The sequence below is a fragment of the Helianthus annuus genome, chromosome 11 (genome assembly GCF_002127325.2).
Source record: "Helianthus annuus cultivar XRQ/B chromosome 11, HanXRQr2.0-SUNRISE, whole genome shotgun sequence".
Taxonomy (NCBI): Eukaryota; Viridiplantae; Streptophyta; class Magnoliopsida; order Asterales; family Asteraceae; genus Helianthus; species Helianthus annuus.
This window is the reverse complement of record NC_035443.2, coordinates 177,973,996-178,088,115: the sequence shown is the minus strand read 5'-3', so window position 1 is coordinate 178,088,115 and position 114,120 is coordinate 177,973,996. Positions and strand designations below refer to the sequence as shown.

The following is a 114,120-nucleotide window of genomic DNA, read 5'->3' as shown; positions in this document are numbered from 1 at the left end:
TTAAAACTTTAAACCCTGAACTTAATATTTGCTAAGCTTATGAATAGTAAGTATTACTTTTGTTATCAACTTAAGTATTCGGTATAATTGGTGGCTGGATCCTGGTCAGTCACGCCCTCGAAGCGGGTGTTATCCGCAGGTGGATTTTGGGGGTGTGACACCGCTTGTCGAAAGGTTTTTTTACTTGTCGAATGTTTTTTTACGTAGGTGTCGAATGTTTTTTTAGTACACCGTCGAGTGTTTTTTTACGCGTGTTGTCTTTAACTAACGTACACAAGAACATTTTTTACATATGCAAACATTTTCCAAAAAAAGCTTTTACATTTGAAATCGAAAAAACCACCACCACCACCACCGCCGTCACCATTACCGTGCCACCACCATCTCCATCACAAAACCACCTCCGCTGCCGCCGTCTACATCACCGCTTCCACTACCTTCAACACCGTTGTCGTCGTCTACATCACCCTGATCAGTCATCTTGCTGGGATCCGTTCCCGATCCGCCACCATCATCGACGACCCTACCCCTTTCCGTCTTCCTCGGTGGTTCAACCGCTTTCGAACTTCACAACCACCTCGATCTAAGTCTAACTTCTGGGCAATTTTCTTTGGATCCTGATTTGCTTTTTGTAGATATTTAATATGATGAATCAAACATTTTTTTGGATCTCCATTTGCGTTTTGTAAATGTAATATGAGAGAAAGAGAAATATTAGAAGAGAGAGAAATATTATAATGTAGAAGAAAAAGAAAGAGAGAGAAAGAAAGAAAATTGATGTGACTTTAAAAAGAAGAAAGAGAGAAATGATGTTACATCGAGAGTAAAAGACTACATTGCCCTTTTGATTTAATTTGAATATAAGCGGCGTGTTAAAATCTTATTGGATGATAGGAGTTTTCATGGTTTTACAACTGGTAGTGGTTCCTCCTTAAACCGAATTCTCTCTCTCTCTCTCTCTCTCTATATATATATATATATATATATATATATATGGTGTGAGTTGACTACAAAGTCCATTTTTCCTACAAAGTGTACAAAGTCATAAAATACCACAATTTCAGCCATAAAACACACTCAAAAACCACAAATAACAATGTGAAGATTACTAAAACGCCATATTTGTGGGTTTTGTGTTGTGTTTTTTATAATAAGGCTTTGATTTTCGAATCACTAACATTAGTGTGTTTTACGTTGATTATCATGTTGTGTTTTATATTCATAGTTCTACGATGGTGTATTTGAAGTTTTTATGGACTGTTAGGGTTTGTATATTGTGTTTTAATGATCTTCACTCTGTTATTTGTGGGTTTTGAGTGTGTTTTATGGCTGAAATTGTGGTGTTTTACGGCTTTGTACACTTTGTAGGAAAAATGGACTTTGTAGCCGAACTCCACACACACACACACACATATACATATATATATATGTATGTATGTATGTATGTATGTATGTATGTATGTATGTATGTATGTATGTATGTATGTATGTATGTATGTATGTATGTATGGTATGTATGTATGTATGTATGTATGTATGTATGTATGTATGTATGTATGTATGTATGTATGTATGTATGTATGTATGTATGTATGTATGTATGTATGTATGTATGTATGTATGTATGTATGTATGTATGTATGTATGTATGTATGTATGTATGTATGTATGTATGTATGTATGTATGTATGTATGTATGTATGTATGTATGTATGTATGTATGTATGTATGTATGTATCTATGTATGTATGTATGTATGTATGTATGTATGTATGTATGTATGTATGTATGTATGTATGTATGTATGTATGTATGTATGTATGTATGTATATAGAGTAGGAATCCTGCAGAAAGTGTAGGAAGCGATCTGGGCCATCAGATAAGTGTGTTTAATGGTTAAGATCATTTTGATGGCATTTTTGTAATATACATATCTTTAAAATAGGCTAATTTAATTGATTGGGGGGTAAACGTGTCAGTTAAGTTGTTTTAAATAAGGAAATAACTACCAATCATAAAACCACCTCCAAAAATGTCACAATTTTTTTCTCTCTCTCTAATCCCTCACATTTGAAAACACCAAATCATAGAAAAAATAACGATAAATCAGATCTAGATGTATTAATAATAGTGTGTTTTAGTGATAAAACATAATGTGACGAACTAGTGACTGACTGCTAAAACACAACATCAAGAATGCCAAAATCATATCAACCAGTAACTGATAGAACACATTGTGATGAAACAATAACTGAAACCAGTAACTAATAAAACACATTGTGATGAAACCAATAACTGATAAAACACAATGACAAAAATCCTCTAATTAATTCAATGATAAACTATTAAAACACAATGCTATTAGTCTGTTTGCTGGTAAAACACAATGTCAAGAAATCCTCCAGCAAATCAAACAAAAAATCAAGTTAATACTCAATGGTAATAGTCTGTTTGCTGGTAAAACACAATGTCAATAAATCAAGGAATCCTCCGGGAAAAATCATTGCATGGATTGTATGATTTAAATTAAACTATTAAAACACAATGGTATTAGTCTGTTTGCTGGTAAAACACAATGTCAAAAATCCTCTAGAAAATCAAACAAAAAATCAAGTTAATACTCAATGGTAATAGTCTGTTTGCTGGTAAAACACAATGTCAAGAAATCCTCCAGCAAAATCAAATAATAAATCAAGTATTATACTTAATAGTATTAGTCTGTTTGTTGGTAAAACACAATGTCAAGAAATCCTCCAGCAAATCAAACAAAAAAATCAAGTTTAATACTCAATGGTATTAGTCTGTTTGCTGGTAAAACACAATGTCAAGAATTCTTCCAGCAAATCAAACCAAAAATCAAGTTTAGTACTCAATGGTATTAGTATGTTTGCTGGTAAAACACCATGTCAAGAAATCCAGAAATCCTCCAGTAAAAATCATTGCTGGTAAAGATGTTGTGAAAGACCAGATTTACGAATTCCCTGTGAATATGTTGTATGAATTGTATGATTTAAATTAAAACTGTCAATTTGAATTAAATGGGATATTTGGTTTCCATAATTATCTGGTAAGTTAGTTATCGTAATAATATAATCCATAATTAAAATAATATTCAAATTACACAAATGCCCTTTTTATTAAAAACCTTCCATGCCACATGTCACCTTCCTATTGCTTCCTAGACTTTCTAGAAAACTTAGGCTTTCTAGCCAACTCCCACTATATATATATATATATATATATATATAGGGAGGGGCTCATGCGAGAACCACCCTTATTGTGAGAACCGCGAGAACCAATGTGAACACAAACTAAAATAGCTAAAAAAACCTAACCCCCACCTCCCCTCCCAAAAAAAACCTAAACCCCCCACCCCCCCCCCCCAAAAAAAAAAAAGAAAACCTAACCCCCCCCCTCCCCCCCCCCAAAAAAAAAAAAAACCTAAACCCCCCTCCCTCCCAAGCTAAAATGCTAAAAACTAAACCCCTAAAAACCTAAAAAAATCTAAAAAAATAAAAAAAAATCTAAATTTTTTTAAATATTTTTTATGCTCAAATCGCTACTTTTAGTGGCCAAAAAAAATTTAAAAAAAAAATTTTTTTTTTGGTTTCAAAAAGTAGCGATTTTTATATAAAAAATATTAAAAAAAAATTCTTTGTGTGATTTTTAGCTATTTTTAGGCATTTTTGGTGTGTTCACATTGGTTCTCGCGGTTCTCGGAATAAGAGGTGGTTCAAAAATGATCTTCTCCCTATATATATATATATATATATATATACACACACACATATATATATATACACACACATATATATATATATATTAAAAACCCATAAACTAAAAAAATACATATTAAAATATAAAAAAAACCCTTTAATTTAAAAAAAAACATATATATTTTTATATATAATAAAAATCCACCAACCCCCAACCCACCCTCTCTCTTTCTTTCTCATCACAGGTCCACAACCCCCACCTCCACCTCCTCCGTCACCCATCACCACCCACCTCCACCAGACACCACCACCAACCTCCGCCACACACGTCTACCACCCATCACTGCCCACCTCATGCATATAAAACAATCAGGGATTGATGGATTTTTATTATATATAAAAATATATAAAAAATATAGGTTTTTTTAATATATATTAATTAATATTCTGTTTTTATAAATTTAAAGGTTTTTATATATTAATATGTATTTTATTTTTTTACTTTAAGGCTTTTTTAATTAAAGTTTTATATATATATATATATATATATATATATATATATATATATATATATATATATATATATATATATAGGGGAAGGTTCAAATGAAAACCACTAGTTATTGTGAAAACTTGAAAACTAATTAAAAAAAGCCAAAAAAACATACAAAAATTTTTTTTTTTAATTTTTTTTTTGCAATCAAAATTTCGCAGGTTTTTTAATATAAAAAAAATTCAAAAAAAAAAATTTTTTTTTGTGTAGTGCACATGTGTAATACTGCACATATGTATGTGTACTACACATGTGTATTATTACACATGTGCACTACACAAATTTTTTTTTTTTTGAAAAAAAGTTTTTTTTATATATAAAAACTAGCGATTTTTATAAAAAAAAAATTGAAAAAAAAAAAATTTTGTGTGTTTTTTAGGCTTTTTTTAGTTAGTTTTCGAGTTTTCACAATAAAAGTGGTTTTCATTTGAACTATCCCCTATATATATATATATATATATATATATATATATATATATATATATATATATATATATATATAGTGGAGAGTTCAAATGAGAAGAAATTACAAATTAAGAATAAAAAGAATAAAGGGTATAAAGGTAATTAGAACAAATCATTTAATGTGTTTAGCCTTTATTTTGCTATTCAAATTGTTGAACCTTAATCATTTAATGAGTCATTCTATAAAATAATTTTCCACCTTACACAATAAAAACAATCATGTACATGTTCTTACATATTCAGCGTTTCCTACACCATAAAAACAACGTTTCCTACACCATAAAAACAACGTTTCCTACACCATAAAAACAATGTTTTGGTGTAAGGTAAAGAATGTGTAGGACCCCAACACTTTTAAATAATTTGTTGACTCATAATAAAATATGTGTAGGACACAACACTTTTAAATAATTTTGTCACTTCTAACAAAATTGGTATAGGACTAACACATTAATGGTGGTGAAGGAGAAAATTATGGTGACATTAATAAGACTTGAGTAACCCTTTATAACATTTATTAGTATTCTAAATCAAAATGTCTATCATACCCTTATTAATTAAATCATTAATTAAAAGTAGACAAAAATTATATCTTGATTCAAAACCATAGGTCAAAAAAATAAAGGGCCTAGATTAGTTTATTTTTCTTCTTATAAGAATATTCTTCTCAAATGAACCTCCATATATATATATATATATATATAACTGAATACAAGAAAAAATGGGTTTTTGGATGAAAATGACAACTAAAAAACTATTTAATGTGAGTTAACTGACATTTTTTAAGGAAGTTAATGGGTTAGACCAAAAAGACAAAAAAATTGAAGAGTTAGAGACATAAAGGAAAAAAAAAACTGTTTGAACTAAAGTAGTCGTTTGGGATAAACCTGTGGGACTAAATTGACAATTTACTCTAAAAAACTAACTAATAATAATTGGAGAAAAACACGTTTTATTAATATTTAAAATAATAAAGTCACGTTTAACATATAATTGATGTGCACATTCTTCAATTACATCCCAAAACTCCACACATTTTTGTGGTCCATGTGAGACTTAGGGAAAACCACGTGTCTATTTGTACTAGACTTTATGATTTGGAGATTGCACGTAAAGATGTGACAAAAATAGCTGTAATGGTTCGGGTCCAAGTTTGAAAGCCTAGTCTTGGACACAATAGCTCTAATTTTTCGCTAAGAGACACAAAATATCAGGATCCAACTAAACAAGACAAATTCAAAAAAAAAAAAATCAAATGGTTCTAAGATAGCTAGCGAGATGATGCCAATAGCTACGGAAGGTAGCGGTGCAAAAAGAACTGGTTCTAGACCTAACCCGGCGTACCTGACCCATAACAGGTAGCAACCATACTTGCTTACGTGGTTAGCAAGGTTTCTCAGTTTATTCAGACACCTATTAATCGCCATTAGGTTGTGGTTAAGCGTATTATATGGTATCTTTAAGGTACCATATCTCATGGATTATGTATTCGCCGGTCAGATTATGTTGATTTACATGTTAATTCTGATGCTGATTGGGCGGGATGCCCTAATGATCGTGGTCTACTACTGGATATTGTGGTTTCCTTGGTTCCTACATTTTCGTTGAAGCTCCAAGAAACAACATACTGTTGCCCGTTCTAGTACAAAGGCTGAGTATCGTGCCTTAGCTTAAATTGCTGCTGAGATTCGTTAGATTTTATCTCTTTTATAGGAGCTTCATGTTACTTTGTCATGTCCACCTACTCTTTGGGGGAGATAACATTAGCGACACGTATCTTGTAGTCAACCAAGTGTTCCATCAGCGCATAAAACACTTGGATATTGACTTGCATTTTATTGGGATATGGTGTTGGCTCAGATTTTATGTGTTCGGTATATTTGTACTACATTGCTCCTTGCAGATATTTTGACCAAAGGATTGTCTTCCACTCGCTTTGACCCTTTGCAGTCCAAACTTCATGTTGTTGCACCCTGTTCAGCTTGAAGGGGCATATTATGTATATATTGTAGTGACAGTTGGCGACAACTGAATTATTAGTTAGTTTGGTAGGTTGTTGTATGAGTTGGTAACTTCTAAAATCTATATACAATTCTACGAATAAGCGTAAACTCTTTTCCCAAAAATAATTTTGAAAACTGAAGCCTTTTTATTGAAATAAAAATATGTTATTTTTGTTAAATTTTGTTCGTTCATTGGACAAATCTGGCTCAGATGTGCATTTTTGTTTTTTACTTCTTGTACGTAAAAATATTAGCTTCGCTAGGGTATGATATAAAGGAGTGCTTGAGGGTATGTAAAAGACTCTGGCTTTAATACGTAAGAATTTGCATATAGCTATGTAGTGTTTAAGCACTTGTGGGGTCTACTTTAGCCGGGCTAGGGTGCTATAATGTTTCACTTGAGAACCCAAAATTATCACTACAAGTGATAAAACTTTTCGCTACGGAAAAAAAGCAGCTTTTTGCAACCAAATTTCATCACTAGTGGCGAAATTTTATTGCAATAAGTTTGTTTCTACTGTTCCATTGTATTAGGTCTGTAATTTCATTGCTATAGGTTGATCAATAGCGATAATCTTTATTCTCTATAAGGATTTGATTAAAAATCTGTCGCATATTAAATAAAGTCAAAGTTAAATCTTTTAGCGATGATATTTAGTCCCTATAGGGATTTCACTAAAAATCTGCGATGTTTTCCCTCCATCCCACCAAGCTAGTCCTGTAATGACTAATTATCAATGACTAATTATCAACGCTATAAGTTTTGAAAAAAATTGAAAACAGTTTAGCAGCCACATTTCGTCGCAATAGCTTCATTTGTATGCGACAACTTCATGCATTTCTTTGCTAAAAGTCTCTTTTACTGTAGCATACAACTTTTTGGCTACCCCAAAAAAAATGCAAGTATATATAAGAAATACCACCCAGCTGAAAAATATTAATGACCAATCCATTCTAAGATAAGAACTTATATAAAACAGTAAGTTAAGATACCAATCTCAAAACCCCTAACTACAACAAAAAAGTAAAACTGAAAATTGAGCAATATATTAGCTTGAGAAAAACAACACCAAATTAAAGACCGAGCTAAGATGGTTACCAAATAGTTTCTGCCTAAAAGAATTATCCATGACTTGAGAGCCCAACAAAACACCCTTGATCAAGAGGAAAATAATATGTAGACGCTTGTTCATGAATGTGTTCACTGTTAGTCAGACCAACTACAATTTTTCCCAAATAGAAAATAATAGATAATAATCAAACATTGATGGACACTTTTATTTTAAATGCAACATTACACATTTTTTACGGGCGTTAATGTGGTAGAAAATGTCTCTTAAGGAGCATTAATCATTACGGATGACCTTAAATAACTAGATAAATTTTGCGAAACAATTAATCTAATAAAGTGATAAACCTAAACGTAAAAGGCAAATTGGAAATAAATAATCCCACCTAACTCAATTTGGTCGATAATAATCCCAAGTAAGTTATTGGCTGGTAATAATCCGAACTGGTCAATTTTTTTTGTAAAATAGTCCGCTGTTAAAATAGCTTACCGGAGTTAAATTTTTTTCCGAATTGCAAACCCATGTTTTAGGGCTTTTGATCAGAACGAGGATACGAGCCTATTGATTTAAACTTACCTCGAAATTGTGCTCGAAATGGCTTGATTTTTGTTAATTGGAAGTTTAAACACCCGAATTGAAGCACCGTTTTCGTGGGTTGGGGCAGTATTTCGAGGTAAGTTTTACATCAATCGACACGTATCCTTGTTTTGATCAAAAGCCCTAAAACATCGGCTTGTAATTCGGAAAAAAAACTTAACTCCATTAAGCTATTTTAACGGCGGACTATTTTACAAAAATAAATTGATCAGTTTGGTTTATTATCGGCCAATAACTGACTTGGGATTATTATCGACCAAATTGAGTTAGGTGAGATTATTTATTTCTAATTTGCCAACGTAAAACTATGAATTAAATACTAATTAATTAAACCGTTTGCCAACCAACTCAAATTTTCAAGAGAGTTAATATATCTTACACTTTTCCTCAAGTACATTATATTAGTGTACCCAACTTCTAAACTGCTTCCTTGTCTCGACTCGACTGGTTTGTCACATGTTAACATTTTGTGAACCAAACAATGCTAGACAGTACAACTGTACAAGCAAGTTTACATGTAGGCTGAATAATTCCTTGTTGTAGTGTTTTTAAATTCAATTCATTTTACAATACAAGCAACACGGTCATGTTACAATAAGATTCGAACCAGACACCAGCTATTTTGGGTTTCTTCGTGGACCACATATAGTGTGCTAGTAATTTCCAAGTAATTGTTGATTTCCTGTACACATAAGCTAAGTAAATATAACATTTTGTGTTAACTTCTATTTAATATATATATCACATGTAATGATATTATTTTGATCAGTGTTTTGAAAATGGAATCGGTTGACCGGTCTGCTAGCACAGGAAGAAGCTAGCAAGCTTCCTTGTAACTGAACCAACATTCAATTTTCAAAACACTGATTACATTACTTTGTTGTTGAAGAACGATTATTTACATCAATAGAACGTCTATAAATATGATTGAACTCAAATTATGTATTTAATAGTGGAAAGAACATATATCATGATTATATTTTTTGTTACAACTTTAGAAATAGGACCATACAATACATAAAAATTATGTAAGATTTTGATTACTTAATTAGAAATAGGACCATACAATACATAAAAATTAGTCGTACAACCGTTTAATATACATAAAAACTTCTGAAAAAACACGTCTTATAAGCTTATTGCTTGCTAATCACCTATCGAATCATAGTAGGTAAATTATATTTTTGAATGAGCTGTGAGTCTTCTTGGATAACATGATAATCGTTATCGTCTGGCGCCAACATCTTATCTAGCTCTTCGACAAATCTCTTCATTGCAATAGCTGGCAACCATACGGATGCCAAGATTCCAGACTCGCCCTTACGATTTATGTAACGTGTATAGAAACTAGCAACATGGAAATCAGGCCCTGCATACACAGATTTCCCCCACCCGAAATCTAGTTCAAGTAATCCAAACCGTGTCACATCTGATACGATATAGCTTCCAACAGTTGTGAAGAGGGGTCGTCCTCTTATAACCATTAGATCAGCGACGGATCTCATGTACTCCTCAGTGACTTCAGATTTGGCTTTCTTCACAAGCTCTAACGTGTATCCTAACGGTTTGTTGCATATGTCTTGAGCTTTAGAAATAGCAGCCGGGTAAGCAAACACATTTCCATAATATCCTACCGGGATCATAGGCTTGAACTTTGAACGCGCGTTGACAATGATCATCATACGCATGTCATCTTCAAGGTTCGGTTGGATAGCGATTGTACGACAACGCCAAAGGCTAGCTGTTAGCACCTCAAAGGTGGTACAACCTTTTAGGTGTGTTGGAAGGAACCTACGAAGAGCTGAAATCTGAGTAGGTCCAAAGAAAAATGACCTGCGTTCCATATCATTCAACGTGAAGATTTTACCATTGGTGTCTGCCACTTTATCATATTCGTGATGAGTGCATGTCACATGCGGCGGTTCTCTTGCACAAAGCAACTCTCTTTGCCAAACAGGTAATATTGATGGTACTGATGCACCATTTGTCATTTCACTCAATGTTGTCATGAATTGTGCGTACCCGAATCCATCACACATGGTGTGATTGAACCGTACAGCTAAAATGAAACCTCCACATAAGAGTCGTGTCACCTATAAATTAAATTGATTAAAAAAATTTCAATCTAACTATAAATTCACGTAAAATAACCTTGTTGACCATAGAAAATGTTAAACTGGCCTTTTTTTTTCTTTTTGCATAAATGGACATTGACTGATCTAGCACATGTAAGTTATTTTATTTATTTTTTGTTATCTCATTTTTTATAATTTATTTAAAATTGAAGTTATGACACGTTTAAGTTTTCTAGTATTTTAAAAGTTAAGTATATTTTTAAGTTTTTAACTTCTTTTACAAAATTAAGATTTTAAAAAATTAAAAAAAAAAAAAAAACTGAAGTTTTTGATTACTTAAAAACTAAGTTTTAATAACCTTATTTTTAAAGTACCTTTTTTAAAAAAATTAAGGTTTTAATTAGTTTTGAAGGGAAAAGATCAAATAAGAAGTTTATTTTGGCTAGAAAGTGTAGGAAGCAATAGGATTAAAACATGTGGCAATATTTAAAATAAAGAAAAAAGGTATTTTAGTCAATCCAACCCTTTCTTCTTCCTTTTCAAAACCCAGTAACTTCAAAACCCACCATTTTCAAAATCCACCATTTTCAAAACCCACCATCTTCAACCATTTTTTCACTTTCTATCTCAATAATCACTACATTATAGTGCGATTTTCATCACCAATCAATGATTCAAACACCCGATCAACTTGTTCTTCAGCTTTTTTGAAGAAACCCAGTTTAATTTCATACAGAATCTCGTTTTTTCTGGTGATTTTGAAGATAATCACTCGATCCGTTAGATTCGAGCGCTGATAACTTTTTCAATCATTCAAAATTCGTCAATTGTTGAAGAAATCACTTCGATCTATGTAAGAAATTCTTTAATTTCATTTTTACGATCTGGGTTTTTGATATAGTCATTGCGTTTTACGATCTTGGCGGGGGTCCGGGGGCAGCGCCCCTGGTAGCGAGGTCCCAGGGGCGGCAGCCCCTGGCGAGGTCCAAGGGGCAGAGCCCCTGGTTGGGGTAGAGACAGGTTCAATGCGTAATAAAAATGCATCAGAAAAATTAATTTTCTGTAAATTGCCTCTAGAAACTGCATTCGTAAACTGCATTGGTTCAGACAGTTCACAGCACGGACAATTCACAGCACAGACAAAACTATTGTCATGGTTCAATGCGTTTTAGAGAGAACACTTTCTTTGGTGTTTTTAGGCAATTGCGTTTTAGAACTAAAACATTTTTATGTGTTTTCTGGCCATTGCGTTTTAGAAAAACACATTCTTGAAGTGTTTTTGTTGCATTGTGTTTTAGGTAAAACACTTTTTTAGGTGTTTTCAGTCCATTGCGTTTTACAGAGAACACTTTCTTTTGTTTTTTAGGCAATTGCGTTTTAGGATGAGTCATTTTTAAGTGTTTTCTGGCAATTGCGTTTTACAAATAAGACATTTTTTTGTGTTTTTGGTACATTGCGTTTTAGGTAAAACACTTTTTATGTGTTTTCAGTCCATTGCGTTTTAGAAAACAGACATTTTAAGTGTTTTCTGGTCATTGTGTTTTAGAGATAAGACATTTGTATGTGTTTTTGGTGCACTGCGTTTTAGGTAAAACACATTTTTATGTGTTTTTAGTCCATTGCGTTTTAGAAAGTACATTTTTTTTTGAGTTTTTAGGCTATTGCGTTTTAGAAATAAGACATTTCTTTGTGTTTTCTGGCCATTGCTTTTTACAAATAAGACATTTCTTTGTGTTTTTTATGCATTGCATTTTAGAAAAATATCATTTTTTAGGTTTTTTTTATTGCGTTTTACGTAACTGGGGGTTTTTCTATTACGTTTTACACAACTGGGTTTTTAAATTTTTTTTTTAAATATAGCAATAGTATACTCGTTTTAAAGATAAAAAACGCTCGTTTTTTTGTTGCAATTTTTATAAAAAAATGAGTAAATTACAAGTTTTGTCCTTTATGTTTACACCAAATTGCAGGCGATGTCCTTTAGCGCAAAAGTTTACGAGTTTTGTCCTTAATGTTCCAAAATCTTGCACGTTATGTCCTTTAGGCCAAACCCAGTTAGATGTTTTGGTTAACTCTGGTCATGTGCCTTGCACATGAGGGCATTGTTGTCTTTTCATCTCTTTAAGGACTATTATATACAACAACTAATATTAAGGGGCTATTGTGTACAAAATAAAAACAAATAATAAAAGTTCTTCCTCCCTCATTCTCTCTCTCTCTCTCTCTCTCCATTTGCAGATGGAACAACTATATGGCCAATTCTAAAGATTGATCAGTAGTCAATGATTAATGTTTGTTTCATGATCCAAAAGAGGGTTTTGCGGAGGAGATGCAGTACTCCAGTGGAAGGGCAAGGGTACTCTGGTGGAGATGTAGTACTCAGCAGCGGTACTCCGGTGGAAGGGCAGGGGTAGTGGTGTTCAACGACATTTGGTTGGTGTCACAGGGGTGGTGGTGAACGATGGCTTGCGGCGGAGAGGAGCACAGAGGCGACAGTGCTGCCAACGACAGATCTAGGGTTTCGGTGGACTTTGGTGGTGACCGCCGGTGGTGGAATTGATTTAGGGCCGCCAAGCAATGGTGGCCGATGGTGGTTGTTGTCGAAGGGTGTTGCCGTGTTGGTGAACCTGATTGAGGATTTGATGATGAATGTAGCACCACCACCACCTGTTACATCTAATTTTTGGGGGGGTTTTGGTATTTTTGGTTTTTGGGATGCTCTTCTATCTCTTCTTCATGGCGGTCATCTACTCCGGCCTCATCCGCCATCATCTCTCGAAATCCGATGCTTCCAGATCCATTTCCAATACTTATCCTTCATACCTCAATTCCATGTTTCTTCAACACATCAGAATTCAGAGGTCAGTCGGTTTAACGTTATTCGTTATGTAACTATTGGATTTTCAATTTTGATTTGTGTTTTAATCTATCTGTACAGATTTCTTGATTTATTGATATGTATAGACGCACGTAGCGTTTTGGACTTTGTTGACATTTGTAGAGGATGTGATTTGTGCTAAAACCCCTAACTGTGAAAGAAGAGGGACCGCAATGTGTTTATGAGATGATTTGAGGGGTTGGTATGGGATACAAAGAAGGGAACTGAAAGGGGTGAGAGAGAATGACCATTTTGCCCTCATGTGTAAGGCACATGAGGTATTTTAACTGAGAATTCTAACCTGGTTTGGCTTAAAGGACAAAACTTGCAAGATTTTAAAACGTAAAGGACACCGCCTGACAACTTTTTGGCTAAAGGACAGCGCCTGAAATTTGATGTAAAGATAAAGGACAAAACTTGTAATTTACTCTAAAAAAATAATGTGGTATGAAAGAGTTATTAACGTTTAAAAAATGAGGGGGGGGGGGATTGGAGGAGAGAGAAACTATTGGCTTGGATTGACTAGAATGCCCTTAAACAAACTCACACGCCTCTTTTCTTCCCTTCAATTTTCATCATTTAATCTTAGCCCTTGATTAACTAAATGGATGGTCAAGATCACTTCCTATCGTTCCTAGCCAAATAAACTTTCTATTGTATTTCCACCCTAGTTTTGAAAACTAAGTTTCAATAATTTCATTTTTTAAACAAATAAGTTGTTTAATATTTTTTTGTTAAAAATTACGTTTTTAGATTTCTAAATATGTTTAAACAAATAAGATTTTAAAATAAAATTGTTTTAGATGTATTAATTAATTCATTTATAACTTTTTATGTCACAAGAGTTTCTATGGGCCTACGTTGAATTGACGTCACTCGTATTCTTGTGGCATCGTTATGCTATGTCACAAGATCTATGGGCCTACGTTGAATTAACGTCACTATGTGCAAAAGGGACATATACGTTATCATCATGGTGGACACATACCAATATGCACGAACATCACTCAAAATTTACAAATGTTATCGTTTTAGTGGACGCATATTTTTAGAAGATTCAAAGTCAATTGCATTTTTCCTAAAATGATCAAAACCCTAGAGAACCTAGCAAGAAGTTACAAGCAAAGAAAAAACCCGGCCCACATATATTTTTAGATTCTTTTGATATTTTCCTTTATCTATTAGCTATTCATACCATCCACATGAATCATATCAAATATCTGTTAAATACTTACTTGGATTTGCACCGAATATAAAAAAATAATTACTTGTATTCCTCTTCGAACCGAATATAAAAAATTACTTGGATTCCTCTTGGAATCGTGACACACTATCAGATCAAATGTTTAAGGGCACTCTCAAAAATCTGATCGAATTAGTCCAAGAGGTTTCAAGAAACGAATTTGTTATTTGTTCAAAATTACGTACCTTTTCCTTTGTTTTGTATTCTGTTACCAGACTTTGTGAGTAGTTTTTTTACTGTGTCTGTATCCCATCAACATATCGGTTCTTTGGTACAAATAATGAGCCCAAAAAAAACCAATCGAACCATAGTGACTAATTAATTGGGTTCATTATTTGGCCGTAGTATTTTTTGACCAAGTTAATTGACTGCCATAGTCAATTAATTTGGTGAAAAATAGTACCCCAAAATAATGAACCCAATTAATTACTAGGCTCATTATGAATTATGAACCCAATTTAGTAGTAGCCTCATTATGAATAATGAACTCATAACGTATATGTTGTATATAATTATAGTTAACATCAACTTAGTTTAATTATAAAATCACATACACCAAATATTATTAAATTAAAAGGAGCATACACTCCCCCGCATCTCCTAACTCGTTTAGTATTTAATAAGATTAAGTTTGGTCGACAAGTTAATCTAATATCGCTAAAATATGTTGATAACACTAAAATTACCAACAATATCTTACAATGAAGTTGTACTTATGTATAAAAGTTAACCATAATATAAAAAAAAATTGAAATCAGTTAGATACTTTAAACTCGAAAAACATCTAAAAGTTATTCAGCAAACTAGTCAAAATTAAAAACTTTCTTATTTTCCTGTATATTTTGCCCATAGTTCCACATAAAAGTTTACCTGAATGAGCAACAGTGGTGAATCAAGGATGCCACTGGAGCCAGGAACATCATAAAGAAGCTCTTCCCTACACGGGAACGGCGGCTGAAGCTCCACCCCGAACTGCTTCAGCGTAACATCCGCCTCCGCCTCGATAAACAACACACCCTCACCCGAGCAATCCACCATAAGCTTCCTCCCTTGACCTTCCTTTAGCCTACCCGCGAACGGGTAGTAAAACACTAACGCCTTAGCCAGCGCCTCCCTGATCACACTCGCTGGATTCTTATTTCCCATTTTTGGATTGCTTCCGTAAATATGAAAAAATGGAATATGAAACCTAAGGCCTTCCTGATCATCAATGTCGGAAAGAGGCTTCAGTTCCCGAGGTGTCGGTTTAGCAGGAACGATGAGCTCTGGTGGATGTCTCCGGACGGTGAACGTCAACGGTGTGGTGGTGATTTGTTGTGTCATAACTAGTTTAGCTTTGTGTTGGAATTTTGAACTTAGCTTTGTGTTGGTAATTTGAATTTAAGAGACTGTGGTAGCATGTATATTTGTAGTCTTGTGAAATTTAGGGACCCCTCACAGTCTTCTACACGTTTACGTAAATTAGTCCGTGCACGGTATGGGTATGGGTTCTGATTCGGGAGTTAGGGAAAGTGGATATGGTACCATTATGCCATTTGAAAAGTTTAGGGAGGATACCCTCCACCCAAGTGCATGCATGAGGTTATATAAAATGGGTCTACATGTTCACACACCCAAGTGCCTATCCACACATCCTCATATACGTCTTGTATAGATCTATACGTTGCGTATAACATTTTTCAATTTCTACGAGAATCTCTGATTATGCCATATTTTGTCTTATATAACCTGTATATGCCTCGTATAGGCCTATACGGAGCATATAGACAAAAAAACCATTTTACCCCCAAGTTAGTGCTAGACTGGGGGCAAAACAGGGCTATAATGTTCTTTTAGATCATACTAGACGCCTAGTCTAGGCCTATACGGGGAGTATAGACAAAAATGACCATTTTACCCCTGAGTTAGGGCTAGAATGAGGGCACAACTGGGCTATAATGGTCTTTTAAACCACACTAGACGCCCATTCTAGCCCTGTATGCAGTGTATATATATATTTTTTTTTGTTTTCTCTTTTTAATATCGATAACACTAATATTAATTATAAAAAACCCATATTAATATCAATAGCACTAATATTAATTATACAATGCCTACACGAGATTTATGCTACAATATACGATACAATACCACTACTAGAAAACATGGTTTTTGTCATGTAAATTTTGGTTACAAAATGGTAGCAATTTCCTTATTGTCACCAGTTTACCACCGAAAATATGGTGACAAAAACACCCGTGTCAATTGCCCTATTGCCACCAAATTGCCACCATTTTTATATTTTGCTACCTTATTTTACCACCACAAAATTGGTCAAAATTATTTGCCACCGCTTCATGTTTGCTACGCTCTGCCTTGTTTGCCACCGAGTTTGCCACCAAGTTGTGACGCGTTTTCATACCATTTAGCCACTGATTTGCCACCATTTAACCATCGGTTTTTGTGCGTTTTGATACCATTTAGCCACCGATATTGCCACCATTTAGCCACCGATATTGCCACCATTTAGCCATCAGTTTTTTCACATTTTAATACCATTTAGCCACCTATATTGCCACCATTTAGCACCGATATTGCCACCATTTAGCCATCATTTTTCACACAATTTGCTCCATTTAGCCATGATAGTGCCACCATTTAGCCACCATTTTTTACAAAATTGCAACCATTTGCTACCATTTATTTGCTACCATAAATATTGGTTTTTAATTCAGATTTCTTTTCTCCCTGCTATTTTCATCAAAAATACATATCAATAAAACTACAAATAATATAAAAAAAAGTCTAATAAAATCCCATAATTATATAAAACATCTTGTTTTTAAAAGCATATGAAAAATACCAACTAAAATATAAACCAACTAAAATCATTCTAATAAGATAAACATGTAAACATTCAAAACCAAGTGTTTATAGCCTATTTTCGAACTGTAGCTGTTAACATAGCTTCAATTTGTGACATCCTATCAAGCAACGCATCTTTATCCACCTTATCTTTTTCTTTGTCAGCCAACAACCCCGCAATAATTCCATTGAACCTTTCTTTTTCTTCATCTTTTTCCTTAACGAGCTCCATGATAACTAAGTTCAACTTTTCAATCTACAAAATAACCAATGAATAGAATCAAGAAATCGGAATTAACGAAAACTAATAATGGGTCAAATTGGTTGCAAAGAAAACAAAATACAACTGTGAGTTACAATTCAAGTGCTAGAAGCTAGATAGCATGTTCCAGTTTGTTTACATATTAAGAAGGAAATTATACCTAATTTTAAAAGCATTTTTTTGTATGAAACAAGCCGTAAAGAAGGTGTAATCAAATCATTATGAAATTCCTTAACATTCTCACTAATTTAAGAGCATCAAACCTAACAACAAAAAACAAGCATCTCAAACCAAACAAACATAATAACAGTGGGAAACGATATAAATGCACAAAAGTTACTAGTCTAAAAGGATTAAAGATACCTTAGGGTCTTCTCTCCTATGTACACACGGGTCACTATCATTGCCTAACCCGTACACTTTTCCTTTCTTCTTGCCCTCGGCTCGTGACCACAAGTCTTTGTCAAATTTTGGATGTTTATTATGTTCTTTCCCATACTTCTCCTCAAGAAAACCTTCATATTTAACCTAATGGGATAAACACATAATTATATTATACAAATTTCATTGTAATAAACTTCGTGTTTTTAATTTTGAAATACTTTGTTCAGATTTACAAATGAATTGACTTACCCAACAGGCCTCAGCTAAAGCCATACCATCAAGGACAAACACGCCAACAGAAGAGAACTTGTCCAAAGTCAACAGCTTATCACGGTCAACACCCTCTACATACTTCATTACCAACGCACGTGTGATAACATTTGTTTTCCATCGATGCAAAAACCACACAAATGAAATTATAACAGCACCCTTCCATGTAGGTCCAATGAACCGTGACGCAATCGTTGTTGGTGCTACCACCACTCCTCTATAAAGCACACGACAAAACACTTACTTATCATAGTTAATACAAAAATAATAGTAAACTTGTAAAAGTAGCCAAAAAGATTTTCTCATAAGGTACCGCACTCCACAACGATCCTGCTGGTAAGAACGTACCTTGCCCTTCCGTTGAGTACTTGTGAAACCTTCTAAAGATTCAGCGGCGTCGAAAACAAAAACTTGGTGGAATCTACACAATAAATATGGCATTATAAAAACTTGATTTCAAAAAACAAGATTCCCAGCTGAAAACAGTTTTATCAACTGAAATTGAAATACAAAACCTTCATGACTGTAAAGAATATGTTTGATACATATACAATTCTTGCCCATAAATTCAAGTAAGAATGTACAAACATCATTTAAAAATATGTATCAGTTGCTAACAACATGTACCACAAACAAAAATTCAAACTTTATATACCTCGATGAGAAACAAAAGAATATACTTCACTGACTCAAATTAGTACCATACATTGTACATTTCTAAATAATTATGATCTTAAATCACACAGAGAAAAGTAGATAGCTATACTAAAAAAAGCGCAAATAACTTTGAGACATGCATAGAGATAATACACACTCATATATTTTAGGTCAAAGTTTGGTCAACAATAAAGTGAGGCATGATTGCACGAGTAAGTGTAATGCATAAGGGTGTCCGGAGTGGTGCGGCAAAGGGGAGTGGCAAAGGGTTTTGCCGCGCGGCAACACCGCCGCCGACCCCTTTGCCGCTCGGTTTCATTGCCAAATCGGTGTAGTGTGGGATGGGGTCCATTCCAATCTCAACCAATCACACCTTTTTCCTTTTTTTTTAAATAGTTTACCACTTCACCTGTCTAACCATTGCCAACACTTTTGAGCATAGTTTACCACTTTGACATGGCACACTCTCATTGGTTGATTTTTTAGTTTTCCACTCTCAAGTGTTTAACCACTCCTTACACCCTAATGAATCAACATAAGCCCCACTAAAGCAACCTTGCTTCAAAAGATTCACATGCACCGACTCCAAAACGCATCATGTTTGAGAATTAATTTTTTTTTCAACATTTGAAATAACCTCGAACTATCTATCTACTGCTATAAAACTTGTTAAAAAGAACACAAAACCTCACAAAAAAATACGCATCAGTTGAAAAACCATTAATTCAGAAGTAAGATCATGATCAGGGGCGAAGCATTGAAGGGGCCCGGGGGGACCCCTGAATTTTTCGCTCAGTAGTGTTATGTATGTACGTTTCGTATAGAACTTTTTAAGTATATACGTTTTCGACCCCCTGGTTTTATAAAAAAAATTCTAGGTATATACTTTTAGGTCCGGTGACTTCCGACCCCCCGATGGAAATTTTCAAGCTTCGCCACTGATCATGATGCATTAATGATGCACCAAAACTCAGTGTCTTAATATATTGTAGTAAAAAACTAAAAATCATCATGTAAATTAGAATATATAGACAGCTGGTAAAGTTTTCCTGATCACGTCCATAAAATAAAAACAGATAGGTTACATTTTTTTTTATCATAAAACAACCTTTGAAAGAACCTTTTAGGAAAATTGGTTTTTAATAAACCAACCTTTGCTCCATTGGTAAATAATAATTCAACCTACAGAATTGGTATATAATAATCCTACCTATCAACATGTTGGTACTCAATGAACTTCCGTTAGTTTTTTTTAACTAAAGTTAGTTTTTAAGTTTTATTTATTACACAAACAGTCCCTGTAGTTGTAATTTACTAGTTTTAACTATGAGTTAATAGCCAAAATGGTCCCTGAGGTTTGCTCTCTCTCCAAACACCCTTCTTTCTCTTCTCTCTCTTTCATCTCTGTCGAACACCACCACCACCACCACCGCACCGCCACCACCACCACCGCCACAACACCGCCACCACCACCACCACCACCACACCGCCATTAAACAAAAAAAAGGATAAAATGGGCGCTGCCCAGAATCGAACTTGAGTACCCACATCCACCGAACAACAACTTAACCGCTCCACAATAGCCTTCATATCAGACAAACTTTGTATCCATTAAATTTTATATAAACGATAATTTCGGTTCCTTTTTCACTTTGCCGCCAAAACCCATGAAGCGTACAGCTTCAACATTCCTTTTCTTTCTCTATTTGATTCCCATGTTTTCATAAACAAACCAATCAAGAACAGAAACATTACCGACTACCAACTATTAACAGCGACAACTTAGTTTTTTTTTTTTAACATCCCTGATTTCTCGGTGCGGTGGTGGTGGTGGCGGTGCTGTGGCGGTGCGATGGTGGTGGCGGTGCTGTGGCGGTGGTGGTGGTGGTGGTGGTGGTGGTGTGGCGGTGGTGGGGGTGTTTGACAGAGACGAGAGAGAGAAGAGAAGAGAAAGAAGGGCGTTTGGAGAGAGAGCAAACCTCAGGGACCATTTTGGCTATTAATTCATAGTTAAAACTAGTAAATTACAACTACAGGGACTGTTTGTGTAATAAATAAAACTTAAAAACTAACCTCAGTTAAAAAAAACTAACGGAAGTTCATTGAGTACCAACATGTTGATAGGTAGGATTATTATATACCAATTCTGTAGGTTGGATTATTATTTACCAATTGGGCAAAGGTTGGTTTATTAAAAACCAATTTTCCAACCTTTTATGTTGCACAACTTTCTCCTAAACTTCTTAGCATGCAACATAACTATAACATTAGTTGCAGACAAATAATTGTGTAAAAACTTTTTTATGATGAAATACCACATCAAAAAAGTTGTGCATGTCAAATTGTCAATAGCCTTAAAACTATCATGCCCCTAAAGGAAAACTAAGCAACCCTACGCACACAATAAAACCAACAATTCTGAAACATACATACTAGTAAAGATGGAAGAATTTGCTCACCTAGCGACCATGACCCATGTAAGGCGCACCACCTTGCTGCGGCCTATTACCCCCTTGACCGGCCTGCAGATTGGGGTATCGCGCTTAAAGCTCGCCTCAAAGCGCTTCATGTGTTATGACGCTTCAGACCGAAAAAAGCGCTTTTCCAAACGCTTCATCGCTTCACGCTTTAAGCACGCTTTTTTAAACCAAGTTATGAAACATGATATAAATAAGAAAAAATAGCTCTGATAAACTTAAAAAGATTTTATCAAACCACTGGACTCTTATTCGACGCGCCCTAACTAAGGATCAATGACAAACTTGGCACAAAACCTATGTGACATTGTGAATCAACACATGGCTCTAACAAACAATTTTGAAATTCTTGTCTTCCAATGTTAGCGATGGCTGTAAATTGTAGTACTATCAACATCCCTAACAAACAGTTCAGATGATCGGATTCAACAAATATCCCTAACAAACAGTTCTATTTCTTCCAATATTGTAGTACGATCAACATTATTAGGTTTCACAATAGCTAAACATCTGATTCAACAACTTAACAAGTAACAACACATACTTCTGCAATCAAACCGCCAAAAGAATCTCAAACTGTTATCAATATACATATCAATAATCGGATTCAAACAATTTCATACGAAGCATTATATGCAAGAAACAATCGAACAAATTTGACAATCGAGATTACTAACCAGGCTTACATAATCGTACAGGAACTCCGATGGATAGGTTCTGGCTTAAGTCGCAATCTCTGAAACGGAAAAATGTTACGTAATTAGGGCAAAAACATTGAAACTAGGGCAAAAACATTGAGAGATGACGATACAGTAACGATTGACCATACTGAAATTAGGGCAAAAAGAGTGTGAATCGGTTGAATCATTACCGTTAGCGATTGATCTGTACCGATTACTTCTAGCGATTGATTTGTTCGATTGTTGAATGATACACACAAAACCCTTATAAACTTTTCATTTAGAGGTCGTACGGGCGGAGGGGAGGTTTAGCGCGACCTGATTAAAATTTCATGTTGCTAGTTTGCTACCACACTAAAAGCTTATTTGTATTTAGCTTAGATAAATTTGCCACTGCTCTTTTCGGTAGGAAGTTTTGGTAGCTATTGCCCATTATTGTAGTAGTGAACAGAAGGTGTTGCTTCCTGCTCCGGCGAGGGGCTGTGACGGCAGACGGTGGGCTGGTGGCTGAAGAGTGGAGTGGGTGGATGAGTTATTGGTAAACACGCTTGCCTATGGCCTGCCTGGTTTTCAATCAAAACCCTAATTATGAGCGGGATATTAACCCGCCTAGTTAAATTTGGGCTTAAAATTTCATTTTGTCACCGTTAATACGGTAGCAACTAAAAAATTAGACGTATATTTGGATAATATAGGGAAGTTATTCTTATTTTTCCACGAATCTATCACCAAAAATAGATGGTGGCAAAATTTTCCACCGCTTTGCTACCAAACGATGCTGAGTACGCTTAATTTAAATATCCGTGGGAAATAGGTGGCTAAATTTGCCACCGATTTTTTTAGTAGCAAATTTTGGTGACAATTGCCAAATTTTCTAGTAGTGTACGATATGTATAAAATGTTTGTTAAAAAACTTATATTGTATAAATGTTTTAAAAAAACTAATATTTTTTATAAAAATTTGCTAAAACGATTAATATTGTATATTAAAATGTTTGTAAAAAAATCCTTATATACGCCCCCTGTATAAAATGTTTGTAAAAAAAACTAATCTATACTATATTATAAAGCATTTGACAAGGGTACCAGTAAAATTTAAGTATTTACAATATTTTATGTATACAATACAACAAACTAATATAGTTAGTGAGGGGTAAAATTGTATTTCTACATTAATATTAAAAAATTAAATAAATGAAAATTAATCACAATTAATTATAATCAATTGAATATCATTCGCATAATAAGATATCGAGACTCTTAACAATTTAAAATTTCTCCTTGCAGGACTGGTGGACGAAGGACCGATGTTGAGGTATCTGGATGGGTTAAAAGTGCTTGTTACTTTCTCCAACATTGAAGAAGCCGATGACTTCTTAAGAAACCAAAGTGAGGTTTGGGCATCTTGGTTCTCTAGACTTTACGTCTGGGACGGGACTCCATCTTTGTTTGAAAGGGTTGCTTGGATAAAGGTTTTTGGAGTTCCAGCCTCGCTCTAGGATCGACATGTTCTCAACCGTATCGGCGGTGTGGCAGACTCCTTGTCAAGTCGGATGCTTCTCCAGATGATGGCAACTTGGCGGAGGACATATTGGCCATCCTGGTCCATACCGGTAAGTCTATTTCCATGGAGATGAACCTGATCTGGAAAAATCATTCGATTAAAGTTTGGGTGGAAGAGATCGTTGGTCACTGGAGCCCAGATTTTCTGGAGCCCAGTTTGGGTGGAAGGTCTCCGGAAGTTGCAGTATCGAGTGAGTTTGGGGGTAGGAAGTCGATCGGGTGCATGTCGGATGGTGAACTATCGTGCATGGGAAACCATAATGCTGGTACGTTTTCCAAGTCTGCGGCGCATGGGGAGGATTGTGATTTTCCAAGTGTATCACATGTAGCGGATCATGATGGTCAGGTTGAACAGGGTCATAATGTGCACGGGGTGCATAATTCGCCGGTTGTAGGTGCGATGCCGTTGGGAGAGGGAAAGAAGGTGAACAGGTATGTTTTGGAAACCACTCCTTCGTGCATGGGCTTTGGTAATGATGGAGTGCATGGGGAACCTTCTTTTGGGGATCAGGATATTGCGGTTGTCTCAGATAATGAGGAGAGAAACTGCTGAGGCTGTTGGTCAAGATAGTGGGCATGTTACCCCGTTGGTGGGGTCTGGTGTGGAGCCCATAAGACCCAGCTTCATTACTACTAGGCCCAAAAATAAGAAAAAAGTGATCAAACAGGCCCAATCCTTTGCAATACCCGATTTGAATAACAAAACAGGGGTTGGAAAGGACTCCGATCATTTCAACATTGAAGATATGTTCAGGATGGAGGCTGAGGAAGAAAGTGGGCCTGAGACGATTATTGGTGACACGCCGATTATGGAGCAGCCTTCAGTTATGGGAGCTGAATTTGACAATGAAGTTGCCAGCTGATGTGTGTAAAATGCAACATATAAAATACATCAAATAAGGTATAAAACTAACCCTTTTTTAAGTACTAATATTGGAAAAAGAGTGCTTTTGTCTTCCTTTTTTATTTTCAGGATTAAATGAGCTCAGATTCACAAAAGAAGCAAAAAGACAGCTAAATCTAACATAAATACAAGAAAAGGAACATAAGTGGATTGCCCGACCCCTCAACAGCATCCTCCCAAGCAAATTAGAGAAAGCAGAAGACTGAACACGCCCCGTGCTCAGCCAGCACGGGGCCGTGCCCAAGAAGCAGCAGAAAAGACAAACCTATAGAAGTTTCTATTGCCCACCACGGGGCCGTGTCCAGTGAACATGGGGGCGTGGCGAAAGTACAGCAGGCGCATTAATTGTAATTGCGAATTACAATTAATGAAGAGAGAGAGTGTCAGACAGGCACGGGGGCGTGTCCAGCGGACACGGGGCCGTGCCCAGCCTTCTGTTCAGCCTATAAATAGGAGTGCTTGGTTTCATTGCAACTCATCCCTTAGCACACCACCTCTCTCACACTTCATCCACCACCCACCACCACCATAACACCATCATCCACCACCATCATCCATTGTCCATCATAGAGTGTGTGAGTCGTCTCGGGATCCAAGATTGATCGTAAGAGTTCTTGACAATCAAGGCCATGTTTGCCTAAGTCTCTTACATCACTTGGTGAAGACAAGTGTTTAGTATAATACTTTTTATTTTTAATCTTTTGCACTTTTTATTTGGTTTTGTATTAATGACTTTAATAACTAGTTGCTTATGTTGAAGGTGATCTTTCCTTATCGTTTGTCCGTGGTGTCTTGGCATTATTTTACTGTCTATATAAAATAAAAGATTTTCACCATTCATATCTCCACGGTCTATATGGAGGTATGTTGGCTACCTGGTCGGGGGTTAAGGGAACGGTTTGGTAAGGGTCTTGCCCTTGTTCAGCGTTTAGAGGTCCTGCAAGGGACCTGGGTCAAATTTAATAGGATCTCCTTCAATGCCCATAGGTATTGGATGGCTGGGATCCAAACTCTTTGACCCCCTCATAAGTTAACTACTATTAATACTATAACCCGGCTATTTAGGACTGTATCCCTGCTGACTCAGACTACTTAGTCGAGGGTAACGTCACCGCCAAAAGCGGGGCCTACCATAATTTGCATTAATAACTTAATTCATTATCTTCCAATAATCCAACCCTTTAGGATTGTATCCTTGCTGACTCAAACTACTGGGTTGAGGGTAACGTCGCCTTCAAAAGAGGGGCCTACTACAATAACTAAGATAATCTCATAAACAAGTGCAAAAGTGCGAAAATAATCAGCATTTAGTGATTCATCTTGTCTATCTGTTTTTGTTTTTATTTTATTTTTCAGCATTTAGTTAGTTTTTATTTTCTTAATTTAAAAACCTTTTCTAACATTTTGATTTGATTAGACGTTGAGGATAAACCGGTACTAAAAGCTCTTGTGTCCTTGGACGACCTCGGTATCTTACCAACACTATACTACGTCCACGATGGGTGCACTTGCCCATATGTGTGTTTAGTGTTAGTAAATATCGTGTTTTATAAATTTAAAACTTGGCTAAAAGTGTGAAAAGGGCTTAAAATATACATCAAAAATATATTACACTACACACGCATCACCAGCACTCTTGACCTAGGTGTTCATATTGGCATAGAGGTTAGTGGCTTCGAGAATCATGTGAGGAAAATTGTGAATGGGGAGATGCAGACCACTATTAGATAATGAATTTTATATCTATTAACATCAATGGGGTAGCATCCATTGATAAAAGTTTTTGGGTGAGAAAATTGAAGTCGAAGATGAAAGCGGATGTAATCGGTCTGCAGGAGACTCATCAGTCGGGTCTGTCGGAGATTGATCTTCGTCGGTTCTAGGATGGTTCGAGTATGCAGTCGTGTGTGGTGGATTCGGTGGGCAGATCGGGTGGTCTTGCTCTGATGTGGAATTCAAGGACTACCATACTTCTGATCCCACGGAACTAAAGAACGAAATTCTCAGCTGGTTTAAAAAACATTTTTCCGAACCAATAAACCGACGGCCCAAATTTAATGGTGAAGGATTGCCAAAAAATTCTAACCATAGTGCAGCCTTGTTAGTGGAGGAATTCTTGGAATCAGAGGTTTGGAAAGCCATCAAAGATTGTCATGGAGGGAAGGCCCCCGGCCCGGATGGTTTCACCTTGAAGTTCTTCAAGGTATTTTAGAAGGATTTGAAGCCTATCATTATTGGGGGTTATGAGAGATTTCTTCAACAGTGGCACCATTAGCAAAGGGTGCAACTCCTCTTTCGTCGCTCTCATCCGAAATCCAAAGATCCCCAAGAGCTTTCGAACTTTCGGCCGATTTCCCTTGTCGAGTCTATATATGATTATAGCTAAAGTTCTAGCCAGTCGGTTAAAGCTTATCCTTAATGAGGTGATTTCTCCGACTCAATCAGCCTTCGTAGGGGGAAGGAACATTTTGAATAGTCCCCTGATTATCAGTGAAGCGGTTGCTTGGGCAAAGAAAAGTAAAACGAACATGCTGATTTTCAAAGTTGATTTCGAGAAGGCCTACGACTCAACTAATTGGAAATTCCTTCTTCAAATTTTGTCTCATATGGCTTTCCCGATTAAATGGATCTCATGGATTAAAGGATACCTAAGTTCTGGAACTGGTTCGATTCTGGTAAACGGCTCGCCTACCTCGGAGTTCAAATTCAAATGCGGTTTGCGCCAGGGAGATCCCCTATCCCCTTTTCTTTTCATTATCGCTATGGAAGTGATTAACTTGTTTTTGAATAAAGCGTCAACAGAAGGCCTTTTCCAAGGGTTTCAACTCCCTAACGTTGGGCCGTTGCTTTCTAGCTTATGTTACGCAGATAATGTACTTTTTATCTGTAGGTGGTCGGATCAGAATGTGGAGACTCTCATACGTCTGCTGAGGTGGTTAGGTTTGGTTACGGGGCTGAAAATTAATCATAGGAAATGCAAACTTTTTGGGGTCGGTGTCCAAGATGAGGAAGTGGCTCGGTTGGTGTCCAAGTTGAATTGTGAGGCAGGGGCTTTGCCTTTTATGTACTTGGGAGTTCCGATTGGGGCTAATATGAAGAGGGCAAAATATTTGAATCTGGTCGTGGATAGGGTTGGTGCGAGGCTTTCGCAATGGAAAGCGAGACACTTGTTAGAAGTTTAAAACTTGGCTAAAAGTGTGAAAAGGGCTTAAAATATACATCAAAAATATATTACACTACACACGCATCAAGTTTTTGGCGCCGCTGCCGGGGACACAAGGATTTTAAGAAAGTTAGGAATCAACCGCCTAATCATATTTTTATTTTTCTTTTTAATTTTTAGGGTTTTTCTTAGTTTTTCAGCTTCTGCAGAGCTCAGCACGGGCCGTGCCCGCTAAACACGCCCCCGTGCTCAATAATTGGAACTGGCAATCCTGTTTTAAGTCAGACAGTAAGCTGAACATGGGGCCGTACTCACTCAACACCCCCCGTGCCCAAGATTCACTTACTGAAAACAGAACCGATAGATCCCGGCGGTTGGTAATTTCTGACATAAACATGAGTGATAGTAATTCTTTTTACTTTCGGCACTCTTATGGTACGTGGTGTCAATTATGTGGAGGCGAACATAAAGAGTTAGAATGTTACTTTCTAAATTATAGGCCCCACTACATAGACCCATCGATTCCTTATAACCTTAAGAGGGGCGAAAGTAAAAAGAAGCACTATCTCTCCCTCGAATGCGCCCAGCCAGATATTCTAGGAGAAATGCTCCTTGACGAGTTATTTCAACTAGAAGAGCTAATTCTAAATTGGTCAAAAGAGCTTAGGAAGGATTTTATTGATCCACCCCAAGACGATGACCATGAAGAAATGTTGGGATCGCATTCCGACAACCTCGTTGCTCCCAAAAATACCTTCATTCCTAGCGAAGACTTGGACGATAGTCGTCCCTGTGCCGATTGTGCCGTGAAGGACTCTCCATCGACTTCGTTCAGTGCATACATAGACCTGAGCGATTCGGCATACACCTTCTTTAACGAGAGCCCAGGAAAGGGTTGGACTTGTCCACCTAGAATGAAAATAGGAATTACCCTCACCGACAACCTCTTGCGTCCTCGCCTTAGTCTAGGACAATTAAGGTATCTTAAGCACTTTGGGGTTGTTCCAACCAGTAAGGAACCACCCGATATCGACGAGATCCTTAGAAGTAACAAAACTCCATAAGACAGCCTTCAGACACAGGGTCGTGTCCAGGTCAACACGCCCCCGTGCTCACCTAAAAGATTCTCTGCTGATTTTGTTAGAATATGAACAAAATGTGTCAGGAATTCCTCTGCACACGGGGCCGTGTCCAGTGCGCTGTCGTTTTCTTTAAATGCAGCCTGATCCCTGCTCATTTTTGACCACTTCAAAAGACAGAGATTCCTAGGATTTTCACTCATACCATCCTAGGTAAGTGCTAAAAGAAGGTTCCCAAGGACCATCTTGTCCCTTCCACTTTTATTCATTTCCTCTTCTTTCAAAATTTTTTCAACATTTCCTCCATGGGAGCTTGGAAACTCCATGATTCCAACCTTCTATGTGAAGTTTGTAAGATTATTTGCTAAGGATTCTTGTTTAAAGTTAGTTGTATAACTTTGTTTTAAATTATCTAAGCTTAAAACCCAGCCAAAAATCATGAAAATAATTTAAAACTCCAAGACTCCTGAGCCTAAAATCCTGCAGGACAATGGACACGGGGCCGTGCTCAGCGAGCACGGGGCCGTGTCCGAGGCACTGTTTCGTAAAAATTTAGCTTTCTTCGGTTTCTTTCTCAGAAAATGGAAAGCAGAACAAGCGGATCATCTTCAAGAAATAACCGACAAGGGAGGAGATCATCAACGGCAGAGGACTCTCTTGTAAACTATGTTTACGCCCTAAGGGAGGCTATTGACGAGATGACGCGAGTGGAGGAAGCATTGGTCGACCGTATCAACCATCTAACAGTGGGACTGGAGGGCTGTCTCCGAGAGGTAAACCTCTTGCACCAGAGGTTAAACCTTCTCGCCTCCCCGCCTTTGGTACCTATAATAACCCAAAGGGCGTGGAACGTGGTGCCCGAGGTCATCATTCCGGCCGAGTGGTACGCCATGCACCAAGAGCCTCCGCAAAGGGTGGTGCAAGGAGTCCCGGTGAATGTTCCCCCTTAGCCACAATCTACTGAGGAAAATGAAGCCGCCTTCTTCCTTCCGAGGGAGATCGAAGAATGGCTTTAAACGACATTTAGGGAAAAAACCTTCGGCCAAAAGTCCTACTGTATCGGGAAACTATTCTCGAAATTTTCTTAAAATAGTAGAACCCTTTATGATAACCTCGTGTACCTCCTGACCTATTTAGTTAAGTTTTTGTTTTATCTTATTTTAGGAATATTATGTAAGATCTCTCTATGATTTCAATGAAATGATGGTTTTAAAGTTTGAATGGTCCATAATAAGTAAAACACACTCATGGTGGTAAAGCATGAAAAGTGAAACGAGAAACATGGACCCATGCACAAGAACAAGGCAACCCGACATCAATTTCTCCAATACAGAAGGTTCAACACGGGCCGTGTCCAACCAACACGACCCCGTGCTGAACCCCCTGCAGAAAAATGCCCAGTTCAGGTAACTGGACACAGGCGTGTTCACCAGACACGCCCCCGTGTCCAGGCTTCTGTTTCTTTTCTTTAATTTTCGTTACTGGCACCTGAACACGGGGCCGTGTCCGGTCCTCACGGGGCCGTGTCCAGACTGCCAGTAACATAAAATCTTTGCTTTTAATCACTATATTACACATCTAATCAACCTAAAAATTTATTTTTGGGACACATTGAGGACAATGTGTAATTTAAGTGTGGGGGGGATGCTAAAACCTTGAAATTTTGCAAGTCCTAATAACAAGCCTTACACAAAACTCTATTGGAACCGCTAAACACCCCAAATTTTTTCAAAAATTCTCATTTTTTTTACTTGTCTAAAGTTTAAGTTAGGAATCCTAAGATTAATAAGGTTATATTTTTACAAATTTACAACGGAGAGCGTCGTGATAAAAAGAACCAACATAAAAAAATTATGAAACGGCATGACAAGCTTAGTTAAAATTTGATTATATATACTAGATCACATAGAAAAACCCATTCCCACAAAAAGTGAGTTTTGAGCCTTTATTGAGCATACAAATTTACATCTTTAGACTAAATGCTCATTTTTCGTTTCTTGTGTGAATAGCCGCTTGGTTCTTACGACTCTAGAACCTGCCACGACGATTCATTCCTGGTCCTTACCAACTTAAACCCAAGTAAGTAAATGATGGACGCATTAGGACTAACCCTTTTTCTTTCCACACCATTATTTTTTATTTTTTTCCACCTACCCAAAATCCCCCTAGTTAACCCCTTTGAGCCTAAACCTTTCATTTCTTTACCCTAAAACCCTTTTACCCACCAAAAACCCTTTTTTTTATTTTTACCCTTTATTTTAGTAACAAGCTCGGTTTTCGTGTGACTACAAAATATATATATATATGAAGATGAAGTTAGAAATAAACAAACAAAGCTCTTAAAACAAAAAGCTTGTTTGAAGAAATACTTCATTAATAATAAAAAGTCACTAAAACAAAATGTTTTACGAAAACCGATACTTTTATTCTTTTCGCCCTTTTCTACTAACCACTAACCCATTCACCCACCTTTAGCCCAAGCCTTTACCCAAAAAAGTCCTCTTGATATTTACAAAGGTAACAAGTTAAAAAGGAGGAGGATTGATTGCTTGGCAAGCATATGGTAGGAATAAGCTCCATGCCGCTCTCGAGTGATTCACTAAAAATACACCTTCGGCTGAGTGTGAGTGATTTCTCCCGTGAGGTATGTGAACTTGTATATAAATGGAATTTTAAAAAGGCATGTTATGCCCAAATAAGTAATTTTTCCTGTGAAACGTTCTAAACAAATCATAACGAATAGGATTGTAAATAAATAAAAATAAAACCCAAAAAGATCTTGGATTCCCGACACTCTATGACAAGCCAAAACCTTCTCTTCTACCCATTCCATTTGGGAGTGTAAGCCACATATTAAAGAGTTTTGCTTGAGGACAAGCAAAAGTTCAAGTGTGGGGGTATTTGATGTGTGTAAAATGCAACATATAAAATACATCAAATAAGGCATAAAACTAACCCTTTTTAAGTACTAATTTTGGAAAAAGAGTGCTTTTGTCTTCCTTTTGTATATTCAGGATTAAATGAGCTCAAATTCACAAAAGAAGCAAAAAGACAGCTAAATCTAACATAAATACAAGAAAAGGAACATAAGTGGATTGCCCGACCCCTCAACAGCATCCTCCCAAGCAAAATAGAGAAAGCAGAAGACTGAACACGCCCCGTGCTCAGCCAGCACGGGGCCGTGCCCAAGAAGCAGCATAAAAGACAAGCCTATAGAAGCTTTTATTGCCCACCACGGGGCCGTGTCCAGTGAACAAGGGGGCGAGGCGAAAGTACAGCAGGCGCATTAATTGTAATTGCGAATTACAATTAATGAAGAGAGAGAGAGAGTGTCAGAAAGGCACGGGGGCAGTCCAGCGGACACGGGGCCGTGCCCAGCCTTCTGTTTAGCCTATAAATAGGAGTGCTTGGTTTCATTGCAACTCATCCCTTGGCACACCACCTCTCTCACACTTCATTCACCACCCACCACCACCATAACACCATCATCCACCACCATCATCCATTGTCCATCATAGAGTGTGTGAGTCGTCTCGGGATCCAAGATTGATCGTAAGAGTTCTTGACAATCAAGGCCATGTTTGCCTAAGTCTCTTACATCACTTGGTGAAGACAAGTGTTTAGTATAATACTTTTTATTTTTAATCTTTTGCACTTTTTATTTGGTTTTGTATTAATGACTTTAATAACTAGTTGCTTATGTTGAAGGTGATCTTTCCTTATCGTTTGTCCGTGGTGTCTTGGCATTATTTTACTGTCTATATAAAATAAAAGATTTTCACCATTCATATCTCCACGGTCTATATGGAGGTATGTTGGCTACCTGGTCGGGGGTTAAGGGAACAGTTTGGTAAGGGTCTTGCCCTTGTTCAGCGTTTAGAGGTCCTGCAAGGGACCTGGGTCAAATTTAGTAGGATCTCCTTCAATGCCCATAGGTATTGGATGGCGGGGATCCAAACTCTTTGACCCCCTCATAAGTTAACTACTATTAATACTATAACCCGGCTATTTAGGACTGTATCCCTGCTGACTCAGACTACTTAGTCGAGGGTAACGTCACCGCCAAAAGCAGGGCCTACCATAATTTGCATTAATAAGTTAATTCATTATCTTCCAATAATCCAACCCTTTAGGATTGTATCCTTGCTGACTCAAACTACTGGGTTGAGGGTAACGTCGCCTTCAAAAGAGGGGCCTACTACAATAACTAAGATAATCTCATAAACAAGTGCAAAAGTGCGAAAATAATCAAAGGTTATACTAATACACGAGTCGGATCCAAGTGATTCATCTTGTCTATCTGTTTTTGTTTTTATTTTATTTTTCAGCATTTAGTTAGTTTTTATTTTCTTAGTTTAAAAACCTTTTCTAACATTTTGATTTGATTAGACGTTGAGGATAAACCGGTACTAAAAGCTCTTGTGTCCTTGGACGACCTCGGTATCTTACCAACACTATACTACGTCCACGATGGGTGCACTTGCCCATATGTGTGTTTAGTGTTAGTAAATATCGTGTTTTATAAATTTAAAACTTGGCTAAAAGTGTGAAAAGGGCTTAAAATATACATCAAAAATATATTACACTACACACGCATCACCAGCACTCTTGACCTAGGTGTTCATATTGGCATAGAGGTTAGTGGCTTCGAGAATCATGTGAGGAAAATTGTGAATGGGGAGATGCAGACCACTATTAGACAATGAATTTTATATCTATTAACATCAATGGGGTAGCATCCATTGATAAAAGTTTTTAGGTGAGAAAATTGAAGTCGAAGATGAAAGCGGATGTAATCGGTCTGCAGGAGACTCATCAGTCGGGTCTGTCGGAGATTGATCTTCGTCGGTTCTAGGATGGTTCGAGTATGCAGTCATGTGTGGTGGATTCGGTGGGCAGATCGGGTGGTCTTGCTCTGATGTGGAATTCAAGGACTGCCATACTTCTGATCCCACGGAACTAAAGAACGAAATTCTCAGCTGGTTTAAAAAACATTTTTCCGAACCAATAAACCGACGGCCCAAATTTAATGGTGAAGGATTGCCAAAAATTTCTAACCATAGTGCAGCCTTGTTAGTGGAGGAATTCTTGGAATCAGAGGTTTGGAATGCCATCAAAGATTGTCATGGAGGGAAGGCCCCCGGCCCGGATGGTTTCACCTTGAAGTTCTTCAAGGTATTTTAGAAGGATTTGAAGCCTATCATTATGGGGGTTATGAGAGATTTCTTCAACAGTGGCACCATTAGCAAAGGGTGCAACTCCTCTTTCGTCGCTCTCATTCGAAATCCAAAGATCCCCAAGAGCTTTCGAACTTTAGGCCGATTTCCCTTGTCGAGTCTATGTATGATTATAGCTAAAGTTCTAGCCAGTCGGTTAAAGCTTATCCTTAATGAGGTGATTTCTCCGACTCAATCAGCCTTCGTAGGGGGAAGGAACATTTGGATAGTCCCCTGATTATCAGTGAAGCGGTTGCTTGGGCAAAGAAAAGTAAAACAGACATGCTGATTTTCAAAGTTGATTTCTAGAAGGCCTACGACTCAATTAATTGGAAATTCATTCTTCAAATTTTGTCTCATATGGCTTTCCCGATTAAATGGATCTCATGGATTAAAGGATACCTAAGTTCTGGAATGGGTTCGATTCTGGTAAACGGCTCGCCTACCTCGGAGTTCAAATTCAAACGCGGTTTGCGACAGGGAGATCCCCTATCCCCTTTTCTTTTCATTATCGCTATGGAAGTGATTAACTTGTTTTTGAATAAAGCGTCAACAGAAGGCCTTTTCCAAGGGTTTCAACTCCCTAACGTTGGGCCGTTGCTTTCTAGCTTATGTTACGCAGATAATGTACTTTTTATCGGTAGGTGGTCGGATCAGAATGTGGAGACTCTCATATGTCTGTTGAGGTGGTTAGGTTTGGTTATGGGGCTGAAAATTAATCATAGGAAATGCAAACTTTTTGGGGTCGGTGTCCAAGATGAGGAAGTGGCTCGGTTGGTGTCCAAGTTGAATTGTGAGGCAGGGGCTTTGCCTTTTATGTACTTGGGAGTTCCGATTGGGGCTAATATGAAGAGGGCAAAATATTTGAATCCGGTCGTGGATAGGGTTGGTGCGAGGCTTTCGCAATGGAAAGCGAGACACTTGTCAGTTGCTGGCAGATTGACCTTAGCTAAGTCGGTCTTGGGGAGTATACCAGCTTATTATCTTTCTCTGTTCTTGGCCCCTAAGTGTATAATCAACAAAACTGACAGGATCAGAAGGGATTTCATTTGGGTTATTTCGGATACGAGAAAGAAATTTAGATTGGTCAGGTGGGATTCTATGATGCGGTCGAAGAAGTCCGGTGGCCTGGGAGTCGGGAGAATCAGAGACTTTAACCTTGCTATGCTGACTAAATGGTGGTGGAGATTCAAAGCAAATCCGAACCAACTTTGGGCTCTAGTTATTGGTTCGGTTCACAAATACAACTCGGGGGACCAGCTTATTCTAGTATCCAAATCGGTCCCCGGGGTTTCGAAGGATATAGGTTGCATGGACCCGGAACTTCATAAGTTGGGAATTAATATTAAGCAGAATCTGATCGAGAATAATGGCATCTGGAAATGGCGGTCTAGCTCAGACGATAACTTCTCGGTCAAGCAGGGCTGATTCCGGGCTTCGATTGGATCTCTTGGGCCCCTCCCAAGGCCAATCATCTTCTGTGGAGAGCAATTCTCGGTAAGATCGCGTCAAAAGTCGGTTTAGCCCATAGAGGTATTACTTTCGCCGATGTATCTTGCCTTCGCTGCGGTTTAGGTGAAGAAGATTCAGAACATATTTTCTTTAATTGTTTGTGGGCAAAAAGCATATGGTGGAACATTCTCTCCTGGATTCGGATTCGGTTTCCTATTCACTGTGAAAGTATGGATGATTTGTTTAGATACATAAAGAGGTTCCAGGAGGAAAGGTATGGAAGATATTGGTTCGCTCTATAGTGATGGCTACTGTCTAGAGTATCTGGAGCGCTAGAAACACGAAAGTGTTTGAAGATAGATTCATTCCCATTATGAAGACCGTGGAGCTCGTGAAAGAAGATGCCTTTCTTTGGATATGCAACCGTTCAAACCTAAAAAGGTCAACCTGGGATAAATGGAGGTCGTTTGATGTAGTTGACATGTTGTAATCCCTTTTCCTGTTGCTTTGTTTTTGTGTTTTGTTTGTTGTATCCCAGTTTCTTGCTGGCTCTTTATATTCATATATAAAGTGGGTTTGCCATTCAAAAAAAAAAAAAAGACAAAATGGAAAACCTTTTCAACTTTCCAATCAAAACAAAATTTGAAGAACTTCACAGGTCGCACACTCCATTTCGTAACCGACATGCATTAATCACACAATCAATGACTTGAGTTAATATTTGTTAATTAGTAACTGATAATCATTATAAAGGAGATGGGTGTCACATGTTTCACACATAAGATCATACTATACTGATTAGGAGCACCACCGTCGCCCTCACTGCACACCTTTGTAGGTCTCACAAACAAACCACCACTGCCAGCCACGAACCGCCACCACCCCATGCGATCCGTTCTGTTCTGAGTTACATCTTAGGCGAGCACTAACAACGCAATCGCCGCTACGATGTCTCATCGCCATTACTTGTTGTCACTGGAGTTTTAATCGCAGTCGGTGACTGCCCACCTTGATTTCAATCATCTCTAAGGTAATACACTGACTTGTTTTCTATTAAAACCATTAATGAATATTAGGAAGTTTTAACTTCAACTTATATATACAACCTCAGATGTTTATATTATTTATTCTTTCTGAATACTTGATTTATGTAGAAATTTGTGATCTTATATTTATATTTCTAATATACAGTAGAAACTCTATAAAATAATACACTTGGGACCACCAAAATTTATTAATTAAAAGAGTTATTAATTAATCGATAAATTAATAATTATTAATTTATATATTAATTAATATTTTATTAATTTATAGTAGAATACTTAGTGTACAAACACCTTTCAAGCTTCCACTTAATTATTGTATACAATGCATGTATATCAAATAAACGACCCAATTTGAAAGAAACCTTCAATCTCCCACCTTATTATGCTTCCTGTGTTCAATGTATCACTTTATGGACATTAAAAATATTTTCTATATAAATACAAGATCAAAATAGGTTAACACAAACAAATCATACACACAACATGGCTTCCCATCTTAAAGGTGTGAAAAAAACAACAATGACAGACGAGATTCGAAGAGCATTATGCAAGCACAACAAGGATAATCCAAGTCTCACTCAAAAGAAATTGCAAGAATGGGTTCATAGTAACTATGGTTTGCAGGTGAGTCAAGCGACAATATCGAATACAGTTAAGCGGTCTTTAGAGTATCTCTCACTTGCTCCCGAGAGAGGCGATGTTAAGCGATACAAACCGGCAAAATTTCCTGACCTAGAAAAATCTCTCTATGAATGGATTCTTCAATATCAAGAACATGTGAATATGACAGGTGAACTAATCATAGAGAAGGCGAAAAAATTCATGAAAGATATGTATCCGGTGGATACTCTAGACTTTACTTTTTCTATTGGTTGGCTTGGAAAGACAATTGAGTCATTTTTCAAGAAACCTTCATAAATCATTCATGTAATATGCTATATATAAGGAATTATTAATTTATATTTTATATGGGGTCTAAAGAAATTATCAAAAATGTATTATCTTATAATTTTAGCGAATTATTAATTTAGCACCCTATTCCCGAGTCGGAACCGACAAAAAATATTATCTTAGAGAGTTTATTAAATAATCGAGTATTAATTTATCGAGTTTCTACTGTAATTTGATGCTCTCAAATTGGATGACGGGGATTTGTGGTTTGCGGTTAATTGAAAATGAGTGAGGCGGCGACGGCAACGAACCGGTTCGTAACGAGATGGTGGTGGCGGTGTGCGACAGCATAGAAGCTATGGTGAGGCTCTTTGAATGGAGTTGTGAAATTTGAGAGGTGCTTGTGACATAAGTCTTCGGTTTCAATCGCAATGATTTCCCATTTAATTTGGTTGTTTGTCGTTAAATGATCTCATTGGTTCAGTGTTTCTTGGCAGGTTAAAAGTGTTTCAATTGAAGAAAGAACTATTTTTTATTCATATTTCAAACTTCATTTTCTTGTATAGAGTTGAGGATAATTGGTTGAAACATATAAACATGTCTCTGCGTATGGTATGGTTACATTATTCGACTTCAATGTTTCTCAAAGTTAAGAACTAGGTTAACTATGAAGAAGACGAAGTGAAGAAGAAAAAAGAAAGTTTAGTCTCCCGGCCAACTCACAAAATATGATTATTTACTTACGGTTTCATATTTCTATTTTATAATTTACATCGAGATAGTTGGTAAACGGCTACAAGCTGCGCCGCTACCCCTTTTTGAAGAGCAAAACTAAGCCTTTTAAAAACTACGTCCATAGATCTCGGGGTCATAACATTACTATGCATGACCCTTTGAACTCGACTAAGTAGGTCCACAGCCTCTGGCGTCAGAAAACCAAAAAAGTAAATTACTTTTTTAGTTTGTGTTTTTTAATGGTTTTAAATACCTATGTTTAAAATTAGAAAATTTAACGTCTTGAGTTCCTAACTGCTTATTTTATAATGTTTTAAGTCCAATTTTTTAACACTTGTACTTTTGATTTTGGACTCAAATGAGTAAAGCCACTAAAATACATAGACTCAAAACATTATAAAATAACCGGTTAGTGACTCAGAGCATTAATTTTTTTTTTTATTTTGAATTTAATGGTTAAAGCAACTAAAACATAGAGACTTCAAAAATGACGTACTCTAAATTATAGTTAAAAACGGTTTATTTGATTTAATTTTTTATTTTAAGTTTATTAGTTTATATTTTAATTTTTATTTTTATTTACGCATTGGTTTTTAAGTAGGGATGAGATTTTTTACCGAAATACCGGTACCGTACCGGTACCGTACCGATGCCGTACCGTACCGATCATAAACGGTACCGGTATCGGTAATAGATTTTTTGAAATTCGGTATCGGTAAAAAACGGTATCGGTACCGGTATTTTTCGGTAAATACCGGTATTAATACCGAATTTAATAATCATCGGTAAAAAGCATGGAATCCATTGAAGTAAGTTAATTTCTTAATGGTTTGGTTATAAATTATCAACATATATTTTCTTATTTTTATATTTTTAATATCTTTGTGTTTGGTTGTGTAAGGAGACCACACTATTGTTGAAGAAACACCTTTTGTCGAACTTGATGGTGACTCGAAATTGGGTAAAAGTCGAACCCACGGATGTTCAATATGTTTACCTTTTTTTTACATCCCTCTATATATTACTCTAATTCAGTTAATAACAGATGGATGGGTTGCACATGATATTTTTTTAGGTAAAATAATGAATGACACCAAAGCGATACCAATGTGGTAAAGTACCGAAATACCGATACCGATACCGGTACCGTACCGGTACCGAATCTATAAATACGGTACGGTAATCGGTATCTACATTTCCTTAATTTCGGTAACGGTATTTACAGTATCGGTACCGGTACGGTACCGGTATCGTACCGATCTCATCCCTATTTTTAAGTACATATTATACCTTAGTTAGCTTAAAGTACATCTATATCATGACCCTTCGGTTGAAAATTTCTGGTTTCGCCACAGAAAGTGGTTTATGTATATTCTAAATCAACTAACAAAAATAAATCAACAAACCAAATAAGATCAAATGGAACCAAAACATACAGCTATAAAATGACCATCATTATGCGGTGTAAGTTTTTGGCACACTCCAAACTATGGCAGCTTTGTCGTCATCATGTGGTGTAACACTACCCACCTAAAAATTTCGATCCTATATGCATCTATTTAGGGTTGTAAACGAACCGAACGAACACGAACAAGGCCTTGTTTGTGTTCGTTCGTTAAGGAAAATAAATGTGTTCACGAACGGTTCATGAACACTTACCGAACGAGATTTTATGTTCGTGTTCGTTCATTAAGGAAATGAGCGTGTTCGCGAACGGTTCACGAACACAAATAAATTTGGAGAACGCGACGAAGGATAAAGATAAATGGCCCAGAGAGTAGCACTCGAACTTGAATCCCTTATTGTGGAACGGAGGTCGATCGTATTCGCCGATGTAAATAATAAGAAATGAAAGAGAAATAATGCATAAACAAGGTGAAAGTGGGTTTCCTAGTTTAGTTGTTAGGGTAATAAAATATATAAAAGTTTAATAATATGAAAAGTACAAATAATATATAAAAAAGTACAAAGATCTTCAATTAAAACACAAACATACGAATATAAACGAACGCAAATCAATGAATGTTCATGAACATGTTCACGAACACCTTACCGAACGTTCAGGAACACAATCGAACGAACGAGACCACTCTTCATGTTCGTTCATTTAACTAATCGTACGAAATTTCTTGTTCATGTTCGCTCGTTTATTAAACGAACGAACATAAACGAACTTCCCGCCGAACGGTTCACGAACTGTTCGCTGAACGTTTGATTCGTTTACAGGCCTACATCTATTAGTGAAGCTATATATATGCCTCCGTCGTGTTAATTTAAAAAGATAGGCTGTGAATAAAACAGAGAGTGAGATTGAAGACATAATGCAAATTATTTTTTGTTAATGACCTTCACGTAATTTGTTTTTGGTAACTACGTATAAATATTATGTAAACTAGTTATTAAGACTTGCACGTTGCGGCGGCGTCGAAAACGTCAAGCAAAGAAAAAACTGATGTAGAAATGTTGATAAAACTAATTGAATCTTCATGCGTTGCGGCATAGGACGTTAGTAATATTCAAAACTTTATATAAAAAGCGAGATCTTGATGTAAGCCCACATGTCGTGTAACAAAAACTTTAAAAAATTCACTTCGAAACCTTAACAAATTTGATAGTTTTAGCATTATTACATGTTACTTAAAATACATTACACTGATACTAAAATTTGATGTTTCGCATCTACCAATAATCTCTCTGATATATATTGGACACGATGGAAGAAGCTATAGTTCTTATTAAGATATAACTGAAAATAAATTCAAGGACTAAAAGATTTAACAATATTGTATACAGCAAGGAAAATAGGAAAATGAAAAACTTAGCAAAAGGAAAATAGTATGCTTTACTAAATTGTACAATAACCTCTGTCGGGACTTGAGAGAAAGAGTGGTTCCTGTCTCAAAGGAAAAGAAAATGGCTATTTGATAGTTTATAGATGGCCCAATGAACTTAAGTAAAATTGAACAATAAACTTGTGAGGCAAAGTACTTTGGTTAAATTATATAGGGTAAATATGGTAAACAAAATAGTTAATGGTAATAGAATGTACAGTTTATTTTAGAATCCACTACACATAAATTGTGAGTAATTTAAGTCTTCAAATTAACTTATAAATTAAGTTTTACAATGTTTAGTTTTCTAATTATCTATCGTAGGTTTGTTTCAAAGATATTATTTGTTGATTTTGTTCAAAAAAATGATTGGTATAGAATTTTTCCATGAAACATATAAAAACATTATTAACCACAATGACATGATGTTTTGCAATCTTCTTAAACCAGTTTAGTAGTTTGTTTATATTCACGTTCTACAAGTCCGAGAACCATTTTAAAAATTAAAATCTAATAATATATGTATTAGATCTAACACACCCTTAAAATCACCGATCTGAGTTTCTCGCCGCATCGTGTGGGCACCCCACTAGTATTGTATAAAATGTTTGTTAAAAAAAACAAATATTTTTATAAAAGTTTGCTAAAACGATTAATATTATATAAAATGTTTGTGAAAAAACCTTATATATGCCCCGTATTGGCTTAGGGGAAGGTTCATTTGAAAAAACCTCATATCATTAATTATTATCTCTTTAATTAATTAGTCAACTAATCATTAATTAACCTACATCTAATCTACAAAACCTACACATATCAAAATTTTCCTACATATATCCTACACATTATAGAATTTTATCCCACACAGTCGAAATTTATCCTACACACCTTGAAAATATATCCTACACAACTAATAATTTATTTTACACTTTAAATTAGCTTGTTTTTTTAATTTGGAAAAAGTATATATATTGAGAAAAGAAGTTACAAATTTAATTTAGTTAGTTATTAAAGAGGAAGAATACAAATTAATGAGTTTTGTAAGTTTACCAATATACTCTTATATTAAAATTAAATGCAAATTGTTGAGATTGAACCCTACCAGATTAACAGATAATGAAAGCCAAAACTGGTTCACATCAGTGGATTCATCATAAGCAGCTGTTTGCATTAAGCTTTCCCTTGACCGTGGTTATCTGGCAACTGACAGACTTCAAAGCACTGCCCAATAGAACAATTGTCACTAAAGTATTGATGAAGATCAAAGACTGAAGCTCAATCTACTGATGGAATCCAAGCACTGCTGAAGAACTGAAGTACTGCCCATTCAAGGTCTGATCACCCTTTGAAGAAAGCACTGATGCTCAACATCAGTGGTTGACTACAACAGTGGAATGAAGAATCAGTGTTTATACATCAGTGCTTAGAATGTAATCAGTGTCTGTATGGTTAGTAGTTATAGATCAGTAGATAAAGTTTGTTAGGTTGTTAGATGTCACTTTCATGGTGACGTCATCTGAGATGCTTCAGTGGTTTGGTTTGCCTGTAAATGTAACAGTATCCTGTACTGTTACATTTGATGGACTGAGTGAGTTCTTCTCCTCTGATCCAATCCTTTCATCTTGTGCAATCAACCATGGAGTATCAGGCTGAGAGGGAGTTTAGTTTGTAAGCATGTTTGGTAATCTTTTGATTTGTATTATAACCATTCGACTCAATGAAAAGCATGTATTTATCAAAACTATTTTCCTCTTTGATTGTGTTTACAAAGTTTGAGTTCATTTCCGCTGCATAAATCATTTAATTATATTCATTCATTGTTCATTTATTCCAAACAAGCACAATTATGAGAGCCTCAGATCCTAACAATTGGTATCAGAGCCTAGACAGTCAAATTCGATCTAACAGTCAATTTGACATAACAGTTCAGCTCAAAATTCATTGATACTAAGGTTGATTGTATTTAGTTGAAAAACAGAGTAAAGAGAAATCATGTTCAAAATGATTATTCAAAAAACTCTGTAAAACAACCAAGATGTCATAAGACACACAAACTTCACATAATAAGTGATATCATAAATAAAACACCTATAGTGTTCAGATTTGAAAATATGATTGATAACTATGGTATAATCATTTTTTACAAAACTGATTTCAAGTGTTGATATGAAGTTTGTATTGTTTCCATCATGTTTGATACTAAGGTGTGAAGCTCTTGTCAACAAAAACCTAGCTTCATAAAAACATTAGTGTTTTTCTTAACATAAAAGGAGAGAAATGAAAACTTTAGTTATTGAATCTTATGTGTTGAAAAACAAGTTGAGGATCTTGTTAAAATGGACCAAATTAACCTTGTTAAAATACATTAAGAAAATCAGGGGTCAGAATAGTCTGAATCATATGTAATGTGAGATTCGATAAGAAACATTTACAAATGTTGCTAGATCTCTCAAAACATTACTGCAAAATGATTCTGGATTAAGTATTTCTTCAATATAGACCTCCTAGTAAGTATCTTATTACTTATGAATGGAAAGGATAAAAAGGGAAGAAGAAAAATCACAAAAACTCAAAAGTGTGTTTATCTCAAAACTTTTGAAATCAAAAGAAAAGAGTATAAATATAAAACACTTAAGAGTCAAAAATTGGGGTAACAATGGTCATCAAGCAACTGTGTGCATTCGATGATTCAGGAAAGTCAGGTAACAATAGTATCACCAGTGATTAAAACTTAAAAGAAGACCAGGCAAGTTTTTCAATGTCATCACATGGTAAAGTCTATATCAAGATTTTCAAAACCGATGTGTACATGTCTCCTCATTCATTTTTGCAATCAATTGACAAGGAAATGGTCTCAAATAGTTGTTATTATACTATATTTCAAATCATTGATCATATTCCGAAAACTTGAGAATGATGTGACTATGAGTTTTAATTAGAAAATTGTACCAGATCCTGCTTGATGCTGTTTTCAGAATAACCTTTAATTATTTTTTCCTTGAAAAGGTTTTTCTCAATAAAACAGGATATATTATTCGTTTTTTTTAATAATATATGTTGTACTTTTACTTGTTTTTGATAGTAAAAGTGTCAATCTCCTGTCAGAATATAGAACTTTTTTTTGTTGTTGGTGATACTATCCTTGAAAATAGATCTAAAGGAAATGGTACAAATGTCAAGGTCATGTCAAACTCAAGTTTGTTTTAACATAGTTCAAAGATTGATTGCTGAAAGAGTTTTCATCATCTGGGATACTAAACCACTATCACGAATTTATAAAAAACTTCAAAACTGGTAACAGGCATGTGGCAAAACCTTGAATACATATTCCTGTAAAAACTGCTGACATACAAATCTAGACAATTTACATCTAAAATGTATTTTGTTAAAAATAGTATTTCTGCAGATATTTCATAAATAACCATCAACAGATGTTGGACATGATATTGTGGTTACACAAGACAAAATCATTCCCCTCATCTGAACAAGCAGATGCTCAAAACTTTTGTCAAAAGCTTATTCACTGTTGCACTGATAGTTGCTGATGTAATAGTTGTTCAAATTTTTCTTTCCTTAACTACTAATGTGCTCAAACATCTGTTTTCTAAATACTGACCACTGCTGAAAGTCAACAACTGTTCTCTCATATTCTTGATAAGCACTGTTTTTCAAAATCAGTGTTTTATCCACTGATGTACTATCCACTGATAGTTAAAAATCACCCACTGCTTTCATATTGTTACCGTTGTAACCATTGATCTTTTTCTTCAGTGGTTCCCAAAACAACCGTCCTCCATTATTCATCTGTTCATCAGAGGTTGGCACGCGGTCAGTTTCTAGCCATCAGATCATAATAACCGCTGCCACATCAGCATTCACTTTTTTCCCTAAATAAAAGCCTGATGAAAACCCCTAAACAGGGTTTTACACTGTCGAATTAAATTCCAAAATTCTCTTCTCAAAGCAATTTCCAACCTTCCATCCCAAATCATTCTCTGTTCTTCTTCATCAAAATGATGAAATCAAAATCAAAATCAAAATCATCCTCATCTTCCAAAGAGGTCACTCAAATGGCCACAGAACCCATTGAAATTCCTTACAAATCTCCACATAATTACTTGGGTCTACTCACAAAACCCACTACAACCCACACCTTCGATTCCATCATCGACATCATGTCTGCATCAAAGTACAAAACTTTGCTAACAACAGATGCTCCAATTTACCAACAAACCCAGAGAGAGTTTTGGAAAAATGTTATCCTTGACAAACAAGGCGAGAATGTCATAGCCATCAACTCTTCCATACAGGGTAAAAAGATTCAACTTACTCCGCAATCCATCTCAGAAGTCTTTAAACTTGATGATCAGCAAGGTAAAACTTCTTTTTCCAAAAGCGAGTTGAAAACTGATTTTCTGGGAAGGGGGTATGCAGAACAACCAAAAAGAGATACCTTACAAAAAGGTTTCTTCCCTTCTGCACCTAGGTTTTTATTTCACACTCTTTTGATGTGTGTTTCAAATAAAACAACTGCTTTTAGTGAAATACCATTAAAGATCCAATGTCCAGGTTATGCCATTTTACATAATGAAAATTACAACTATTCGCAGGAGATCTTTCATGATTTGGTGAAAAATGTTGATAGCAAAGCATTTCTTCTTTTTCCAAGGTTTCTAAGCTACTATTTTGAACAAAAATTTGAAAAAGAAAATGAAAATTTGCTCAAACAAGGTGTTTATTTTCAAATAAATGGTTTAACACCTGAAACATTCACTAGAATGTTAACACCTTCAAAAACAAAAGCAGAGGTGCCTGAGCAGAATTTAGCAGCTACCACTGCTCCTCAGGTATCAGCTGCTGAGCCCACTGCTCCAGGTGATCATAGCAGCACAACCACAAGTTTGAAACCCACACCTGCCATTACCAAAAAGACCAAAAAGAAAATATCCAGAAAGCCCCCCAAACCCAAAACAAAGGTAACTCTGGAAGATGAGATCCCAGAGCCACTGCCAGTGACAACACAAATGTCACCTACAACCACTGCTGCTACTTCCTCACAGCAGATGGAAGAAAGATCTCCACCTTTGCCTCAAACTCCTCCTGCATCCTCACAAAAGGATCAGGTTGTAAACACAGGGACCCCACAATATGAAGCTCTGGATTCAATTGGATCCATCTTCCTCAGTCCTGATCCCAAGGACATGTCTTTTTCAACACCTTTATCTTCACCCCTCTCATTACCACAATCTATAATACCCCTGTTGCATGCAGTTGATGTAGTTCAGACACAAACCAGTTCCTCTCAATCACCTATCACTGAGAGTACACTCCTACAAGTGACTGGGTCTGATACTTATACTTCTGCTATCCCAGCAACAGTTGAGGAGGTTACACTACTCCTGTTAGTAATTCAAGTGGAGCAGCAACTACAAGTGTTGGATCAATAGATCTGCATTTGGCTAGTTGTTTCATCAATAAGACTCCCTTGAAGGCAATTCCTTCTATAGCACCTTTGATAACCACCAGTGAGTTTGTGTTACCCTCTGGTACCATCAAAAGGCTATCAAGTGTTGAAGGAAGAAGACCCCAGTACCAAAAACAAGGGGCATCAATGGATGACTTTTGGAATTCGTTCCCTAAATCACACATTGATACAACCACTGCTGGTGGGGGAGTCAGATGATCCCATTAAATTGGGAGATGATTCACAATATCAGGAATTGACGGGGAGGATTGACAACCTTGAAACATCTGTTGCTGAAATAAAGGATATGGTGCAACAGCTGTTAAAAGCTCAAAATGCACAATCCACTGTTGTTCCAACTCAAGCACCTCCACAACCTGCACCTGCTGCAAATGTGCTATGGAATTTGTTTCAACCCCTGCTCGAAAAACAAAGACAAATGGCAGATCAGCAACACACAATATACGTGCAAGAACTGAGAAACATGATTGAGTTAAGGTTTAGAAACACACAAGCAGACTTCAAGGCTATAAAAGCCCAAATGCTGAATACCAATGGCTCTGTGATACGCCCCGAACCTTACCTAATTAACTAGCATATTTTATAGGGAAAATTTTTGGAAATTTCGGCATGACCCATTCGTTTAAAACCACTATTACCTGTTTTACACAAACAAACTCCAACATTTAACAGTTTTGACAAAATCAAAGACGGACAAGGTTTATATTAAACACGACAAGACTACATTTACTAAGTTTCAACCCTACGACAAGGACATCGACATACTACATAAGTTTAAGTACATATAACCAAAAGTTTAGCCCATATCAAAATAACTTATAACGGAAGCGTGAGGCGAGCATAGATCGAGTGTGCACGTTCCAAGCCATTCAATCACCTAAGTTGAGGATTTACCTACATTCAATAACAAGGCTTCAAAGGTTAGTCGTAATACTCAATTAACTCGATGTAACAACATATTAGCGTCATTCGTTTATATGTTTTCATTATTCTTACGCATTCGATTCACCCAACTAAATGGGTAATGGCATATACCCTCATAATGAGGTTCAAGCATACCACTTACGACCTGGTATCATCGGGTTAATAGCTTACCCATAGATCTTTCGTTCTATCCGTATAATGAATTGAACTTCATACGTGTCTTATTTCATTCGTGACCACCCGTTCTAAACGGATGATACCTCTTCCGACTCGACCCAGTTGGACTAGAACCGGTCGACTTGCATAGCTTAACGTAATATCATTAGCATATCCAAACCCATGAAGGATTTGTTATCTACTTACTAATCACTAGAATCGTTATAACAAGGGTTGTCTATCAATTATATATATACAAAATTCTAAATAAGGAATTGTATGCAACGGTACATACCTCGGTCTTGTGATCCTTCCGTTTTCTTGGAATTTGAACCTTCTTCCTTCACGCCTATATCAACATATTTATTCTTTCGTTCATCCCCACAATTCATTCTATCATGTTCCAAATTACACATCATTATTCTTTCAAGCATTTCATCGAGCACCTAGTGTGCGTTACATTTATAAAGCATAATGTACAACATTTAAAGCATGACTTTACTAGTTCATCATACATGCCATCAATAATTAACCTAATTCTTACAATTTCTTTAGTCTACACCAATTCATCTAGCATTCAAGTATTACCAGCTGAATCACATATCAAGATTACATATAATCAAAATCCCTAAAATCTTCCTATTCATAATACAAATTCCACAAGGTGGTTTCATAAAATTTTCTTTCAATAAAACTAAAATCAAGCATGATTTCTATTCTACGGAGTAACCCTAACATCTGATTAACACAAATCATATCACGATTTCATGATTGGGTTGAAACCCTCTTCCTAAAATTCACCAAATTCAGAAATTCAACTTACCACTTCACTAGATATGCTTAGATGATTGAAACTTTAGAACATGCAGCAATTAAACTTTGATTTTTCCTTGTCAATTGGTGAATTTTGCAAGAACAAGGGTAACCCTTGTTTTTCCCCTGCCCTTGATCGATCCCAGCATACGTACAGAATGTTTATTTTTGGTTTAAACATAATTAAACCCTACTAAGTTATAATTTTTCATATTACCCCCTTGAGGCTTGTTAAATATTGATTTGAAAACCTCCCATTATTTAGTTTATCCATTTTTCATTTATTCTAGTATTAAAATAAATTGAAGGGTGTTACAAGTCTACCCCTCTTAAAAGAGGTTTTGTCCCCAAAACCTGTGCACATAACATATTCAAACATTTACATATCAAAGAGAAACGGACAGTGCTTCCTCATTTCATATTCTGCTTCCCATGTGAGTTCTGACCCCTTTCGGTGCCGCCATTGTACCAACACTTGTCGAACAGTTTTGTTGCGGAGATTCTTCACCTTGACATCTTTAATGGCTATTGGTCTTTCGACATAATTCAACCCCTCGTCCAACTCGATGTCATCGAGAGGTACTAATGCGGTTTCATCCGCAAGGCACTTTCTCAACTGCGACACGTGGAAGGTATTGTGAATCCCGTCTAGAGTAGGTGGTAATTCTAATCGATATGCAACTTTTCCAACTCGAGCTACGATTTTAAACGGTCCGATGTAACGAGGACCTAACTTACCTTGTTTGCGAAAACGGATTATGCCCTTCCATGGTGATACTTTCAATAGAACATAATCTCCGACCTGGAATTCAATAGGGCGCCTTCTCTTGTCTGCATAAGCTTTTTGTCGATCCCGGGCTGCTTTCAATCGAGTTCTAATCAATTCAATCTTTTCATTTGTTACTGCTATTAAATCACTTGGCGCGAGCTCCCTTTGCCCCACTTCACCCCAACATATGGGAGTTCTACATTTTCTCCCGTATAGTAGTTCGTAAGGTGCCATTTGAATACCACTATGGTAACTATTATTATAAGAAAATTCCACTAGTGGTAAATGGTCATCCCAACTTCCCCTAAAATCTAAGGCGCACGCCCTCAGCATATCAACAAGTGTTTGAATGGTTCTTTCTGACTGGCCGTCAGTTTGAGGGTGGTAGGCGGTACTTATGTGTAATTTCATACCCACACTCTCGTGAAACTTTTGCCAGTAACGAGAAGTAAATCTAGTTTCCCGATCCGAGACAATTGACACGGGCACCCCATGTCGAGATATAATCTCATTCATGTAAATTTCCACCATTTTCTCGGAAGAGTAAGCTTCTTTGATGGGTAGAAAGTGAGCGCTTTTCGTATGTCGGTCTACGATTACCCATATGGTATCATGCCCCTTTTTCGTTCTAGGAAGCTTGGTTATTAAATCCATCGTTAGTTCCTCCCACCTCCATACCGGTATCTCCAAAGGTTGTGTTTCTCCGTAGGGCTTTTGATGTTCCGCTTTCACTTGGGAGCATGTTAAGCAATTTGCGACATATTTGACGATATCGCGTTTCATGCCCGACCACCAATAATTGGCCTTCAAGTCCCGATACATCTTTGTAGCCCTGGGGTGGACTGAATATCATGACTTATGAGCTTCTTCAAGTAATGCAGTCTTGACTTCGCAGAAACGTGGTATCCAAATTCGGCCGAACCTCGTCTTGAGTCCGGTTTAGTTTTCTTCTAGCTTATCGACCACACCTTTTAACCTTTCTTTCATCAAATCTTCCGCTCCAAGCGACTTTATTTGGGAATACCGTATCATTTCAAGCAAACGTGGTGTAACTATCATCTTCAGGGATCTCACACGAATTGATGGTGGAGTCTCTTTTCGGCTTAGTGCATCCGCCACCACATTCGCTTTTCCCGGGTGATAAAGAATTTCGCAATCATAGTCTTTAATCAGTTCTAACCATCTTCGTTGTCTCATTTTCAAATCTTTCTGTTCAAAGAAATACTTGAGGCTTTTATGATCTGAGTAAATTATGCATTTCGTACCGTATAGGTAGTGTCTCCAGATCTTTAAGGCGAACACTACCGCTGCCAATTCCAGATCATGTGTTGGGTAGTTTACCTCATGAGGCTTTAGTTGTCGTGAAGCATATGCAATAACCCTTCCCCTTTGCATTAAAACACAACCTAAACCCTGCCGTGAAACGTCTGAATAAACAACCAGATCTTCAGTCCCATCTGGCAAAGTCAAAACCGGAGGACTCGACAATTTCTCCTTTAATATACGAAAGGTCTCTTCCTGTTCTGTACCCCATACAAACTTTTCTTTCTTTCTCGTCAGTTTGGTTAAGGGTAAAGCTATCTTCGAGAAATCCTGTATGAACCGTCTGTAGTATCCCGCGAGGCCTAGAAAACTTCTTATCTCAGTCGGATTCTTCGGGGAAACCCACTTCATTACGGCATCAATTTTTGACGGATCTACCAAGACACCCTCTGAATTGATCACATGCCCTAGAAACTGCACTTCTCTGAGCCAAAAGGCGCCTTTTGAGAACTTCGCATAGAGTTTCTCCTTACGGAGAACTTCAAGTACTTCACGCAAGTGCTTTGCATGCTCGGCCTTGCTTCGTGAGTAAACTAGAATAACGTCTATGAACACGATCACAGATTTATATAGCATAGGTCGGCATACCCGGTTCATAAGATCCATAAACGCAGCCGGCGCATTCGTCAATCCAAACAACATGACTAGAAATTCATAATGCCCATAACGGGTTCTAAACGCGGTCTTTGGAATATCTTCTTCCCGTACTCTAACTTGATGGTACCCCGAACGCAGGTCTATCTTGGAGAACCAACTCGCCCCTTGTAATTGATCAAAAAGGTCGTCAATTCTAGGTAAAGGGTAGCGGTTCTTTATGGTCAGCTTATTTAATTCTCTATAGTCGATGCACATGTGCATCGACCCGTCTTTCTTTTTAACAAATAGGACAGGTGCTCCCCAAGGCGACACACTTGGGCGTATGAAGCCCTTATCTAGAAGATCTTGTAATTGTGTCATTAATTCCCGCATCTCGGTGGGAGCAAGTCTATAGGGAGCCTTCGCAACTGGCTTCGCACCCGGATTTAATTCGATGCGAAACTCTATCTCTCTTTCGGGAGGGAGTCCCGTCAATTCTTCCGGAAATACATCCGGAAATTCATTCACGACCTCAATGTCTTCAAGCTTCGGGAGGATTTGTCGAGCATCTACTACATAAGCTAGGTATGCTCTACTCCCGTTAAGTACGTATTTGAAAGCTTGGACAAGGGTGCACAATTTGGTTTCCACGTTTCTCTCTCCTTGAATACTCAATTGCCTTCCACTTGGAGCTTGGACAAGCATTATCTTATTTTCACAATTAATCTCTACATGGTGTCGTGCCAACTAATCCATTCCCACTATCATTTTAAATTCCCCCAAAACCATAGGTATGAGGTCAATATCGAATTCCTCATCTTCTATAGTGAATTTGCAATTTCTACAAATCTCATGTAACATATAGATCTTACTATCGGCTATTTCTACTTCTAGAGGCATTGGCATTCGTTCAACCTTAAATGAAGGATGTTGTACAATTTCATTCGAAATAAATGACAGAGTGGCTCCAGTATCGAACAAAACATAAACCGGTATGGAGTTTAATAGGAAGATACCTGAGACCACATTCTGGTGAGACTTGGCTTCTTCGGATGTAATTTGGAACATCCTCCCTTTAGCCCTAGAACCCTCTTGCTTCTTATCTTCCTTTTTTGACTCTTGCTGGAGTTTTGGGCATTCCGATTTAATGTGCCCCTTTTCAAAACAATGGAAGCAAGTCTTCGGGTTATTTGGACATGGATAAGACGAATGCCCTTCTTTACCACATTTATAGCATCCCTTTTTGCCTAACAAGCAATCTCCCGTATGAAGTTTTCCACAAGTCTTGCAAGGCGTGATACCACTCTTCGACTTATCTTTTCTTCCTTGCTCTTGATACCTCCCCTTTTTAGACGGGTTCGAACTTGCACCTTTTTCATTTGGTCTCTTTTCACCACGTTCTTCTTGTCTCTTGATTTCAATTTCTCTATCCCGCGCTAGATTGATGAGCTCATCAAGGGTCTCACATTTCGAGGGAGTGATGAACTCCCTAAATTCTGCCTTCAATATGCCATAAAAGTGATTGATCTTCATTCTTTCAGTTTGCACAAACTCTCCACAAAACTTCATCTTATCCAAGAAAATGTTCGATATCTCATTTATCGTCTCGTTTTTCTGTCGGAGGCGTAAGAAATCCTCTTGAATCTTATCAATGGCTGACTGAGGACAATGGTATTTCATGAAGGGATCCTTAAACTCTTGCCAGGTCATCGTTTGGAGTCTTTATTCGCCTATTTCCTTGCTATGCGCATCCCACCAATCTTTCGCCTGGAGGGTGAGTTGGCCAGTAGCAAACATCACCTGATCTTCTTTATCACATCGACTTCGTATAAATACCGCTTCTATATTTGAAATCCATCTTTGACATGCGATCGAGTCGATTTTACCATTATACGTTGCGGGATTGCATGCCATGAAGTCTTTATACGTGCACCGTCGTTCCTTGCTTTTACCTTTAGATCCTTTAATTAATTCTTTCAACTCTTCGATTTTGCTTGTCATCATGGTATCCACCACTCCCAACACCCGACTTTCTACTTCTTGAGCTAATCGTGGAAGATTAGCTTGCATAATCCTTTCCGCCACCTCCGTGACACTATTGTTAAATGCTTCTTGATGAGCCGTGTCATCATCTTCATTAATGTTTCTTGCATCAGCCATCTACGTATGATCATGTTTACTTTTAATACATATTACAAGCCTTCAACATATATATTTCGCAGTTCATTAGTCCGTGTTACTTCGTTCGCATTCTTACGTTTTAATTTTACCCTTTTTAAAACCTTCATCATTCACTTAGTGTCATGCGACACGTTACTTTTGACTTTCACGATTTCATTTCCTCATAATCACTGTTTGTGATTACATATACATTATTAGGCCTTACTTGGACCCCAGGTAGTCATTGAATAAGTTTTCAAACAACTCGGGAACTCGAACCGTGAAATAATACAAAAATAAATTTTTTCAGCGAATTGTAATCCCGCTAGCCGTCGGCGACGGCATTGCCTCCCGTCGGCGACGGATTCCAGAAAGTGGCGTCGGCCACTTATGCCTGTAGGCAGGTAGTTAGGGCGTCGGCATCAAGGGGGGCGTCGGCGACGGGTACCCGGCCGTCGGCGACAGCCCGCCATTTGTTAATTCGCTGTTGCTTCTAATTTTAAGTGTTTTACTCTTTTTCGGGTCCGTTTCCAGCCGTATGGTTCCTGGAATTCATCGTTTCGTCTTCCCTTATTACTTACAAAAATATTTATCTTCAATATTTACATTATAAGCCTACTATGCATACTTGCGTTTACCGAAACTTAAATTTTTACCTCGTTGGTGATTTTCGAACGAGCACACTTTCGAACGAGCCATTGGTTTGAGTTCAAGCGCTATTACTCTAGCTCGAATCCCTCAAACCTAGGCTCTGATACTAACTTGATACGCCCCGAACCTTACCTAATTAACTAGCATATTATATAAGGAAAATTTTTGGAAAATTCAGCATGACCCATTCGTTTAAAACCACTATTACCTGTTTTACACAAACAAACTCCAAAATTTAACATTCTAGCCATCAGATCATAATAACCGCTGCCACATCAGCATTCACTTTTTTCCCTAAATAAAACCCTGATCAAAACCCCCAAACAGGGTTTTAAACTGTCGAATTGAATTCCAAAATTCTCTTCTCAAAGTAGTTTCCAACCTTCCATCCTAAATCATTCTCTGTTCTTCTTCATCAAAATGATGAAATCAAAATCAAAATCATCCTCATCTTCCAAAGAGGTCACTCAAATGGCCACAGAACCCATTAAAATTCCTTACAAATCTCCACATAATTACTTGGGTCTACTCACAAAACCCACTATCACCCACACCTTCGATTCCATCATCGACATCATGTCTGCATCAAAGTACAAAACTTTGCTAACAGCAGATGCTCCACTTTACCAACAAACCCATAGAGAGTTTTTGAAAAATGCTATCCTTGACAAACAAGGCGAGAATGTCATAGCCATCAACTCTTCCATACAGGGTAAAAAGATTCAAATTACTCCGCAATCCATCTCAGAAGTCTTTAAACTTGATGATCAGCAAGGTAAAACTTCTTTTTCCAAAAGCGAGTTGAAAACTGATTTTCTGGGAAGGGGGTATGCAGAACAACCAAAAAGAGATACCTTACAAAAAGGTTTCTTCCCTTCTGCACCTAGGTTTTTATTTCACACTCTTTTAATGTGTGTTTCAAATAAAACAACTGCTTTTAATTAAATACTGTAACAACTCTCACTAAAATTCCTATTTATTATTAGTCTAATAGGAAACCCAAATTGAGAAACCCAAGTGATTCTGCAGAAACCCTAAGATTTCCAGAACAATCAGAATTAGGATCAGGGCCCCTAAAACTCAGGGGGGGTATTTCCTACTTGATGATTATCCACATAACTCGTTCTAGAAATCTAATTGGTCAAAACCGTCGACTCAGCTAGGCTAGTCCTACGCGTGGCAACACTATAAGAATGAGGTGTCCCTTACGGACTGTAAGGGAGAATGCTTACGGTCCATAAGCGGTTCAAAATCGGTGTATAAATACAGAACATTAGCACTCGATTTCTGGCTCTGAAACGTCATTCCAATTCTACGCTTAGTTATAGTCGAAATACTACAATTAACACACACAATCACTAAGTGCTGCTACGATGCAGGGTATTAATTCGATCGCTATTACGATTCAACGTCCGATCGATTGTAACTATCCAACGTATGATTAAGTGCTGCTCAAATTGAGCTGATACTTTATTGATTCGTCGTGATTTCGACTTGAATATTTGAGTGTTGTTCGAATTCGGACTATGCTCTGTTATTCGTTGTGAATCCGCTGAATTGTTAAGTATTGCACTTTGTTAATCGTTGTGAGGGTTTAATCTCGTGAATTGTCGTAAAAGCTGTATTGGTTATTTACCTAATTTCGTGTGCATTAGATTATTAGGCTTATCAGTTGGCTAAACTCTATACCATACCCTTACAATCAAAGAAGATAAGCAAACCGAGCAAAGCAAAAGCAAAGGTGAGTTCACAAACTTTCTACAAGGCACGGCCATCCTCCAGAGGTAGGATGCCACTCCACTAATCTTCGCACACATGCCTGTAGGGTCGCGACGCGATACGGATACTAACCTTCGCACACATGTCTGGGAGACCGCGATACGGGCTAGTAAGCCAGCGAACCAACCGTGAATTCACTCAACTTTGTTGTTGACTCGTTGTTACATGCCTTGCAGGTCGTTAGGTCCCTAGCTTAAGGAGCTTGCACAAGGAGACGTGGTCGTTGTGGGAAAACTTATATTAAACTTATGTTTTGCTTCCGCTGTAAACTCAAACTATGTTTTGACACCAATTGTATTGTGTTGGTTTTTATAAATAAACTACATGTTTGTTCAATATGATTGGTGGCTATGATCCTAGGCATGTCACGCCTCCAAGGCGGGGTGGGGTCTTGGAGGGGTGTGACAAATACCATTAAAGATCCAATGTCTGGGTTATGCCATTTTACATAATGAAAATTATAACTATTCCCAGGAGATCTTTGATGATTTGTTGAAAAATGTTGATAGCAAAGCATTTCTACTTTTTCCAAGGTTTTTAAGCTACTATTTTGAACAAAAATTTGAAAAAGAAAATGAAAATTTGCTCAAACAAGGTGTTTATTTTCAAATAAATGGTTTAACACCTGAAACATTCACTAGAATGTTAACACCTTCAAAAACAAAAGCAGAGGTGCCTGAGCAGAATTTAGCAGCTACCACTGCTCCTCAGGTATCAGCTGCTGAGCCCACTGCTCCAGGTGATCATAGCAGCACAACCACTAGTTTGAAACCCACACCTGCCATTACCAAAAAGACCAAAAAGAAAATATCCAAAAAGCCCCCCAAACCCAAAACAAAGGCAACTCTGGAAGATGAGATCCCAGAACCACTGCCAGTGACAACACAAATGTCACCTACAACCACTGCTGCTACTTCCTCACAACAGATGGTAGAAAGATCTCCACCTTTGCCTGAAACTCCTCCTGCATCCTCACAAAAGGATCAGGTTGTAAACACAGGGACCCCACATTATGAAGCTCTGGATTCAATTGGATCCATCTTCCTCAGTCCTGATCCCAAGGACATGTCTCTTTCAACACCTTTATCTTCACCCCTCTCATCACCACAATCCATAATACCCCTGTTGCATGCAGTTGATGTAGTTTAGACACAAACCAGTTCCTCTCAATCACCTATCACTGAGAGTACACTCCTACAAGTGACTGGGTCTGATACTTATACTTCTGCTATCCCAGCAACAATTGAGGAGGTTACACTGCAGGAGTTACAAGTAACTCCTGTCAGTAATTCAAGTGGAGCAGCAACTACAAGTGTTGGATCAACAGATCTGCATTTGGCTAGTTGTTTCATCAATAAGACTCCCTTGAAGGCAATTCCTTCTATAGCACCTCTGATAACCACCAGTGAGTTTGTGTTACCCTCTGGTACCATCAAAAGGCTATCAAGTGTTGAAGGAAGAAGACCCCAGTACCAAAAACAAGGGGCATCAATTGATGGCTTTTGGAATTCGTTCCCTAAATCACACATTCATACAACCACTGCTGGTGGGGGAATCAGATGATCCCATTAAATTGGGAGATGATTCACAATATCAGGAATTGACGGGGAGGATTGACAACCTTGAAACATCTGTTGCTGAAATAAAGGATATGGTGCAACAGCTGTTAAAAGCTCAAAATGCACAATCCAATGTTGTTCCAACTCAAGCACCTGCACAACCTGCACCTGCTGCAAATGTGCTATGGAATTTGTTTCAACCCCTGCTCGAAAAACAAAGACAAATGGCAGATCAGCAAAACACAATATACGTGCAAGAACTGAGAAACATGATTGAGTTAAGGTTTAGAAACACACAAGCAGACATCAAGGCTATAAAAGCCCAAATGCTGAATATCACTGGCTCTGTGATACGCCCCGAACCTTACCTAATTAACTAGCATATTATATAGGGAAAATTTTTGGAAATTTCGGCATGACCCATTCGTTTAAAACCACTATTACCTGTTTTACACAAACAAACTCCAACATTTAACATTTTTGACAAAATCAAAGACGGACAAGGTTTATATTAAACACGACAAGACTACATTTACTAAGTTTCAACCCTACGACAAGGACATCGACATACTACACAAGTTTAAGTACATATAACCAAAAGTTTAACCCATATCAAAATAACTTATAATGGAAGCGTGAGGCGAGCATAGATCGAGTGTGCACGTTCCAAGCTGTTCAATCACCTAAGTTGAGGATTTACCTACATTCAATAACAAGGCTTCAAAGGTTAGTTGTAATACTCAATTAACTCGATGTAACAACATATTAGCTTCATTCGTTTATATGTTTTCATTATTCTTACGCATTCGATTCACCCAACTAAATGGGTAATGGCATATACCCTCATAATGAGGTTCAAGCATACCACTTACGACCCGGTATCATCGGGTTGATAGCTTACCCATAGATCTTTCGTTCTATCCGTATAACGAATTGAACTTCATACGTGTCTTATTTCATTCGTGACCACCCGTTCTAAACAGATGATACCTCTTCCGACTTGACCCAGTTGGACTAGAACCGGTCGACTTGCATAGCTTAACGTAATATCATTAGCATATCCAAACCCATGAAGGATTTGTTATCTACTTACTAATCACTAGAATCGTTATAACAAGGGTTGTCTATCAATTATATATATACAAAATTCTAAATAAGGAATTGTATGCAACGGTACATACCTCGGTCTTGTGATCCTTCCGTTTTCTTGGAATTTGAACCTTCTTCCTTCACGCCTATATCAACACATTTATTCTTTCGTTTACTCTCCCTTAATTCATTCTATCATGTTCCAAATTACACATCATTATTCTTGCAAGCATTTCATCGAGCACCTAGTGTGCGTTACATTTATAAAGCATAATGTACTTCATTTAAAGCATTACTATACTAGTTCATCATACATGCTATCAATAATTAACCTAATTCTTATTTTTTCTTTAGTCTACACCAATTCATCTAGCATTCAAGTATTACCAGCTGAATCACATATCAAGATTACATATAATCAAAATCCCTAAAATCTTCCTATTCATAATACAAATTCCACAAGGTGGTTTCATAAAATTTTCTTTCAATAAAACTAAAATCAAGCATGATTTCTATTCTAGGGAGTAACCCTAACATCTGATTAACACAAATCATATCACGGTTTCATGATTGGGTTGAAACCCTCTTCCTAAAATTCACCAAATTTAGAAATTCAACTTACCACTTCACTAGATATGCTTAAATGATTGAAACTTTAGAACATGCAGCAATTAAACTTTGATTTTTCCTTGTCAATTGGTGAATTTTGCAAGAACAAGGGTAACCCTTGTTTTTCCCCTGCCCTTGATCGATCCCAGCATACGTACAGAATGTTTATTTTTGGTTTAAACATAATTAAACCCTACTAAGTTATAATTTTTCATATTACCCCCTTGAGGCTTGTTAAATATTGATTTGAAAACCTCCCATTATTTAATTTATCCATTTTTCATTTATTCTAGTATTAAAATAAATTTCGAGGTGTTACACTCTGCTCCTTCAAATGTTCTTTTCATTGATCAATTTCCCCCAGATAATGCCAAAAAAAGGGGAGAAAATTAAGGAATTGAAGAAAAATGGTATAGATGATGGCCTTTATGTTGAACCAGAAAAAGAAAAAAAGCTTCTAAACTATCTACCCAAACAGCTGGTGTAACACCTGTTGTGTCAACAGTTGCTGATACTTCATTGGTTTCAACAACTGTTGGTACAACAGCAGTTTCAACAGCTGTTAAACAACCACTTCCTTACCTCCACCTAAAATCACCTCTCCACCAAAAGCCATCACTTCAACTATATCACCACCCATCAAACAACCACCTGCTCAAAAGCAGAAGACATCTATTGACACATCAGTAGTTGTAATGACAACAGAGGTTGAAACACCAGTTGTTTCAACAACTATTTGCCAATCATCCACCACTGCTCTCACAAAAAAAAGCTTTACACAAGAAAAAGGAAATTTCAAAAGAATAATGATGATATACCAGCACCCACTCAAATATCCTCCACAAGAATTGAATCTGTTGCTGAAAAATATCCACTGGAATTGGAAGCTGTAAAGGATGAGATGAAACAATTCTATACGATAGATGATCCTTAGGAAAGAAGATTTCCTTCTCTCATTGGCTTCAAGAATCCATTAAACATGAGTGAGTATCTAAAACTCAAAGCCAAGCAAACAAATATAAGAGCTAGAATTGAATACAAAGATCAAGGTGATGAAGCTACTTCCAAGAGAATGGAATTTTTACTCACTAAGGTCAAACAAATGGAAGATTATGCAAAAGACCTGAGCAAAGATATGTCAAATATGCCACCTGATGCGGCCCTACAAAAGGTAATCAGAAAGGAGTTTCTTGAATTCATCATGAAAGAAAAGTTTTGTCCAGCCAAAGAAGAACAATTCAGTGAGTGGCCACTCATTGCACTTGATGCGTGCTAGTGTGTATATATTTTAGATGTTTATTTTAAGCCCTTTTTACACTTTTAGCCAAGTTTTAAATTTATAAAACATGATATTTACTAAAACTAAACACACATATGGGCAAGTGCACCCATCGTGGACGTAGTATAGTGTTAGTAAGATACCGAGGTCGTCCAAGGACACAAGAGCTTTTAGTACCGGTTTATCCTCAACGTCTAACCAAATCAAAATGTTAGAAAAGATTTTTAAACTAAGAAAATAAAAATTAACTATGCTGAAAAATAAAATAAAAATAAAAACAGATAGACAAGATGAATCACTTGGATCCAACTCGTGTATATATATAACCTTTTATTATTTTCGCACTTTTGCACTTGTTTAAGAGATTATCTTAGTTATTGTAGTAGGCCTCTCTTTTGAAGGCGACGTTACCCTCAACCCAGTAGTTTGAGTCAGCAAGGATACAATCCTAAAGGTTCGGATTATTGAAAGATAATGAATTAAGTTATTAATGCAAATTATGGTAGGCCCCTCTTTTGGAGGTGAAGTTACCCTCGACTAAGTAGTCTGAGTTAGCAGGGATACAGTCCTAAATAGCCGGGTTATATTATTAATAGTAGTTAACTTATGAGGGGGTCAAAGAGTTTGGATCCCCGCCATCCAATACCTATGGGCATTGAAGGAGATCCTACTAAATTTGACCCAGGTCCCTTGCAGGACCTCTAAACGCTGAACAAGGGCAAGACCCTTACCAAACCGTTCCCTTAACCCCCGACCAGGTAGCCAACATACCTCCATATAGACCATGGAGATATGAATGGTGAAAATCTTTTATTTTATATAGACAGTAAAATAATGCCAAGACACCACGGACAAACGATAAGGAAGAATCACCTTCAACATAAGCAACTAGTTATTAAAGTCATTAATACAAAACCAAATAAAAAGTGCTAAAGATTAAAAATAAAAAGTATTATACTAAACACTTGTCTTCACCAAGTGATATAAGAGACTTAGGCAAACATGGCCTTGATTGTCAAGAACTCTTACGATCAATCTTGGATCCCGAGACGACTCACACACTCTATGATGGACAATGGATGATGGTGGTGGATGATGGTGTTATGGTGGTGGTGGATGAACTGTGAGAGAGGTGGTGTGCCAAGGGATGAGTTGCAATGAAACCAAGCACTCCTATTTATAGGCTGAACAGAAGGCTGGGCACGGCCCCGTGTCCGCTGGGCACGGCCCCGTGCCTGTCTGACACTCTCTCTCTTCATTAATTGTAATTCGCAATTACAATTAATGCGCCTGCAGTACTTTCGCCACGCCCCCGTGTTCACTGGGCACGGCCCCGTGGTGGGCAATAGAAACTTCTACTGGTTAGTCTTTTATGCTGCTTCTTGGGCACGGCCCCGTGCTGGCTGAGTACGGGGCGTGTTCAGTCTTCTGCCTTCTCTATTTTGCTTGGGAGGATGTTGTCGAGGGGTCGGGCAATCCACTTATGTTCCTTTTCTTGTATTTATGTTAGATTTAGCTGTCTTTTTGCTTCTTTTGTTAATTTGAGCTCATTTAATCCTGAAAATACAAAAGGAAGACAAAACACTCTTTTTCCAACATTAGTACTAAAAAAGGGTTAGTTTTATGCCTCATTTGATGTAATTTATAAGTTGCATGTTACACACATCAAATACCCCCACACTTGAATCTTTGCTTGTCCTCAAGCAAAACTCTTTAATATGTGGCTTTCACTCCCAAATGGAATGGGTAGAAGAGAAGGTTTTGGCTTGTCATAGAGTGTCGGGAATCCAAGGGCTTTATTGGGTTTTATTTTTATTTATTTACAATCCTATTCGTTATGATTTATTTAGAATGTTTCATAAGATAAATTACTTATTTGGGCATAGCATGCCTTTTTAAAATTCCATTTATATACAAGTTCGCATACCTCACGGGAGAAGTCACTCACACTCGGCCGAAGGTGTATTTTTTTAGTGAATCACTCGAGAGCGGCATGGAACTTATTCCTACCATAGGCTTGCCAAGCAATCAATCCTCCTCCTTTTTAACTTTTCACCTTTATAAATATCAAGAGGACTTTTTGGGTAAAGGCTTGGGCTAAAGGTGGGTAGTTGGGTTAGTGGTTAGTAAAAGGGCGAAAAGCGTAGAAGCGTCGGTTTTCGTAAAACATTTTTGTTTTAGTGACTTTTTATTCTTAATGAAGTGTTTCTTCAAACAAGCTTTTGTTTTAAGAGCTTTGTTTGTTTATTTCTAACTTCATTCATTTTTTTTTATTTTTTTTATTTTTTTATTTTTTTTCGAAGTCACACGAAAACTGAGCTTGTTACTAAAATAAAGGGTAAAAATAAAAAAAAAAAAGGTTTTTGGTGGGTAAAAGGGTTTTTAGGGTAAAGAAATGAAAGGTTTAGGCTTAAAGGGGTTAACTAGGGGGAGTTTTTGGGTAGGTGAAAAGAAAAAATAAAAATAATGGTTTTGAAAGAAAAAAGGGTTAGTCCTAATGCCTCCATCATTTACTTACTTGGGTTTAAGTTGGTAAGGACCGGGAATGAATTGTCATGGCAATTTCTAGAGTCGTAAGAACCAAGCGGCTATTCACACAAGAAACGAAAAATGAGCATTTAGCGTAAAGATATATATTTGTATGCTCAATAAAGGCTCAAAACTCACTTTTTGTGGGAATGGGTTTTTCTATGTGATCAAGTATATATAATCGAATTTTAACTAAGCTTGTCATGCCGTTTCATAATTTTCTTATGTTAGTTCTTTTTATCACGACGCTATCGGTTGTAAATTTGTAAAAATATAACCTTGTTAGTCTTAGAATTCCCAACTTAAACTTTAGACAAGTAAAAAAAATGAAAATTTTTGAAAAAAAATTGGGGTGATTAGCGGTTCTAATAGAGTTTTGTGTAAGGCTTGTTATTAGGACTTGCAAAATTTCAAGGTTTTAGCATCCCCCCACACTTAAATTACACATTGTCCTCAATGTGTCCCAAAAAATAAATTTTTAGTTTGATTAGATGTGTAACATGGTGTTAAAAGTAAAAAAATTATGTTACTGGCAGTCTGGACACGGCCCCGTGGGGCCGGGCATGGCCCCGTGTTCAGGTGCCAACGATAATTAAAGAAAAGAAACAGAAGCCTGGACACGGGGGCGTGTCTGATGAACACGGCCCGTGTCCAGTTACCTGAACTGGGCATTTTTCTGCAGGGTGTTCAGCACGGGGCCGTGTTGGTTGGGCACGGCCCATGCTGAACCTACTGTAACAGAGAAATTGTTGACGTGTGGCCTTGTTCTTGTGCATGGGGCCATGTTTCTCATTTCCCTTATCATCCTTTACCACCATGAGTTTGTTTTATTCCTGCAAATTAAAACTAAATGATTAAACTAAACTAAGGATAGTTCCGCGGAATGCCTCCGTGGTGCGCCACGTTTATAAGGGTCCTTGGCTAGACCCAAGGTGAGGTTATATATTTTCTGAGTGGGATGTTTTGCATCCCATGTTGCACCGTCGGAGAGCAGCATCCAAACTCGAATCAATAAACCTTCATGTATTTGACCGGGTCATCGTCCTCTATTCTCTTCCCAACCCCGAACTTTACTTCCTCATCCCCGTACCTTAAGGTGAGCATTCCGTCATTCATGTCCACCACTGCCTGTGCGGTGGCGAGAAATGGTCTCCCTAGTATGAGGGGGACTTCGGTGTCTTCTTCCATATCAAGTATGACAAAGTCGGCCGGGTAGACAAATTTGTTTACCTTTACTAGGATATTTTCGATGACACCTTGCGGGAATATGACGGATCGATCAGCAAGTTGTATGCTCATTTTTGTAGGACTCGTTGTTCCTAGGCCGAGTCTTTTGAACATTGATGAGGGCATGAGGTTAATGCTAGCCCCAAGGTCGGCTAGTGCATTACGAACGGGGGAGTCCCCGATCGAGCAAGGAATCGTGAAGCTTCCGGGATCGATTTTCTTTTGGGGGAGTTTGTTGAGTACGAGGGCAGAGCATTCTTCGCCTAAGTTAACTAATTGCAACGTTTCAATTTTCCTTTTATGAGTGAGGAAGTCCCTCATGAACTTAGAATATTTAGCCATTTGGGTTAGGACATCAATAAAAGGAATGTTGACATGCAATTGTTTTAGTAGACTTTCGAGTTTTGCGAATTGCTCATTGGTCTTTTGACGAATTAACCTACCGGGGTACGGAACTCGAGGAGCCTTGGTAGGCTCTGATGATGGAGGGGAATCCTTCTCTTGTAGAGGCGGTGGTATAGTCTCCTCTGTCGGCGGTGGCGCTTCCGTAGGCCCCACGGTGCGGTTTCGTAATGTGATGAGATGGACTTGCGCTTTTGGGTTTGTTTCGTTATTGCTTGGTAATGCGCCTTGTGGTCTCTCGGAAAAATTTTTGGCTAGTTGACTTAATTGTTTTTCTATGTTTTGAATACTAGCTTGTTGATTTCTAAAAATTGATTCTAATTGTAGAAACCTTTCCGAGTTTTTCTTTTCAGTGTCGGAGATGAGGCGAGATATAGTATCTTCAAGCCTCTCTCGTCCACCTTGTTGTTGAGAGAAATTTTGTGACTCATTTCTTGGTTGTTGAAAGTTTGTTCGTTGGTTTTGTTGGTTACTACTATTGTCGGGTTCTCTCCAACCAAGGTTAGGATGATTTCGCCATCCTTGGTTGTAGGTGCCCGTTGGAGGACCCGACGGCCTAGGTCTATTATCAATGTAGTTTACCGACTCTTGTTGATCGTCTGTTTCTTTCATACAACTCCAATTTTCATGTGGCCCACCACACCCTTCACAAGCCATAACCGAGACTGTTTTTGTCATTTCCAATTTTTTTATTTTCGAAGAAAGGGCCTCGATTTGGGCTTGTAAAGAAGTGCTTTCATCAACCTTATGGGCGCCCGGAGCAATAGATTTATTGCCTCGGGGAGTGTGCCACTGAAAATTGGTTTGAGCAATTTCTTCAATTTGATTATATATTTCATGCGAGCGACGATTACCTAAAAGTCCCCCGGAGCTAGAGTCAAGTGTCTGCCTTGTGTGTGGCAACAACCCATTATAGAAAGTGGATACTTGTTGTCATATCGCAAATCCGTGATGTGGACACTTTCGCAATAGCTCATTGAACCTTTCCCAAGTTTCATATAAGGATTCCCCGTCCTCTTGTGAATATGTATTAATTTCAGTCATTAATTTAGCCGTTTTAGCAGGAGGGAAATACTTATATAGAAACTTTTGGGCTAGTTCATCCCAGGTGTTTACCGATCCAGCTGGGAGGGCGTTAAGCCAAGCTTTTGCTCGGTCTTTTAGTGAGAAAGGAAACATTCGAAGGCGGATGGCGTCATTTGATGCTCCATTGATCCGAAAAGTATCACATATTTATAAGAAATTAGTAATATGTAGATGGGGATCCTCGTCCGCAAGCCCATGAAAGGTTGCGGAGTTTTGAAGCATCTGTATCAAATGCGGCCGAAGTTCGAAGTTTTTGGCTTCTACATTCGGTGCATTGATAGCGGCGCCGAGATTACCTACGGTGGGTCGTAGATAATCCATGAGGGTACGTTGGTCCGCCATTGGAAGTGGATTCCTCAAAACTTTCTCTTGGCTTCTGGCTTTTAGTCTTTTTCTGAGAAAGCGTTCGGGTTCTTCTAGAGGTTCTTTTATGTCCTTATTAGAACTAGAGCTCATACACTACGTAGAGGTGGCGTCTGGTTCCGAGTCCTGCAATAAAAACAGAAAAGAATGCTGGTCAGAAGGTTTACCACGGCCCCGTGCTCAATGAACATGGCCCGTGGTCGGAGTTACAGTGATTGTTTTCCAAATCCCAGTTACTGGAGAGTTGGACACGGCCCCGTGTTGCACCGACACGGCCCCGTGCTCAACCTTCTGTAACTTGGAAAACTAAAAACTGCCAGTAACAATGCTGGGTACGGCCCGTGTCCGACCAAGCACGGCCCGTGCTGAGCTCTGCAGAAGCTGAAAAACTAAGAAAATCCTAAAAAATTAAAAAGAAAAACAAAAATATGATTAGGCTGTTGATTCCTAACTTTCTTAAAATCCTTGTGTCCCCGGCAACGGCGCCAAAAACTTGATGCGTGCTAGTGTGTATATATTTTAGATGTTTATTTTAAGCCCTTTTTACACTTTTAGCCAAGTTTTAAATTTATAAAACACGATATTTACTAACACTAAACACACATATGGGCAAATGCACCCATCGTGGACGTAGTATAGTGTTGGTAAGATACCGAGGTCGTCCAAGGACACAAGAGCTTTTAGTACCGGTTTATCCTCAACGTCTAACCAAATCAAAATGTTAGAAAAGATTTTTAAACTAAGAAAATAAAAATTAACTAAATGCTGAAAAATAAAATAAAAATAAAAACAGATAGACAAGATGAATCACTTGGATCCGACTCGTGTATTAATATAACCTTTGATTATTTTCGCATTTTTGCACTTCTTTAAGAGATTATCTTAGTTATTGTAGTAGGCCCCTCTTTTGAAGGTGACGTTACTCTCAACCCAGTAGTTTGAGTCAGCAAGGATACAATCCTAAAGGGTCGGATTATTGAAAGATAATGAATTAAGTTATTAACGCAAATTATGGTAGGCCCCTCTTTTGAAGGTGACGTTACCTTCGACTAAGTAGTCTGAGTCAGCAGGGATACAGTCCTAAATAGCCGGGTTATAGTATTAATAGTAGTTAACTTATGAGGGGGGTCAAAGAGTTTGGATCCCCGCCATCCAATACCTATGGGCATTGAAGGAGATCCTACTAAATTTGACCCAGGTCCTTTGCAGGACCTCTAAATGCTGAACAAGGGCAAGACCCTTACCAAACCATTCCCTTAACCCCCGACCAGGTAGCCAACATACCTCCATATAGACCGTGGAGATATGAATAGTGAAAATCTTTTATTTTATATAGACAGTAAAATAATGCCATGACACCACGGACAAACGATATGGAAGAATCACCTTCAACATAAGCAACTAGTTATTAAAGTCATTAATAAAAAACCAAATAAAAAGTGCAAAAGATTAAAAATAAAAAGTATTATACTAAACACTTGTCTTCACCAAGTGATGTAAGAGACTTAGGTAAACATGGCCTTGATTGTCAAGAACTCTTACGATCAATCTTGGATCCCGAGACGACTCACACACTCTATGATAGACAATGGATGATGGTGGTGGATGATGGTGTTATGGTGGTGGTGGGTGGTGGATGAAGTGTGAGAGAGGTGGTGTGCCAAGGGATGAGTTGCAATGAAACCAAGCACTCCTATTTATAGGCTGAACAGAAGGCTGGGCACGACCCCGTGTCCGCTGGGCACGGCCCCGTGCCGGTCTGACACTCTCTCTCTTCATTAATTGTAATTCGCAAATACAATTAATGCGCCTGCAGTACTTTCGCCACGCCCCCGTGTTCACTGGGCACGGCCCCGTGGTGGGCAATAGAAGCTTCTACTGGTTTGTCTTTTATGCTGATTCTTGGGCACGGCCCCGTGCTGGCTGAGCACGGGGCGTGTTCAGTCTTCTGCCTTCTCTATTTTGCTTGGGAGGATGCTGTCGAGGGGTCGGGCAATCCACTTATGTTCCTTTTCTTGTATTTATGTTAGATTTAGCTGTCTTTTTGCTTCTTTTGTTAGTTTGAGCTCATTTAATCCTGTAAATACAAAAGGAAGACAAAAACACTCTTTTTCCAACATTAGTACTAAAAAAGGGTTAGTTTTATGCCTCATTTGATGTAATTTATATGGTGCATTTTACACACATCACACTAAAGCATGAGGTGAACAGAATCAAGAGAATCAAAAATGATCCAAGTAAGAAAAAGACAGCTCCAAATTGGAGTAAATACCAACAGGCCATTGATAAACTCACTTCAGAATATAAGAGAAAGAAAAAGGAGTTAGTGGATGCAAATGTGGGAACTGCTAAAGCCATAGCAAAATAGACAAAGCAGTATACAGATGAGGCTTATGAAAGGCTGAAAAGAAGGAAAATGTCAGATCCTAATTTACCAAAGAAGCCTGAACATAAAGAGCCAAAACAGGTCATTGATCCTAAACCACTATTCATATCAGCAGATACCCCTATCATTGTGATAAACCAAGAAAAAGGGAAATTGTTGACCAATGAAGAAGAAAAAGAAAAGGAAGCTGAGTACTTTACAGAAGCCATCAAGAAAATGGATTTAAATAAAGATAGCTTAGCGAAACTTCAAAACCTTGTCAAAAAGGTATTGAACAAACCTGCATCACCAAACACTTCAACAGAGATGACAACCATTGAGCTAGAACAAAGAAAAAGGCAAGAGCAGATTGAACAAGAAACTGCAGAAGACATAGCTGCAGCTAATGAAATTATAAAAAAGGCCTTTAAACAAATGTCAGCTGAAAACTCTGAAGTAGCAAAAGGTCAGAGTACTGATCAAGCTGAAAACTCTAAACTATCAAAAGCTCAAAGTACTGATCATGCTGAAAACTTTGAACCTGCAAAAGCTCCGAGTACTGATCAACAACTTCTCACAAGGCCACAATCCCCTGACTCATCAGTGAATAAATCTCTCCCAAGAAACCCATTGGGTTCAAAAGTACCAAAAATGGATGTCTGATCAAAAGACCCATGTATTGACCCTGATCAGATCCAATGGAGAAGCTAAGCACATATCAAGGGATCAAGCCCCAGGCCTGGGTGTTGAAGATCTACAAGATCTCCTTGAGCTTACACTATGCAGGGATGAGGGTGATACAAGTTCTCTGGATTTTGAACAAGACTTTAAAAGGCAAGTTAGAGAACTTCTGATGAGAAAATAAAGATCCAAAATAATGAAGTGTTTTGGCATTATCTGTTCCAAGGGGAGATTGTTGGGATTGAACCCTACCAGAGGAACAGATAATGAAAGCCAAAACTGGTTCACATCAGTGGATTCATCATAAGCAGCTGTTTGCATTAAGCGTTCCCCTTGACAGTGGTTATCTGGCAACTGACAGACTTCAAAGCACTGCCCAATAGAACAATTGTCACTAAAGTACTGATGAAGATCAAAGACTGAAGCTCAATCTACTGATGGAATCCAAGCACTGCTGAAGAACTGAAAAACTGCCCATTCAAGGTCTGATCACCCTTTGAAGAAAGCACTGATGCTCAACATCAGTGGTTGACTACAACAGTGGAATGAAGAATCAGTGTTTATACATCAATGCTTAGAATGTAATCAGTGTCTGTATGGTCAGTAGTTATAGATCAGTAGATAAAGTTTGTTAGGTTGTTAGATGTCACTTTCATGGTGACGTCAGCTGAGATGCTTCAGTGGTTTGGTTTGCCTATAAATGTAACAGTATCCTGTACTGTTACATTTGATGGACTGAGTGAGTTCTTCTCCTCTGATCCAATCCCTTCATTTTGTGCAATCAACCATGGAGTATCAGGCTGAGGGGGAGTTTAGTTTGTAAGCATGTTCGGTAATCTTTTGATTTGTATTATAATCATTCAACTCAATGAAAAGCATGTATTTATCAAAACTATTTTCCTCTTTGATTGTGTTTACAAAGTTTGAGTTCATTTCTGCTGCATAAATCATTGAATTATATTCATTCATTGTTCATTTATTACAAACACGCACAATCATGAGAGCCTTAGATCCTAACACAAATATTAAATGAAGTAAAATGAAACATTCTTATTGGTTGAAACTTTTTTTTTTCTTCTTACAAAAAAATCTTCTTATTTGAACCCTCCACTGCTGGCCTTTACGTGGCATATATGGGGCATGAGTCTTATATGAGACCTATACGAGGAGTCCAATACGCCATGTATAGGCCTGTACGCGTCGTATAGGAGCAACCAAACCAAAACTGACATGAGTCGGGCACTGAGTTTGATGTAACCCTATACGCCACGTATAGGCCTATACGATGCATATACGAGGCAGATGGTGTGCAAATATACAGATAGGGTGTGTGGATAGTTTGAGCCTATAAAATAATCACATTACCGAATCATTATAAATGAATCGAATTAAAACAAATTAACTACTTAAAAACTAGATACTTTATATATGTATAGAAAAAGTTTTCAATACAATAGTATTTAACGTGTGATGCGTGTAATATTAAATCACGCATGTTATAAAATTCAAACCCTAATCACGCATAAATAAAATATAACATGTGTGATTATGTGTGCGTGATCGCATGATTCCATCATGCGTCATTATATGATTTGTCCATGCGTGATTATATGATTTGTATGTGTGTGTGCGCATGCGCATGTGGAGGTTTGATGGGGAAGTCGTAAAAAGTGTGGAACCAGAGAAACCAACTCAAATAAGCTCCAACCCTAAATAGCAACGTTGGACCAAAATAACAAAAAAAAAATATCAGTTAACTAACACTAAATAGTTTGGTAGTTGCTATTTTCATCCAAAAAGCGTTTTATTCTGTTATATATATATATATATATATATATATATATAGAGGAAGGTTGACGTACATTACGGCTTAACGTACATCACGTACGATAGGTAATTACGCACGTTCATTTTAAAATCACGCACGTTATAACTCAAAAATCCAAAATCACGCATGTTGAAACAGAATAATCACGCATATTGAAAACATTAATCACGCATGTTACATAACAAATCACGTACGTTGTTGTACGTGAAGTACGTTAAGCCATAACGTACGATATACTTTTTCTATATATATATATATATATATATATATATATATATATATATATATATATATGGCTTAACGTACATTGCGGCTTAACGTACATCACGTACGACAGGTAATTACGCACGTTCATTTTAAAATCACGCACGTTATAACTCAAAAATCCAAAATCACGCATGTTATATAACAAATCACGCATGTTGTTGTACGTGAAGTACGTTAAGCCATAATGTACGATATAATTTCTCTCTCTCTATATATATATATATATATCTATATAAGGGATCGCTAAAATGAGAACCACCTCGAGTTGTAAGAATCACCTCGAGTTGTAAGAACCGTTAGAACTACACCGTACAGGGCGAGGTGGACCAAATTTTTTTTTCATAAACGTAGATGTGTGTATTATAAACACAATTGTAAAAAAAATTCAAAAAAAATGTCGTGTGTGTAGTTTTGAGCACCACAAGTTTGTGTTTACGGGTACCGTAAATCTTACCGGAAAATTTACGGTACCCCTAAACACAAACTTGTGGTGCTCAAAACTAGACACGCCACATTTTGTTTTTGACTTTTTTTTACAAATGTGTTTATAATACACGCATCTACGTTTATGAAGAAAAAAATTGGTCCACCCGCCCCGGATCAAAAAGTTCTCGCGGTTCTTACAACTCGAGTTGGTTCTTATTTTAGCGCAGTTCTATATATATATATATATATATATATATATATATATATATATATATATATATAGGGGACCGCTAAAATGAAAACCACCTCCAGTTGTAAGAAACATGAGAACTTTTTGATCCGAGGCGAGCTGGAGCAAATTTTTTTTCATAAACGTAGATGTGTGTATTATAAACACATTTGTAAAAAAAATTCAAAAAAAAAATGTCGTGTGGGTAGTTTTGAGCACCACAAGCTTGTGTTTACGGGTACCGTAAATTTTAAATAAAATTTACGGTACCTGTAAACACAAACTTGTGGTGCTCAAAACTACACACACGACATTTTTAAAATTTTTTTTTTTACAAATGTGTTTATAATACACGCATCTACGTTTATGAAAATTTTTTTTTGTCCAACTCGCCCCGTATGGTGTAGTTCTCATGGTTCTTACAACTGGAGGTGGTTTTCATTTTAGTAAAATGAAAACCACCTTCAGTTGTATATATATATATATATATATATATATATATATATATATATATATATATATATATATATATATATATTTATATTTATATATAACTGAATACAAGAAAGAAATGGTTTTTGGATGAAAATGACAACTAACAAACTATTTAGGGTGAGTTAACTGACATTTTTTAACGAACTTAATGGGTTGGACCAAAATAGCAAAAAACTTGAAAAGTCATAGACAGAGAAAAAAAAGTGTTTGGACTAAAGTAGTAATTTGGGACAAACCTAAAAGACTAAATCGACAATTTACTCTAAAAAACTAACTTTACAAAAAATAAACTTCAATAAAACAAACCTCCGACCCAAACAGGCAAACAACCAACAAAACAAATGCCCCCGACCCAAACGGGCAAAGGACCAAATTACAACATATACATGGGATATTTACACCACTCCTTCCATATTAAATATTTACATGAAGATCTACTATTTAACCACTCAAAACTTCTCGATTTAATATCTGCCAGAATATCCTGCGAGTTATTTATTATCTGCTTGAAAACCAACTCGTTCCTGCTTTTAAAAAATACACCAACACGAAATAATAACCAGCCCATTGATAATCTTCTTTGCCTTCTTCCCCCTGGAAAGAATTTTGAATATCTAATAAATCTTTGAATTCGAATGCGTATATCGGGGGAATTTTGCACCAAGCACTGAGATCCGTCCACACCCTGATAGCCACCGAACAAGCAGTGAACAAATGGTCCAAAGATTCCTTATACTCATCACAAAAAGGACAGATAACCGATGAAATTTCAACGTTCCTTCTTCTCAAGTTAACTCTGATAGCGAGCCTATCCAAATTACCTCTCCAAGACAAAATATTATATTTAGTCGGAACCCATTTGCACCACTTGAAATTTGGGAGATGACTGCTTCCCCTATCAGAAATTAATGTCTTTTTTACCGAATTCACCGAAAAGCCATTCCTTCTGTCTATGTCCCAGATCCATGAGTCCTTATTGTTTGATAATCTAACCATGTTAATAACCTCTTGACACTCCCGCCATTCCTTAAGCTCCGTATCCGTTTCAGGTTGGCGAACCCAATTCCAAACGCATTCTCCATTACCTTGTGTCGATCTGATTCTCTCTGAAACCCTGCAAGATTTATATTTTTCCAAAACAAAAAGATGTGGCCATCTTTCCATGAAAGGAAGACCACCTGTCCATGTATCTATCCAAATACAGATATCCACCCCGTTCCTTACATTACCCAAAATAACCCGATTTATCCCTTTCCCATTTAACTTCAAATTGGAGATCAGTTTCAAAATGTTATTCCAACAACCCGCATACTTAGTGTTAAGAGACATGAAGCTTCTTTGAATGTTTTTACTATGGAACGCTTCCACCACTCACGTCCACAGACTATGAGCTTCGACCTTGTATCTCCATCCCCACTTATAGAGGAGCGCCTCATTGACTTCTTTGGGTTTGTTTATACCCAACCCCCCCTTTTTTCTTGGGCCACGTAACCCAATCCCATGCCACCCAATTCATTTTTATCTTATCACTATGGCCCACCCAAAGAAACTTTCTCATCTTAGTTTCAAGAATCTTAATTATACCAACCGGGGCTTTATACAAAGAAAAATAATAAATAGGGAGGCTCTCGAGAACAGAGTTAATCAAAGTAAGTCTCCCCCTATGGATAAAGTTTTTGCTTTCCAAACCGATAACCTTTTATCAAATATACATTTGAACAATTGGATCCCAATTGCTGATTCTATTCATGTTGGCTCCCACAGTGATACCCAATTAAGAAAGAGGTATTTTATTAGTATTGCACCCAATCACATTAGCCATATCCTTAATTTCATTGCTCTCCAACCCCAACTCGTATAAGTACGATTTATGTAGGTTAATTTTTAGACCCGAACACAAATAAAAAATTCTAAGGCATCTAGCCACGTTCGAAACATTACCCCTATCCCACTCCCCCATAATAAGAGCGTCGTCCACATAAAAAAGGTGCGAGATAACCGGACCGTTATTAGGGGTTTGAATACCTTTAATAAATCCTTCAAGCCCTGCCATGCAAGAAGATGCTAGACATGGAATAGAAAAGGAGATAATGGATCTCCCTGTCTTATCCCTTTGGAGCAACTAAACTCAAAAGTGGGAGAACCATTCATTAAAACCGCGGACCTAGCCGACGCTAACACCCCTCCCACCCATTGACACCAACGATTAGGAAAACCCATTTGACCCATGATATCCAGTAGAAAACCGAATTTTAAAAGAAAAATCTTTTTTTTTTAACTTTTTTAATCCAAGAAATGAGTTCATTGACCATTAACTGACTGTCAAGAATGTACCTGTCTTTAAGGAACGCCGTTTGATTTTCCGAGATGATAGAATCAATAGCCTTTTTTAGCCGGTTAGCAAGAACCATAGAAATAGTTTTACTAATCACCTCAATAAGATTGATCGGGCAATAGTCTCTCATCCCCAGCGGGTCCTTGGCTTTTGGAATAAGAGTTATGAAAGAAGAACTGCATCCCTTCTCGATGGACCCTTTACAGTAAAAGTTAGCCAACAAGTTATAAAAATCAGACTCAAATATATTCCAATACCTTTCTATGAAATTGAAATTAAAGCCGTCTAGCCCTGGCGCTTTGTCAGCCCCACACTCGAAAACTGCCTTTTTGATCTCCTTGTTAGTATATGGGGCAGTTAAAAATGCCGCCTCCTCCTCTGATAGTGTCTTTATATTATGACAAATAAGCTTTGGCCTGTTTTTGTGTTTTTCCTTGAAAGCAGAATTGAAAAATCCCATAATCTCTTTTTTTGACTAAGGAAGGTTTAGTCGTCCATACCCCATCAATCAATAGGCCAGGATGTTGTTAGAAGCCCGTCTACTATTGATGTATCCATGAAAAAAGGCTGAATTCTCGTCTCCTTCCATATTCCATCTAATCCCGGCCTTTTGCTTGAGGTCTTTAATTTTGAAGTCTTCCAGCTCCTTTAAATATTTTTTACATTCCGTTCTGGTCCATTCCTCCTCTTCAGATAAATCCTTAACTTCCGACCCCTTGTTTATTTTATCAAGCTCTTCCTTTAGGATCCTCTCTTTTTCCCCTTCCTTAGATAAAACTTCCTTTTTTCCAAATTTTAATACCTTCTCTGTAATAACTCTCATTAAAATCAATAATTAGAATGATAATTAGTCAATAAGAAAACCCTAACTGAGACACCCAAGTAATTCTGCACTAACCCTAAAATTTCCAGAACAATTGGAATTAGGATCAGGGCCCCTAAAACTCAGGGGGGGGATAAACCCTAATGATAATTATCCATAAAATTCGTTGTCCAATTTGAAATTCATTTTAAAGTTGAGTCATGCAAGCTAGTCCCGAACCCAGCTAGCCTATATAATTAGACTGCACCCCTTACGAACCGTAAGGGGAAATGGCATACGGTCCGTAAGCGTGCCAAATTCTGTGTATAAATAGCCGACATTGGCAATTGATTTCAGAAGTTGAGACGACGGCCAAAAGCCTTCTGTACGTCGAGATATCACAATAGTATTACAATTAAACACACACTGATCACGAAGTGCTGCCGCAAAACAGGGTAATCACTCGATCGCTATTACGATTCATTTTCCGACTGATCAATATATCCAATGGATGTTTAAGTGCCGCCCACATAGGGTTATACTTTGTCGTTCGTCGTTAAATCGATGGATGTTTAAGTATTGCACTTTGTCGTTCGTTGTGAGAATTTGATCTCGTGAGTTATCGTAAATGCTGTATTGATCACTAACCCGGTTTTGTGTGCATTATTATTTAAATTAGGTTAACAAGGCTAAACCATATTCTGTCCGTGTTAAATCTGCAATGTGAGTCATTCTCTTTTATTCAAATGTTTTACAATACTCCAAATTATTTTCAGAATTATAAATTACAGTGATTAAGTTTATGTAATCACCAAATTACAGCCAGTATGTGGGGTATTGTGCACATTACTACTGTTTTAATCACTTTAGGTGGGCGAACCTAAAATTAAGTGATATACGTCATTCATTGGGGCAGCCAATGGTGATATGACCATAGTCACAGATCCGGTCGAGTGACAAATACTGTGGGTAATTGGTAGATATCAGAAACATATGTAAAAACTCTTAATACTGTAAATTATAATAAATGAGTCATTTTAGTAAACTGAATGATTCACTCAGTATTTCCCGCTGACAAAAGCTTTTTCAAACATGTTTCAGGTGATCTATTGTAATTCAGGAAAAGTGCTGGGGAGCATTTCAAGCTTAAGAAAGTGGCTCATTATAAAATAGAGAAATATGTTTTCTAAAAATAAAGATTCATCAGTAAAATCATGTTATTGTAAATTACCGGGATTTTATTCCGAATTGTGAAATAAAATAATCGGGAAAAGTTTTTAGCTTTACAACGATCCTGATGATAAACTTCCGCTGTTAAACTCAATTAAATAAATATCACGGGATTTCTGTCCCGCGGCTCCTGAAACGGGTCAAACCGGGTCGGGGGCCGTGACATTCTCTAATCCTTTTAAATTTTTTCCATTAAATGCATATTAGAATCTCCGGTTCCGTCAAAATTATCAATCTCTTTCTTAACCACCTCATCAAAATCTTTTCTATCCATCTAAGAATTAAAAAAAATCTGAACAGCTTGGGACCAAAATTTTTGTTCGAACAAGACAGAACGAGAGGGCAATGATCCGAATGTAACCTAGGGAGCGCTCTCAAACAGGCCCCCGACCAATCAGAAAAAAAAAATCCTGACAAACCAAGACCCTGTCTATCTTGCTTTGTTTGTTTCCATTATCATTATCATTATGATACGTGAATTTCCTTCCTTTCATCTCAAATTCTCTCAACCCATTATCAAAAATAAACTTATTAAAATTTGATGCACAAGTTTTATTAAACTTAGAATTCCTCCTTTCTTCCACTAACTAATAATAATTATAGAAAACCATGTTTTATTAATATTTAAAATAATAAAGTCACGTTTAACATATAATTGATGCTTCAATTACATCCCAAAACTCCACACATTTTCGTGGTCCACGTGAGACTTAGGGAAAACCACGTGTCCACTTGTACTAGACTTTATGATTTGGCAATTGCACGTAAAGATGTGACAAAAATAGCTTTAATGGTTTGGGTCCAACCATGAAAGCCTAGTCTTGGACACAATAGTTTTAATGTGCCTGGGTCCAGAGAAAAGGCTAAAGTCGCTGGGCTCTAATTTCCCACTAAGAGACACAAAATATCAGGGTCCAACTAAACAAGATAAATTTAAAAAAAAAAATCAAATGGTTCTAAGATAGCTAGCGGGACGATGCCAATAGCTACGGAAGGTAGCGGTGCAAAAAGAACTGGTTCTAGACCTAACTTGCGTACCTGACCCATAAAAGGTAGCAACCATACTTGGTTCTGAACTGTTTGTACCTGATAGTTCCTACCCTACCCGGTTATACCCAGATAGATACCAGTAAAAATCCATGTAGTCAGTTCTAAGCGTTAACAATGCTAGATAGCCATTTTCTTTTCACTTTTTTTTTTTTTTTTTTTTTTACCATGAGAACTAGTTCTACAGAAATGTCAGCATGGTAGATCAAAAAGTCAACAAAACGGACAACTCCCTTTTATCCATTATTAACTTCCAATTAGTTATCAAATGACTTTGTATTTGTTTCATCCCCTCTCTCTACACACAGGGGCAGATTTACATTCAGTTAGAGGGTTCCCGGGAACCCGTTCGATCTGTAATTTATAATGTTAACGTATATAGAATATTCCTAAGGAACCCCTTAATATTTTGTAGATGAACCTTATAAACAAATGTGTAGAGTGGTTAATTGGTTAATGGTGGCGCTGATTAACTTGATGTTGCATGTTCGAGTCTTGTTAAAGCCCGTTTTCCCCTTTTTTGCATTTTTTCCCTTTTTTAAGTGAAAAACGAGTCAGGGACTTAGGGTTTAGTTCCTGCCTTTTCTCCCTTTCCCTTTTACTCTCAAACAAAATACACAGCTATCGTCTATCCACTGTCCAACCATTCATCCACCATTATCGCTACCACTCATCCACCGTCTCCACTCTCCAGCCACTCTCTAGTCTCTACTCTACTCATTGGAGCAGTCACGTAGCCGGCAACCACGACCCCTTTAGGCTTCCCTCAATCACTCTCTTCAACTTTCAGGTTCGTTTATACCCCTTTTTTTCTAAAAGTTTATGATGTTTATTTGTGATTTTGGGTAAATTGATATTATCTTGCAAGTCGTTGTCACTATTGATATCATACGTTATTTGTATTAGTTTGCAATTCTCTATTAGTTTTGATATCATAATGATTTTGGGTATATTGATTTTGAGATAACGACTTGCAATTCTCTATTAGTTTATCTTTATTAGTTTGCAATTCGCTATTAGTTTTGATATCATTGTGATTTTGGGTAAATTGATTTTGAGAGAACGACGTGCAATTCTCTCTTAGTTTAATCTATTTGAAATTGTGATTGGATAATTGGACGGTTGATGATGAAAAATTGTAATCTTTTGAAACTTGATTTTTGATATTTAGGTAGGAGTAAACTGCCAAAATGATCCCTGAGATTTGGTCACTTGTGACACTTTAGTTCAAAACTCAAACATTTTGAATCTGGGTTCCTATGTTTTCAATTTTGTTGTCATTTTCATTCAAAAGCAAAATCTGGTCTGATTTTTTCAGTTAACAATCAGTTTTTGTCTTTTTCCTCCCTTTTAATGAACGAAAAATGGTTAGATTTTTTAATTTATTATAATAACCTAATGGATATTTCGCACACTTAATTTTCTAGCTGAAACAATTGTGCGGCATTATTGATCGTGTTCACATACTACAGCCAGGGGCGGACCTAGTAAGAGTCCAGGGTGGGCGGGCGCACCCCCTGAAAAAAAAAATTTAGTGTATTTTATAAGGTAAAATTCTCCCCGCACCCCTTGAAAATTTGGTTAAACCCCTTATCCGCACCCCTTAAACCCTTGAAAATTTGGTTAAACCCCTTATCCGCACCCCTTGAAAATTTTTTCTAGGTCCGCCACTGACTACAGCCCATGCGAGGTTACTACGTACCAGCTATGGGTCTTGTCGACCAAATCCAAATCTGCAACACCCTCTAGAAAGATACAAAGAGATAACAGTCAATGATAAGATTTGAGAAAGTCAATGACCTTCTAGTATTCATGTTTTCCTTTCTCTCAAATCTTCAACATTGTTTTCCTTAATTCCATGATGTCTTGATGAATTTGCTGCACATATCCACTTTAATCATATACGAGTTTCACCTCTTTAATCAAAATATTTTCCTCTCAATATATTTATGCATATTAATTAGCTATTCATAACCACTCGTCCACACCTATATCAATTTAGATTAACTTACCTTGACTTCTGCAGTCAAACATAGTCATTGTTTCAAAATCTTAAATATGTATGATCATGAAAGAAATTGAAGAAATCATTATTGGTGAAAGTTCGCTATGCATCTCCTCACTACCCAAACCTCTTCCTCGGATCAAAATTACTATTCTATTAATTATCAAACTTATTAAGTTGGACAATAGAAAATGTAGATAGAAAAAGCTTTGCAACCTCATGTACAGACTTTAAATCCACAAAAAAAAAACTAAATAAAAACCATCAAGATCCTTCTCTAGTGAAAATCGTCAAGTAAATAAAATCTTAACAAAACAAAGTGCCTAAGGTTTTGTGACTGATCAGATTCCTAGGTCTATTACCATATAAAAGTTTATATAACTATTCAACTCTAATTCTAATATTAGATGGCCCCAAATCTACTTTAAATCTATTTTTGAACCTCATATTTTAAACATATCAAAATCAACACTTCACAGCTTCCATTCACACACATATATTAATCTCCAATTTATTAACTATACCAGAACAAAATTAGGGCATCATATCATATAAATTTAACAGCACGTCACTGTTTTCATCCATAAACGTATACTAATCCTCAATTTATCAACTACATCATGATCATAATCTACAATCTATTACAACAGATAAATTTAACAAAAAAATTGTGGAGCATTATCTTGTTGACACATGATCCATGGGACACCAATATGAATATACATTTTAACGGCATCTCCATAGGATGTCATTACATTCTCATACTCATTCTCAACCTGTACGTACGTTTAATATAATTAACTATAATTTAATTAATACAATATATGTGTATATATAACTTATGCCGACCAAATTGACCATATAATTTATCCCATTTTTGGATTGCTTCAGTAAAAATGAAAACCGGGAATATGAAACCTAAGGCCTTCCTGATCGTCAATGTCGGAGAGAGGCTTGAGTTCTCGAGGTGTTGGTTTAGCTGGAACGATGAGCTCCAGCTGATGTTGGTGAATGTCAATGGAGTGTTGGTGGTTTATTTAGCCATATCTGGTTTAGCTTTGTGTTTGTAATTTGAATATGGATAACTGGTAGATTTATAGCGTTGTGAAGGTCCCCTCGCTACTTCTACATGTTCACGTAACTCACATAAGTTGATCATGTTATTATTAGAGGCCGGTTATTGTATAATATGCATTAACGTACAAAGCGTACGAGATTCAGTATCAACGTGCGAAAATTGGTTTATAACATGCGATTTTGGTGTTTTTTAACATCATGCGATTTTTTTTACTAGCATGCGAAGTTTGGTTTTTTTTTATAAACATGCAATTTTCATTTTGTTTTGAACATGCGATTTTCATTTTTTCTTAACATGCGATTTTCATTTTTTTAACATAACGTGCGATTTTGATATTGCGTATGCTTAGTACGTTAAGTCATATTGTACGATACATTTTATTATTATTATTATTATTATTATTATTATTATTATTATTATTATTATTATTATTATTATTATTATTATTATTATTATTATTATTTGTGAGCGAGCATGAATGTGAATTTGCCTTTCAAATACCTCCACATGGAAACACAACCAGATTTCTCTATTGAGTGTGAATGAATAGTGGATTTGCTCTTCATATACCTCCACCTCCACGTGAAAACACAACCAAATTTTCTATTGAATGTGAATCCGACTCATATATAGCATATGGTGTTATATATTGCATGTCCACCTAAGCTATATCACATGTACTTTATCATGTATATACTTTAATATACTTCGGACTTTCATAATAGTTGTTACTATTTTGTTTCTACAATAGATGTAAATGTAGTGGGGAAAGTGAATACGAGGCTATTACGCATTTAACTTAGATGCGAAACTTATTAAAACGAGGTAGTTTTGATTAAGATCCATTAAATTCCATTATTTTATTTCATCAATCCATCGATTTCTCAACAACATTTCATTCTCTCACGCCATGTTGCCCAATGTAACAATCTGCAACAACGCATCGACCTGCGGTTTCGTAACTAGTTATTGGTAACCTTCAGCATATGTAACTTAGAAGTACATGTTGTATGATTATTTAGAAATAAGACCATACAATACAATACACCACATCTTACAATTATTTAGTCCATACATATAAACTTCTAACAGTTCTATTAACAAAAACACGTCTAAAAAGCATATTGCATGATGCCATGATCAAATATCGAGTCATAACAAGGAAACTATAGTTTGGCATGAGCGAGTACGTGTTCCTGGTTAACATGATCATCATTATCGTCTCGCGCCAACATTATATCTAGCTCTTTGGCGAATCTCTTCATAGCAACACACGGCAACCATATGGGTACCACGATTCCAGACTCACCCTTATGATTTATACGACGTGTATAGAAACCAGCAACATGGTAATCAGGCCCGGCATAGACCGCGTTTCCCCACCCGAAATCAATTTCAAGTAATCCAGAACGTGTCACGTCTGACACGATATAGCTTCCAACAGTTGTGAAGTTGGGTCGTCCTTTGATTACCATCAGATCTGCGACGGATTTCAGGTACTCTTCGGTGACTTCAGATTTGGCTTTCATCACAAGCTCCAAAGCGTGTCCTAGCGGTTTGTTACATAGGTCTCGAGCTTTGGAAATGGCAGCCGGGTAGGCGAAAACATTTCCATAGTATCCTACGGGGATCCGAGGGTTGAACTTTAAACGTGCGTTGACAATGGTCATCATGCGCATTTCATCATCAGGGTTTGGTTGGAGTGCGATTGTACGACAACGCCAAAGACAAGCTGTTAGGACCTCAAATGTGGTACAACGTTTCAGGTGTGTTGGAAGTAACCTACGAATGGCGGAAATCTCAGTTGGTCCAAAGAAAAATGACCTAGTTTCCATGTTTTCCAATGGGATGGTTATACCATCGGTGTCTGCCACTTTGTCATACTCGTGATGAATGCATGTCATGCGAGGCGGGTCTCTTGCACAAAGCAACTCTCTTTGCCAAACAGGCAACGTCGATGGTGTGGATGCGCCTTTTGCCATTTCACTCAATGCTGTGAAAAATTGTACATATCCGAACGCATCGCACATGGTATGACTAACTCGTACAGCGAGGATGAAAGCTCCACATAAGAGTCGTGTTACCTATCAATTGAAAAATGATATAAATAAGTCATTTTAGTGGATTTCTAACCAATTTATCATTTAATACATATCACTACATGTTTGACCGTGTTCACTTGTATGCTTTTATGTGCGTGTTCCTGTGTATGGCCTTTTTAGGTGCTTGTTCACAGGGGCGGATTTAGAGCTATTTTGGGGTTCCCAGGAACCCGTTCGATTCGTAATTTATAGTGTTAAGTTATATTACAATATTCTGAAGGAACCCTTTAATTAGGGAACCTTTAAACAAATTTATAGAATGGTCTGCTGGTAAGTGCGTGCGCTGGTGACATTATAGTCATGTGTTTGAGTCCGGTTAAGCTGTTTTTTAGCATTTATTTTCTTTTTTTAACTCAAAATCGAACTAGAATTAGGGTTTCTTGTCGCCCTTTTCCCCTTTCCTGTAGTTTACTCTCGGACCCAAACACAAACAGAATACTGAACACACGCAGTCTCCACTCTCCAGCCACTAGCAGCACCAACACATGCACGGCCGTCATTAGTCTTCCGGTTGCGGCTCGCCACTTCACTGTCGCCCATCCTCGAAACTTGTTTCGAATCATACTATTACTATTATTATCTGTTGTTTAGAATGAAAATTGTATATGATGCGCGATCATATGGTCTCTTAATTTGATTTTAAAGGTTATTTCTTTTATCTGTTTATTTGTTTGAATTACCTTTTGTTGTTTGTGTTATCTTTCTTTTCCGCATCAGTATATATAGATTATTATCGCCTAAGAGCATTCACACAAATTTGCTTTAAGTGGAGCTGATAATGAAGAAAGTGTTGGTTTAGAAGCTTTGGTTTATTATATGTCTTAGTTCTAGCAAATTGCCTGATTAATGGACTTATCACAGAAAGCCGGAATTATCTTCAAAAGTTTGGTATCGCTAGGGAATTAATATAATCTCTTTTACTGTTGTAAATTGAGCTTCTATAGTGCATGTATGATATGTCATTTATTTGCCTTTGTAGACTATATATTAGAATATGGCATATGATGTGATTGTTTTCATTTATATTACTACGTGTTTTTTAATTTATGATGACGGTGTTTTTTTATTATTGTATGGAAATTTTATTTTGTGATGAACCTTACCTGACCTGATTTTTTTATGTTCGGATGTATGAAATTGGAATATTTACAAAAATGAACCCCTTATAAAAAATTACTGGCTCTGCCACATTTATATATTTTTGAAGGGTGAAATCCTTTAATCTTGTCGTCAGTGAGAATTGAACCTAAGTGTTCTAAAATATTTTGTCTTTGTTAATGGACCACCAATCCATTGGTCACGTGCATATGTTTATGTGTGCTTATTCAAACATTAACTTTTTCTATTAGGGTGAGAGGGGCACTCCTCTCTTAGGGGAGTCCTCTCTCTTACACACACCAAATCAGCACGTGCCACATCAACTCCCCTCTTAAGTCCCAATTTTGCACTCAAACGTTGGCATCACTCCACTCACACAATTATTTTTTTATACAAAAAGAAGAAAAAAATATGATTGGTGGAAAAAGAGTGGACACACATTAACAACCAATCACCCCCTCTCTCTCTCCTCTCTCTCATGCGGTAACCTCTCACCGATCCCCCACCCCGCTTCCCCTCCCCGCGTTGATGGCGACGGTGTTCCCGCTCGGGGACTACACTCACCGCATGGGGTCACCGCATGTGCCCCGTACACCCTTACATTTTTAACATACTATAATTCGCGGATATTTTATAAAATGTGTATCAAACATAACTTGTTCAAATAGGGTATATTCATAACCAACAAACAAAAAAAACACCAAATTAACATAGTTACTAAGGAGGCTGTATTCTAGCCGGTAGGGGTGTACAAAAAACCGAATTAACCGAACCATAATCGAATTAACCGACAAAACCGAACCGAAAAAACCGAACCAAATAAAAAACCGGTGGGTCGGTTAATGGATTTTTTGAAAACCGAATGTAGCGGGTCGGTTATAGTTATCATTTTTTCCATACCCACCATAACCGAACCGAACCGACATGTAATAATTTTTGTAGGATTTAAGACTTTTCACCGTATTTTTAGTATTTGATGTTTTTGGCGGAAAATTTTTAGTACTGATCGGTTTTTCATATCATTTTTTGGTTTTGGTTGAATGTTTAATTAAATTTATGAAATGTATCATATCACTTTATTTGAATATTCGATAATAATTTGTATTAATATTATATATTGTATGTATTTTTTAATACTATGTAATATACTAATATTTACAAATACGCAATAACAATTTATTCTATATTAAATTAAGCTATTTTTAGCTAAGCTAAATACACGGTTAACCACCCATAACCGACCCGCTATAACCATCAAAACCGAATAACCATGACCACCATAACTGATCGGTTATGGTTATGGTTATCCGATAACCGACATCACGGTTATGGTTATGGTTTTTGGTCAAAACCGACACAAACCGACCCATGCACACCCCTACTAGCCGGAACTAAAAACATTAAAAGGTACAACAGGTCCATAGGACCACTTGACTATTTTATGGACCCGCTAATATTTGTTTTGGCTAAATTTTAGCCTCTTAGGACCACTTTATTTATATTTATATGGTGTTTTCTAAGGCTATGGGGTATACTCTAACATGTAGAGTGTTAACTAACATTGCAAACCACTCCCTCCTTGTGTTAAAGTGCATTAAATGAGTTATGTGTTAACATGTTAACCTAATGTTAAGAGATTGAATTAATTATTATACCCAAAGTGAAATGAGGAAAAAAAGTTGATGTGTCACTTAGGTGGAGTTAAGTTAGGTTAAAGTATACCCAAAGGTCTATAAGCATTCACATCTATTTTACTATCTTCATTTCTATAATTATACTAAAAATTATTAGGGGTAGAGGTGGTCATCACTCACAACTCACTCATCACTCACAACATCCAATCAATTTCCGTCGCATCATCGAGCTTTATTCCATCACTAGTGGTGGATTTTAGTGGAAATGTCCATCACTCACCACATCCGACAATTTTCCTCACAACCCAACAATTTCCCTCATTCTCTCCAACTTTTCACGCGTGATAATCTTGACGCGTTATGAAGTTCACGCGTTTTAAGTTTTGGTGGCAACGGTGTTTTGTGGACAATCACGCGTGATAGAGGTCTTATAACGGACCGCCCCGTCCGGCCTTATAGTTTCTTTTTTTATCAATTAATTAAATAATACGTTTTTATACTTTTATCATTACATTTTCTCTACAACTCAATACCACTTTCAAAAATTATTAAAAAAAGATTAATAGGGGTGAACAATTTCCCCAAAATTTACAGATAAACAATAGTATTTTCTCAATTTTTCACAATCACTCAAAATCACTTTTTTTTAATATACAGAACCCACTCATACAAAATTATAGAATATGTGAGTGCTCCAATAGATTGGTTTGGATATCTTTATCTTTGATATGTTTAAAAACATTCTTATTTTGAAGATTATTCCAAAGTTAAATTACTTATATTATATTTTGATGATTATTCCAAAATTAAATTACTTATAAACGTTCTTACTTCTATGGGTTTTGCCCACATAAGGTTTTACTTTTACCTGAATGAGCAACAATGGTGAATCAAGAATGCCACTGGAACCAGGAACATCATAAAGAAGCTCTTCCCTACACGGGAACGGTGGCTGAAGCTCCACCCCGAACTGCTTCAGCGTAACATCCGCCTCCGCCTCGATAAACAACGCACCCTGGCCCGAGCAATCCACCATAAGCTTCCTCCCTGGACCTTCCTTTAGCCTGCCCGCGAACGGATAGTAAAACACCAACGCCTTAGCCAACGCGTCCCTGATCACACTCGCCAGATTCTTATTTCCCATTTTTGGATTGCTTTGGTAAATATGAATAGCTGGAATATGAAACCTAAGGCCTTCTTGATCGTCAATGTCCGAGAGAGGCTTCAGTTCTCGAGGTGTCGGTTTAGCAGGAACGATGAGCTCCGGCTCATGTCTCCGGACGGTGAATGTCAATGGAGTGGTGGTGGTTTGTTGAGACATATCTAGTTAGTTAGCTTTGCTATGGTGATATGAATTTGGGTAACCGGTAGATTTATAATGGTGTGAAGTACGTTTTCGACCCCTCGATTCTATAGAAATTTTTGGGTATATACGTTTTCGACCCCCACATCATTCGGGTAAAGCTTCGCCACTACATAGGGGGCTTTAAAGCTACTCCCTTTAACTTGCATTTAATGGTTTAAAGCCCCTTTAAAGTCCTCTATTAAACAAAATACAAATAAAAAGAGCAAAAGATTCGATTGTTTGAAAAGAATGGCCCCTGCAACCCCCCCCCATGCTCGTTACTACAATGGAGCTCTCTCCATTCCCCCCCCCCCTCCCCCCCTCCCAGCACCCAGGGGGTGGCTATGGGGCGCTAAAGGGCGCTAAAATTGTTGATTTGGCGAGTGCCGCTATACCACATCCCCTCCCCTAATAAGTATTATTTTTACTGATCGATTCATCTATTTTTGGAACGTCCACATTAGATTCGGACGTCTCGTCTGGAGACCTCTGGAGAGGTGCTATAATTAATAACTGTTAAACAATGAAACCCTTGTAAATAGAACTTTGAGTTAATTGCTATTTTAGTTCCTGTTGTTTGGGTTATTTCCCAGTTTGATCCAAAGGTTTGAAACGTTGCTATTTTAGTTCAAATAGTTTGAAACGTTGTCATTTTAGTCCAAATAGTTTCAAACGTTGCCATTTTAGTCCACTGGGTTAACTTCATCCATTTTTTTTTCTATTAGCTAGAAGGGTATTTCGGCCATTTTATATGTAATTCTATTAGATAGAAGGACAATTCGACCATATAAAATAACCGAATTGCCCCCTTTTAGCTAACAAAATAAATAGATGAAATTAACTCAGTGGAATAAAATAGCAACGTTTGAAACTATTTGAACTAATATGATAACGTTTCAAACCTTTGAACTAAATTGATAAAATGACCCAAAAGCACAGGAACTAAAACAACATTTAACTCTAGAATTTTGACAATTAATATAAAATTTTATTTTACTATAACAAGATGGGGTGCAAGATAGAGGAGGTTTGATGGAATTCAACAATACAATGGAAGCTAAAATTGTCAAGGAAATCAAATACACACTTTCCTATGGATAAAAGATTATCTCGAGAATACAATTTCTATTTCTAGAGTAACATAATCGGTAACTTTAATGTTAAAAATTGTCCCTTGTAGGTTGGCCCATTTTCTTTGTCCACTTCTATATCTTCTATTTGCCTCTTTTGTTTAATAAAAATTGTCGTTCCGAAAAATGTTTTTAACATGCGCCTTTAAAAAAAAATCATAAAAGCAGAACCAAGTTAAACAGCGACATGTCTCATTGCACAATATGTATGTCCAAAAGGTAATTTTCAATTTCGTGATACCGTATTCCCTTCCCAATTTTGATTTTGTGATCTCCTTTTATTTTTATTTTTAAAGAAAACTAAATTTAAATTATCTCAACTGTTATATATTGTCTGGCAATAGTCTCACATGAAATGTATTGTAATAGTCTTACTTTTTTAAATATTTTTTTCAAATAACCTTTTTTCTAACTAAGGTTTAACCAAATTAGTTTTTGCTGATGTGGACTATCATATAAGCAGTCCACATCATCAAAACTTATGGTGGTTCTTAATTGAACCGAATATATATATATATATATATATATAAATATATATATATATATATATATATATATATATATATATATAGAGAGAGAGAGAGAGAGAGAAACGGGTTCAGGAGAGAACGGGGAAAAGTGTGAGAACGGTGAGAACGAATCCTGGCCCAACACATGGCAGGGGGCCCTAATTTTATGCGGGGGTACGATTGTCCTTTTATACGTTCCCTCTTTATTCGCGTTATAAATATATTTCAAATTAAAACTCTAAAGATTTATTGTTAGCTATTACCTCCTTTGCAAGTTTTCTCAGATCTATGGCGTTTAACGTGGATTCCGTTCGACAAAGTAACATTCGTTGGTGTTTTCTATTTTTCGTTCCAGCAAATCATGCAACAGATATGGCGTTTTGTTCTTTTATCATTGTTCTATGACGTTTTTTTTTTGTATTTTTATTTTTATAATGTGTTGTATGATTTTCAATAGCGTTATTCAATTATGCAATTTAATCGCGTTTTAATTGATATTTAATCTATTAGTAAGAACTCCAATTGGAGTTTTCGATATTAATTTTAATTGTCGTTTACGTTCTAGTGTATTTCTTATGTTTTTACGATCATTGGCGTTTTTCGTCTATTTGATTAGTTTTGAAATTTATTTAGTAGTATTTGTGAATATCAGTTATTACTATTTTGCTAATTTGTGTAAACATTAGTTTTGTTAATTTTGGCGTTTTCATTATTATGTTATATTTTGTTGGGTAAGGTTATTGTAAAAAAGGTTAAAAGTGTGAGAAATGTGAGAAAGATTGTGGAGATGACATGTGTCCTAAATCTAAATTAATTCAAAAGGGTAAACAAGTAATTTTATCATTAATTCAATTAATTAAAAACTTCACACAACCCCCACCTTAATTATAGGAACTATTTTTTTTAAAAGATCTCTATAAAAACCATTCAGCAAGTATATAACATCATTCTGCAAGTATATAACACCATTCAGTAAGTATATAACACCATTCAGCAAGTATATAACACCATTCAGCAAATGTATAACACCATTCAATAAGTATATATAACACCATTCAGTAAGTATATAACGCCATTCATGGACTAAACATCTGATCGAAACATATTATTTTCTCTATATAAGTATAGCAATATGGTACTCATATTAAAGATAAAAAACGCTCGTTATTATGGTGTAATTTAAAAAAAAAAGTTACGTATAAAAAGTTATTGACGTTTAAAAAAGACGGGGGGGGGGGGGAAGTTACATGTGCATTAATGTTAGTTTCTTAATTTAAAAATGTTAAATTTACCTATATACCCTTAATCTATAAAATTAATATGTTTAATACTAAACATTATTTACAATTTTTCCATTATGATCTTAACCATTAGATCAAAGATCTAATGGTGTAGATTCTATCTTACCTTTCTCACAATAAACCCTTTTTTTACAAGAACCTCTACCATATTTTGTTAATTATTTATGTTGTTAAGTGTTTTTAATTATTTATCTCATGGCTTTTTTATCATGTCGCTTTTAAATTATGTGTTTATTATGTCTTGTTTATTATTCAATTAATGGCGTTTTAATGTATAATGTTATTACGAGACATCACTCTTTTTTTTTTGATTTTTCTGTTCCTCCCTGTGTTTTCTCAGACGAAGTCTCTTCCTCGAGTCAAAGGCATTGCCCCAAAACTGGATTACCATTTATCATTCTTGACATCAGTGAAGAATTAAAGCCAAGAAAGGACATGCTATTCTCAAGCCTTGATGATTGTTATTCAATGTATGTTAAGTATGCCAAGGAGTGTCGGTTTTCAGTCAGGAAAGGGACTACAAAGACAAACTCTAAAGGTGTCTTACATATTAAGTATTTCTTGTGTATGAGAGCTTGGGTATATAAGGACAACAAGGTTGATACGTTGGACCCCAATCAAAAGGAGCGAGTAGTGCGATCTAACTTTTCAAAGAGGACTGATTGTGGTGCACTGTTATGTGTAGAATTTGAGGATGGATTTTGGAAGGTGTATAAGTTTGTCGAGGAGCATAATCATGAACTTGTTAAACGTCCTGATAAGCATTTTCTTCCAACTGAACGACACCTCACTCAGCTCTAGAAGCATGTTATACACAGCATGTCTAAGCTGAATTTGGGTCCTGTCAAGGCGTTTAATGTTATGAAGACTTGTTTTGGCGGTTTTGAAGACGTGGGCGCAAGCAAAGTTGAATTTAAGAACTATAAGAGGTAAATTAACTTGTTCATAGGGGAATATGACGCCGATATGGTTCTGAAACATTTGAATGAAAAAAAACATTCCCAGCCTAATTTCTCGTATGATTACATCACAGATGAAGAGAATCGTTTGAAGGGTCTTTTTGGTGTAACGATCAAGCCAAACGTAATTACCACGTGTTTGGTGATGTGATTTCGTTTGCCGCCACGTATCGTCCCAACAAGTAATTTTTTATAATTCAACTTCTTTGTTTTTGGCGTTTTATTAATTTACATGCAATGGCGTTTGTATATTTTACATGCAATGGCGTTTTATTAGCTTACACGCAATGACGTTTTACTAGTTTACATGCAATGGCGTTTTATTATTGTTTCATTTCTCATGGCGTTTTCATATGCAGATACTCTATGGTGTTTGTACCGTTCACTGGTATAGACAATCATCATTGCAATGTTACATTTGGTGCAGCATTGTTGGCGTCGGAAACTACTGAAACGTATATTAGGTTGTTAAGAGTTTTTCTAAAAGTTGTTGGTTCTCAACCAAAAGTTGTTGTCACTGACCAAGATCCAGCGATGAAGAAGGCTATTTTTGTTGTATTTGTTGACACGAGGCATCGGTTATGCATGTGGCATGTGATGCATAAACTTTCTCTGAAGGTTGTTATGCTTTTTTTTACCTTTGGTGTTTTAGGATACAATGCGTTTTAAGATACATGGCATTTTGTACCTTGTTACTGTTTTTTAATTAAGTTTTGTCTTTTATTTTTTTATTTATGCATGGCGTTTTCGTGTTATTTATAGGTTGTGTTAGGCTATGCAATTCCACCAATTTTAAAGAACGTATTTGTGGTGTTGTGTGGACGGATATTCTCACACTTGAAGAGTTTGAATCAGAATGGGAAGCGGTTATTGCAGAATTCAATTTAGAAGATAATGACTGGCTATCTAATATTTTTGCACTTAGGGAATCTTGGATCCCTGCATACTATAGAATGGAGTATATGTCTGGTCTTATATGAACGACATCCAGGTCGGAGAGTGAGAATCATTTTTTTGGTCAAGTGTGCAATTCGAAAGCTACTCTTGTTGAGTTCATGACGCATTATGAGACTTCAATAGAAGCACAGCGTCACACACATCGTAAAAATGATCATGAATCTTGATACAAAAGACCCCAGTTGAAGAGTAGTTACAAATTGTTGGAAGGGCAAGCTGTTGAGATATACACAAAAAGTATTTTTTGTGATGTTCAAGCTGAGCTTATTGGACTTGCGGATTGCATAAATCAACGTTACGAAGATCAGCCTGATGGGTTTGTTAAGTTTTACGTAAATGACTTCCAACAACTTTGTACATCCTTATTTGAGGTAAATAATGGCGTTTTGGTTTTTGTGGTGTTTTCTGTTAATGGCGTTTTATCATATGCAATGTGTTCTTTTCTTTTTTAGACAAACATTCTATGCATGGCGTTATAGAGATATTGTTTTTGGCGTTTTTCAGGTAATGTTCCGTAAGTCTGATTGCACATGCAGTTGCGCATGCAGACATTTTGAACAGTTTGGTTTGCTATGTAGACACAGATTCTATGTTTTGAGACTTATCGACATTAGGGAATTTCCAAAACAATACATTCTGAATAGATGGCGCAAAGAGGCCTCCCCAAACTGCTCTCCTGAATTCTTAATTAGTCGTGAATATATGACCGAGCGTGATCCGGATGTGCAAAGTATGATGCGAGATATTATTTATTCAACCGAATACACTTTGAACCGTTTATCTGGTAATAAAGATGAGCTATCCTTATACAAGGATCATGTTCAATCTTATATGAAGAAGGTTCAAGATATGCAGATTGTTGCTCCTCCCGCTAGTTCTAGGGATAGATTTGCCGAGATAACTGGTCAATATAAAAACGACAAGAATCCGATAAGAGTCCCTGTAGGTTATAAATCCAAAGGTTCTGGTTCTCGGAAGCGCCTGGAATCTAAACAGGAGATAGAAATCGACAAAAAGAAATCAAAGTCGAAACCCGGGGCCAAAGAAAGACAGTGTCAGAACTGCAAAGCCTATGGACAATACGCATCAACATGCAAACAGGCCGTAATTAAAAGAAGATCGACAAGGTCTTCGAGAGCCAGTGAAGAGTAGTTTGGCGTTTTGCATTTGTCATTCTTACAGAACACATACAGATGGTCTTTGAGAGCCAGTATAGAGTAGTTTGGCGTTTTTTTTTATTTCAATGCTATAGAACACAGACATTTCTTAGTTTGGCGGGGTTTTTTTTTGCATCCTCTTTTTTTTCTATCTCTTTGTGCATAACATGTTACTTTGAAGTTAAATCACAAACAATATAAGATCGTGCAAGGAAATCAAACGCCCAAAAAAAAACAATAACGCCACTAAATAAAACTTCCATAAACTTCTATTTTTGGTCGTGCTAAACTCAATAATGTTTTGCTGAACAAAATGGATAACATTGTTAATCCTCAGTCAAGAAAGATGTGTAACAATGTTATCCATCCCGTTTAGCTAAACTTTATAGAGAACAAAAACAGAATCTCCATGAAATGGGCTTTTTTTGAAGTTTTGTGGTTTTTGTATGTTTTGGCGTTTATATTGAGGATCTTGCTCATTACATAGAGTGAAAGTTTATTGAGAAAATAGTGTATATCAAAGAAACATGGATTTGAATCTTTGATATTTTGGTTTTTTCGGCGTTTATAAGATGAATGGTATAGAGGAAAATATAGGTTTTTGTGGTTTTGGTGTGGATTTTAGTAATTCTGAGAGTTTGTTTATATATGAAGTTTTTGGCGCGTATTTTTGGTGCGATTTTTATTGCAGTAAATGCTAGTAATAAAGTTCCGTCGTTTTAGTACTGTTTGTTCAGCTTTATCGGTTAAAAACAAAGTTTGGCGTTTTATATCTATGGCGTTATATTATGATGAAGTGTGCTATGTGTGTTGAGGCGGGATTTTAATAGCGTGAGTTTGGCGTTTTATGTTAAGTCAAAAGTCCCTTTTACCCTTAATGAAGCGCGCCAGATTAATAAAAGTGATTTTATTTACGAAAATGCCACCGCGTCGTCTAGTCCATAGATTGTTTTGATCTGACGATCCATAAGCGTTCTCTCCGTTCTCACACTTTTGAGCGTTTTCTCTAAATCCTGACCCTATATATATATATATATATATATATATATATATATATATATATATCTAATATATATATCTAGGGTCAGGATTTAGAGAAAACAGTGAAAAGTGTGAGAATGGTTAGAACGCTTATGAATCGTCCAATCAAAACAATATATGGACTAGATTGGCGCGGTGGCTTTTTCGTAAATAACACTGTCACACCCCCAAAATACCACATGCAGAAACACCGCGGGACGTGTGACGTACCAGGATCCAAGCCACCAATCACATTGAACTAATAATAATATTTAAATAAAACACTCCATTTATTTCATAATATAATTCCAAGTCATAAGTTAAAACCAAAGTAAACGTTCAACGGAAGAATAATGTAAAATGTTAATCAACTGTTTCAAAACAAGTGTTCAAAACCCCAAAACATGTATCCAAGAGTCTCGACCCATGACCACTCCAACACTCCCAGATAGCAAGTCCATAATCAAGAATCTAACGACCTGCAAGCATGCAGACAAGTGTGTCAGACGACGCTGGTGAGTTCAAAGTTTGTTACCACGTTTTAGTTACTAGATATGAGTATAAAACATTTCAATGATTGATGTTGTTATTAACTCGATTGCAGATGGCTCTAGATTATTTGCCCAAACCCCAATGCTCTATCATACATTGGTCAAGTGGTTAAGGTAATTAGTTCACGACCGTCCTCCCCGGTACAGTGTGAGGGTGCCAAACCTAATAGCGCTAACAACTAATAACCCCGTTGCCTCCCCGACAACCAATCGGTATATGGTGGGACTTAATGATAGAAATGAGTGTAATAACCAACATCCCAATAACCCGACATTCCTCCCCGGAACGTTTACCGGATGTCCCTCCCCGGGACGCATGCTTGGAAAGAGCAATGAACTCACATTGGTTTGCTCGGTTTGATTAGATATTCGTTCACACTTAATCAATCAAAGCCTATAGTATTCATGTATACGTAATTAGTTTACTCTCGCTTGGTTCACGTATAATTTATAATCATGGTGTGCATTCAAGCAACGATCATTGAATAACACATAACAACCATTCCAACTCGTACAAATCCACGACTCACATGCATGTTTCGTAACAGTATTTAACAGTTAAGTGAGCTATTTATCATAAGCAAGTCATATTTTTCTCAATCATAATCAACATCATTAACAGGCAGATAATAATCATTTAAGTTCCATGCACGTGATAACCCACAGTCTGTTGATGAGTTTTCTTTAGAGCGATGAAACACCAAGTGTTTCGTCGACATAAGGGTGACGAAATATCAAGTGTTTCGTCGACTATGTATTTGACGAAACATCAAGTGTTTTGTCGACAATGTTAACAGTTTCACATATTGACTCTAACTATTCACTATAACTCCCGTAAACACCTTCCATATTTTGAAATGGATCAAACCATGTTATTCAATCAGTTACACATTATGATCATACGTAGTTCATAGCAACAATTGCCCTTAATTCTCATGAATTAATGATAAGTACCATAGACATTAACATGCTCATGATGTCTCCATCCCGATTATTCAACAGCCATACACAATACATTTAACCTAATACCATCTCAACAACCAAGACTATCGAACCGCATCATGAACAAACACAAACTATCGAATTCTATTCATGCATATTCTAGTTTCCTTGATTAATAATAACACATCAAACCCCTAGTTAATAACATAAAAGAGCACAGTTTCTAACAAATCCCTATGTTCACAATAGATCGCAATTAACACATAACAATCATCAACAATGAATCGAGTAGATCAAGTCGGGTAATCACATACTAACCGGTTGCAAGATGAGACTTGGGAGTACCTCGAAGGGAACAAGGATCGCCGCCGAGTGCAAGGGAGGAGAAAGATACTTGGGCCTCACCTGGGCCACAAGCCCATCTCGGCGAAATACCCTCTCCGACGAAGAACTAATCTTTCGTCGATAGGTGATGATGAAATGCTATGTTTCGTCGAGTAAGAATGATGACGAGAAACAATGTTTCGTCGAGGAGAGGTGATGACGAAAGTCTAGTGTTTCGTCGAACAGAGAATGCATGTGCTAAGTCTATCTAATCTTAAACAGTTCATAAACTTTTATTAATTAACCAAACAATAACAAAACGTGCTCATGTTACAACGCAACCAAATTACGGAAACAGAATTATAAACAAATAACGTGTCGAGGAAAAGCCTTGAGAACTCGGTTTGTCACATCATCCCCAACTTGAAAGAAATTTCATCCCGAAATTTGATAATTAATCCAAAACGACAAAGTGTTAGATCAGGATGACTGTGGGTTTTCCGCAGGTGCCACATCATCCCCAACTTGAAAGGGAATTTCGACTCGAAATTCACTAGTTGTATCACATTTAGATTTGTTAGCTGGGAATAAATGAGGGTACTTGAGCTTCATCTGATCCTCGCGTTCCCATGTGAACTCCGGTCCACGCCTTGAGTTCCAACGAACTCTCACAATTGGAATCCGGTTATGCTTGCGGACTTTGACTTCCCGGTCCATGATTTCAATAGGTTCCTCGACAAACTACAACTTGTCGTCGATTTTCAGCTCTTGAAACGGTACCACAAGTGTCTCATCAGATAAACACTTCTTTAGCTGCGACACGTGGAAAACATCATGAACGTTACCCAACTCAGCAGGTAACTCTAACTTGTAGGCCACCTTACCAATTTGCTCCAGAATTTTGGATGGCCCAACATAACGTGGGTTAAGCTTGCCGCGTTTCCCAAAACGCCCCACACCCTTCCAGGGTGAGACCTTCAACATAATACGATCATTAACTGCGAACTCCAAAGGTTTTCTACGCTTATCTGCGTAGCTTTTCTGACAATCACACGCTGCCGCCATACGATTCCTGATCTGAATAATTTTCTCGGAGGTTTCAAGTACAAGTTTCGGGCCTGTAATCTGGCTATCACCCACCTCAGCCCAACAGAGAGGTAAATGACATTTCCGTCCGTACAATGCTTCAAATGGAGCTGCCTGGATGCTTGTATGGTAACTATTGTTGTAAGAAAACTCTATCAAAGGCAAGTGTTTCTCCCAACCCTTGCCAAAATCAATCACGCCCGCCCATAGCATGTCCTCAAGTGTCTGGATGGTTCGCTCACTTTGACCATCCATCTGTGGGTGATAAGCAGTGCTCATGTCGAGAAGCGAGCCGAATGATTTGTGCATCGACTGCAACAAATCCGAGATGAAACGCGGGTCACGGTTAGAAATAATAGAGGTCGGCACCCCGTGCCTAGAGACAACTTCCTTCAAATAAACAACTGCAAGTTGTGAAAACTTATCCGTTTCCTTGATTGCTAGAAAATGTGTTGACTTCGTGAGACGATAAACGATCACCCAGATGCTATCGTTCCCGTTTTGAGTTCTAGTTAGCCCAGTGACAAAATCCATGGCAATTTGCTCCGATTTCCACATGGGTATCTCTGACTGTTGAAGTAAGCCTGAGGGTTTCTGATATTCCACCTTGACTTTCGAGCATATCAAACACTTACTCACATAAGTCGCGATGTGAGCTTTCATCTTTGGCCAACAATACAAGACTTTGAGGTCCTGATACATTTTATCCGAACCTGGGTGAACAGAGTATCGAGACTTGTGCGCTTCGTCCATCACAAGTTCTCTAAGGTTACCAAACAAAGGAATCCATACACGCTCCATGAGGTAGAGGATACCATCCGACCTCTCTACAAGTCATTTTCCATGCCCCTTAAGTACTCTGCTTCAATGTTTTCCTCTTTCAACGCTTCGGTTTGTGTAGAACGGATCCGGTCAGGCAAGTCAGAATGGATGGTGAGCTGCAAGGCGCGAACACGTTTAGGTTTCGATTCCTTTCGACTGAGGGAATCAGCTACCACATTGGCCTTACCCGGATGATACTTGATAGCACTGTCATAGTCGTTTAAAAGTTCTACCCAGCGACGCTGTCGCATTTTCAATTCCTTCTGGTCGAAGATATGCTGAAGGCTCCTGTGGTCGGTATAAATAGTGCATTTAGTACCGTACAGGTAATGCCTCCAGATTTTGAGTGCAAACACCACGGCTCCCAACTCTAAGTCGTGTGTTGTATAATTCCTCTCGTGCACCTTCAACTGCCGCGAGGCGTAGGCTATCACCTTATCGCGTTGCATCAAGATGCAACCGAGACCCTGAATGGAAGCATCACAATATACCACAAAATCTTCTGTTCCTTCAAGTAAAGACAAAATTGGCGCACTGCAGAGTTTCTGTTTCAGTAACTGGAAAGCATCCTCTTGTTTTGTTCCCCATGAGTATACAACGCCTTTCTGTGTGAACGAGGTAAGAGGTTGAGTGATCTTCGAAAAGTCTTTAATAAATCTCCTATAGTACCCAGCGAGACCGAGAAATTGTCGCACCTCTGAAGGAGTCTTCAGTGCCGCCCAATTTCTGATAGCATCAATCTTAGCAGGATCCACGTGTATCCCTGATTCATTCACAATGTGGCCAAGGAAGTGTACCTCTCGAATCCATAAGTCACACTTAGAAAATTTTGCGTAGAGTTGCTCCTTCCTTAGGAGCTCCAAGATAAGTCGTAAATGTCGCTCGTGGTCTTCTTTGCTCTTTAAATAGATCAGAATGTCATCAATAAACACGATAACAAAATCGTCATGATACAGTTTGCATACACGGTTCATGACGTCCATGAAAACCGCTAGCGCGTTCCTCAACCCAAACGGCATAACTAAAAACTCGTAATGCCCGTACCGCGTCCGAAAAGCCGTTTTAGGAACATCCTCCTCTCAGACACTCATCTGATGATAGCTCGATCTTAAGTCGATCTTCGAGTAAAAACTTGACCCCTGCAACTGGTCAAACAAGTCGTCGATGCACGACAAAGGGTATCGGTTCTTAACTGTCACTTTGTTAAGCCTCGGTAATCTATACACATGCGAAAGGACCCGTCTTTCTTCTATACGAACAGAACTGGGGCTCCCTAAGGCGAAGAACTGTGTCGGATAAAGCCTCTATTCAACAGCTCTTGAAGTTGAATAAATAGCTCTTGCAACTCTCCAGGTGCAAGACGATAAGGAACACGAGCAATCGGGGCTGCTCCTGGCGCAAGATCAATCTGGAATTCCACTTGACGGTGAGGAGGTAAACCAGGTAGTTCCTCAGGAATACATCCAGAAATTCACGAACAACTGGCAGGTCTTCGATCTTTCTTTCTTCAGTCGGAGTATCTGTAACAAGTGCTAGAATAGTAGGATACCCCTTTCATAGGCACTTCTTCGCTTGCATAGCTGAGATGATACCAACCATCGCACCACTGCGATGCCCCTGAACTGATAGAAATTCCCCACTGAGGAGAGGAATACGTACGATCTTCTCTTTACAGAGAATTTCAGCTTGGTGCTTAGACAACCAATCCATACCAGCCATTACATCAAAACTACCTAGGGTAACAGGAAGGAGGTTAATATCAAACACCTGCCCCACAAGATCTAGTTCACATCCCTTAAGAACGTGTGAGGCTTCAATTGTCTTACCATCGGCCAATTCTACTACGTGCTTAGCTTCTAGAGGTGTTGGAGCTAACCCTAATCGCTGACTGAACTCTAGAGACACATAACTCCAATCGGCACCGGAATCAAATAATACAGAAGCAAAGAGGTTGTTCACAGAAAACATACCAGTCACGGCATTGCCGTCGTTTCTAGCATCACCAGCACCAATTGTAAATACCCTTCCACGAGCACCATTGCCCCCATTGTTTCCATTGTTGTTGTTCCCAGCATTGTTTTTGTTGTTGTTCTGGCGGTTGTTGTTGTCGTTGACATTCTGATTCAACTGAGGGCATTCCCGTTTAATGTGGCTCTCGTCCCCACACTGGAAACACCCCTTCCTATTGCCTTGTTTCTGATGGGGCTGCTGTCTTTGCTATTGCTGATGCTGCTGATTCTGCTGCTGTTGCTGCTTTGGGTACGGAGCTCTACGGTCTTTTGCCTCATGGCCCACCTTTTCGCACCTACGGCAAGCCCGGACACACGATCCATAATGATGATAACCACACTTGTTGCACTTTGGCTTCTTACCAACATAGGAGCCTTGATTATGATTTCTGCCCTGGCCTTGGTTAACTGAGGACGACTGACTAAAACTACGGTTATTACTGTTGTCAGGCCTTTTCTGAGATTGACTCGCACTGGTTGCTTTGTCAGTATCATTCCATTTGCACTTGTTATCACTAGCAGCTGTGGTAGCTGTAGCTGTAGGGGTAGTAGCAGAAACACGTCGCGGTAACGCACCACGCTCGACCTCTTAGTCAGTAATCTTGTGTGCTAAACGGATGATCTGAGGCAGATTGTTGAGGTTTGCAGTAGTGACCAAACTCTTTACCGATGGTGCTAGGCCCTTGATGTCTAGTTCAATTCTTCGAGGTGGGGGTCGAGACAAGTAAGGGCACATGTTTGCTAGCTCATGTGACCTGTTGGTGAACACTTCAATTTCAGACCCCACCATCTTCAGATCGTAGTACTCGTTCTCAAGTTTCTGAATCTCGTCATGAGGACAGTACTCCTCCCGTATCAACTCCTTGAAGTTAACCAAAGTGGTGGCGTTAGCCATCTCGATGCCCAACATCTGCACCTGGGCATTCCACCAAGTTAAGGCACTGTCCTCCAAAGTGCCTGTAGCATACTTCACACGGTCCCCCTCGGGACAGTTACACATAGCGAACACCGACTCAACCTTCTCAAACCAACGTAGTAACCCCACATCCCCGTCAGTCCCATTGAATTTCTGTGGCTTAAAATCAATGAATGTCTTGAATGTGCAAGTAGGCGGATGGTTTTGATTCTGATTCGCTTGCTGACCTAATGGACGAAAGGAAATATGACACAAGGGTAGGAGTTGTGTACGCAAACAATCCCAACCAGAACAATCCCAACCCGAACCCAAACCCGAATCAAGCTAACTTTTTTTTTGACTCCCGCTTACACGCCGACTATCGATCCTTCATGGGTGTCTCCGCAATTTACCTTTTCGGGTTTCCAACAATCACCCAACGCGTTCAAATAAATGTCTCAAGTCCAACAAATGCAACAATACCAAGCACTCCAACAAATGATGCTACGCAACTCGTTTGAATCTCAAGCGCAATTCCAATCGCAACCGCCAACACCCCCCCCCCCGGTTCCACTTGACGATGATGAAGAAGTCATCCCCGAATCGCCACCTCAAAATCTCAAGCGCAAAAAAACAAGGGGAAGGCGGTTGAAACCGTAGTCGAAACCAAAGGCGGTTCGAAACCAAAGCCGAGATCTTGGACAAAATTAGAGGAGGAGGCGTTAGCAATTGCTGGGTTAAGTCCTCAACTTGCCCGATTGTCGGTATGAACCAAAGTTTATTTTTTTTAATTTAAATTTAAAAAGATTTATTTTTTGTTTTATGACGGGTGGTCCATAGGACAACCCTTAAAAGGCTTAATATAATGCACATTCCATGTTTTATTCGGTTAATTGTTTGAACTTGGTAACCACTTTATGCTTAATGATGCAGGTGTTAAAGTACTCAAGATGAGGGATTTATGAAGATTAGAAGGATGGCGGAAGTTGGCGAAATCTAGAAGTGAGGAAATGGCAAATTGATGAAGAAACAAGGAGTAAAAAGCCACTCAGCACCGTAACCTACGGCTCCCAGCCGTAGGTTACGACTCCCACCAATTGAAAAAGAGCACCGCCGTAAGACAGGAAGCAATGGCCGTAAGGAATAGCTGGGCACCGTAAGCTACGCCGCCTACCGTAGCTTACGGCGCCATATGTTGCCCTTTTACCTTGCTGACCGCCGTAAGCTACGGCAGGTGGCGTAGCTTACGGCGCCGACTGAACTTGTTTCGTAACTTACACATTAAATGACCTTTTTATGGAGATTTAAGGATGGTAATCATGCTCGGTCGGTTACTACTTGAAGGAAACGAATGGAAGGTTATAAGGAGGGACTTGGAAGCTTGGAACATCATCTTGGAACTATCTTTTCACTAGATTCTTGTCTAGTTTTTGTTGGTGAACAATATTTTCCATTTTCTTGCATTATGTTAGTCAAAGCCATGAGTGGCTAGATATTTGGGTGATTATCTTGTGTTGAAGGTTTTGAGTAAGATTATGTGTTTTCATTTCATATTTCTAGAATAACAATTGCTTTTCATTTGAATTGATTGTTATGGTGTATGATTGATTGTTAGTAACTTGTTGATTCTTATGTTGAACTAATTAGAAACCATACGTTCTTGGTGCCGTTGGAAATCGGGATATCATGGGTATAGTTAGGTTTGGGTAAGGGTTGATTGATCATCGGGTGATAACCTCACGTTCTCGGAATCTGAGTACTTAGTCCCCTTTCATCACTGCAATTGATTATACATGAACTATGTCTATGTAGTTCTTTCTAGTGAAATGTTAACACAGACGTCGAACCAAACCGGAAACTCAAGATAGTCATTTGTCTCTCAACTGTTTACAATCTAAGTTTTCATTTTGCAAATTAGTTAATTAATCTTAGTTTAAAAATCAACCAATCAAACCCACTCTTGAATTTATTTTTCTTTCAATTTAGTTTGCTTTAGTGAAGTTAGACATACATCGAGATAACACATATTCCACAAACTCCCTGTGTTCGATACCCACTTGCCACTATCTACATAGTTGTTATTGGGATTAAATTTGCGTGACCACGACATCACGTCAAATTTTGGCGCCGTTGCCGGGGAGTAGTGCGCAACGTGTGTTATTTTTGTTTTGAGTTTGTTATTTTTCTGGTTTACGCTGGGTGTGTTAGTGTGCAGGTATTGACAGGTGCATGCGTACTAGGAGCTCTCACAAGCTATCACCATTGGCGTTTGATCCGGAAATCGAGCGAACTTTGCGAGCAAACAGAATTTTGCTAAGGGAAAATACAATCAACAGTTCACCAACAACACCAATTACACCGATTACACCACTTCGATACATGGATCCACCACCACCACCACCCACTACGGGTGAATCCACTTCTTCATTTATACCAACATCCACCCAACCTTCACCAAATACCACCATTCCACCAAATACTACCGAACCTACCATAATCCAAAATGTTACATCAACCAACACCACACAACCCATTACTACCCAAGAAGAACCGACTATTACCTTTAGTCCTTCTACCACTATACCACCATTATCCCATTTCTTTCCAGGTGCGGGTCCATCATATGCAAGCCATACCATAGCACCAAGCTCAACCATTGTCCATGCTACATCGTTTCGACCATCAAATCAATCGGGTTTCCAATACTCGACTATTCCATTTGGGCAATCATCGGGAATTCAAGGAGATGGGTATGATGAAGGTTACGAGGAGTTTGAGGGTTTTGATGAAGATGGGTATGTTATTGAGGGTGATGGAGAGCAAGGGGAGTACGGTTATATGCAAGGCCAAGTGCAAGTAATTCCAAATGTAGGTGGGTTGCAACAACAACAACTCATACCACAACATATTAGGCCAAGGCCACAAGGGCCGCAATTGCAACGTCCGGTTCCTTTGCAACAATTTCAACCACAACATGTGCAACCGCCATTCCAAAGGTCAATTCAACACCCACCGGTGCCACAACAACAAATTCAACAACCAAATGCACCACAAGGGCCTAGGCAAAGACCAATGGGTCAAGTTCGTCCACGAGGTCGGTTTGGTGTACCAAGGAGGCATCTTAGAGAAAATGCGAGAGGTATAGAAGCGCATTTTAGGCCGGTGATTACTCACAATCCTTCACCGGTGGTTATTCCTCATAACAACCAAGGGAGAACTTTCGAAGTAAGAACCAATTCTTTACAAAGTTTGCCGAAATACAAGGGGCTAGCAACGGAGGAGCCTTATTTCCATTTGGAGGCATATGACTCAATTTGCAATACTCTTGGGAGTCAAGGTTTTTCGGCCGATGATATCAAGTTGGTATTATTTCAATTTTCTTTGGAGGACAAGGCAAAGAAGTGGTTCTACACTTTGCCTTCGGCATCTATTTATACTTGGGCGGAAATGCAACAAATTTTCCTAGACGAGTTTTATACCGCCCAAAAGACCAATGATGCTAGGAAGGGGTTGAGGAGTTTCCAACAACAACAAGGCGAAATGTTCCATGAAGCCTTCGAGCGCTTTAATATGATGATTAAAAATTGTCCACACCATGGGATTGAGCTTTGGGAGTTAATGAACGCCTTCCACGAGGGGTTGTGTGCCGAGGATGCACGTGATCTAATGTCCATCACAAATGGGACTTTTGGCACAAATTATGAAGATGAGGATTGGGAGTTCTTGGAACAAATGGCAATCACCTCGAAAAGGAAGGCTCAAGCGTCAAGGAGAGCACGACCGGCCGTTACTCGAACACAAGTGCATGCGGTTGATGATGGTAACATACAAACTTCTAATAAAATTTATGATGTTTGTGCATTGTGTAATGAAATAGGTCATGCGGCTGAAAATTGCCAAGGAGGTGATGGGCAATATGAAGAGGTTCATGCTGTGCAAGGTCAAGGAGGGGGTGGTAGAAACTATAATATGAATTCTAACACTTACCACCCCGGGTTGAGAAACCACCCAAACTTTCGGTATGGGAACCCGTCAAATCAAGCTAACCCGAATTTCCAAGGAAACCAAGGATTTCAAAGGCAATATCAAACGGGTCAAAGCTCTTCGGGTGGAAATGAAGTGATGGAGATGTTGAAAGCAATGCAAGTTGAAATGCAACGAATGAATCAACGTGATGAGGTTCGGATGCAAAAGGACGAGGCCCGTGATAAAGCTATTCAAACTTTGACTACTCAAATGGGTCAACTTGCTAGTGAAGTGGCAATTTTGAAGAAAGCAAAAGGCCAACTACCAAGTGATACGGTGACAAATCCCAAGAATATAAAAAGCGTTAATATCAATGTGGTAAGCACCGTTCCTAGTACCGAATTTAATGAAAAATGTCTAACTTCTTCGTGTCAAATGAATGCAGGTTTGGAAAAGGATGCCGAAGTTGAAATGGACAAAGAATATGGAGTGCCAATCGTGCCTATCCGCGTGGGAAAATTAAAAATCCCTCACGCATTGTTGGACTACGGGGCAAGCATGAGTGTGCTACCAAGCGATCTATATGACATGTATGATTTTGGTCCGCTGGAAGATGTAGACACCATGGTGAGCTTGGCGGATGAGAGTTGGAGGCGTCCACGAGGAATAATTAAGAATGTTATGATTCAGTTGGGAGAGTTTGAATACCCGGTGGATTTCCTAGTCTTGGACTATGCTTCTACCAACATGGCATCACAACAAAGGGTAATTTTAGGTCGACCGTTTCTATACACGGCAAATGCGCAAATTAATTGTAGAGACGAGATTATTACCATGACCGAAAAGAACCGTAAGTTGTTTTTTGATGTTCAAACTAAAGTGATTAGTTATGAGTCCATTGAGGGGAAGGGTGGTGAGTCTAGTGTTTGTATGAAAGAAGTGTTTCAAAGAATGAGAAAAAAGCACCCACCAGACCGTGAGGAAAAGCATATGGGTTCAAGCAAGAGTGTATTTGATTACCCACCGAGTCAAAACAAGATGAATGCATTTTGCTCAATGGCACAAGGAAGTGGTGGAGATGGCAGGAACCGATTCTTTGAGCCACCTTAAATGAGGGTGGCATGGTCTGGCTGAAGACTCGAAACTTAGCGCTGCTCGGGAGGCAACCCGGGTTTTTATAATTGATCTTGCTATTTTTATCTTTTTATGTTTCAGGGCCATGGCAACACTCAAGTGTGGGGAAGATGTGCGGAGATTGGTGTGAAGGTAGTAAGAGGAAGTCAGATTTTCTACAACATTTGTTGTATCAAACTTCACCAGGTCAATGTACTCTTTCCTTAGTCTTGTTGTGTTCTTTAGCTTTGAAATATTGATAGTTAGTTGTTTGCTTTAGTTTATGGTTGGGAGGTAGGGTGGTGTTTTGATGTTGATGTGTTTGTTGGGTTGTGAAAGTTGGTAGTGTTTTTAGAAATTAAAAAAAAAAAAAAGCAAATGTGGGTGTTCTTGTTGAAAGCGATCTTTTCCTCAAAACCATACATTGGGACAATGTATCCCAAGTGTGGGGATGGGGGAAATTTTTGAGAAATTCAAAAATTTTTGCAAATCCAAGCGAAACGTGTAAAAATTTGAAAACTTGATATTGTACCATTTAACACACCGACACCCATTCTTAGTCTTTTCTTGGTGAGGATTTGAGCCACACATGATTGTTATTGATATTTCATTGTTTGAGTGGCGTTGTGTGTTGTGTGTTAATAGAACTTGTGTGTGAATACTTGTTAAATCCTAGAATTAGCATGCTTTTGAAAATGATAGGGGGACTTTTAGGTAGCCTCGTCTAGATGTGTGAGAGTGCGGGATTGGTGGGTTGGACCTCATATGTTACATATATGAGTTTGGTATTGTGAGGGGTGGGGGTTTGGTCCATAGAAAGCTATATTTGAGCTTTAAGCCATTCGATTGAAACCCAAAGCTTACTTCCTATATAAACTATACCCTATTGAGATGACCCGGTTTAGGAATTTAGCTTGTGATTGTGATATCTTTGTATATATGAGTCTTATGTAAAAAAAAAAAAAAAAAAAAAAGAAAAAAGAAAAAAAAGAGAGAAAAAAAATATGAGAAAAATACAAAAAGAAGTCATTAGTGCAATAGCAGTTAGAAGTTTATGATGTTTTGGTACATAGTCGTTTGCTTTGGAAATAAAACCGGGTCAAATCAAATTAGCTCTTATATATATGTTCCACCATTTTCCTACCTTTGCACCTAGCCCCATTACAACCCATAAGTTCCTTTGATTCAAAAGCATGCTAGATACTGGTTAGGAGGAAGCTTGATTTTCATACAAGCTTATTGTCGCATACACACATATATGCATTGAGTGGTTTAGCATAACGTGCTAATTTTTCTTGTCACCGAGAGTTTTTGCGAGGGGTGTGTTTTGTGGTATGATAAAAAGTTAGTAAAAGGACGGCACTTTAGTTTGGTTCGCATGATTGGTCGCTTATGGTTGAGAATAGTTTTTGAAGTGGTTGCTTGGGACAAGCAACGGGTAAGTGTGGGGATGTGACGGGTGGTCCATAGGACAACCCTTAAAAGGCTTAATATAATGCACATTCCATGTTTTATTCGGTTAATTGTTTGAACTTGGTAACCACTTTATGCTTAATGATGCAGGTGTTAAAGTACTCAAGATGAGGGATTTATGAAGATTAGAAGGATGGCGGAAGTTGGCGAAATCTAGAAGTGAGGAAATGGCAAATTGATGAAGAAACAAGGAGTAAAAAGCCACTCAGCACCGTAACCTACGGCTCCCAGCCGTAGGTTACGGCTCCCACCAATTGAAAAAGAGCACCGCCGTAAGACAGGAAGCAATGGCCGTAAGGAATAGCTGGGCACCGTAAGCTACGCCGCCTACCGTAGCTTACGGCGCCATATGTTGCCCTTTTACCTTGCTGACCGCCGTAAGCTACGGCAGGTGGCGTAGCTTACGGCGCCGACTGAACTTGTTTCGTAACTTACACATTAAATGACCTTTTTATGGAGATTTAAGGATGGTAATCATGCTCGGTCGGTTACTACTTGAAGGAAACGAATGGAAGGTTATAAGGAGGGACTTGGAAGCTTGGAACATCATCTTGGAACTATCTTTTCACTAGATTCTTGTCTAGTTTTTGTTGGTGAACAATATTTTCCATTTTCTTGCATTATGTTAGTCAAAGCCATGAGTGGCTAGATATTTGGGTGATTATCTTGTGTTGAAGGTTTTGAGTAAGATTATGTGTTTTCATTTCATATTTCTAGAATAACAATTGCTTTTCATTTGAATTGATTGTTATGGTGTATGATTGATTGTTAGTAACTTGTTGATTCTTATGTTGAACTAATTAGAAACCATACGTTCTTGGTGCCGTTGGCAATCGGGATATCATGGGTATAGTTAGGTTTGGGTAAGGGTTGATTGATCATCGGGTGATAACCTCACGTTCTCGGAATCTGAGTACTTAGTCCCCTTTCATCACTGCAATTGATTATACATGAACTATGTCTATGTAGTTCTTTCTAGTGAAATGTTAACACAGACGTCGAACCAAACCGGAAACTCAAGATAGTCATTTGTCTCTCAACTGTTTACAATCTAAGTTTTCATTTTGCAAATTAGTTAATTAATCTTAGTTTAAAAATCAACCAATCAAACCCACTCTTGAATTTATTTTTCTTTCAATTTAGTTTGCTTTAGTGAAGTTAGACATACATCGAGATAACACATATTCCACAAACTCCCTGTGTTCGATACCCACTTGCCACTATCTACATAGTTGTTATTGGGATTAAATTTGCGTGACCACGACATCACGTCATTTTACTAAGGCATTTTTTTAATCTAGGGAACAACCAATCGGGTACCGGTTTTTGGAAGTCGATAACGGATAAATTTAACACGCTTATGGAGCAAGGCCCAATGTGTGATATTGATTCCGTCTCTGGCAAGTGGCGTAAAATGAGCAAGGTCACCAACACCTTTAGCTGGTTTTATAACCAAATTTACACTAATCCTCCTAGTGGGAGTAACGACAAGGACATTCTCAACCTTGCTTTGGCTAAATGGGACTCTAATAATACAACTCCTTTCCAACACCTCTGAGCATGGAACGTTTTAAAGAAAGAAACCAAATGGAGGCCGGTTCCAAATGAGGTCACAACCGCCAAACGGAATAAAACTTCCGAGTCCGGAAGTTATAGTGTGGGAAGCTCCACCGCTCGTTGTCACATCGACATAAACGACGACCGGGAATTTGACGAGGATGTGTTTGCCGTTCATGAGTCGGAACGTCCCCCCGGAAGGGACAAAGCAAAAAAAGAGGCGTCCGGAAAGAGAAAAGGGGGCGGCTCGAGCCAAACGTCTTCCGGGGCGGGTTCGAAAATGGACGAGTTGATATCGGAATTCCGTTCGTTTAAAGAGCTCACGACGGGAAAATATAGTTATAAGAAAAATTTGTCGGCCGACTATGCTCGAGTAGAGGATTTTAGGATTATGAGGTTGGATCTCGACTAGGTTCCGGAGGATGAACGCGAGGTTTACCAAAGAGGAAGTTAAGAAAAAATGGACGTCGTAGGTTGTTTCGTATTTTTTTAGTCGTATCGTTATTTATTTTTTTTCGTTTTTATGTTTTCCGTTTGTAGGATTAGTAGTTTTAATGTTTAGGAAATGTAATTTTTTTATGTTATGTAATGGATTTAATTGTGTTGTTTTATGTTTTAATTTTATTTAGTTTTTAAGATGTTTTTATCAAGTTAACCAAAAAGAACTAAAAAATTAAAAAATAATTGGTGTAGGGTAGGCCCATCCTCCACCCCCATCATTTTGCTAGGAAGACCATCCCATGGAGGATGGTGATGTGGCGTCCAACGTGGCGGCCCATACTCATGGAAATGACCCTCACCATACCCTTTAGTCTAACTTTTTGCCATTACATAAAATAGATACTTAAATAAAAGTGATACTTTTTTTAAAAATATAAATTAAAAAAAGTTTAGAAAACTAAGTTTCAAGCTTTGTTCAATGAATAATAAAAAGTGTTATAGTTTTTAAAAATAAATAATGAAAAAAGTTATAGTGTAAAAAAATAATTAAAAAAGTTAAAAAAAAAGTCTAATTAAAAAACTTATAGTTTTTGATAAAAATAACTACTTAAAAATAGTTTTTGAATAAATAATTAAAAAGTAAATAGTTTTTTTGACAAGGAAAACTAATTAAAGAAGGTTCTTATACTAACTAAACTATCGTTTTAATGTTAATTGTAAGAAGTTTTTCTGACATTTAGAAAGTAAAAAAAAAAAAAAAAAAAAAAAAACCGACAATAATTGGAGGAAAAAAACGTTTTGTTAATATTTAAGATAAAAAGTTACATTTAACGTTAGAAAGTAAAGAAAAAACCTAACTAACAACAATTGAAGGAAAAAATAAAACGTTTTATTAATATTTAAAATAAAAAGTCACATTTAACATATAATTGATGTGCATATTCTTCAATTACATCCTAAAACTCCACATGTTTTCGTGGTTCACGTGAGTAAGGAAAACCACTTATCCACTTATACTATACGATTTGGCAATTGCATGCAATGATGTGACAACTCACACAAGGCCTACTAATTTTAAAGTGCATGGGCCCAAAATATCAGGATCCAAACTAAACAAGACAAATTCAAAAAAAAAAAAAACAAAAAATCAAATGGTTATAAGATAGCCAGCCGATGATGGCATGCCGGACGAGGCCAACAACTACGGAAGGTAGTGGTGCAAAAAAAACTGGTTCTAGACCTGACCCAACGTACCTGACCCACAACTAGAACTTTGGAACCGGTAGCAACCATACTTGGTTCTGAATTGTTTGTAGCTGATAGTTCCTACCCGGTTATACCCGGGTAGATACCGGTTAAAACGGAATAAACTGATATAGTCAGTTCTAGGCATTACCAACACTATATAGCCGTTTTTTTTTTTTTTTAATTTTGACTGTTAGAACCAGTTCTAGAGAAATGTCAGCATGGTAGATCAAAAAGTCAACAAAATGGACGAACACTCTATTTTACCCTTTTTAGCCATTATTAACTTCTAATTAATTATGAAATGACTTTGTATTTGATTCATCATCTCTCTCTCCATACATACACACTCGATCTACAAGAATCTCAGTATGGTAGATCAAGACGTACACGTGCTCTTTCTCTGATTTGTTGGGTCAGGTCAGGTTTGATGTGTAAAACCCAAAACATTGGGTTTCTCGTCATAACACGTCGTACTTGGCGATTAGATGTGTAGAACCCAAAACATAACTATGACCATGCTCAACATCTAGAGAGTTGCGCGTATACCATGAGACTCTCTCATAATGTGTTTAAATTCGTGGAAGAGTTATTAGCGCAAGACATGGAGACACGTAAAATTTAGAAAACCATAATCAAACATAACCCCAATAACAAGTCTGTTCCAAAAGATATACACAATGCTCACCAGAAGATTAATGCCGGAAAGTTCGATAAAAAAAAAGCGTCACCCATGTAGAAACTTCTACATGGAACAACTGGTTGTCGAGAAATACTTCACCTATTACATGCAGCAGGATCCATCCACAAACGCCACTAAGAATATTTTCTTTGTTAATAAGTTGTCCTTCGATATATGCTAGGCATTCTCGCATGTGCTGATGATCGACGCGACCTACAAAGGCAACATGTACAATCTTTTATTTGTGTAAGTTGTGGGTATAACTTCGACAAACCAGACCTTTTGTGTTGCGCATGCCTTTTTGTCGTACGGAGACCTATGAAAATGCAGGTTGGCTGTAAGTGGGTCTATCAGGTTAAGCACAATCCTGATGGTTTTGTTAGCCGATACAAAGCCCAACTCGTCGCCAAGGTCTTTCATCAGACTAAAGGTATTGACTCCACTGAGACTTTTAGTCATGTGGTTAAACCCGCTATTATTCATCTTGCTTATCAATTGCGTTATCTCAAGGAAGGCCTATTCGACAGGTTGATGTTAACAATGTCTTTCTTCATGGAGATTTATCTGAGACTAAAACTAGGTTTTGTTAACCCATCTAGACCTTATCATTTTTGTTCCTACAGAAGGCTCTTTATGGCTTAAAGCAGGCTCCTCGTGCTTAGTTTTCCAATCTATCTTCGGCTCTTCTCACTACTGGTTTTACGCAGTGCCTTCAACACACCACGTTATTTGTTTATAGCAGATATCCAATATTGTGCTATGTTCTGGTTTATTTAGACTATATTATCATTATCGGGAGTTCCTTAGATTTTGTTAGTGGATTGATTGAGTGCATGCATTCTCAGTTTGCGCTCAAAGATTTAGGGGAGTTTTCATATTCCTTCCCTGGGGATTGAAGCTACCATTTATAGGGATGTTTTGTATTTCTCACAGCAAGTGTTACTTGCTTAATTTGTTACAACGTACTTGTCTTGCTGAGTATCGACCTTTATCTACACCAATCATCTGGTCGACAATTATCTTGACATTTTGGGATTCCCATGCCTGCTGATCCTACATTTTATAGGAGCACTGTTGGAGCATTGTGGTTAAGCGTATTATATGGTATCTTAAAGGTACCATATCTCATGGATTATGTATTCGACGGTTAGATTATGTTGATTTACATGCTAATTCTGATGCTGATTGGGCATGATGCCCTTATGATCATAGGTCTACTACTGGATATTGTGGTTTCCTTGGTCCCGAGATTATGGTTGGAGCTCCAAGAAACAACATACTGTTGCTTGTTCTAGTACAGAGGCTGAGTATCGTGCCTTAGCTCACACTGCTGCTGAGATTCGATGGATTTTATCTATTTTACATGAACTTCATAGTACTTTATCATGTTCACCTACTCTTTGGGGATATAACATTGGTGCCACTTATCTTCTAGTCAACCCGGTGTTCCATCAGTGCATAAAACACTTGGAGATTGACTTGCATTTTATTGGGATATGGTGTGCTCAGATTTTATGTGTTCGGTATATTTCTACTACATTGCTGCTTGTAGATATTTTGACCAAAGGGTTCTCTTCCGCTCGCTTTGACACTTTGTGGTCCAAACTTCACATTGTTGCACCCTTTTCAGCTTGAAGGGGCATATTATGTATATATTGTAGTGATAGTTGGCGACAGCTGAATTGTTAGTTTGGTAGGTTGTTGTATGAGTTAGTTATGTAGTTAGTATTTCCCTCTCCCTTTCTCTTGCTTGGTTGTTTTTTTTTTTTCTTTTTTGTTGATCGGCTCCGGTTACATCCATGTTGATAAGATTATGATACCTATATATGTTGTACATTATATATTATATATGTCATGCTATGTGTCTATTAATTTCTACAACCTATAAACATTTCTACTGATAAGCGTAAACTCTTTTCCCAAAAATACTTTTGAAAACTGAAGCCTTTTTATTGAAAAAAAAAAATATGTTATTTTTATTAAATTTTGTCCGTTCATTGGACAAATCTTGCTCAGATGTGCATTTTTTGTGTTTTACTTCTTGTACGTAAAAATAGTAGCTTTGCTAGGGTATGATATGAAGGAGTGCTTGAGGGTATGTAAAAGACTCTGGCTTTAATACATAAGAATTTGCATATAGCTATGTAGTGTTTAAGCACTTGTGAGATCTACTTTAGCCGAGCTAGAGTGCTACAATGTTTCACTTGAAAACCCAAAATTATCACTGCAAGTAATAAAACTTTTCGCTACGGAAAAAAACAGCCTTTTGCGACCAAATTTCATCGCTATTGCGACGAAATTTTATTGCAATAAGTTTGTTTCTACTGTTCCGTCGTATTACGTCTGCAATGCCATTGCTATAGGTTGATCTATAGCTATAATATTTTGTCTCTTTAGGGATTTGATTAAAAATTTGTCGCATATTAAAATACAACTCATCCGCTGATTCTTCAACATCAGTCGGTTCGGACCTCCACTTAGTAAGTCAAAGTTAAACCTTTTAGCGACGATATTTTTTCTCTATGGTGATTTCATTAAAAATCTGTGATGTTTTCCCTCCATCCCACCAAGCTAGTCCAGTAATGACTAATTATCAACGCTATAGGTTTTGAAAAGAAAAAATGAAAACAGTTTAGCAGCCACGTTTCATCGCAGTAGCTTCATCTGTATGCGACAACTTCATGCATTTCTTTGCTAAAATTCTCTTATTGTAGCATATAACCATTTGGCTACCCCCAAAAAGGCAAGTGTATATAAGAAATACCACCCAGCTAAAAAAATATGGATGATCAATTCATTCTAAGATTGCTGGGTGTGGGGTTTGGGTTGACATGTTGCGGAGATGGACTCCGCCAGGGCACCCAAAAAAAAGTGAGGTGTGGAGGTGGTGTGGACTAACTAGCGTCGGTTAACACTTGGCAGCTATTTTTTTGTTTTTTTTATATCAGTCATAGAATTTAATATATTAATTTCAAAAACACCTATTTAATTAATATTAAATAACAACAACAAAAAATTAGATTACATCACAAAAAAAAATCAATCATCTTGGTCTTCAGTGTTGTCAAATCTAGGAAGTGTTGAAACGTGCATCGGGTCTTTATTGGAAAAAATCGTAATTATCCTCTAAATTCTTTGATATTCTTAAAAACAAATTTTTACTTATACGAAAACGACGCCT

General features: G+C 37.5%; 3 protein-coding genes and 1 non-coding gene across 10 annotated transcripts; 1 reads left to right on the top strand and 3 right to left on the bottom strand.

Moving 5' to 3' along the window:
- Positions 1 to 9,418: 9,418 nt before the first annotated feature.
- On the bottom strand, positions 9,419 to 86,810 carry LOC110891231 (benzyl alcohol O-benzoyltransferase). 2 transcript variants are annotated; one of them, XM_035980314.1, is made up of 2 exons: positions 86,324 to 86,810; positions 9,419 to 10,497 (listed from the first exon to the last, which is right to left on the bottom strand). In XM_035980314.1, the coding sequence occupies exons 1-2, from the start codon at positions 86,774 to 86,776 to the stop codon at positions 9,559 to 9,561; spliced, it is 1,392 nt and encodes a 463-aa protein (XP_035836207.1). In that variant the 5' UTR covers positions 86,777 to 86,810; the 3' UTR covers positions 9,419 to 9,558. The 2 variants fall into 2 exon arrangements, with proteins under 2 accessions (XP_035836207.1, XP_021994619.1); XM_022138927.2 differs by lacking the exon at positions 86,324 to 86,810 and adding an exon at positions 15,471 to 16,131.
- LOC110891232 lies at positions 17,374 to 22,749 on the bottom strand. 6 transcript variants are annotated; one of them, XM_035980316.1, is made up of 7 exons: positions 22,366 to 22,749; positions 22,172 to 22,230; positions 21,477 to 21,654; positions 18,709 to 18,781; positions 18,340 to 18,577; positions 18,070 to 18,234; positions 17,374 to 17,700 (listed from the first exon to the last, which is right to left on the bottom strand). In XM_035980316.1, the coding sequence occupies exons 5-7, from the start codon at positions 18,445 to 18,447 to the stop codon at positions 17,518 to 17,520; spliced, it is 456 nt and encodes a 151-aa protein (XP_035836209.1). In that variant the 5' UTR covers positions 18,448 to 18,577; positions 18,709 to 18,781; positions 21,477 to 21,654; positions 22,172 to 22,230; positions 22,366 to 22,749; the 3' UTR covers positions 17,374 to 17,517. The 6 variants fall into 6 exon arrangements, with proteins under 6 accessions (XP_035836209.1, XP_035836210.1, XP_035836211.1 ...); XM_035980317.1 differs by having other exon boundaries at positions 21,477 to 21,643; XM_035980318.1 differs by having other exon boundaries at positions 21,477 to 21,636.
- On the top strand, positions 65,328 to 65,434 carry LOC118484581. Its single transcript, XR_004873689.1, has one exon. It is a non-coding gene; the product is annotated as a small nucleolar RNA R71 (small nucleolar RNA).
- LOC118484294 (benzyl alcohol O-benzoyltransferase-like) lies at positions 81,633 to 82,724 on the bottom strand. The gene has a single exon (XM_035980315.1). It carries the CDS (start codon positions 82,649 to 82,651, stop codon positions 81,788 to 81,790), a length of 864 nt encoding a protein of 287 aa, XP_035836208.1. The 5' UTR covers positions 82,652 to 82,724; the 3' UTR covers positions 81,633 to 81,787.
- Positions 86,811 to 114,120: the final 27,310 nt, after the last annotated feature.

Excerpts from the sequence above, each read along its gene's own strand:
- LOC110891232 (XM_035980316.1), bottom strand. The coding sequence starts at position 18,447 with ATGAAGTATGTAGAGGGTGTTGACCGTGATAAGCTGTTGACTTTGGAC. Across the intron at positions 18,235-18,339 it reads CTTTAGCTGAGGCCTGTTGG|GTTAAATATGAAGGTTTTCT; the intron begins GTAAGTCAATTC and ends TTATCCCATTAG. Across the intron at positions 17,701-18,069 it reads ATAGGAGAGAAGACCCTAAG|ATTGAAAAGTTGAACTTAGT; the intron begins GTATCTTTAATC and ends GTTATTTTGTAG.
- LOC118484294 (XM_035980315.1), bottom strand. The coding sequence starts at position 82,651 with ATGTGCGATGCGTTCGGATATGTACAATTTTTCACAGCATTGAGTGAA.
- LOC110891231 (XM_035980314.1), bottom strand. The coding sequence starts at position 86,776 with ATGTCTCAACAAACCACCACCACTCCATTGACATTCACCGTCCGGAGA. Across the intron at positions 10,498-86,323 it reads CACCATTGTTGCTCATTCAG|GTGACACGACTCTTATGTGG; the intron begins GTAAAAGTAAAA and ends TTTAATTTATAG.